General features: G+C 38.0%; 1 protein-coding gene across 3 annotated transcripts; it reads right to left on the bottom strand.

The window, feature by feature from the left end:
• Nucleotides 1-5,214: 5,214 nt before the first annotated feature.
• On the bottom strand, nucleotides 5,215-72,681 carry VPS45 (vacuolar protein sorting 45 homolog). 3 transcript variants are annotated; one of them, XM_072644686.1, is made up of 15 exons: nucleotides 72,443-72,681; nucleotides 70,549-70,683; nucleotides 70,148-70,208; nucleotides 66,052-66,131; nucleotides 63,138-63,206; nucleotides 62,884-63,021; nucleotides 62,240-62,350; nucleotides 59,813-59,947; nucleotides 59,138-59,251; nucleotides 58,567-58,734; nucleotides 44,755-44,913; nucleotides 37,117-37,224; nucleotides 35,755-35,876; nucleotides 26,919-27,050; nucleotides 5,215-5,881 (listed from the first exon to the last, which is right to left on the bottom strand). In XM_072644686.1, exons 1-15 carry the CDS (start codon nucleotides 72,533-72,535, stop codon nucleotides 5,794-5,796), a joined length of 1,713 nt encoding a protein of 570 aa, XP_072500787.1. In that variant the 5' UTR covers nucleotides 72,536-72,681; the 3' UTR covers nucleotides 5,215-5,793. The 3 variants fall into 3 exon arrangements, with proteins under 3 accessions (XP_072500787.1, XP_072500789.1, XP_072500788.1); XM_072644688.1 differs by having other exon boundaries at nucleotides 70,549-70,679; nucleotides 72,443-72,671; XM_072644687.1 differs by lacking the exon at nucleotides 5,215-5,881 and adding an exon at nucleotides 12,670-12,691 and having other exon boundaries at nucleotides 72,443-72,671.
• Nucleotides 72,682-114,697: the final 42,016 nt, after the last annotated feature.

Genomic DNA, 114,697 nt, shown 5'->3' with positions numbered 1-114,697 from the left:
AGAGAGGGCAGATTGGTGATAGGGGCAATTAGAATGCTCGGCGTTTAGGGGTGGGGGGAGGGGACAAATGGGGAGAAAATTTGGAACCCAAAATTTTGTGAAAATGAATACTAAAAGTTAAATAAATTAATTAATTTTAAAAAAATGTCTCAGGTTCAAAAAGAATTCCTGGAAGACTTCAAAAAGGATTTAAAAAACCAAATAAGAGAGGTCAAGGGAAAAGAAATGAGAGTGACACAAGAAAATCATGAAAAAAGAGTCAACAGCTTGGTAAAGGAGGCACCAAAAAATGATGAAGAAAATAATCCCTTAAAAAAATAGAACAAGCCAAACGGTAAAAAGAGGCACAAAAATCCACTGGAGAGAACTCCTTAAAAAGCAAAATTGATTCTCCTATCTCAGATCTATAAGAATATGTCAAATCTATGAGAATATGAATTTTCCCCCAATTGATAAATGGTCAAAGGATACAGACAGGCAGTTTTCCAATAAAGAAGTAAAAACAATTTATAGTCATAGGAAAAATGCTCTAAATCATTATTGATTGGAGAAATGCAAATTAAAACAACCTTGAGATATCATTTCACAACTACCAGATTGTATAAAATGACTGAAGGGGAAAGTGACAAATGTTGGAGGGGACGGAAAAATTTGGGACACTGAATTCATTGTTATGAAATAGGGAACTCATCCAACCATTTTGGAGAGAAATCTGGAATTATACCCAAAGAGTCATTAAACTGCCTATTCGCTTTGACCCAGCAATACCACTACTAGGTCTTTTTTCAAAGATGATTAGCAAAATAGGAAAAGAAACTTTATGTTCTAGAATGTTCTTGTGCCACCACAAGGTGGCAAAGAACTAGAAATTGTAGGGATGCCTATCAACTGGGAAATGGTTGAACAAGTTGTGGTATACAGCTGTGATTGAATACTACTGTGCTCTAAGAGCTGAATGATCTTAGAAAATGAGTGAAAGACTAGCTCAAAATAATGAAGAGTGAAATAAGCAGAAGCAAGAGAATACTGTATACGGTAATAGCAATATTGTTGTATGAGAGCAAATAAGTAATTTCGAATATTATAAATACCCAAATTAACTGTAAAGGACATATGAAGAAAGATGCTATTTTCATCCAGAGAAAGAACTGATATCAGTATGTATAGAATAATTTTTACATATATGCACTCATTTGGAGCCATCTCTAGAGTGGGGAAAGGGAGGGGAGAGGAAAGAAAAAAAAAGAAATTCACATGATAATTTTGTTATATATTTAAAAGGAATAGCAACTTGTACATAATAGATTTGCAGTTTCATGTAATCTTTTATTATACTATGTTATGGAAGTGTTTATTTTATTCCATAAATTAAAAAAATTACAATAAAACAAGCAAAATTGGCCAAATGAAAAAAGAGGCACAAAAACTCATTGAAGAAAAGAACTTCTTAAAAATGAGAATTAAGCAAATGCAAGCCAATAACTCAATAAGATATCAAGAAACAATGAAAGAAAATCAAAAGAATGAAAAAAAACAGAAGAAAATGGAAAATACCTCACTGGATAAACAACTGACATGGAAAATAGAACCAGGAGAGATAACTTAAGAATTAATTGACTACCTGAAGGCCACAATCAAGGAAAAAACCTGGACACCATATTTTGAGAAATTATCAAGGAAAAACTGCTCTAGAACCTAAAACGAGAGGATAAAATACAAATTGAAAGAACCCACTGGTAACCTCCTGAAAGAGATCCCAAAATGAAAAGTTCCAGGAATATTATAGCCATATTCCAGAATTCCCAGGTCAAGTAGAAAATATTTCAAGCAGCCAAGAAAGAAACAATTCAGGTATCATGGAGCCACAGTCAGGATCACACAAGTTTCAGCAACTTCTACATTAAAGCATGAGAGGTCTTGGAATATCATATTCCAGAAGGTAAAGGAGCTAGGATTACAATCAAGAATCATCTAGCCAGCAAAACTGATTATAATCCTTCAGAGGAAAAATGAATATTCAATGAAATAAGAGGACTTTCAAGCATTCCTAATAAAAAGACCAGAGCAGAATAGAAAATCTGACTTTCAAACAGAAGACTCAAGAGAATCATAAGAAGATAAACATGAAAGAGAAATCATAAGGGATTCAATAAGGTTAAACTGATTACATTTCTACATGGGAAGATGATACTTGTTACTCCTAAAAACCTTCTCATTTTTAGGGCAGTTAGGAGTTCACATAGAGGGCATGGGTGTTGGTTGAATATGATGAGATGATTAACTAAAAAAGTGAAATTAAAGGGTAAGAAAGAGGAAAGCACTGGGAGAAAGGGAAAGGGAGAGATAGAATGGAGTAGATTATCTGACATAAAAGAGGAATGAAAGAGGTTTTACAATGATGAGGAAGATGGGAGAGATGGAGAGGAGCAAGTGAACCTTACTCTAATTGGAATTGGCTCAAAGAGGGAATAACATACACACTCAGTTGGGTATAGAGCTCTATCTTATCATACAGGATGGGAGTAAGAAGGGAAAGGGATAGGAGAAGGGCAAGGTATGATAGAAAGGAGGGTAGATTGGGGGAGGTAAAAATCAGAAGTATAATATTTTTGAGAATGGACAAGGTGACAGGAGAGAGTAGATAAACAGGAGGAAAACAGGATGGAGGGAAATACATAGTAATCATAAGTATAAAAAATTTTACAGCAAGTTTCTTTGATAAAGACCTCATTTCTCAAATATATAGAGAACTCAGTCAAATTTATAGAAACAAGAGCCTTCCCTCAAATGATAAATGGTCAAAGGACAGGAACAGGCAGTTTTCATATAAAGTAATCAAAACTATCTATTATCATATGAAAAAATGTTCTAAATCATTATTGATTAGAAAAATGCAAATTAAAACAACTCTGACTTTTCATCCCCTACCTATCAGATTGGCTAATATGACAGAAAAAGAAAATGAGAAATGCTGGCTGGGACATGGGAAAATTGAGATATTAATGTACTGTTGGTGAAGTTGCATCATTGATTCAACTATTCTCTAGAGTAATTTGGAACTATTTCTAAAGGGATATAAAAGCATGCATATCCTTTGCCTTCGCAACACCACTACTAGGTTTGTATCCCAAAGAGATAAAAAAAGAAAAAAAAAGGAAAAAGACATAAATGCAAAAATATTTATATCAGCTCTTTTAGTGGTGGCAAAGAATTGGAAATTGAGGGGATGTCCATCAGTTGGAGAATGGCTGAATGGAATACAACTGTGCTGTAAGAAATGATGAGCAGGTCGCTCTCAGAAAAACTTGGAAAGACTTACATGGACTGAGGTAAAGTGAGATGAGCAGAACCAAGAGAAAATTGTATACAATAACAATGTTATATGATGATCAGCTGCGAATGACTTAGCTATTCTCAACAATACAATTATCCAAGACAATTGTGAAGGACTCATGATGAAAAAATTCTATCAACATCCAAAGAAAGAACTGATGGTGTCTGAATGTAGATCAAAGCCTACTTTTTTAAATTTTATTTTTCTTGTGTTTTTTTGGTCTGTTTTCTTTCACAATGTGACTATAATGAAAATGTTTTATAACTGCATATGTATAACCTATATCAAATTGTTGCCTTCTCAATGTGAGTTGAGGTGAGGAAGGGAGGGAGAGAGAGAATTGGGAACTCAAATGTTTAAAAAAGGAATGTAAAAACATTTTTAACATGTAATTTGAAAAATACTTTTTAAAAAATTAAGTGTATTCAATGAATGAAAACCCAACTTTTTTCCTTTTTTCCTTCCTTCCTCCACCTTTTCCCCAAATCCTATTTCAGCTGGCAAGAAAAACAAAATCTGTTACTAATATGTATAGTTGAACAAAATAAGTTCCCACATTGGCCATATACAATGCAAGAGAGTTGAGGAAATCAGGCCTCAAATGCTCTTCTACTATGATATTTGGTAACTCATTTAGGAAGGATCCAAGTCAAGATATAGATAGGTGGAAGAAGATATGTGGTGATATCCTTTTAGGGGCTGGGTAAATCTACTAAAACGGCTATACCCTGAGAAGGATCTTTACTTAGTATTGCATCAAAAAACTATCCATTTTCTGCCCAATACTCCAGTTAGGGAGGCCACATATAGAAAGTGACCCCTCAGGGGCAGACAGTATCATTCAGCCTAGGTCCATTCATGGACCCAGAATTAGGGCTACAGGTCAAAAGAGCCTGAGACTACTTACTTCGCCACAGTACCTGGGGGTACTTTAAGTAACCTAGAAGTCTGCCAGTGACTGATATATGATGGATACGTTGAAGATCATAGCCTAGGATATGTAGGAAGAGAGAAAAATGTTATATATGAGGGTGAAGAAAGTTTCTGTTTTATCCTCTTGGCCTGGGATGAGAAGGCCTCATTAAGGATAATATCATGGGACCACAGAGCTGAAGGTAGTGGTGGCAGCAGCCGCATGGATGGCAGATAGAGATGTCAAACAGCAGAATGCCTGGTAGAAAGGATGCTGGTCTTTTACCTCCCATGGGACTGGCAAGTGTGGTGTACCCAGGCTTCTTGGATTTCCCTATGATGTCCCTTCCTGGGTGTTATAAATCTTTCTGGAACTAAGAAAAATCATTATGTGGGAAGGAAGGGGAAGAAATGATACTTGCCTTCGAGTGAGATAGATATTAAGTGTTTTTTGACTAAGAGGCTGGAATACCAGTCCCCTCTCTGTTAATTACTGTCCTAAATAAATATCCTGTGTTTAAAGGCTGATTGCAAATCTTGGTTTGCTTACAGGAGAGAAACTGAACTTAACCCAGGAAACAAAACTAGACATGAGTCAGATTCTGATTTTTCCTAGGGAGATTTCTGGATGGGAACACAGACAGATCAAGGACTTTAATTAATGAGAATTTCCAAGATCAAATCTGGGTGCACATGTGCTCCGATGCTTTGGTAAGGGGAAGCAGGTGATGAGATAATAGTGTTTTTACTCTCTGTGTTTCTGAGTTGTGAGGTCCCAGTCAAGACTACCATCATTAGTAACTTGACATTTTCCACTGGTTTCCAATGAGAAGTAAAGATGATATTAGACTAGATTCGGTGATTTATCTTGGCAGAGTTTAAGGCTACTGAGGGAAAGGACCTCATACATGTTCACTGGAAAGTCAAGTCCCCTTTGAATGTCCATATGCATGAATTAAAAACAAACCTTCCACAAAACTGACTTTATTTTATTCATCCATAGCTTCTCAGGGCCAAAAACAATTAAAACATGGGGGATGAATGTTATTATTAGATAGCTCTCTAATGAAGCAGTGCTTTAGAGTTTTCAGAAATTAATTGTACAGGAATGCAGTTAATGAAAAATGAGTGGGGAAGGCTAGGGAGGGAGTGGGAGAGAGGAGGGAAGATATGGAAAATGAAGCATGTGTAGCAAATGCTTACAGTTTTCACTCCCCTCCTATCTACTATACTGACATCCCTTCTTTCAAATTAGACAATCTCACCAAACCCCATTAGAAATTGAAGTGACTGCTGTGTCCAACACAAAAAGAACAACAGGTTTAAACTGGATTGAATGTAGACCTTCACACACACTTCACTCATCTGTAACAGTCCTGAAATGAGTGCCAGTGGCGCAGTAAGTGGTAACTGGTCGAGAGTTCCTCTGGCCTGGACAAGGTTACACAGTGGTCAGCTTGAAGCCCCTCATTCTGTGAAATGCTGCTTATCATAGGGGAAATCTTGTAGTGTTGGTGCCCGGGGGAGCTGCCTCATTCTTCTCATTCTCATCGCCTGCTCGCTGGTCTCGATGTTACCTGAGTGGCTTCTGTGCTTCGCTTGTGTAGCCCAGCCGCTGAAACCTCCTCTAGGAAACTGACAAACAGATGTGAGATTACTTAAAGGATGAAAATAAGTCGTACTTTCCAAAATAAGGGGCAAATTTCTCCTACCCAGGTCGGAAACAGGAGTTGTTTAATAGCTGATTTGACATTTGAGCTGAGCCTAGACCCTGGCATCTCTCCCCACAGCACTTCTAGGGCACAATATAACAGATATACATAACTCAAGACTGGTTTAATAATTCTGGATTTCCAACCTAAATTTCCAAAAGATTATTCCCTTATCCTTTAATTATTGCAATACAAATGGAGAGAGGGATGCTCATTGTGGGCCTCTCTGTAATTTAGGGGATGCTTAGATATTATTCTTACCTAAGCTTGGGTTTCTTTCTTAATAGGAACAATTTCTAGCACGTTAGTAAATTTATGGGGTGAAATGGTTGAATACTTTTATTACTACTATTTATTAGGCTTTGCTATTTTTGCAGTGCCAAGAAGTACACAGAAAATGCTACGCAGGTTTGGAGAGCCAACATTGTAAACCGCCACACAAAAGGTAGAAGTGGGGACAGGGAGAATGGGAGCAGATGCCATTCTGATCAGCTACACTAGCCTACTCATGACTCTGATCACAAGACATTCCATCTCTGGTCTCCACGTTTTTGCCCTGGCTGCCTCCCATTCCTGGAATGCTCTTCGACCCTTCTCACTTCCGTCTTTTAGTTTCCCTGGCTTCCTTCAAGACTCAGCTCAAATCTCACCTTCCCCATCCTCCCCCAGCTGCTAATGCCTTCCTCCCTGAGATCCCCTTTCATCTACTCTGTATATAGCCTGTATCCAACTACTTAAACATAGTCTCCCCCATTAGAATGTGAACTTCTTGAGGATGGGGCTTTTTTAAAAAAAACTTTCTTTGTATTTCCATAGTCTCAGAATTTAGCACACTGCCAGGCACACAGGAAGCACTTAATACATGCTCATCACCTGAGTGCCCCATTATTGATATTCAGCTAATTCTGCTATCCAATAGATTGGAAATGAAATAAGGCAATGAGTAGAAGCCACAGAAAGGTAGATTTAGGCTTGATATTTGGAAAAACTAACAATTAGGGTTGTCTAAATGTGGAACAGGCTCCCTGGGAAGAAAATGGGTTCCTTTTTTTACTGGAGGTCTTTGAATTAAGACTAGATGACCAGAATCACAGAATCTGAGGGCTGGTTTGGAAGGAGCCTCAAAGATCATCCAGTCTAATCTGTGCCCTGAATAAGAATCAGTTCTACAACACAACTGGCACTGGGCCATCTAGCCTTGGCTTGAAGAATACTAGTAAAAGGGAACCCACTAACTCCCAAGGCAGACCATCTTATTTTTGGACAACTCTAATTTTTAGGACTTTTTTTTTGTCTTTTAATTTTGAGCCTAAACAGAATTCTCTGAAACTTGTGCCTACTGCTCATACCAAGTCTCATTCATCTTCCACGACTCCCTTAAATACTTAAAAACAGTTATCATGTGCTGCCTCCCTCCCTCCCACTTCAAGTCTTCTCTGTAAAACAGACCCATGCCAACCCTCAAATGGCATAATCTTGAGATCTCTCATCATCCTAGTTTCTCTTTTATGAAAGGTGTTAAGCTTAATGGTTTTTTTTAAAAAAAAATGTGCTACACAGAACTGAACACATGTGATCTAATTAGAGCAGAGTATACAGAAACTTCATTATTGCCCTCGACATGATGCATCTCTTACTGGTCTAAAACATTATTAGCTTTATAGGCTGCCTTATCACCCTAGGCAGCTAGGTGGCGCAGTGGATAGAGCGCCAGGTGTGGAGTCAGGAAGACTACCTTTGTGAGTTCAAATTTCATCTCAGACCCTTGGAAGCTGTGTGACCCTGAACAAGTCACTTTTCCTCAGTTTCCTCATCTGTAAAATTAACTGGAGAAAGAATTGGCAAGCCAGTCCAGTAACTCTGCCAAGAAAACCCCAAATGGGGTCACAAAGAATTGGATATGACTGAACAACAACATATCACCCTCTGACACTTGCTGAGCTTGTAATCCACTAACCACCTCTCCCTCCCAACCTTCCTCTGATATACTATGGCTACCGAGACATGCCACCAACATGCTATATTTGTAAAACTGGTTTTTTTGAACCCAAGTTTAGGACACATTTATTCCTATTAAATTTCATCTTAACAGATTCTGCTCAAAGTTTTACTCAATAAGCGTTTTTTTAAGGAGTCTACTATGTTCAGGAAACTAAAGTGCTAGGGATAAAATGAAAGGCTACAGTTTTTGCTCTCTTACAGTTTAATGGGGGAGATGACATGCAAAATAACTATGTGCACACAAGATATGCACAGGATACATCGGAAACAATCCACACAGGTAAGGAAATAGTGTTAGGGAGGATCAGGAAAGGCCTGTTGCAGGAGGGTCTTTAGCTGAAACTTTAAGAAAGTCAGAGAAGCAAAGAGATGGATATGAAAAGACAGTTCCAGGAATGAGAGATAGCAAGTAAAAAGTGAGTATCAAAATGAAGAGAATGCTGGACAGTGTCAAAGGCTGCAGGGAAGTCAAGAAGGCTGAGGACTGAGAAAAGGTCATTAGATTTGGTGACTAAGAGATCATGGGTAACCCTGGAGAGGGCTTTTCCACTGAATGATGAGATCAGAAGCCAGACTGCAGACTTAAGAAGGGAGTGAGGGGAAAGACAGTGGAGGTATTGCTTGTAGACAGCCTTCTCAAGTTTAGCCATGAAAGGGAGGAGAGATGTAGGATGATCGCTAAACTGTCAAGATCTTTCTGAACCTTACTATAATTGTGTGTAAGCTATCTTTTCTAGTACTGTGTCACTGACAAATATAATAAGCCCATCATACATTCCTTTATCACAATCACTGATCAAAAATGTTAAAACAGCACAGGACCAAAAAGGCTATCTTTTGTCTCAATTCTTACCAAGCCCATAGTCATTGAATGGGTACTGCCTCAGACAAACTGAGACCTGGGAAAAATCTTAGTTTAGAAAGGTCAAGGTCACCCACTGCATCCAGGGCCAATGCCAGTTGTCTTGACTCTGTCTTGTCATTTGACTTTGGATGACTCTGGAGGAGAGTGAGGCTGATGACTTTGAGCAGCTTTGCCTCACTTAAATCCAGTTAACTTAAAAGTCAAGACATTGTCCTTGGGATGTTATCAGTCCTCTTCAAGAATGAAGGACAAACAATAAAAACAAGGGGTGATCCCTGGAGCACTCCATTAGAAACATCCTAGTAAGATAACATTTACATAATGACTGATTACTCTTTAGGTCAAGCTATTTAACCAGATATCTAACATCTAACTGTATGATTATCTGGCACATAATCTCCCCATTTTGTTTGTAAGGACAGTACAAGAGACACTGGTCAATGCTTTGCTAAAACACATTTTACAATATTCCTCTAATCTACCAAAAGTCAATGTTTTAAGAAGTTATGATTTTGTCAGTGGTGGACATTCTCTCTACCAATGCAGATTGTAATCAGACTATAATTTATAGTCTCAGAGAGTTACCTGGGGCTCAGAGAGGTGAAATGACTTGTTCTATAATCACACAGAAGTTAAGGGTCAGAGAGTCCAGGTATTGGACTCCAAGGTCCAGCGCTCTATCTCCCAGACCACCCTGCCCCTCTCCTAGGTTAGTAACCTTGTCTAAAAGGAAATGAGCCAAGCTTGTCACAACCTGTTCCTGATGAAGCCATGACCATGCTTTCCTTTTCTACCTGTCTACAATAACACGCTCTTTAACAATATGTTACAGAATTTTGCTAGGCATCAAAGTCAAGCTCATTGGCCCATAGTATACAGACTCCACCCTTTTCTCCTTTCTGAAAATTAGGACAACACTCTGCCAGTGAGTTCTGAAGCACCTTCTCAGTTCTCCACGGTCTTTCAATAATTAATGACAAGGAATCAGTAATCACATTTGCCAGTTTTTCAGCACCCTGTAATGTAGTTGTTTAGGCTTAATGATGTGAAATCCTCAATGGTGGCTAGGTGTTCTCTTACCACCTTCCTATTTATCTTATGTATCAACTCCCTATTAGCAATTTTTGTTTGGCCTTTCCAGTCGAAAGTTTATTCTTGTTAGCAAAAACAGAGTAGTTTTGTCTTCTCTCTGATGCCTGTTTTCATTGTTCCATTTGCTGTAAGCAGTGGTGAGGCTTCATCTTTAATTCTTCTTTCTCCTCACCCTACAAAGATTTTTTTTTTAATCTCCTTTTTGTCCTTAGTATTCATTTTGAACTTTAGCATTCCTGGTGTTATTTGTACAGGGCCATGTCACTGCTTGTATTCCTCCTCAGTTACCTGTTCTTGCTTCTCTCTTCTATAAATATCTTTTTAAAAAAACCTGATGAGTTGATGAATTGGTTCCCTGAATATCTACAGGGACAAGTTTAGACAAATTCCTTTTTTCCTCCTGTTTGGAATTGTTTCTCTTTGTATCTTCAGAATTTCAATCTTGAGACTTTTTCATCCTACTTCCCCCACAGAATTTTAGTCCACAGGAATCCTACTTACCCTTTCTCTGAACCCTCTGAAAATTCTCTAAAAATGTAGAATACTCAACTTTCTTCTCTTCTCTCACACATTCTGAGATAAGCAGGTCACTTCCCCCTATATCCCCAGCAGCCTAAGTCAGCAACAAGTTCTTTCTTTCTGGTGAGAATCAGGTCCAGAACAACAGTATTCCTCATTTGCTCCTCTACTTTTTTTTTTTTAAGGCTGCTCAAAGTTTATTCATTTCTGCTGAGTTCAAAGTAAACAAAGGCTGTTGGAAAGCACAGAGGTGACTTGGACAGTTTAAAACAAAGAAAAAAAGTGTGGTTTCTTGTCTTTACTTTAGATGTTTTACTTTTGTTCTCCTTTAAGGAGGAAAGTGTGGTTTCTTGTCTTTACTTTAGATGTTTTACTTCTGTTCTTTTAAGGAGGGTGCTGCTGCTTGTACAGAAGGCCCAGGAATGGTTCTGCTGGGCTTGTGGAGCTACAGCTTCCTCCTGACCTCCTGAGGGAGGAAGAGCATTGGTGATTCCACCATCAGCAAACTAGAAAGTTCCTGAGTGCTCTGAAGATTCAGATGCTATTGTAATGAATGGATAACTCAACTTCCCAGAGAAGCGGCTTGGCCACCACTGGCCTGGGCCTGATACTGTAGGGCCAGGACAATGGGGGCTGGGTGGGAGGGTATCACTTCCTGAGAGTACATGGCACTTTTCACAGGAGCTGCTGCTGGAGGTGGAGCCCAGGCCCCTTCAGTAACCATCATGGGTTCTATAAGTGAACCATGGACAGGACTACTTTCACAGTGGTCATTCCTGCTTCTTGAGATGATGTAAACCTTAGCGGAGGCCCATCAGGCTGTGACAGACACCATCAGAGACTGAGCACCAGGCCACAGAGCCACCCATTTATACAGGAGATCACAGGAACATACCCCACATTGATGGAAAATGGGTGTGTGATTCTTCCTCTTTGTTAAGGACAAAAATGTAATGATCAAATGTATTTTTATTATTAGAAGACCAAAAGCCAGCACTGAACTCAGGAAGCTCTGAGTTGAGGTCCTGTCTGATGTATGATGGCCATGTCACGTCATGTTGTAGTGCTTTGGCCTACTCTAAGACTATAATCTATAGGGAAGGCACTGGCCTGCATTTGTATAGGAAGCTCCCAGGTCTAGTCTCTAGCTCTTTCCTCATTATTAATATACTTCTGGGAGAGGTTCTAGACTAGATGCCCTCTTGCGAGTCTTCCAGCTCTAAGATTTTCTGATTCTGGGGTGACCTGTTTTCAACAGAACCATCTACTTTCTACCCACAGACACAAGAAACAATGGATCTCATCAGGTGATCTTTACTTCATGCTCCATGCCTTGAATCTATTGATGTTTTCAAGTGAAATGTGTGACTTTCTTAGCCAGTGAATCTGATTTTGATTCTTGAGGAAAATCTAGAATGGGTCATTAAAGGGATGGTCTATGAAGAGCTCGAACAGGAAACAATGGTTTTATCATTTCCTTTCCTGACTGACAGAGGCAGCTGGTGGTGCAGTGGATATAGATTGCTGGATCTGGAGTCAGGAAGACCTGAGTTCAAATCCAGTCTCAGACATTTCTTAACTGCGTGACCTTGGGCAAGTCACTTAATCTTGTTTGCTCAGTTTCCAAAACTTTAAAATGGTAATAATAATAATAATAGTACCTACTTTGCAGGGATGTGAGGATCAAATGAGATAATATTTGTAAAAAGCGCTTATCACAGTGCCTGGCATGTAGTAGGCACTAGATAAATGCTTGTTCTCTTCCCCTGAGAGGATTACAAAACCAAAAGTTATGAGGAATGCTTTACCTAGATTTCAGCAAAGCTTCTGATAAAGTTTTTCATACTATTCTTCTTAAAAAAAATGTTTATTTCTCCTCAATTACATGTCAAAATCATTTAAAACATTTTTTTTTTTAAGGTTTGAGTTCCAAATTATATCCCTCTCTCCCTCCCTCCTCACCTCCCTGAGATGGTAAGCAATCCAATACAGGTCATCTATGTGTAACTATCTCACACTATTATTATGGAGAAGATGGAGATTTATAGATCACAAAAGAAAATAATCAGATGGATTCTGAATTGGCTGGATAGGAAGCTATTAATGGTTTAATGCCATGGAGGTAGAGCGTCTCGAGGGGAGTGTCCCAGGATCTGTGCTTGGTCCTGGACTGCTTAACATTTTTATTGATGTCTTGGATAAAGGCACCAAATTTGCTGGATGGAGATCCTGACTGGTCAAACACTGAGTTAAATCCTGTAAGATGAAATTTAACAGGGAAAAATGTAAAATCTTGCACAAAAGATCAATTTCACAAGTAAAATATGGTAGGATCATATATAGATAGCAGTTATTCTGAGAAAGATCTGGGGTTTTTAGTGGACTGCAAATTCAATATGAATCATTAAGATTATATGTAGTGAAAAGGGTTAATGTGATCTCAGGTTGCATTAAGAGGGGTAGAGCTTCCAGAAATAGGGAGGAAAGGGTCCCACTGTGCTCTGCCCTAATCAGGAGTCCCATGTTTAGCTCTTAGCTATAGAGTATATAGCTTTGGGCAACTAAGACGGCAAAGGGCCTTGAAGCCATGACAAAGAAGGACTGGTCCAAAGAACTGCTATATTTACATGGAGAAGAGAAGTCTCAAGGGATGTGATGGCTGTCTTTTAGTATTTAAAGGGTTGTCACACAGAGGGATGAGACTTTTTCTGTTTGGCCTCAAAAGACAGAACCAGGAGCAATGGGTATAAGCTGCAAAGATGTCATTTCAGGCTTGATGTCAGAAAAAACCATCCAGTCATCAGAAGGGCCCAAGAGCAGCATACTCTGCCTTCGGGTAGGTTTCTCCCTTTTGGGAGAACTTTGAGCAGAGGCTGGATGGTCACATGGTTGGATATGTTCATAGTGGTGTGGACTCAATGGTCACTGAAGTCCTTTTCAACTCTAAAATTCTGTGACTCTCAAAGTTACCCTTAGAGACTCTTCTGTACAAATGGGTAAAACCTTTGGTTCCTGATCTCACTTCTCTCCAGCTGGATTTTGTTTTCTGAATCTACCTTTACTTTATTTCTTTAAGAAGTCTATTTGGAGGCTTGTATCACAGATGAGTCACTGCACAGAATGCTTAAAAAAGTTATGAGAGATGACTATGTTACTGTTTGGACTCCAAATTTAGACCTTGTTTAAAAACATAAATATGAAGATTGACTTTTTTCTTTTTTGATTTATTAAAACTAATTTATCCTTATTTAAAAAGAAAAAAAAAACCCACCTCCAAAATCAACTCCTTTTCACTTGGTACTATGAAGACAGAATCACTTGGTGGGTTGGGGATGGAGTGTAGGAAAAAACAAAAGCCCCACTTGTAAGTTTTAAAAGCCAGACTCAAAGAATACAAGGTCATATTCTCAAAAATATATTTAATCTACTTAGAGCTCTTGGTAAGGAAAAGAGTCATAAAGCAACATAGGTGGGATTTTTTCTAAAAATAAATTAAAATTCAAGATACACCTCTCTCTTATCAGTAATACTATATATCTAAACTGATACTGTGTCAAAGATATGAACTAGGAGATTGACTGGATCAAAAATGAAGGATGGATGCAATGAAAAGTGAAAAAAACCTTTTGGTTTAGAGGTTGGATGAACCAAAAGTAAAGAATCTTGGGAATTAATGATTAGGAAGAACATAAAATCTCCATTAATGGAGTAACAAGCTCCTAATTACAGCTAAATATTGTCACCAAGGGAGCCCAAGGGGCTGGTGCTTTTTAGCATCGAAAAATCCTGAAGTTTAGAATATGATCTTATGATTGGAGGCCCTTAATGGCCTCAGCTTGAATGCTACCAAGACTGGTAAACCCTGTCCAAACTCTCAACAACAATAGATGATGGCAAAAGGAAGGGCCTATGAATCTCTAGCCAAGCCTGGGAATACCTCACCTAAGTCCCTGCAAAGATCCTCTAGGTATGCATTCAGTTCTGTAAACGTCTACTGAATGCCTACCACATGTTAGACATTATTGAGGATATAAAGATGAGGAACACCCAGACCTTAATAGGCTCTGGGATTGGACTTAACTGTCCCCTGTTTCCTGATAAGAGTTTCTACTAATGGCTTGAAGAGTGAACAGTTGATTGGGTTACTTCAGAAGATGGTAAATGTTGAGATGTGCATGCCTCTTCTTTGACCCCTAAACCTGTTCTTCAGTCTCACTAGGCCTCCAGTCCCTCTCCCCATCCAGACATTATCTCAGCACATCCCTTCTGGACTTGCTACACTCTCTTCCCATTCGAATAAGAAGCCTTTGTTGAGCCAGTTCAACCTTCCCTCCTATTCTGCCCTCTCCTCCCATCACCAATCACATCCTGCTAATGCTTGCTCTGGATTACTCTTCCCACCTGCCTCCTTTGCTCCTGTATGTAAAGTTTCCACCCAAACCATTCCTCTAACTGTCCCTATGCCTGTCAAAGGTACCACCCTCCTTCCAGGTGCTCAGGCTTGTCACCTTAGTATCTCCCCCAACTCCTCACCCTCATTCATTCCATGGAGCCAATCAGTTGCCAAACCTTGTTTCTACCTTCATAGTATCTTTGGCTACATCTCCCTCTGCTCACACTGTCACCACTGCAGTTCAGGCTCTTGTTACCTCTTGCCTGGTGGTCCCTCCCTACTCCATTTATCCTCCACTTTGGTGACCATGTTCTCTCCTACTCCATAATTCCAGTGCCTGCCAATCACCATGAAGTCCTATGGTACTGACGACTCTCCCTGGCCTGGCCCCTTCCTATCTTTCTAGTTCTTATACTTGGATCCTTTCAATGCAATCTGCTCTCTGGCTTTACTGGCCCTACCAGATGCTCCTTCATGATACTCCACAACCTCTGCGCACTGGTTGTACCTGGGACACACCTGGGATGCTCTCCCTCTTCATATCCACCTCTTTCAAGGTTCGGTTCAAATGCTGCCTTTTGCAGGAGACAGTTCTAGGTCATCTTCCATCTCATCTATTCTTTTTTTTCGGGGTGGGGAGGAAGGGAATCAGGGTAAGTGACTTGCTCAGGGTCACATAGCTAGTAAGCATCTATGGTCACATTTCAACTCAGATCCTCCTGACTCCAGGACCAGTGCTCTATTCACTGTACCATGGAGCAGTCCCATCTGTACTTACTTATGTACTTCTTGTCTCCTCCAGTAGGATGCATGCATGCATCCCTGAGGGCAGGGACTGCTTTTTATTTCTTTGTATTCTCAACTCTTAATGTTTTTAATTTTAACTCCATGATTTTGAATAAAAAAAAAATTGCTTGATTTTATGAGGAAAAGAAAGGCAACCACCTGCCCCATTCTAGAATATTCTATCAATCCCAATCCCAACTCTGCATTAAATGTTGAGAAGGAATATCAACAACTCCTCTCTCGTTTCTGCGGGTCCTGAGGGCAGGGTCCAAGTCATACATTTCTCTGAATGCATACAGTGCAGGCCATTGATAAATTCCCACTGAATAAATCAAGTAGCTTTGTGGTCATGCAGCATAAGGATGGTGGGGCTGACCTGACTCTTCTATCAAGGAAACTTTGTCTGCTTTGGAGTGAATTAATCACTCTTTTCAAGCAGTCAGCCACAGTGAATACAAATAGGACACACTACATTCATATACAAACCTATCTTTCTGCCCAGGCTCAAAATGAACAATCATAATCACTAGCTGATATACATTTGGCAAACATTTTCTCTTGCTGCTTATTTCCCTGATAGAAATAGTTGAAAGAGATACATTCTAGGGGGCATTCTCAAAGATGGGGGTAAAGCGTGCTTGTTCTGTCAGCCAGCTCCACACATTTATAAGCCTTAAAACTGAGTAATCAGTATTTGCTAAGAAACATTTGGGTCCTTTAATCTTGAGCCTCAGGGCTGGGCATCTACAACAGTACCCTTTTTTGTCTTACTCAAATAACTTTATTATAAGAACTATTTACCTCTATTCTAGAAATTAAGTTTTCTTCAGATAAACAACAGTCTCCAATGATTCCATGGCATATCAGATAGTTACAGTTTTGGATGTTGTTTTTTCTAAGTCACTTCTGACAATATGAGAACGTAGGACCATAAATAAAAAAGGTTTAAGATTTTAGATCATAAGACATGGCCAAAAGAAAAAATGCATAATAATTTGTAAAAAGGGATACATCCCAAAAGAGAGGGGAGAAAAGGTCTACCTGCTGAGGTCAGGGCTCACAGGGGCTTAAAACCTACTGGCCACTGCAAAATTATACCTCATTAAAAGACCTATACAGACCTATCTCCCAAGGAGAACAAAAGGGAAGTGAATAAAAGCAGTTCCCCTTCCCCTCACTGTCAGTAAGCTCATGGTCAACTTCTGGATGAGGTCTGGAATCATACAGTGACTCAGATAGGACCACTTCTGGCTTTTGAAGGATACTACTATTGACCATGTCTGGAGCAAGCAGCATCAGAAGGCAGCCTGACCTGGGCTCTGTTGCTAAGAATGGAAGGCATTGTAAATGGGGAGCAAATCTGCTTTTGTTCATTTACAAGCATTCTGATTTGTCATATCAACATTGTGGGGGTTTATGAAAGAGGGTTCCATTCCTTTAAACCATTGCTTTTGTGGGTCAGGCTGTATATTTTCCTGGTGAAATCAACAAGGCTATCACTTATCAAGCATTCTAAGCCAGTTAATCAGAGCCTCCCACTCAAGGAAGATGGTCAGCTATGATGGAATTTCGAGGGAGAATCATTCTTCTACTCTTTGCCTCCCCTAAGTGAGGCAAGAAGGGAGTATGATTAAGAGCCGAGCCTATTCAGATCTCTGTTAGAAAGGATTTTAGAACATCATTTCTTCTGAACTCTAGCCTTCAAGAAGTATCTACATATAAACTATTCAAAATGGGGAGGGGGATGGGAAGAGGAAACTAGTATCTATCTTATTCTTTGACTCTCTATCCCAGGGAATTTTTGGTTTCTTTTTTAATAGCTAATTCTAAATCACTTCTGGGAATTTTGTTCTTATCTCTAATCTAAATCTCTACTATTATAGTCCAAGACCATCAATAGTGTGTGTGTATGAGTGTGTTGAAGATTTCTCTTCTCCCATTATGCATGCTCCTACATTTTTTTTCCCGTGATCTAATTCATCTCTACCCTTCTCTCTCTCACCTGCCAAATGAATCCCTTTTCTCTCTTTGACTGATCCTGCTGTTGCTAGATATATTGAAATTGCCTCAAGATTAATTTTATCCCAGTTGGAAAATGTGCCACAAAATGTCTTTATGACGAATCGGTCTTGGTGGTACAATGTGCAGGTCTGAGACCTCAAATCAAAAGAATTTAGAAGCTAATTTGGGTTCTTCAGATACTTCCTTAGTAATTATTCTCCCTGCCTGATATGACTTTGTCTAAATAGAAATTTAAGATTTTTTTCAGTTTAGCTACAATGAATGCTAGGAATGAAGTCTCTAGGGTTTTCTGCTAAGATCAGCTCCTCAGACTGATGCCTTTATCCCCTGAGTCTCAGTTTTATTCATTTGCAAAAAGCAATACTATCAATACTCAACATGTTTTCTGAACCACAGAACAGCTGAGATTCAAACTACTGATGAATAAAGGTATATCAATGGAACAAGGATGGGGAACCTGTTGCCTCAAGGACACATGTGACCTTCTAGGTCCTTGGGTGTGGCCTTTTGACTGAGTCCAAGTTTTATAGAACAAATCCTTTTATTAAGGGGATTTGTTCTGTGAAGTTTGAATTCAGTCAAAGGGCCCCACTTAAGGGCTTAGAGAGCCACATGTGGCCTCAAGGCTGCAGGTTCCTGACTCTTGTGAATAATACAATATTCTAAAATCCTTGGTTAAATATTTTTCTTTTGAGTTTTATTACCATTTAAGAATTTGTAACATTAACATCCATTGACATCTTAAATTGACTTAACATTTGTACCCAAATTTCTTACATGCATCATCTTTTCTATACCTAGGAAATAAGATAACAAGCTCAGACTGTTGTGGGATATAAATACCAGACCTGTGACTTTCTGTACTCAAATGCTAACAACAAATTTGATAGCTGTTTCTGAAATATATCTTAGGTTAAGACATCAAATATTCTCCTGGGATCATAAGTCCCAAAGAGGCACAATTCTGCCTTTTCTAAAATGTGACTGCTCCTCCTTTTTCCCTTACACTATTATAATTAAGGACTTGAACTATGAAAGGAAAAAAAACGGAGCAGCCTTGGTGTTTGTTTCTTTTCTGCACAGAGAAACAGACTCAAAAATGTAACTAATGACACGGACATAGAGTTCTACATGTAACATTCACTGGCATATCATGTGAAGAGAGGAGAGACAGATAACCCTCAAGGCCTACCAATGATAGGGATGAATGGTATCCCTTGGGGAGAGGACAGCCTAAGATATCAATTACAGGGAGGTCTGAAAGGAGGTTATCACTTAGGAACATGAAGAGCTATTGATGTGCTTTCTTACCAGCAGGAACCACCCAGTCAGAAATAGTGCTGGGACAACTTCAACCTGAGGGTAGAGGATAGACCATTCCTTTGAACAAACAAAAACGTTAGCACATCAAGAGAGTCCATTCAGAGGACTCGATGAAAACTGTTCAAACTCTGGAGATGTAGTGTTAACTCTGTGGAACTCCTAGGATTGCCATCCTACCTTTCAAAGTCTCACAAAATAAGACTTCCAAAAACAATATTTTGGAGGGGTCAGGGAAAGGGCAGAGAGGAGGAAAGGGTTATCCAAAGTTCATTTACATCATCGAGTCAAAACAAAGGCACCCTACTAAGGTGAAAAGGGGACTACATTCGGGATAACAATCTGTGGAACTTGAGCAAGCTGATTTGCTCATCTGGGCCTCAGTTTTCTCACTGGTAAAGTGAGGGGACTGTACTTGGGGACCTCCAAATTCTCTTCCAGTTCTCTACCTATGATATTATTAGCCTTAAGAAGTCATATATAAGGAGCTGCCCCAAACTGTCCTAGTAACAGATCACATAGCTAACCTCTCCGATTTAACCAGGGAAGTGGCCAATTTTTAGACAATATAATGACAACTCAAAGGCTGAACTGAAGACCCTATGTCAAAGAGTTATCCAAATAGATACATTACAATTTAAATTATGCCAATGGTTTGGCCAAACTGGAGCTAGATGACACACCCATTTCAAATCAGAATTCTGGGTTCAATTTGCTATAATTTGGCTAATAGTGCGTTTGTGACTCTAGTACTTAGGAAGGTTTTTTTTAATCACTAAGAGGGATGAATTCTGTCACCACAGCTCAAGCCCATTTACCTATTACAGCAGGAAAGCATCTCTGGGTGACTTCATCTCAACAGTGAAAGCCAAGGCTCTGATAACTGGTCCTGAAATACCGACATGTGGGCAGTGCCCTCTGGATTCCTCTCCCTTTGAAATGCAAATTCTGTCACAGTACCCTAATTTTTCTGTAAATAATTCAGAGATTGCTCCAACTCCCAGTCACAAGAGAAGCTCCACGTTTCTAGTATTACTTGTTTAGGCAGAGATCTACAAAGTACCTGCTGACAATACGAATTTGCTCCTTGGTTCCAATTTACTTACAGGAAGTACGTGTCAGTTAGTTCAGTATTGTTTTTTTTTAAATGCCCTAAACCAAACCCTTTGGCAAAAAGTCCTGTCTGACATCTGCCACTGTTAAATGCTACTAGCAATCAGATTCCTTCTTGGGAAGTTAAACTAAAAGCTGCCACTTTTAATCAAGTTGATCATTTTAATTTGAAAAGAATGTTTATCACTTTTAATTTTCATTCTTAATGATACCCGGATGGCATAAATCTTAAGACACAACTGAATGTTTCTCTATCGCTCTTCCCCCAACCCCCTAGCCTTTAAAAACCCTCCTCTGTTTTAGTTTACAATATTCTTTAGAAGGCAGAAAGGCAGGGTGAAAAGAAGGCAGGGTGGTGTATATTTGACAAAAAAAGAGTTTTGCTAAGGATATTTCAAATTAGCAAGGGATGTTTTTTAAAAGATATCCTCCTCAAAATGGCTGAACTTAAGGTAGGCCTGCAGGGAGATACGGAATAGGACTCTTCTTTTTTTGTTGTTTGATTCATTTGTATTTACTTTGCTGAAAGTCAGATGTGTGGTTAAGATTTTCTTCCTTGTTGTCTATGTTTATTTGATGAATTGGATGAGAGTGGTTGCATTTATAACACAATTTTTTTTTTAAGTCTCTCTTAACCTGTGCAGCAGCACAATTTCTGTCCTTATCAACATAAATTCACAGATGTAGCCAATAAGCCACAGAGGCAACAGAACTTGCCATAAATAGCAACCAACTCCTTCATACATTTATGGCTGACCCATGAAGGTTTCAAGCTTGAAAGGGAATGTGAAATTGGAAGATCTTAGTTCCAAGGGGCACCTCCCTCCATGTTATGGCTTTATTCTATGTAGACAGTTCAGTGCCTATGAAAAGGGCTGAACTAACAGGGTTCTGATCTAACCTGCTGCCCACTCACCCACAGCTTAGGCAGACTTAGGCAGCAGTGCTGTGGTTTCACACATTCATTCAGTGCCTCCTTCTTGTGCCATCCCACATCAAGGTCAGGCGAGGAAGGATTTCTTCTGGGGAAGAGCAGTTTGACGTCTGGTTCTTTGGATTCTTGGCCTTTCTGCCCACACTGCCAACTCAAGGTGTCAATTGACACTGGGACTAGGGCTCTTTAATATTGATTGAGTTGTGAGGTGATAAGGCCGACCATCTTAAACCCCAACCAGGACACATATTTTGTTGCTAGGCAGAATCACTGGCTGTAGAAATATTAAATACATCCAAAATGAATCTCTCTAGGACAAAACCCCCCCCCACTGATTCCATATCACATAACAGTCAGGGATTTAAAATTTTACAATACACTTAAGTCTATGGAAGGTAGGAAGGGAGATTTCCTTAATTCATCTTCTCTTCCTACTCTCTACCTCATGCAGAATTTCCACTTCTAAGCTTAGTACTGTGTAGGTTTATCCTGGCTATGAAAGGAAAGATACTATTATATGATAGAGTTTACTCACCTGAGTAACAGGCCAGTAGCCAGGTCTAGAATTATTAGGGTGCTAAAGAAAATCACATGTGAGATACCCAAGCAAGGTACTACCTGAACTGAACATTGGGGAGCTGTTCATAGGTGAATATGCATTATGGAGGTAAACAAAGGGAAAAGACAGCCCAGAACAGCAAGAGATCCCAAGGGGGCAAGTCTGGAGATGCTCCAGGGCTGAGATCAACAAAGGCCCCTTGGAGAGGCAGATGGCACTTGGACCTCAGTAGAGGGGTGGGTTTTCAAGGGACTGTTCCAGAAGCCAGTGCCCAGAAAGATCTCTTCTGTGGCAGGTTCTCAGCCTTCAACAAAAGGGGGTGGAAGTTCTACCTTCACGGAAAGCTCCAAGCAGCTGCTCTCATTTCTTTGTTATCATGTATAAAGGGGCAAGAAAAAGCATCATGACTGATTGTTAAACCTCATGACTATACAAAGAGGAGAAAATATTTACTGCCTCTGTGTTCAGAGGATGATTTAAAAAAAAAACTGTCCTGTGAAGACATCTAAGTTATCATATCAGCTAAGTGGACAAGTGCTTGATATGGAGTCAGGAAGGAAGGAGGGAAAGACGCCTTTATGAAGTATGTACACTGTGGGTATTATGCTAAGTGTTTTACAAGCTGCATCTCACTTGATCCACGAGACACCTTGGAAGGGAGGTGCTACTATTACTCCCATTTTACAGATAAGAAAATGGTGGCAAGCAGAGGTTAAGTGACTTGTCCGAGGCTACACAAACTAGTAAGTATCTCGGGCTGGATTTGAACTGGGGTCTTCCTGACTCCAGGCCCAAGTGCTCTATCCACTGTGTCAGTTAGGTGACTTTGAATCTTGCCTCAAGTACTAACTGTGTGAACCTGGGCAAGTCACTTAATCTCTCTTGGTTTTGGTTTCCTCATCTGTAAAATGAAGATAATAATATCACTTCTCTCACAGTTGCTGAAGAGAAAAATGAGCTAACATCTGCAAAGTGCTCTGCGAGCCTTAAAGCAACCCAGAAATTCTAGCTATTATTATGATGTCCCTTAGTATCTTAAAAGGAAGTAAGCCATTTTACCTTATATAGCCTTTTAATTTTAAACAAACACAGGCACATGTGCCTCATCAGGTGGTTCTGCAGAAAGAAAAAGTATACAGCCAGGCATCACACGCGCGCCGTGCGCGCACACACACACACACACACACACACACACACACTTTTTTACTTCTCTGGACAGCTTGAGTCACTGAAGATATAAACACTTAAAAGACTTTAAAAAAAAACCAACCAACCCCCAAACCATAGTACTTAAGAACAGACAGCTTAATCTATAACCTCAGAGGCAAATTAAACTTCAGACTCAAATAATGTGCTTTCCACTTTAAAATCCATGCCTGGAGAAAGACAAAAAGGAGAGGGGAGAGGAGAAGAAGATGGGGTTGTGTCCAGATTTCCTACTAGCTTATGCTGGAATAAGTTCTCTTAACCCACAGGTCTCTCTGATGTTTCCCCAGAAACGGAACTCCTTTCTGTAAATGGGCAAGCCTGGCCTCTGGCTGAGAGTCTGTTTAAATTACAGCAGCACAGATTAGGGCACTGTGGACTGCAGAAATGCCATGCATGGGAAGAGATTCTGGGATGTAAAGTCACCAAGTGCATGATTACTAGAGTTTCTACCTACGACAGGTAGGGGTCATGTAGATGCCATTTCCCTGGGATAAGTGGGACATATCTTGATACCAATCTTCAGACTATTTGAGGTAAAGAGAATTTCCAAGTTAGTCTCAACTTCTTTCCAGTTGAGGACTGTACCCAATGGCCCTGGGACATCTGCCTTAGATGCTTTCACCTGGGTCTTACAGTTTCTAAACCACCTCAGAAGGATATGGGAAGATTACTTTCAAAGTGAAATAAATCACACCAAGTCACACCTGTTTTTTATGTTGTCAGAATCCAGTGACATGGGACAGAATGGGAGCCACAGGCTAAACTAAAAACAGAGAGTACAACTCCACCTCGCCTGTCCTAATCTGCTGCAGATGCAAACACTGTTTCTGTTGACAGAGCTGCCATCATGCCTAGGCCTTGGGTTCTGCTAGGCCCTGGCTGAGGTTCAGATGGAGGTGATGTGTCCTCTGGCTCAGAACTGCCCTGGGGAGGGGGTTTCCACCCTGTGTAGAGCAGTTCCTGTACCCATGCACAAAACCTCCAGCTGCCAACTGCCAATTTCCTTCCAACTCACTGCAGTATGTTCCAGGGCTGACCCTTGGGTCTTTCTAGAGCCTTCCCACTACTCTGTTTTCTGCCTTCTAGGGGACATGTCTTCTTTAAAAATTTCCACTGACCAAAGAGTGCTTATAATTAAGTCCAGATCCTTTGCTAACCTGTTGAAGTTGAGATTTCTAAACCACTTTTATTTTTGCTGAAAAACAAAAAAATCCCAATTTCTTGTATCAGAATGTGACAGAGATGTTACTGAACTGGAGACTTCAGAAAATAAAATGAAACAAAACCAACAGCCCAGTAAAATGACTTCATTATATACATATATTTTTTTTCACTAAGGTTAGGCACCTTCTGGTTCAAACTAGTCCCACTGAGACTCACAAAGTGTCATTTTCAATTTCCTCATAACTGCACCTCAATATGTTTAAGGAGCTGCTAGCTTTAGCTTGAAGTTGGGGGTTTAATGAATGGGCTGCTGATAACAAAGGTGGCATTCATCATGGAGATCAAGCCTCACTGCTAAGAACTTCACACCACCAGTTAAAACTGTCTTCATATGGCAGTTGAAAACTTACGCACTTGTAATAAGGGATCTCTGAAATGTACATTTTACTGTCTACTATGAGTTCTATAAAAAGGAAACAGAGCCTACAGGGAGTAGAGATTTGCAAGTATAAGTATAAAAGTGTAAGTATAAGTACAAGTATAAGTATAAAAACTGAACAATGAATCGTACGGTCAGGTAAATTTTCCCAATTTGACATGTATTCTGGCAATGCTTAAAAGTAGGTTCCATTAGAGATCACTGGTTCAAGCTGCATATCATTCAGAAAGGTGGCAGACTTGGCAGAGATAGACCAAAAAGGTATCAATAAGAGAGAATCTGGTCAAAAGATTGTTCAGAGTTGACTTCCTTAAAATTATCTGCTTTGCAACTCAGATACTGACTTCAGGGAAAATCTGAATGCTCAGTCTTAAGCTCTGGTTTTACATGAAGAGCAATCTTTACCCTTAGAAACAGGTCAGAAGGCAGCAGAATAATCTTAACAGAAAAAATGTATCTTTCAGGGAGGCTACTTGGGGATCAATCTTTCTGAACTCTGACACGTTTTTGAGGTTATCTAACTGGAGATGAGGCTTATTCAGATAAGCCTAAAACACTGAGAAAAAAGATCCTTATATATCAGTTTGTGGTCAACAGACAAAACCCCTTGATTCTTAAAGTGAGTTTACATTATTTAGCAATGATCTCATCCAAACAATAATTTCAAAGAAAAAGCATTTTTCTCTGCAAAGGGAAGAAGATGAATGGCAGAGTTTACATGGCTTAGAAAGATTAAAAGGAGTTCCAATTTGAGATAAAAATTCAAGTTGCAACCACAAGGAAGATTTCTGTTTACTTGCTTCCTGAAAACTGTGGCAGGAACATGCTTTCCTTCTTCCACCTGGCTTTGAGAATACAGCAGAACATGTCAATCATCTTCCCAGCCAAATGTCTACCAGTCAGAAAACATTCCTTCCCTTTAGACCAATCAGGGTAAAACAGTCCACTCCTATTTGCTTTGTGGCATATTTGAAATACTGAGTCATACTGGCTCCACTGTTTCACACGTCCACTGCCCAAAATGTACTTTGGGAATGCAAGTTAATTCTAATATTAATGTAAATGAAATCTAAGTGCAAAAGTATCACTGCAACCAAAAACTCCTATAATTCATCCCAAAGTCAACTATAAATTATTTGTCTATAAGTCATTAATAAAGATAATTAAAAATCTAAAGAGGTTTGGGGACCAGTCAAATTCCTGCCATCTTAAGATACAGGAATGGCCTTCTCAGTAAGATCACATGAATATTTTAAAAATGAAATAAAGCAGAGCCAAATCACAACTGTTTTATCTTGTCAGAGGCAGAACCCACAGTGACCATTTTACTCCTCATAGTTAGGATCTCAAAGAAACTCTGAGACTGAGCAGCTGCTGAATAACTTCCATGGTTTGGCCAGTGAGCCTCCCATCCTGGATCTTTGGTTTCATCACTTTTCTGCTATAGCAAATGGGAGTGGGTCATCTGTTTCATTCCTTATTACTTTCCTCTTCTCTTGAGTTAGTTTATGCAGCAGACTGAATGATTTCATTGCGAGATGAGGGAGTTTTGTATACTCAAAAGGGGGAGGAAGTGGAGAATGTTTGGTTAGCAGCTGATGGGGGAGGGCAGAATTATAAGATGTGACTGTGGAAGACCTAAGATATAAAAGAATATGACTTCTCAATTAGAAGAAGATGACCCACCCATGACTATTCACAGGATATCCTAAAAGGCTTTCCCTTAGTGTGCTCTCAATCACCATTTCTTAATGTTCAAATGCCATGGGAATGCAAAATCATTTTATCATTAGTCAATGCTAAATATAATTAAGAATGTAAATTTTCTTCAAGAAAACTGATATAATGCATTATAAAGCCAAATTTCTCTAACTTTTGGGTTACATGTGACACTGTTTCTGTTCTTTAGTATGAGTGATCAAGTGTTGACTATATTATCATTTTCTGAAAAACCTCTGAGGATATTTTTGAGGAAGGAGAAGCAGATGGAAGGAAGGAAAAGATGAATAAAGAAGTCTGAAGTTTACCATTAAAATGGGGAAGCCCAGAGATGTCCATGTTGTAGTAGAAAGAGCGCTGACCTTTGGAGTCTGGAGACGTAGGTTGGAATCCTACTACCAACACACTTATTAACTATACAGTCACACAGGCAAGAAGCTTAACAACTCTCATGACAATATTTAGACCTATCTCATAGGATTGTAGTGAGAAAAGTGCTTTTTAAAACTTAAATCAGTATAGAAGTAGCAGATATTAGTTTCTAGGGATCCAGTGTCTGTGGTTAAGTTTCTTTCTTCTCTGACACAGAAACAATAGATTTCTTGCATTGAAGTACTGCCCCAGTCCCTACTCTCTAGACCTGTGCCTTAACAAAGTAACTGAGAAAGAGTCTCAAAGGACAGATTCTCCATCTGACTAACTCCAAACCAACGTGCGAACTAATGCCTTTGGTACAACTGGCTTCCACTTGAGCAAACCTTTCTCATCCATAGGGGACGTGAGTCATATTTTCTGGGACAGAGTTGGTGGAGGTGTGTCTTTTACCTTTTTGTGTTGTGTATTGTGGTTCCTCCCAGGACAATCCTAACTCCAGGAGTGGTGCGGTTCAAATTATAAACTGTCAGCGCCTCTTCATAGGTGGTCCCTCCAATTATAAATACAATGATATCTTGAGGCCTGTAGTAAAGAAGGAAGTGTTATTACTATGGAATAATAAAGTTAAGACCAGAATTTGATATCATATATACACAGAGTTTCAATATTCTGGTGGGGAAAGAGTGAGAAGCCAGAGGCGGGGGGGGGGAGGGAAGTGACTAAAACAGTACAGAATGAAAGGTTTCAATTGGCAGGAAACAGAATCTTGGAAATGCCGAATAATCATTTACTTCTTATTTATGAGTGGATGTCCTATAATCCCTATACAGTGGGTTTTAAAATAGCACACTAATGGTTGCAGGGACAAAATGAAGAAATAATCTTTTATATTCAAGAAGCTCCAGAGTGCTTTGTTGTATTGTGGAATCAGCTTTCAATGTAAAAATAATTTATGCTTGTGCTAAACATCTTCTTTCATGTAGAAGCAAATGAGTCATATTTGGTAGAATGTGGTGATAGCAGCCTCTATCCCAAACCTCAGAAAGCACTCTGAGGCACTTGGTCTTCCCTACGAGACAGAAGCATTAATTTTGTACATGAAGCAACCTCAACTTTCTCCAAAAACCTTCACACCCAAAACCTTTGCATATCTAATGCACAGGGCATGGTTTTTCAACTCGTCAACAACTCTTCTGCTGAGCTGGCTTAGACAATGTTAGGCTATTACACTATTTTTCCATTTTTACCAAAGTGACTCCATATACAATCATCCTGGGTTTCCTATCATCTCCTAGTGCAAAAAGGAAAAAACTGTTGAGAAAAGACAAAAAATCATCAAGGTCTGCTTTATTTTGCATCTCACGGGATTACTGTTTCTTAAGCTACTGCATGGAGAGAACCACTGAAATCAAGAGTGTCTGTGTCAAATCACATACTGCACATTAATTAAGACTATACCCATGAATCAAGTGGAAAAAATCTACTGCTGCATTTACGCTGCAAAGCAACCATTTTCAATTAAGGCATGTGACTCTCAAAAAAGCAAAAGCCTCAAAAACACTTCAAAAAGTCAGCGGGCCATTCTGTTGCATGCACCTTCTCTTGTGAAACTCTGAAGGGAATAAAAGCAATTGGTGATAGTTATAAACACTGAAGTGGCTCCAGCATTGTAGGGGAACATGAAAGGAACCAGTTCTCTTGAAAACAGCTTATTATTTTGCAACTAGTAAGGGTTAGGAAACCCTTTCTGAAATTTCACTTTGAGACCTGAACTTAAACTCACACTGCTACCAATCCTAAATTCATTTCATGAAAATCAAAACAAGATATGCCTCATTCAACAGAGGCAAACTGAGACAAAAATCCCCATGCATTTATTTCCCATTTAAGCAATGTAATTTATTTTCATGCAATATAAATGTTTATATTTTCATACAATATAAAAATGCTACATATTCAGCAATTATTTTAAAATAGTCAAAGCTTCTTTTTTTCTTAAGTAATACCCCTATTCCTTTAGTCTTTTATTTTTTTCCTCTTGGCATTTTTCCACGTTCAATGCATGGTCAAGTGTCCACAATCTGTGCCTTCTAAAGTTCAGGCCTTTGATCTGGGCGAAAGGACCATCTGGGGGATGGGTCTACAACAGCTTTGGGACTTATGACTAAATCCCTGGAAATGCATATAGCTTGCCATTGAGACTAAACAATGAAAAAAGAAGGCTGGACTTTGCAGAAAAACAGCTGCAAGGCTGAAATAGCAAGCTGTCTTCACCTCCACAGGCACACAGAACAGGGGGTATGTCTCAGCACATTTTAGTTTACCAAAGAAGGGTGTACCTTGATGTTCTTCCAAGAAGAAAAGATGGCTCTGCATTTTTAACACCTCCATCCCACATACTCCACCATTTGAATTCTGTCTGAGTTTCACCTCTGGAGATCCAGCATCTTAAGGTGAGTAGCAAGAATTTGGTTTTGCACAGAGGCCTAACCGCACAAAATGGCCATGTTGGGAAAAGTTAATAACCCATTCACAGGGCAGGACAGTGCTGACTTGATCATTTTATAGTTTTCCTCTTGGCTGGTAAGAGTGCCCTTATCAAGCTGGAGAGCTTGTCTCTGGAGTATCATTAGCTCTCAGCCTTAATTCACACTGGATTCTGGGTAGGTTACTTTCTTCCAAATGCTAATTTTTGTTCTGTGGTTAGATTGTAATATTAATAGCTGGAGCACTTGTTGTGAGACTTCTTAAAGAAACAGGTACTTGTCTGCTGACACAGTTCAAATAGTATAGGCAAATGACAGTGAGAAGTGACTTTTAACAAATATGAGGGGAGTTTCCCAATACTGTAGTTACGTTTTGTCTTACCTTCTGATTTATATTATCTATTGCCTACTTACCAAACTGAAGGCAAAAAATCCTTATTAAAGACTAAGGTTTATTATTAAAGACTAAGGAACCTTATATTTGCCCAAAATAAATTAAAGGCTGAGAGAGATTAAATCATTAGCTAAGTAGGACCTCACCATGAGCCCAACATCGCGTACATGAGCACACTTACATACCCAAAAAAGCAACTCTCAAAAACTATCTTTTCTTGAATTATCCATACAGCAGCTCCCAAGTGCTTTATAAACATGTGTGCGTATATGGAAATCACCTCCTACAAGTGGTCACTGAAGGGTTAAAATACAATTGTTCTTTAATTCCTAAGGCACAGCATCAGGCCTCTGTCCAGAAGAAGAAAACCTGAGATGTTTGCTCTGACTCAGAGGGCAAGAAGAATTTGGAGAAGTCAGAAAGCAATTACCCATTTTGGAACAGAGCCAAAATTCCCAGGCCAAGGCCTTCTGCTCACAAGTACCCCTTCCCCCCACAAAAAGAATCTCTCACCATTATAAATGGCCTTGTTCTCAAAACTGATTTGAAAGATGGCATTATGAGCAGAACAGTTTCCCTTAGCTGGGGTAAGATATTACTGTAATACTAACTTGGTACTTTAGCTTGCAAGGAGATATCTTTAGAAATACAGAGAAAAGCATTATTATTTTCTATGCATCATTGACACTTCCTGCAGCATCTGGACTTCTTCCTTCCCTTCCTCCCTTTCATTACTGACAGAGCCTCTCCTTAGTGTAGTCCCACTGTAAAGCAGTATGGCTTTAGGAGGACTATGGGATTTTTGCTAAGTACTGTGAACCTATTCAGGGGGGGAATTATTCTGTGGATTATGCAATACACCCTTTGTTTCTTCTTCTCCTACGGACCTGGGTCATTTCATTACTCATTAGCATTTCCCCTAGAAAGAAGGAAAAGGCTGAACTCAAGGTGTGTTCTCAACTTCTCTAGAAATGTTATAGGGAGGAGACTGAATAATCAATAACTGGATTCAATCAGAAATGTCTTCACTGAGCCATAAAACCCTGATCATACATCCTATGGCAAATGTAGAGAAGTCTTCAAATTGTATACTCTGCTCATGAAGTTCATTCTGCCTAGCAAGAGCATTGGCTTCGGAAAGCCATCAGAATTATTTCATCAGAAAGGATCATGTTTTGGTTCTGAGAGTCATATACATGAGTATGACAACATGAATGACCCTGAGCATAGTCAGCCAAGCAGTAAAGTTTAGAATGCAATATATGGGGGCAGTTTAGTGTACAGAAAACAAATTTTTTGAAATAGCCTGTGTTAAGATATTTACAATCAATGGTGGCTCTTTGGACACAGAACATGCTACATTATTAGAAAATGAAGTTCCCTAGTATTAATTTCTCACTTGCTGTACTACTTATGGTGAGGAAAAAGGCTACTCTACGTAGTTAAAAAAACGAAATCCCCAGAAATCACCTTCGTTATTACAATAAAGAGAAAGGGAGGCTTCTTCAGTCTCCGAATAGTTTAGTGACCACTCCCCATCAGGAGATAAAGAGATGATAATACCTTTGCTTCCGGCTTTTTTTAGTCTACCAGGTTCAAAAAAAAAAAAAAATGGACTGGGCGGTCTAATGAGAGCTTCCAGGAAAGAAGATGCTGATTCCCTATGGCTTAAATCCGACCACCACCTGTTTCTGGGGTACACTTGCCTGTTGTTGGAAAGAAAGTTTGTACGAAACTCAGGCAGAAGAAGAAATGAATAGAAGTAGGTTTTTAGAACAACCACAGCATAAAGTACCACAGTCTGGTAATTTTAGGATGTCAGAGCATTTTTGTTGAGTTGCATTTACTTGAAAATGAAGAGAATGCTTGGGACAGTAAACAGTGGGAGTTATGTAAATGTAACAGAAAGCAGAGATACAAGGGCAATGACAGGGAGCAGCTAGGCTCTGTGTACCTACAAACATGATGCTGTCAGATTTTGCTACAGAAATATTAACAAATGTTTTCCTGAGCCTCCCACATCTTACTAAAGTATAATGGAGAAAGAATACAAAATAACAACAATGATAATAATATTAACTTGTTGCACCTCCCCACATCCTCGATAATTCTCATTTTATATTCTCTTCCTTTGATGATTTTAAAAATGAAAGAAGATACTGAGTTGATGAGGCCAATGGTGGGATATACAGTAAATCTTCTGATGTGATGGTCAAAGCCAAGGAGGGTATACAAGTTTACTCTTTTCTGTACATCTCCCTGTGCTCAGTAATTTACCATAGCAACTGGAAGCATTAATTAACGCAGAAAGCAAACATCTGAAAACAGCAGTCAGGAGACACAAAAGGAGTGAACGACTAATAGAAACGCAGGGGTACCCTGAGAACCCAGGTGGTTTTGCATCAAACTGTTTAACTCCCTCCCCCAAACTTTCATCTCTAATTCTTCCAGAAATCAATACTGCCAACTATGGAAAATATAAGCAGAAAACCAAGTGTTAATGAAAAGTACCATTTTTACTAGCTTTGTGGAAATACTAATTTTAGTTTATGCTTACTAATTATGCTTACTTATGGTAAGCATAGGTACTTAACTGAAGTTAATAAAAGCTGCTACAGCAAAAAAGACCAACCCTTTCATGGGACCCCAAGTAAATGGTTCCACTAAGATTTTACTGAACCGCTGAAAAAAGGGAAAATGTAGTCTCTTTGAACTGACTCCCCCTGGAAGGTATGCTCATGCAATTTCATTTTTTCACCAGCCTCTCAGGGCGCTTGTTTCTATCAGGATGAGCAGTCAGCAGTTTCAGAGTAAGAAAGCAAACTAACAAGGAGTAATGGAAATCTAACTAGTAGGAGGAGTAAGATTATCTAGGCAGCACCTACCTCAAAACCCAATTTGTGGATCTGGCTATACTACAATCTAGTTTAATTTAACAGCTGAATGCTTGAAAACTTTACACCACAGAAAAGATGTTGTATAAAGAAACAAGGCCAGGTAGGAAGAACTCACAAACTTATCACCTTTCCCTTACTTTCCCTAAATCTGCCCATTTGTGCTCATGTCATCAGTCCCAGACTGATATTAAAGCTGGGTCTAGGAGTGGATGAAAATCTTTCTTCTTTTCATTCACCTGAGATACAGCAGAATTAAGGAAAAACCCCAAAAGGGATTATAGGATAATTAAGGGGGAAACCAGTGTAAAACAAAATCAGTTACCAGAGCTCCAGACGGTCATGATTACATAAGCATGAAGATGGGACATGATTTAACTCTACTCTTCCAATGGTCACCCACCAAATTGTTGTGGGAGAAGCTTAAAGTGTCATATAAAATGTGGGATATGAACCAGTGGAGCCAGGGTTCAGCCATGAATGCTTTCTCCCTACCTGGCTTGGGCTGTTTCTGCATAGGCTATGCTATTTAAGTGATATACAGTGTCTATGAGGCAGACAAAAATGTACCAGTCAGTTAGAAAATTGTCACTATGCAACTAATTTTTGTTACTGACTTTTTTCTTGCTATATTTTCTTTTGCAGTATTTGAGATTAAAACTGAGAAAGTTCTGTCTATTAAAACTGAGAAAGTGATGAGGCACAAAGAACAAAGGAAGCAGCTGGAATAATTTTCTTTTTCCCCACATGAAAGCTCACATTTTAAGAGACTTCCAAGGTTTCCAAACTGATTTCACTCCAACCACTCCATGAGGTAGTTAGCATAACCATTATGATTACCAGGTTACAGATGATGACATTATTATGAAATTGGGACAGGGCCGGCATACAATAAGTGTCAAATGCTTATTGACTGACCTTGTTAACTGACCTCACCATGATCAGAGCCAATAAATGTTGGAGCTGGTAAGAAGAACCCAGTTCTCCTGATTTCAAGTTCAGTACACTCACTACCAGATAGGCCACAGTCAGTCATCCAATTTTCTCCCTTCCTCTGTACTTTCTTCTAGTATGGACCACATCAGGGACTGGGATTCTGTCAAAAGCTGAAGACTGTGGCAGGTCTGATAGGGTCCAGAAATTATATCTGGAGTCAAGAGACTGGAGTGCAGACATCAGCTTCTACTACTTACTACCTGTGAGGCCTTGGGCAGGGCACAATCCAAACCTCAATTCCTACAACTCTAAGTGTTCTCCTTCCAAAAGACAGGAGAGAGAATACAGTGGACTCAGGAGGGAACAAGATCCAACTCCTGCTGGACGTTTACCGGCTACAAGATTCTGGGTGAGCTGCTTCAGTTCTCTGATATCATGAACTAAGTGATATTTACCATTCTAGGGGATCTGTGACGACAGTGCTTGATAAACCTTAAAGTGCTATATGTTATCAAAAACAATTATTACAACCAGAGGTTGAGCCTTTGGCAGTTAGTCGCAAGCACTGGGTTCGAATCTTGCCTCTGCCATGGGCCAACTGACAACCTGGCTGAGCCTGAAATTTCTTCACATATGAAATAGAAAGATTGATACTCAGTCTCCACATTCACAGGACTGTTATCAATTAGATAATATATATGAAATCATTTTGTAAATGGTAAGCCTATAAAAATCTATTATAGTAATTCTAAAGATCAGCAAAATACAAACCACTCATCTCTCACTTCCCAAAGTGAGCTTGAAGGAAATTCTGCTGTGCATTTTTATTGCAAAGGACTTAGTGTGTGTCCTGTAGCTTTAAGGGACCTTCTCTGGCTTTTAATAATACAATTAGAGCCAAGCAAAATCTTGATTTTTAACTGTTATGATGCTTTCATCTCATGAGATTGTTAACTAAGACCTCAACTGGCCAAAAGAAAGCAATGGTACCCTTGAAAGAGCACAAGTTCCAGGTTACTGAGGGTGGGGTGAAGTGGTGGGTGTGTGCGTGTATGTGCGTGGTTCTTGAGCTACTATTTCACAATGAATGAAAAACAAATACCAGGATTATGACAGCCCTCTGCAGACGTCCCGCTGTAAAGCTGTTGTATTGTTATCTGCATACACATTCAGGTGAATGGTAAGAAATAGCAGCAAGAACTGCACATGCTGTTACAATGGCACTACTCTGAACTTGTTAGAAATTAATCCCAAAAAACCAGAGAGGTTAACGTAAACAAGCCACATGCAACATTTCTTTTGTGACTCATAGTTTTCCATTTAGATGTAAAAAACACTACTGATGTCCCATAGTTTTTCTTATATTTCAGTCATAATTCATTGTAAAATACCATTCTTATTCTTATCCAATTAATTGTAATGCCCCTTAGTACAACTAGGAATAATGAATGGAAAGAAGGACGAGCATCAGAGTATATTTCTCAAACTACCCAGCAAATGGCTAACTAAGCTTGGCCTGGTTTCCATTCTTCTTCCCACTCAGCTGACATTTCTGAACCTTGATCCTGAGATTTCTAATGGATTTCATCTGAATGAATGTATGTTCTGAAGGGAACTCCAAACATTCTGCTACCAGGCTCTGGATTTGTGAAAGGTCATTTCCATCTTTTTTCATGGAGATTGGAAAAAAGGAAGGAATTATATTCTTCCAAAGAAGATTCATCTATGCTTATCACAATACTTTTAGGAAATTAATCATGTTTGTAAAGTTTTGTTCTTTCAAGGATTGTGAACTACATCTATTAGCTAAAATAGTACAGCAATTATAGAAGTAATAAAAAAAATGCCACTCAGATCCCGTGTGAATTTCCCAAAACAGATTAGGTGATATACAATAATCTAGATTTCTAATACACTGTACATACGATCTTGATTTAGAATATCAGCACCTATTTTACTACTAGGTATTGCATGTGTACATGCTTTATAATTCAGGCTGGTCTGAGCTGTGGTGGACAAGATTTTGTTTTTGCCAAAACTGCCTGATCCTTGGATTAGAAGGATCATTTTAACCAACTGCTTCCTTTAGCTAGTCCCATGACAAAAGCCTTGCATGGATTGTGTAATTTAGCAACAGTGACTTCATTAAGCAGGGCTCTCAGCTTGCATGCTGTGCACATTTGGCAAAGTCCAGTCACAATCAAAAATAGCAACAACCTGCTTCAGACCATAATCAAGTAGGAAATTTATTCTGGGCATTTATGCTCTAAGCCCCAGATGCCATGGGCTTGAACTTGGAGGGTACACAAGAAGACCTGGCAGATTCTAACAAGTAAATATGACACTGACCTGTGGGCTTGCAGGAATACCTGAAGCTTGACTTCAAAAAACAGGTGTTTGAGGACCAGGGAAATGTTTTGTTGACTACGTCCCAATCTTGGAACTAGCTCCTAGGGTCAAAAGAACTGTCACTTCTCTCAGCCATACTGGTACCCTGGACGATGAGTCTCCTTGATTTGCCCTGCTTTTCTGGGCTCACTTTCCCTGGTCTGTGCCATTAAGGCTGTTGTTCTTACCTGTCTCTCAGTGCGCTGGGGCCTAAATAAGGGTACTGATTTTCCTTAAGCTTCCCTTTGATGAGATGATCCAGTGTCTCATACAGGAAAGGCTGATGTTGTGTATAAACATTTTCCACCCCCTAAGACAGAGGGAAATGATTCTTATGTCACTCATCAAATATTTTGCAACAGAAACACATTAATGACATTCAGATCAGGAAAAGATAGAGAGTTCTATGAAACAGTTTTAAAATGGAATTCTAGGTTCATTTCAGTATTTACCTCATATCAGGTGTAGAAAATATATAATTTAGGGTTAGGCACAGAAAAAGATTTTTATAAGTTTATTACCCTCTATTCAATGATTTCCTTTGGCGTTATTTATTTGGTGTTAAAAATGATAAGTGAAACAGAAGGGAAAAGGAAAGACGTGAGAGAAAATTCACTCTGTCTAATAACTATTGTATGTCTCTTCAGACTTAAATATCTACTAGGGGAAGGTAATAAGCATTTACATAGCATCTACTCTGCACTAGGCATTGTGCTAAGTGCTTTTTACAAATATTATCTTACTTGATTCTCACAACAACCCTGTGATGGAGGTGCTAAGTAACATCCCTGTTTTGCAGGGTGACTTGTCCAGGGTTACAGAGCTAATAAGTATCTGAGACCAAATCTGAACTCAGATCTTCCAGATTCCAGCTCATTGTCTTATCCACTGCACCACCAGCAGCTTGAATCTACTAGAACTTGTTTTCACTGCTTCCTACTCAACTATTAAATTTTATGCTAATACTATTCCAATACTGAAAACTCCTAAAGAACAATGTTGGCTAGCATTTAAATATCACTTTAAGGTTTACAAAACACTTTATATATGTTGTTTTATTTTCTCCTCACCACAATCTTGTAAGGTAGGTGATATTATGATCCCTATTTTACAGATGAGGTTCAATGACCTACCTAAGGTTACACAGCTAGTGAGTATCTGAGGTCAGATTTGGATTCAGGATTTGGACTCAAAATCCAGTCCTCTGTCCCCTATGCTACCCAGCTGTCTAGAGAAAACCTGCTCTAGGACATCTACTCTAAATCATTTAACTGGTATGGCATCCAATCAAGAGCAATTTTAAGATACTTTAAAGTTTGGGGCAACCAGGTGGCACAGTGGATAGAGTACCAGCCCTGGAGCCAGGAGGACTTGAGATCAAACCCGGTCTCAGACATTGGACACTTACTAGTTCTGTGATTCTGGGCAAATCACTTAACTGTGACTGCCAAAAAAATACTTTAAAGTTTGTATTTATTCATTTACTCACTTGCAACCTCTTGACCTTCAGCTACTTCTCATCTAGGGAAACATGATAGAGATTTAAATACCTTCAGTCCTTTGAGGAACTGCTTGGTGATAGCCACTGCATCTTTGGGGCTAAAGAGGTCACTTCCCCTTGCTCGTTTGCCACCATATTCAACAAGGGCAGGCACCAGCTACAGAAAAAGAGAAACCCTAGTTACAAGGCAGCGTTTCTGGATAAATTTGACAAATGACTAATTTTAATCACATTCCTTTCTGAGGGGTAAAGTCATATACAGTATGTAAAGGCATATTGTGGCCCTCACTGTATTTTTTTGTGGTTGTTTAAAATAAACTTCTATTGTTGTATTTGCTGTTTACATCACCATAATTTCCCCCAGTAGCCTTTCTCTTCTCCTTCCCAGAGAGCCATCCCATATAACAAATAATGTTTTTTAAAAACTAAAAAAAGAAAAAGACGGAAACAAATCGGCATACCTGACAAATATTTTGAAGAATTCTAAAAATAAGTGAAATGTACACCACTTGTACCTCTGTACAATGTTGGGGGATGTCTTCTCAGAGTTATTCTTTTGAGCCATGCAGGTACTTTATAGTTCTGCAACATTCCCTTTTGATTTTTTTGGTGGGTGTACTTTCCATTTATATCACTGCTGCTGTTGGGTATGCTGTTTTCTTAGCTCTGCTTACTTCGCTTTGTATCTGTTCATGTAGATCTTTCCATTCTTTTCTGCATTCATCACACTTGTCCTTTCTTATAGCCCAGTTGTATTCCATTACATTCATGTACCACAGTTTGTTTAGCCATTCCACAACTGATGGACTATTTTATTTCCAATTCTTTGCTTATCACAGAGTGCTGCAACAAATATTTTGGTGTATATGGGGTCTTCCTTCTTAATTGTTTCCTTAAGGTATATAACCAGTAATAAAATCCCTGGGTCAAAGGGAATGGACATTTTAGTCACATTATTTGTATAATTCTAAATTGCTTTCCAAAATGGTTATACTGATTCATAGCTCTGCCTACAATGCACCAGTGAGTCTCTCTCCACAACATCTCCAACACTGACTTCCCATCTTTTGTCATCTTTGCCAGTTTTTGAGGCATGAGGTGAAATCTCAGGGTTGTTTCCGAAGTTATTAGGGATTTGGGGTATTCTTTTATATAGATGTTAATAGTTTGCAATTCTTTTGAGAACTGTTTGTTTTACACCCTTTGACCACTTATCTACGGGAGAAATGGCTTTTGGTCTATATTAATTATTCACGTATCTTGGATACTGTTTAATTCTTATCCTAAGTGCATTAATTTTGTTTGTGCAGATGCTTTTTAGTTTCATATAATCAAAAGTTACCTATTTTATTTTCTGTGATTCCCTCCATCCATTGTTTTATTAAGAGTATATCTCCAAAATATGTTTGGCCATTACTTCACAAGTATAATTTCTATCAAACTGCTTGCCTTTGCAAGCAGGGGGCGGGGAGGAATGGGAAGGAATGAGAGAATTTGTAATTCAAAATTAAAAAAAAAAAATCATGTTAAAAACTTTTTACATGTAATTGGGAAATATTTACTGAAATAAAAAAAATTATTTTTAACAAGAGTACATCTCCTACTCTTAGTTGTGAGACAAACAGAATTTGCTTTTCTTCTAAAGTTTCTAATAGAGCTTTAATATTAAGGTCACATATCCATGTGGAATATGGTGTAAGGTGTTGGTCTAGACCTAATTTCTACCAGATTGCTTTCTCATTTTCCCAGTAGTTTTTTTTTTATCAATAAAGGGTTCTTTCCTATATGGAAAAACAGGAAAATAATTTATGTTTTCCAGTCTTTCTAAATCTGGATTATTAAGTTCAATTGTTTCTGATTCCCCCTTGTCTAGTCTGTTCCACCATCTGATCTCTCTATTTTTTAACCACTACCTGATGATTCTGATGACCGCTGATTTATAATAGAGTTTGAGGTCAGGAAGCACTATTTCCCCTCTGTCTCTACTTCTTTTCATCATTTCCCTTGACATTCTAGATCTTTTATTTTTCCAAATGAATTTGATTATTTTATTGAGTTCTGTAAAGTATCCCTTTGATAATTTGATTGGTATAGCATTACCAGTGTAAATTAACTTTGTTCCTACTGTCATTTTTATTATATTGGTATTTTTATTCTATTATATTAGCAGGGCTACATGCGCTAAATATTCCTCCAGCTATTCAAGTTGCTCTTCATTCCTTTAAGGAGAACTTTGTAATTTAATGTGTAGAGGTCATTTGTGTACTTTGGCAGATTGATCTCCAGAGATTTTTATGCATTTTGTAGCTCTTTGGAACAGGATTTCCCTTTCTTCTACTGCAAACAGGGATAGTTATATTTCCTCTTGGCTTATTTTCACACCTTTAATTTCTTTCTTCTGTTTTACTGCTATTGCTAGCATTTTCAGAACTGAAATAATAATGAGTAGATTAAACATTTTTGTTTTATTTTTATATTTACTGTAAAAAATTCATGTATATTGCCATTGCATATGATACCAGTTTTTAGTTTTAGAAAGATACTTTTTATGAAATTCAGAAAAAGTTCCTTTATGCCCAGACTTTGTAAGGATTTTAGCATAAATGAGTGTTGTATTTTGTCAAAAGTCTTTTTTGAACCTATTGAGATATTCAGTGGTTTGGGATGTTTTTGTTTTCAATATAATTAAGTTGATCGTTTTCCTACTGTTGAACCATTCTTGAATTACTGGTACAAATCCAACTTGGTCATGATGATTTCTTGGATGAATCACTTGGAGTCTGTTCAACAGAATTTTAAAACTTTGAATTGATATTCATTAATGATATTGGTCTACATTTTTCCTAAGCTATATCCTTCCTTGGTTTAGGTAGTAGAACTATATTTGTCCCATAAAAGGAATCTATTAGAGTGCCTTCTTCCTCAGTTTTGGGGAATAATTTGTGCAGTGATTATTCTTTAAAATATAATAGAATTCTCCAATGAAACTATAAGGACCAAGAGTCGTTTCCTGACCCCCCCATCTTTCTCTCCCTGCCCTGCTGCCTTTGGTCGTCCCTTTACTGCTAGTTCTGTTTTCTTTTCTAAGACTGGTTTAACATGTCTATTTGGTCTTCTTTTAGTTTGAATAATTTACATTTTTTTTCCAAAGGTATTCCTCTATTTCTTTTGTGTTCTCAGTTTTGTTAGAATATAACTATGCATAGTAGGTTTTGAAAGTTAATATTCCTTTTGGTTTTGTTGTAATTTTTACTTGTTTACTATTTTGTTGATTTGGTTTTTCTGCTCCTTTCTTCTTAATCAGATTGGCTAAAAGTTTATCAATTTCATTAGTCTTTTCAAAGAACTAGATTTTAATTTTATTTATAATTTCCTTAAAGGTTTTTTTTCCTCCGGGGCGCGGAAGTTTCCAGTTTATCTATTTCTCCTCTAATTTCTCCTTTGCACTTATTTTAGGTTTATTTGTTGGTTTTCAAATTTTTAAAAATGCATACTCAGTTCATTTGTCTTTTCTTTTGTTAACATATAATTTTTCCTCTAAAGGACTGCATTAGCTGCATGCCAGAATTTTTGGTATGTTGTGTCATTATTTCTTTTCATACAATTATTGTTTCTATGGTTCTTATTTGACCCATACTTTATTTAGCATTTTATTGTTAAATCTCCATTTGGGTATGTGTCTTGTTTGTGCTCTCTAAAGTTTATAGTATTTTTATTATATTGTGGTCTATAAGGGATATGTTGGCTATTTCTGCTTTTTACATTTGTTTGTAATAATTTTGTGCCCTCACATATGTGATGAACTTTTAAAAAAAATTCCAGGTCGTGCAATTACACACACACATACACACCCCCCTACACCCACACCCACACCCCTCTTTAGCAGTGCCATATAGAAGACATCAAAATTCTTTCTCCAGCAATTTATTCAAGGCTTTATTTTCTCCTTTATCTTTCTGCTACACTTACACAAAGCAGAGAGAGACAATGAACTCTCCTACCATTATTGTATTACTGTTTACATCTTCTAGTAATTAAATTAACTTTTCCTTTATGAGTTTAGATCCTAAGGCATTTGAAGCATATAAGTTTAATACTGATATTGGTTTGTTATCTGTGGTTCTTTTCAGCATACTGTGGTCTCTTTATCCCCTTCTAGATTATGAATGTCTGTTTCTGCCTTGTCTGATAGCACAATTGCAACTCCTGATTTTTTGGGTTCACCTGACGCATTTAAATTTTTTCCAGCCAGCCCCTCATTTTTTTTCCTGTGTTTTTGTTTTTAAATGTTTCTTGTAAAGACCACAAGTAAGATTCTATCTTATCCAGATAATCTGTCACTTTTTTTCCCTACTTAACTGGGTTATTTAATCTATTCACATTCAAAGTTATGAGCTGGGTTTACATTTTCTTTCATACATCTCTAATGTTTCTTTTTTCCAAGTTAGGATTTTGCCTTCTCTTCCTTTGTAAACACAGTACTTTATCTCTTCAGTTATTTTAGCTTAATCTGCTTTAAGGAATTTCTGTTCCCACTGGCTCTCTTCTCTTCACCCTCAATTTGTCTCCTCCCTTGTTTGCTACCGTTCCCTAGTTTTGGAGTTTTGCTTAGCTTATTTGTTTTTTTTTTCTTTCTTCCTTTTACCTAGTTATTTAATTCTTCCTCATTTTTTTCAGCTAATTAGTCAAATAAAATCCTTCTTCCTCATTCCTTTCAACTTGTTTTATTTGTTGTTTTTAAAATTTTCTTTTCTGTGCCTTTTTCTATAAAATATTTCCTTTTATTCTCTTCATTATTTTTTCTTCCCTTTCTATTTTAGACTTTTTATTCTTTAATTCATGACACTTATACTTAAATTACTTTCTTTAGTCTCTGTATTCCTCATGGAATTAAAGCTTCTAAGTTATCTATTTTGGGTTACCTCTTCTAAACAGTTTCTATGTTATTGCCTTGTAGATTTTTCCCCTGGGCCCCTTTCTTGGCTATGTTTCACTCTTGGAAATACCAATTCCTGCAGGTGACAGAGAGGATATTATGCCATGGTATGAATTTTCCTATGTCCCTGACTATGTAGTTTATTATTAACATTTCCCTCCTGCCTCCTCCAAGTGCCTTGAAATCTTCTCCCTGGGTCCATGCCTTCCTACTCTTTTAGGTGTCAATTGCCTGTTCCCCTTTTCCTGAGGTAGGATAAGTGTCCCCTTTGAGAACTGCAGATTATACCCACTATAACGTCCCATCACTATTTATAGGATATTCTTCTTCCTCAATAGGAGCATTAATCCATAGTATTTTCTCTGACCACTGAAACAAGATTTTCCCCTTCATTTGCTCCCTTTTCAATCTTTCCTTTTGCCTCATGAACCACTCCTCTGTGGGCTCTCTTCTTCCTTAGAAATGACAGGAATTATTTTCCTTTCATTGTTAACCTTTGGCTTGATTAGGGTACATCACATATTCTTTTTTTGTCTTCTTCCTTCCTCTCTCCCCTTTTATGTGCCCTCTCATTTTGTAATTTAGTTCCACAAAAAAAGAATTACCTTTAGGCAGGGTGTTATGAAGGTCAGTGCATGCTGTTTCAGGCCTGTTTCTCTACCATCAATTCTATTTCACTTTTGCTTTTGCTCTTGACTCCTTGTGTACTTTTGGAAAGAAATCTCTTAATGATCTCTCTGTTGTTATTTTGTTGTTTTTGTCACTGGTTGCTGTATTTCGTTATCTTTCTTATATATTTCACATCTGGGATGCTTAAAAAGTAATTCCTTCAGGTTTGGGTTTCTTTCTATAAATGCTTCAAACATTTCTTTGTTAACTGAACATTAATTATTTGATAATTAATATTTAGGTTGAGATTTTCAGGCTAGGCTATGATGGGTTGTATTTTGAACATTTTTGCTTTTCAGAACAAATGATTCCATTCCCTCCTATCATTTCTGGACACGCAGAAAAGTCTTATGTTATTTGATTTCCTTTCATGTCTAAAGGCATTTTCTTGGTCACATGCAGAATCTGTTGTTTGTGAGCAGAACTGTTAAATTTAATTACTGTGTGCCATGTAGCTTGCAGCATATGGTTCTGTTTTTAAAATTTTTTTGGAGGAGACCTGTGGATTCTTTCAATTAGCACTTTGTTTTTTGTTTTTATACATTCAGGATAATTTTCTTGCATTATTATTTGCACAAAAGTATTCTGGCTTTTTCATTTGTTTTCTTCTGAGAGTGCTAAAATTATTGTCTCTACACATCCTTGTCTTTGAAATTAGTAAGTTTTGCATCTATGGAGATCGTGTTTTAACATTATTGCTTTTTGCTTCTCTTTTTCAAGATTGTCCTTTACTTCTATATATTTGCATTCGCAACCAACCATTCTTGCTTTTGTTTCTTTGGTAAGACTTGCCACCATGCATTTATATATTTTTTAATTCTGCCACTTATTTTTGTTGTGCAGGTAATAAATTTGGCTTTCACAATTCATATTTTTCTTTTAAACCTTTCAGGAACAACCTGTTGTGGTTTCATACTCTCTAGGGAATCTATAGAGTCCTCTGCCTCAGCAGATGTCAAATCATTTTCCTTTGTCTTGTAATATTTTTATTCAAAGATGTTGAGATTTTTTTAGCTAATCTGAAGGACACATTACCTTGTTATCAATAGCTTGCCTGCTGGTTTGTTTCCTTATGTTCAAGGTCTTAATTGAATTGTCTTCCTCCTGAGATCTTTGGCAATTTCAATGTTTCCCACTTATTTTTCCTGATTGTTCACTTTTGACCCCTCCTCTTTTGATTGCAGTTTCCCTGTAGGCTGGACCTCAGTGCCATCTCAGTTTTGTTCCATACTGAGCAATTAAATTTTCACAGTCCTTAGTCTCTACTCCAAGTGACTTCTGGAGTGACAGAACTTCATCCCATCGCACCCTCCCCCCCCACCATCCCCACCAGCTGGATGCTGGGCTCTTTTCCTCAGACTTAGTGGAGTGCCATAGTCATATACATGTTCTGATTCAGTTCTCTGTTCCTCAATTCTCTAGCTGAGATCTGTTGTGTCAGAGCACTGCTACACGGCAGTCCCAGCCCAAGTGAGTTTCTGCCTTTTGGTTTCTAGTGGCACTGAGAAGAGGGGTGTGGAGAATAGAGTGGAATTCTGTTGTAAGCTCAAGGGTCTGCCTGCACAGCCCTGCTGCTGGAGCATGGTGGGTGATGGAAGAAGAGGCACTAAGTAAGTTTGTTAAATAAGTTAGTACTCCTCTGCTGTTAATTCATTGAATTGTTACCTCTTTAGGCCCTTTAGTGTCCTAGACCATGGACACAGCTAAAACTGCTTTATCTCTTGTACATAATTTTTATTTTGGAGAAGTATGAGAAGTTATGAGGATAAGAGAAAATGTCAATTCCTCTGTCATGTGGGTTATGTAACCTAGAAGTCCACTCCATACAGGATTTTCCTTATATCTCAGCCAAATCCTAAATCCTCTAACCAGGAAATAAGACCAATGTTACATTCTATATTTTGTCTACTGGATTATTTCTGATAACTCAACATTAAATCACCCTGTTTTTATTCACAAAAAGGTATTTTTTTAAGTTGGCATTTCCTGGTTAAATTATTTTCCCCAAAGACAAACTATTTTACAATGCCTCCTCTTCTTCCCCACCCCTCAAATGATTAAAAAGCATTCTATAAAGATTACCTTTCGATATTTCTCTGAAACACCTTTATTTCTGAGGTCCATCATCAGTCCAGGAAGGCTATTACTGCTATGTCGTTCATAATGCAGGGCATAAAGCATCACTAAGCGTGCAGCATCAAATTCAGTTACTTTGGGATTCTGCAGTAGTCTTTTTATGTTCTAAAGGGAGACAAGAAGTTTTATCACTTCCCTTCACTTGGAAAGTAAGATGTAGTACAATGTCTCAGTTCCACTTCCACTGATCCGAAGTGATACAACTAAGTTTGTGATGATTCAAAGTACTAATGGAGCATTGTACATTTCAGGCATTTGACTAGCTGCTTAAAATATTGACCATTTGTCTAGGGCCAGAATTAAACAAGGAAATAAGCTCCTTTTGTTAGACATTTACCAATCAAAAAACAACTAATGTGCCAGGCACTGTTCCAGGTGCTGGGACGAGAAGACAAAAATAAAAGGGTCCCTGCCCTCAAGGAGCTTATATACTCTAGGGGAAGGCAACATGTACATATTTAAGTTGATACAAAATAAGTATAAGTAATCTTTTTGTCAGGGAGGCACTAACAGCTGGGGGAAATCACAAAAGACCTCATGTGGGAGATCATTAGAACTGAGTTTTGGAAATGAGAGCTTCTAGGAGGCAGACATGAGGAAGGAGGGCATTCCACACACTGGGGACAGCCTGTTCAGAAGCAACGAGACAAGAAGTGGAATGCTAGGTGCATCAAGAAGGCCAGTCTGATGAGGCCTTTAGAAGGAGAGAGTTTTAACTAATCCATAGATATTTCTTCTCTCCCTCATCTAAGCCCAATTTTTTAAGTAAAACAAGCCACAAGTAACTAGTAACCCACCAGCACTGGTACAACCAACAGGCACAACAACAGAACTAACCAATACTTAGCATAATGCCTGGCACTTACTAGGCATTTAATAAATATTTACTGACTGACTGACCAGTCGAAGGGGCAAAATCCATGTCATATAAGAATTGGCTGAGCTTGGCAAAAAGAAGATTCAAGGAGAACATGGCAGCTGTCTCCAAGTATCTCAGGAGCTGGTATGTGGCAGATGGTTTAGGCTTGTTGTATTGAGCCCCAGAAGGAACAACAAGGAGCAATGGGTGGAAGCTAAAAAGAGACAATTCAGGCTTGATGCCAGGAAAAATATCCAACTGCTTAGTGTAGTACTAAAGGCTTCCTTGGAAAGTGGCAGCTTGTCTCTCAAAGGAGGTCTTTGAGCAGATGACTAATGGTCAGAGCTATTATAACAGGATCTCCTATCAAGTATGGGTTAGATTAGATAGCTTCTAGGGTACCTTCCAACCCTAAAACTTGGTCATTCTGTGAAAATCATTTTTTTCTTACTCAGTGCAGGCAATAACTACTAAAGTAAGGATTAAAAGAGTTAAAAACAGATTCTCTCTCAGCTTCATGACCCTTGGAGGGTAGACAGTGATAGTGGAGGGAGCCAGCGGCTTTCCACATAGTGCAGATGTGACACTTTTGTTCTACAACAGAGAGATGAGAAAGATTCTTGACATGATCCACAGATGCTGTGTATGTTTATCCTCCATTGCTGAAGACCATACCATCAGAGAAATAATGACATGACTTTCACTTGACTTTGTTTTGAGTGAGGGTGGCCTGTGCAGGTCACCAGCCTCACTTCTCCTCCAGAGCCATCTGAATTCAGTAACCAGATATTCATCAGGATGACTGGAGATGACCCAGGATGAGGTAATTGGGGTTAAGTGACTTGCCCAAGGTCACACAGTTAGTGAGTGTCAAATGTCTGAGGTGAGATGTGAACTCAGGTCCTCCTGACTCCTGCACTGGTGCTCTATCCATTGTACCACCTAGCTGCCCCTCCACAGATGCTACTTGTTGAGGAAATATACTATTTGGTATACTTGACCCTTTGTAAGAAATCCTTTGCTATGATAATACTTCTAATATGCTAAAAACCCATGAATGATTAAATAAACTTGACTGTATCTGTAATGCCTTTTTTGAAGCTCTCCATGACACTCCAAATCCTTCACATACAAGTAGCTAGGAGCAAAATATCTGTGCCCTTTATTTTTTTGGTATAGCACCTAAATGGTAGAGATAGTCAATACATCAGAATATAATTTCAATACAGTTCTTAAGGTTCATGTTAGAGGAATGCATTTTAACAAAAACAAGATGCAACAAGGCTCTCAACATTCAATGTCTAGAGACAAGGGTCCCTAGGCAAGAGACTATCCAAGTTTACATAGAGTATTATTCTATGTAGCATCATTCAATGAAGATGCTAGTCTAGCTAGATTTTACCTTTGACATCCCACTTTACTTACATGTGTAGTCCAATGTGCAAGGACCCCTCCCCATGTATAAGACTACCTTCAGCTGCATTACTGAAGTTATGGTCTGAGTTTGCTTCTACTGCTAGCATCTATAAGACCAAAAATGGAGGACTTTATCCTAAGAAGATCTTGCCCCTGGATTCCCAATCTTCATTTTTTCTTTTCTGAACCTATTTGGCCATTGAAGTACATAATGTTCAAAGCTTATTCAAATGTATAACTAAGTCTTATTCCAGTGTTCAGGATTTTGGTGCACAAACTATATATAGCGGAGGAACATCAGAAGCACATAATTAGCTTGTTACTGGTCTAAGACACTAAGCCGTCTCCGCCTCTGGCTCTCTATTTGATTTATCACTCTTCCAATCAGCAGATCCCTCTGTTAACCCCTATCTGTGGGGGTAATTCTCTTTTCTTACTGTCAGGGATGCGCTGTGGAAAGAATGTGCAACTTAGTGTCAGGAAAGATGTGACATTCAGTAGCTGAATCAACTTAACCAAACTCTCTCAGTTTGTTTCCTAAGCAGTGAATTATTACTTACTTCACAAAGTTATCTTGAGGCTCAAACGAGATTATGTATGTAAAGAATTTTTAAGAACTTAAAACAATAAATAAGTGCCAGCTCTCTCTTACCTACCTAATTCCTATCCCTTTCACTTTTCTTCCTCCAGGTCTCTAAAGAAGCAAGACCTTATTCTGTCTGCACCTTGTGTCTACCCTCTGACTTTAAGCTGAAAGTGCTCTCTTGGGAGGCACTCAATTTGCTGACTGAGTCAGAGTATCCTAGGCTCTGCTGGCAGGAAAATGCTGACTAGCTTTTCTTTTGGCTCTAGAAACTCAGTCCCTTAGCTAAGTAACCTGTCCCATCTATATATCCTGAGTTTCCTTTTGTTCCCTTTACTTCTCCCCCTGAACATTTACTGAGAGTTTACTGTGTACAGGGCACTGGTGGGTGCTGGCAATATAAAGATGCATAGAAGTCTTTACCTAAAACAAGCTAAAATCTAAGAAACTCTGTGTTCTTCCACTGCTTTATTCAGGGTTTATCAAGCACCTACATAGAGCAAGGTTCTGGGGGAGATTTGAAAGTGTGTGACTAGGTCTTTGTCTTTAAAGAGAAGGAGATAAGAAATGCATGTAAACAATTAGAGCACAAATTAGGATGTTAAGTGCAGAAGAGGAATATGAAATGTTAGAAGGTCACCAGATGAAGAAACAACTCCCGGGTATTGAAAATGCTGGAAGCCTTCATGAAGACAGTGGAATTTGAGCTAGGCATTAAAGGATGGATAGAATGCCAATAAGCAGAGATTATCAAGGTCAAGGGGGCTTTTCAAGAAGCAAAAGCAAAGAGGTGGGAAAGCACAGGACATATTCAGGAGTTACCAAGTCATTCACTTTAGCTAGAATGTAAAGTATGTAGAGGAGAGATGCCACAGAAGTTCTCTGGGGGAGTTGGCAATCAGAGCTACTAACACGAGTGACAAAGGACTGATTATTATATACTTTTTTCTTTTTAAATTAAATTTTCTTTTTAAAAAATTAGGAAAAAATGATTTTTTTCTCCCAATGCAACCAAGATCAGGAGGGAAACAGAAAAGTGGGAAAGAATTTTGCAACTAGTGTCTGTGATAAAGGCCTCATTTCTAAAATATATAGAGAACTGAGGCAAATTTGCAAGAATACAAGTCATTCCCCAATTGATAAATGGTCAAAGAACATGAACAGGCAGTTTTCAGAGGAAGAAATTAAAGCTATCCATAGTCATATGAAAAAATGCTCTAAATCACTATTGATTAGAGAGATGCAAATCAAAACAGCTCTGAGGTCACACATCACACCTATCAGATTGGCTAACCTGACAAAACAGGAAGATGATAAATGTTGGAGAAGATGTGGGAGAGTTGGAACACTAATTCATTGCTAGAGCTATGAGCTGATCCAACCATTCTGGAGAGCAATTTGGAACTATGCCCAAAGAGCTATAAAAATGCGCATACCCTTTGACCCAGCAATATCACTTCTAGGACTGTATCCCAAAGAAATCATAAGAATGGAAAAGAGTCCCACAAGTATAAAAATATTTATAGCAGCTCTCTTCGTGGTGTCTAAAAACTGGAAATCAAAGGGATGCCCATCAGTTGGGGAATGGCTGAACAAGTTGTGGTATATGAATACAATGGAATATTATTGTGCTATAAGAAATGATGAATAGGAAGACTTCAGAGAGGCCTGGAAAGACTTATACAAACTGATGCTGAGTGAAAGGAGCAGAACCAGGAGCACTTTGTACACAGCCAACAACCACAGTGTGCAAGGAATTTTTCTGGTAGACTTAGTACTTCATAGCAATGCAAGGACCTAAAAAATTCCTAATGGACTTTTGAGGCAAAATGCCTTCCACATCTAGAGAAAGAACTATGGAATTGGATTACAGAATGAAGCAGACCATTTTCTTTTGTATTATGTTTTGTTTTATGGTTTCTCCCACTCATTTTAATTCTTCTATTAAACATCACTAAGGTGAAAATGTATTTAATAGGAGTATATGTGTAGAATCTATATAAGATTGTACACTATCTCAGGGAGGGAGTGGGGAAGGAGGGGAAAAAAATCTAAGATATATGGAAGTGATTGTAGAACACTGAAAACAAATAAAATAATAAAAAATAACTTAACTTTTTAAAAAAATAAGCAAAAATTGATTATTTTTCTCCCTTCTGGAAAAAAAAAAGAAAAAACAACTCCCCTCCTCCCCCAACATATAGAGTCAAGCAAGACAAATTCTTGCACTGGACAAATCCAAAAGATATCTATATCTTATTCTGCACCTTGAGTCCATGGCCTCTTTGTTGGTGGGTGGGCAGCAAGTTTCATCATTTGTCTTTTGGAACTGTTGTGCTGATCAGTTTTTAAGTCTTTCAAAGTTATTTTTTTACAGTGTTGTTTACATTCTCCTCTCAGCTCCGTTCCTGACCTTCTAGACTTCAAAAATCACACCTCTATTGCAATGTCATCCTGGAATCTCTATCAGGACCTGGTGACTTTTTCACCCTGGAATATCCTGTAATCCCCACTCTAGTTTACCATGGAATGTCCCTGCACATGGCCTTCCCCCCTTTTCCCACTGGTGAGTTCCTTCTGGAATCCTGATTTGGTGAAGAGGTACAGGCTGGCCTGCTTTTACTCTCTTCCTTGCCCTTGTTGTGACAGACGCTCTGAACTTGGAAATCAAGCCTCTATTGCTATGTTGCCCTTGGAACTTCCTACCTATCTGTCCCTGTCTTGGCTTTGTTTGTGCAGGCACTTCTTAATTTTATGTCGTCAAAATTGTCCCCTTTATTTTCTGTGGTCCTTTCTATCCTTTGTTTGGTCATGAACTTAAGTCAAGGTTAAGCAATTTAAGGGTCGGGACTAAGCCTTGACATGAACCCAGGTCTTCTTAAACCTAATGCTTTTTCCACTACATAAAGCTATTTAATTGAAGTCCATCAAGGACCATAGAGAATTCCACATTATAATGGAACTCATCATTATCAAGTTCTAGTATGCTGCCTAATAATGATGTGGCCAGAGAATGCGGATGCCTTCCTGCTACACAGCAGCTGTGTGTCATGTGACGGTATTTATATGACAGAAATATAACTGGATTGTACTACGAATTTTTGGTGCTAAGCCTTATGGGAAAGCTTAAAATAGATGGTGGAGTCATAAGAGGAAAAAGTTACCTAGATATATAACAGCAATGACTAAGCAAGAGAATAACAGACAAAAACTTTTATCTACTCAAGAAGATAAGATTCAAAACCTTCTATTGAGACCTAACACACATACAAGTCTAATCAAAGAAAAGGAAAAGAAGAGTCAAAGATACTGTCTCTGGAGATCAAGGCCTCAAAAGGAACTGACAGGACATCAAGGGGAAAACAATTCTCTTCTCTGCTGATGTTTGGTGATTCTTCATCATTTTGGGAGGACTGCTTTCTATCTCTACCTAAACTATGATGAGGCAAGAACAAAAAAAAAAGGTGATGATGATAATCACTTTTGCTATTAAAACTTTACCTCTCATATGATTTAGGAATGAAGTCAATAATTAAACATCACACCTTTTCTTCTAAGTTGGCTCTGACAAATATTCTAGCCCCTTGTTATTGTATTAGAGTGGGATGGAACAGATGATGACAAAAAGGACACAAAGATTAGGGCAGCAAGATTACGCCATTTAGTATTTCCAACATGTTCATATAATAAAATTTGACAAAGTCCAACAATCTGAAAAGACAGTGACCAGGGAATGTCCAGATCCCATTTAACTGAAATCACCGGAAAGCAGAAAGGAGATAATGCCACTGATTAGATTTAGCAAGTACATTTGCATTAACGTTTCTACTGGAAAAAGTACCAGAATCTACCTTTGCCCCCCGAGTTTGTTGCTAGATATATATCCCAAAGAGGTCAAAGATAGAGAGAGAGAGGTTCCATTTACACCAAAATATTCATAGCAGCATTTTTGTGTTAAAAAGAACTGGAAATGAAGTACAGTACTCATCAATGGGGGAATGTCTAAACAAACTAATATAAGAAAACAAAAGAATATCACTGAGCCATAAGAATTAATGAATATAAACCGAGGGAAACATGGAAAAGACACACAAATTAATGCACAGCAAGGTAAGCAGAACTAGGAAAACAACATACTCAATGTGTGCAATGTAAATGGAAAAAAAAAACAACCCAAACTCAAAACTAAATGCCATGTGATTATGCTCAACATTAGTCCCCAAAGAAGAGAAAAGAAAATGTATCTTCCTCCTGTCTTTGCAGAAGTGGGAGACTTCTCTCATTGAATAGGGAACATTTCATATACCATTAGACTTAGCTGGGGTGCTGGCCAGTTCAGCTGAGATACCCTTCCTCCACCCCCACACCCTCACTCTTTGTTACAAGGGACAGCTCTCTTGGTAGGTGAAGGGGGAGATTTTACACACACACACACACACACACACACACACACACACACACACACACCCCACCTTTATTTCTTTATATACATATAAAATTATATGTAAATTTTATACTTTAAAGTACATTTAAAATATATTACACATATATATATGGAAATGAAGGTGACATAATAACAAAAAGTTATCAATTCATTCTTATATATACTAGAATCAAAAAACATTATTATTAGAAAGGACTTTAAAGGTTATTTAATCAATGAGCTCTACCCAGTCAATGACAGGTGATTGAGGATTTTTTACTTCAAAGCCTCAAGTGGCAGGGAAGTTTCTACTTAATGGGGAAAATCATTGCATTTTTTAATAGTTTTAACAGTTGGGAAGTTCTTATTAAGGCAGTCTAGGGTTATATTAGGTTTTTGTTTTTCTGGCAGCTTCACCACATTCCAGACTTAAATTGATCATGGTCAACAAAGAAATTCTGTTTATTTATGAATAACTGTTAATACAGGTTCCCTTATTTTTGAACCAAAGTTCAAGATTTCATATTTATCTCAACTAAATTTCATCATGTTAATTTTGGCTTATCTTTCTATCCTGTTACAGTATTTTTGAACCCTGATTATAGCATCTACAGCAGAGGTGTCAAACACATGGTCTGATTAAAATGTAAATAAAAATAAACAAAACATAGCTAACATTACATTTTAAATCAATATGAGGCCTGCAGGGATCCTTATACATAGAATAGTGGACCCTGTTCCTACCTGAGTGTGACATCACTGCTCTAAAGCATCGACTATCCCTCCCAACTGGATAATCAAGTCTTTTGTATCTTTGCCTAGTAAGCATGGGTAAAATTATTCAGCAGAATATGTATGGGACCAGACCTATATTTTCAATGCTATAGGAAACACCCTCTTCCAATGCAGCTTGGCACTCAATCTGTAGGTGTTGCCACTGAGAGTTTAAATGATTGTCCAGGGTCACACTGCCAGGATATGTCAAAGGCAGGATTTGTATGCAGGTCTTCCCGACTCCATGGCCAGGTCTCTCCACTCTATCACAATACCTTCCCTCTCTATTCCTTGGGGAGAGGAAATCATTTAATCAGTTATAAATCAACCTAACTGTGCTATAATTCAGTCAACATTTCTCTCTTTCCCAAGGATTTCATGTAATAGTCTTTCAAATGTGTTGATGAAATGCAAAAATGCTAAGTCTCCAGTACTGCTTTGATGAACCAGATCAAAATTCTCCTTAAAAAGTAAGAGACTGGTCTGGAATGACATGTTCTTAGTGAAGCCATGGTGGCTCCTAGTGATCCCTAGTTCCTTAAGCACTTACAAATCATGTTTAAAAATTATTCTAGAATTTTTGGTAGGAGTTGAGAGAATCGCCAGACCACAGTTTCAGATCTATAGTTTCTTCCCTTTTTAAAGATCAGGACAAGTCATGTCCCTCCTCCATTCTTATAGCACCTTTTCTAGTTATTAAATAAGGTTCAGACATCATCTCTTTAAGTTCTTTTAGGCACCTGGTGTATAGTCTATCCAGTCTACAATACTTGATGCAGTGGAAGTAGTGGTTCTAGATTTGGAGTTCAAGCACCTATGTTTCAATCCCAGCTCTGCCACTTGCATGATTCATCAGTAAAATGAGAAAGGTGGAGTCAATGCTCTCCCAGCTCTAAATCTCTACACACAAGCCTTGGACTTGTTTATAGCAGCTAAGCCAGTACTCTGACAATTTCCTCACCACTGCACTTTAGCTCCATCTTTTCCAGTCTGAAGATCATTCTTCTTTCCAGAAGAGATTCATGGATTTTCAGTGTTAGAAGGGCCTTTACCTACATCTGAACAGAAATCCTCTCTCCAATATATTCAATAAGTGGTCATCCAACCTTTGCTTACAGACTTCTAGTAAAAACGATCCCAGACCTCTCAAAGCAGCCCATCCCACTTTGGGATGACTAACCATTAAGAAATTTTCCTTTATATCAAGCCTAATTTTGCCTCCCTACAGCTTCCATTTACTGCCCCTAGTGCTGTCCTCTAGGACAAAAAAAGGCAAGCATCATCTCTCCTCCCCTTCTCTGTGGCAGCCCTTCAAATACATGAAGCTTGCTGTGATGTGCCCCCAAGTGTTTTCCTCTCCTGAGTAAATATCCATAATTCCTTAGGCCGGATCTAGAAGTCTCCTCATCATCCTGGCTGCCCTCTTCTGGACAGTCTCTAGTTTATCAATGTCCTTCCTGAGATGTGGCAAGAGTCAGAGGAGTACAGCTGAAACAGTCCTTGATTTAGAGGCAGAGGCCTTGGGTGCAAATTCCAGCTTCACTCCTTACAACCTGTGTGACCTAACCATTCTGAGGGAGCTGGATGACATGACTTCTAAATTTCCTTCTGTCCCTAAACCTAGGATCCTATAGTACCCAGAACTCTTCAGATGTGGCTTGGCCAGGGCATAGGATGGGGGGACTTCTGCTTCCCAAACTCTGCACACCATGCCCACCCTGTGAATGCTGCCTAATATTGCACAAGATTCTTTGACTGCTTTATCACACTGTTGACTCAGATGGATGTGGTCATCTACTAAAACCCTTTCATAAGTGAAATGCTATAATGCCTACCCTATCTTACATTTGGAAAGCTCATTTTCTGAACCCAAGTATAAGACTTAGGTCACATTTGTCTCTATAAAATTTAATCTTTACATTTTCAGTGTTACATTTCAACTTATCAAGACCTTTCTGAATTCTAATTCTGTTATCTGATGTGTTAGCTATCCCTCCCAACTTTGACGCCTGCGTTTCTGATTAGCGTAACAATAAAAATAACTAGCATTTGCACAGCACTTTAACATTTGCAAAACTCTTTAAAAATATGACCTTATTTGATTGGCAGGTACAATTCTGATCCCTATTTGAAGAAACAGGCTAAGAGAGGTGTAGTGACTTGCCCAGGGTCACAGAGCTGGGAAGCATCTGAGGTTGGATTTGATATCAAGTCTTCTTGACTTTAGGGCAATTAGGTAGCTAAGTGAATAGAGACCTGAGTTCATATATGACCTCAGACACTTACTAGCTGGGTGACCCTGAGCAAGTCACTTAATCTTGTGTACTTCAGTTTTCTCATCTGTAAAATGAGTTGGAGAAGGAAATGGCAAACTGCTACAGTCAGTATCTCTGTCAAGAAGACCCCAAATGAGGTCACAAAGAGTCAGACACAACTGAAACAACTGAACAACAAACTTCCTGACTTTGGGTCCAGCACTCTGAACATAGTAGTGACTAAGCATCATTTTGCCTAAAGGTGCTTGCTTACTATCTCACCCAATTTGGGGGTGTCACTTCTCAAACATTTTTCTTTTGTTCCATCATGTCTAGTCCAAGAATCACCCTCCTCAACAGACAAAATAAAAGAAAAATAAGACAAACAGCTCCACCTTCTCTTAACCATCCATTATTCTACCCACAGTAACTCTGAACAGCTTTTTTTTCCTATCTTTTTGTCCCTAAACATGACTGAATCCCTTTTGGTTGTCCCCTTGATTCACAGCCTTGGCTCACTCTCAGTATACCAAATATTCCTCTGGGAGGACTGGCCAAGGAAGAAGAGAACTGCTGTTCATTTTCTGCTCATGTCCTACCCCTAAAATCCTCCTGCAACGCTTCAGTGCAGTGTGGAGAGGACACTACATCCTCACAGTCAAGCAGGCAGTCGAGCAGCAGTTGGGGCAGGTTCTATTAACCTACAAAGGTTTCAAGCATGGGTCCCATGAGGAAAACTTAGAAGGTTGCTGTCTGAGGACTAGTGCGGGGCAAGGAAGAATCAAAGAGACTCTCAGATCTAAGAGAAGTTCAGGACTCTCCCCAATGTGAAGCTGGAACATGGGCACAAAACCCAAATAAATGAGATGTTTTTGGAAAATGTTTCATTTTCATGGTGTAACAAATAACCTTTCCTAATATGGAATCAATGACCAGAAATGACAGCAGTTTAATAGATCCAGATGAACATTTATTTCTGTGTGTACGAAGAGTACACTGTTCCATAAGACAATGCTAGCCAACAAATCCAATTCATTGCTTCATGACATACCATGAACCTTAGGTCAAGCCAAGGAATGTAATAACCCATTTCGAGGTTGGAACACTGGCATTAATTCACTGTCAAACAAAAGTTCCCTTTTTGGGCTATTTAAGTCATGCCACCAAAGACACTCTTTCTCTTGGTGACTTCGAATCAGCTGCTCACTGCAAAAACCTAGCGCCCTGGGGAAGAAAACTTTTTAAAAGGAAATTCTTAAACATGAACTGGAACGTCTATGGCTTTGGTATTTTTAATAAATTTAATCCTTTACATGAAAACAGAAAGTAGAAAGTTCAAACAAGGAAATTCAATCATGTGTATAATTAAACCTGCTAATAACTTTTTTTTTTAACAAAATTATATATATATGTATATATATAAAATAAATAACCAAAAAGACTAGAAAACTTAAGAATAACCATACCTACTTTCAATAACAAGCAGGAAACATATTCACTGAAATAAATAATTTTCCTTTCTCAGGAAAATTTCTGCCTAAACTCATGAGACCAGGACAACTGCAGTAACTTTTTTACAAAGCAAGCTAGTCAAAGATCCAAAAGTACCAGCTGGTTTTTGTGAAAATTTGGAAAACCAGAGGCTAAGTATAAAACCTAACTAGATAGGAAGTCTACATAGAAAACTAAGTTTATTTTGTCTTTTCTTCAGTATAGTGGAGCTTCCAAAAGAAGCTATGGGACACAATCAATAAAAATTATGGTCAAGCTAGAGCATTTTATACAAAGATCTTTCTCTTTAAGATATATCATTATATAAAAATGGATGACAATCTATATGTCATTCTAAATGACACAGGAGCTTTGAAATGCCTTCTTTTAGATTCTGCTACCTCCCAAATCAACTTTGGAATTTACTGTATATAAAAGGGAAAAGAGATAAATTTCTAGGGTCAAAGTTCCTATTTAATGAAAAAGAAAATCTTCAAATAAGATGCATTTTTACTTCACACCAGCTTAAGTGGTTAAACATCTTTCCAATTTCCCATCTGTATGTGGTGGCACCACTAGTTTCCTTTGATTATCCCATCTCCTTCACTGACTCTAACCATGTATCATCAAGGTCTGCCATTTGGTGACTCTTTCTGGCCACCATCTGTCTTTCCTTCAACTTCATTCTCACATTGTTTCCAGACTAATATTCCCAATCAATCAATCAACATTTATTAAGTGTCTACTTTGTGCCAGACACTGGGTTAAGTGCGAGGGATACAAAAATAGACAAAAGATAGTTCCTGCACTCAAGGAACTTACAATCTAATGGGGGAGACAATATGCAAACAAATATGTACAAACAAGCCACATGCAGGACAAATGGGAAATAACAGAAGGAAGGGACTAGAATTAAGTGGGGTTAGGAAAGGTTTCCTGTAAAAGGTGAGATTTTAGCTGGGACTTAAAAGGAGCTTGAGACTCAGTAGATCTCCATCTACTGAGGAGGAAAGACTCTCCAGACATTGGGGACAGCCAAAGAAGGTGCCTGGACCCTAGAGATGGAGCATCTAGTTTGTGATCAGCAAGGAGGTCGCTGGATCAAAGAGTACATGTCAGGGAGCAAGGTGTAAGAAGACTGGAAAGGTAGGAAGGGCTAGGGGTCATCAAGGTGTTTGAATGCCAAGAAGAGCACTTTGTATTTTATCTTGGAGGCAACAGGGAACCACTGGAGTTTATTGAGTAGGGTTGTAACATGGTTGGACATGAGCTTTAGGAAATTCACTTTGGTGACTGAATGGAGGATGGACTGGAGTAGGGAGAGACTTGAGGCAGGCAGACCCACCAAGAGGCTATTTGCTTTCGTCATTTCATTCTTCTGCCCAAGAATCTATAATGGTTTTCTTCTGCTTCTTACATAAAGTCCAAACCCTACTTCCTTTCAAGGTCCTTCATAATCTGGCTCCATTTTACATGGCACTTCCTCCTACTATCTCTCAACATACATCTTTCTTATTCTTTGGCTCAGACTACTCACTCATACAATATTCATCCTGTCTTTGTTCATCACATAAATATTCCTAGGAAAAATCCTTCCTTATTCCTCTCTCAATCCTAGTCATCCAAGGATGGTCTTCTATAGGGGAAGATACCAGTCATGTTATCTTAGAGGTGAAGCTGAGTTCAAGTGCCACGTTAGAGCAATGAGCTTTCCCCGACAACTTTTCTCTTCTCTCAACTTCTAATGTCAAAACATAGCTCTGCACACAACTGCGTAAGATGCCTTGTACTGTTTTCTGGTTGTGTCACATGTTTTCATCTTGTCTCGTCAAGTGAACTGTATTCCTTGAGTACTGGAACTACACCTTACATTTCTTTTATATCTCCTACAGCATCTATCATAATTTAAGCACATATTAAATCTTTACCAAATACAGGCTAATTGGCTGACAGATACCTGGAGAGCAGCAGAATGATCATTTTGGCAGGCCAGTTCTTGCTCAACCTCTGAAACTTCCAGCAGATTCCTCTCACTGACCAACCGAGACAACTCCCCAACCACAGTCACATGCTTTGACACAGTCCCAGACATCTTTTTGAACTGTGGATAATTCTCCACAAAGGCCTGTCAGAGAAAAAATTGGTGGGAGATTCTGAGTCATCTGAATCATCATTTCTCAGCGGAGGATGAGGGAAAACAAAAAGACAATCTCTACCCACCCCTGCTGACCAGAATAAGATTTCTACAGCTCACTTTGCAATGCATAAAAACAGAAGAGCTGTTAGGTCTTGAAATAATGAGTTTTAGAACAGTGCAAATACAACTTTTAAGTACAATGGGTACCCAAGAAATTAGGACTTAACTGAAAAAAGAGATCTCAGAAAATAAGTCTCAAAAAAGACAGGCTAAATAGGTGACATAAAAGCTATGCACAAAAAAGGTTCTGGATTATTCCAGCTTATGCCAGAACACTTATAAATTGTAACCATTTCCATAGCAACCCATTAGTCACACATGTTTAATTTACCTTCATATCTGCTATTGATTCTAGTTTTTGTTGTTCTTTCGGCTTCTTTTTTTGGAAGTCTTCCATGAGATTCTTGATGTTGCTGCCAATCTCAGCAAAATTCAGATACATGTTCTGTGTAAAAACAAAGAAGAGACATGGCTTGGTAACACACAGTCTTACTATCCTACAGTTTAAAAATTACACATGACCAAGAATCTCTTATATAGCTGGAAATGAAAGGAAAACAGAATGCTACCATAAATACCCAAATTGGACGTAGGCCAATACCTCTACTATTCTCTCAAAGTGCTACTGGATCATGAGGGGCAATAGCAACATGGTATATAATTATACTGAATTCACATTGCTTAATACAAAATTGATTTTTCACAGCAAGTATTACTTCTCTATTTTACTCAATATTAAGTATGCAGATGCTTATCCAAGAAATACTGCTAAGAGGTCAAAATGAAAAGTTCTAGGTTTCCTCTGGAGATGCACATCACATTCACACACGGATACATATTTGTGCTATGTATATGTATATACACACATAAAATATTTATAAACGTATACAGAGCTGGACTGCAGATAACATCTATTTATCCTTTCATATCAAATCATACCTACTTCTACTAGCCCCCACTCTACCAATCCAACAATACCCTTCTTGTAATTAAAAAAATCACCTACATTAGCATAGAATTCATCATTGTCAGCAGATAAGACCACCTCTCTCAGGTCTTTACTGATCCCTGGTACTCGAGAAAGGTCAATTCGATTGTTGTTTATGCCCAGCAGTTCATGGACCATGGCCTGATATGTCCACTAAATAAAAGTTGCACAACAAGAAAACAGATAACTATGATAAAACAAAGCAATCTTGGATGTTAAAATATTCACTTAAAATATTCACAATTCACTTAGAACCTTAAGTATATGTAACTTGTCTATTCAGTTTAAGTAGTACTAACAATTTGTATTATAATGAACATCAACAGTCATTTAAATTGGTAAAACATTAAAAACTCAAAGCATCTCTATACTTTATATTTTACATTTCTGGAAGAAGGGCAACAAAGATTAGCCTCTCTGATGGAAAATAAATGCAATATCTATCATGAGTTCCTAATCTTTGCCTGCAAATTATGCATCTATTTTTGGTTTCACAGACAGAGCTATACTGGTCTTGCAGATACAAGCTGTACCGTTTCCTGTGAGCTTTTGTGGTTTTCTGCCGCACGATGAGTGTGCTCTTGCAGATCTGTGCGGTGCTATATTTATCCTGGGAACACTAATATTATCAGAAGGAAGCTCGTGAGTGGATCAAAACACTGGCATACTCGGAAGCTTGCCTTCACATCCATTTTCTTTTCTATTTCTGCTCAATTTGAATTGAGAAGAAAACTTAAATGCTTTCAGAAGGTCAATTTATCTAGTAAAATTGGTTAGAATCCCTGCCCCTTTCTGGTGTTATTGCTATTTGTACAGAGCAGATTATTGCCCATGAAAAATACACAAGTTCCTCAGAAAAAGTGTTTGTTCATCACCTCTCCTAGTTATGGATATGTAAGGGAGCACCCAAACTTAGTATCTAAGTCTTTCCTCGAATTTCATATTACATTGTGAGTTCCAATTAGTGTGAATAATGAATTATGTGAAGTGGTTGAATTATTCTAATTTGAACCGTAGATTTCTACTGGGCTTAGGTCAGTGACAACATTTCACATAATTATAACTTTGAACAGTGCAAATTTGAATTCATGTGACCACTTCAGGGGATTCACTATTCCCACTAATCAGGGCCTAGCTACGTATTTCAAATGTAATAAATATAAAAGGCCTGTAGGTTAAATTTTAAATCTTGATCCACTAGAAAGTGCTAATCAGGTATACTTCATTTCAAGCAAAACTAATGCATGAAAATCTAGACTTACCAAAAAATAAATTAGGAGTTGATTAATCATGTGTGCTCAGGGCACTTCTTTTTGAAAGGAATCTTATGGCTAGCTATTCTTTAATAATGCAAAGTGTTTGAATCATTTATAATCATTCGATTTGCACACAATAACTCAATCACATAAATCAATGTGAATTTGCACTACAAATAAGTTTCATTATATATAGCAATGGATTTGTGATTTCATGGAGTGGAAGTTTCCTCCTCAGGTACAAATCACAATTCAACTATGTGCCTTCATCATAGGGGTGCTTATCCAATTTTTTCTGAAAAGACACTAAAACCTTTCCTATATTTCCTTTACTATTTTATGGATGCCAAATGTAACACTCAGGCTGTCCATCTGTTACCTGTCACTCGTCAGAAAATCAGCTCATTTCCTTTTCTTGTGATGATGGCCTTACACCATTTTTTTACAGATTAAATCACAGCTGATGGGATAATTACACCCTCTATGTATCTTTCCATTGCTCACTGGATGACCTGTAATGATGATTGTTTGGAAAATGGTTTTCCATTATTTTTAACTATTCAGCATCACAAAAAGAATAAATATTGGGTTTTTAAAATAAGCTTTTGTAGTAATGAGCAGTATGGAATCACTGAAAATCATGTATAACTTCTGCAATTACAATCCAGCATGACCTTCTCTTTGGATCAGTTTTGGAACCTATTTAATACATGTGTACAGGCGGACTAAGTCAATTGGTTGACATCATAATCTGGTCAATATGTGTTCATGCTGATTTTATTTTTCCTCTCCAGAAAACCAAGCTGATCTCTGTGGAGGGAAACTGGATCTCATTTGGAGACTTCTGGGGCTGGATGCATCAGCACAGTATGTTAAAGAAGAATTTCTATAGAACCCCTCCTTCAAAAGGGTTTTGTGCGAGAAACTCTGTGGCCCAAGAAACAAATTTTACTTTACAGTTACAAATTCTCCCTTGATATTATTGTAGAATAGGAATAAATTGAAAGGTTGTGCCTTTGATATCAACCTAAAAGTGGTGGTAAAACACACAAGAAAAGGATGGTTGAGAATAAGGTGACAAAAAATGGTCCCTACATCTACTCTCTATGTCCAGTATCACATTGTGTTGCCATAAAGGTTAAGGGCTGGAATTCTTCCCTTCTCATATTGCCTACAAGGGCCATGGCACCTGGTTCAGCAGTGGAGTTATGGCGTCATCACAGCGATCCAAAATCAGAAGCAATGGAGGGACTTCAGTTCTTCGGAATTCAAAAAGTTCATACTCTTTAGTTATCACTTGCTGTGGGTGAGACAAAGAAAGTTTGGTCACCAAATGGCTGCAGATGGAGACAATATAAACAGGTAAGGAGTAAATAAAGAGCACAGCTATGTGACTAAATACTGTTTGCACTGGCATAGGCCTTTCATGAAATTATTCATAAGCTCCTTATAAGGTGAATTTAGTAGCATCCTATTCACATGAAATTGGAATGAAAATCTTTGTTTTATAGGTAGTTAAACTGAGATATAAAGGAGTTATATAACTCGTATACTGTCAGTAGAACGAGGGACAGAACCCAAGAATTTTAATTCTCAGCTTTTTAGTTTTAGTCCCTTAACTTGGAATATATTACAATCTAGAGTCTTTTGCTAGTGAGTCTAGGTCATATTTTTAGTGAATACTTGGAAGTGGAACCATTTAAGCCTTCATTCTAAAAGTCTGTTTCTTAAATATGAAAAGGGGTTTGAAAGAATCCCTTCAAAATCATATTCTGATAACAGCTGAAAAGCCTAGAGAAAGGATGATCTGGCACAGTACTGGGCATGGCTCACCTTCACACACTCAGCAAGTCTTTTTGCTGAGTCTGATGAAAGCTGGTAACGTATCATGGGACATTTCTTCAGGGATAACAGAAGAGCTGTCAGTCCTTGGGTTGTCCTAGATAGCTGAGCCGGATCCCAATTTCGACCCTGCAGGTTAAGATGATAAGCCCAAAAAAGTCATTTTCATTCCTTACATGCTCAACATCTAGCTGTAATAATTCTCATCAGGTAAAAATAACTGAAGTATCTGCCCTTTTTCATACCTGGCAACAACCCAAGATATTGAGGGAAAACAAATGTGGATTCACAGCAATGTAATCACCATAAAACTCCTGCAAATAAAGAGCACCAAAATCAGTCTTCACACTGACATATCTTCATCTTGTAGTAACACACACAGTATAACAACAAAATGTTTGCTCAGAGGCAGCAACAGAGATTACATCAATTCAATATACAGTAAGAGTCTGTTTTGTCCAAGACATTACTCTCTGTGCTGACGATACAAAAATAAAACCAACCCAGGAGCTTACATTCTATCCAAATAATGAACTGACCTTCCTCTGGGACAGCAGTTAGTAAGAATAGATGAAGTAGTAAGTGATGTGGCATAACATTGTAGACAGAGTAGGCCATGAAGTCAAGAAGTTTGGTTTCAAGTTCTACCACTGACTACCCAACCATAATGACTACCCGAACATGGACAAATTAACCTCTAGATGGCCCTAAGCACTCTATCAACCAACAAGTACTTTTTGAATGTTTGCCATGCACCAGGCACTGTGCTAGAGGCTGTGATCACAAAGACAAAATCTAAACAGTCTCTGCTCTTAAGGAGTTTTAATTCTATAGGACATTATAATATATACAAAATACACATGAAACGATGGTCAGCTGATAAGCATTTACTAAATGTTTGCTATTTGCCAGGTACAGGGCCAAGTACTGGGAATACAAAAACAAGTGAAAAGTCTTTGCCTTTAAGGAGTTCACAATCTCATGGAGGAGACAAACAAGGCAAAAATGAGGTGCACAGAAGATGTATATAGAACAGACAGAAAGTCAGAGGAAGGCAGTAACAGTTGTGGGGATGAGGAAAGGAGAATCAGGTATCAGAGCTGAGTCTCGAAGGAAATCAGGAAAATTAAGAGGCAGAAGATAGGAAGGTCAGTGTGACTGAACTGAAGAACTAGTTGAGCCAAGGAAAGTATAAGAAGCCCAGAAGGAAAACGAAGGCTCACGTTGTGAGGAATTTTAAATGCCAAACAGAGGAATTATTTGGGAGGAACCAGGGAGCCCATGGAGTGCTCAGTGGAGAATGGACTGGAGTGGGGGTATTCATGGAACTGGAAGATCAATTAAAAGGTTGATGAGATAGTCCACATGAGAGGGGATGGATCTGAATTAGGGTGGTGGCAGTGTGAATGGAGATAAGTAAATATAATCAAAAGATAGAGTAAAGGTAGAAATGACAAGATTTGGCCACAGACTGGATAAATATAGGCTGAATGATAGATAGTGAGCAGTTGAGGCTTTGAACCTGGGTGACTGGGAGGATGAGGGTACTCTCAAAAATAATAAGCAAGTTCAGAAGAGAGGAGGGGAAAGATAATGATTTCTGTTATGAAAAGGTTAAATTTGGAAAGCTTATAAGGATATCCAGTTTGAAATGTCCAAAAGGCAGTTAGTGATGAGGGACTCGGGCTCAGGAGAGAGAATAGGGCTGGATATATAAACTGGAGAATTATTTACATGGAAATGATCATTGAACCTATGGGAGCTTATGAGATAACCAAATGACATAGAATAAAGGCAGAACAGGGCTCAGGAAAGAGCCTCAAGAGATATATACCATTAATAAGCATGACCTGGATGAGGCTCCAGCAAAGTAGACTGGGAAAGAGCAGTCAGACAGATAGGAGGAGACCAGAAGAGAGCAGTGTCATGAAAACTTAGATAGGAAAGCATATTCAGGAGAGAAAGGTGATCAAAAGAATTCAGTGCTGTAGAGAGGTCAAGAAGGATGAGGACTGAGTGAGAAATGGTCCTTGATTTGGTGATTAAGAGAACATTGGTAATTTTGGAGAGAGCACTTCAGTTGAATGATGAGATCAGAAGCCAAATCACAGAGGCTTTAGAAGACAGTGGGGGGAAGGAAGTGGAAGCATCTAGGAGTTTAGTCAAGAAGAGAAGGAGAAGATGATGGCTAGTGGGAATGGGTCAATCAAGTGAAGATTTTAAGAATGGAAGAGACAAGAGTATATCTGTAGACAACATGGAAGGAGTTAGCAGACAGAGAGGGTATGAAGACAAGAGAGCAAGAATGGGGATGATAGGAGGGCAATATGTAAAAAAAGGGGATAGGATCAAGAGTGCATGTAATAGTAGTAGGCATCAGCAGAAAGCTATGAGGCCTGGTAAAGGGTTTTTGTTTAAACCAAACTTTGAAGAACACTACAGATTCTAAGAGACAGAGGTGTAGAGGGAGTAGAGACCATAAGTTTCAGCTAAGTTGCTATTGGTATTAGCAGAGGAGGGTGTATCCGTACCAGAAGTTCTTCACACTGATGAAATCATAGGCTCAGGAGAGAGAGAAAGAGACAGACAGACACACAGACACACACACAGAGGAGTAGTTGTAGCAGTAACAGCAGCAGCTGCAGTAGTAATGTCTTCCATACATTAAGGAAAAGTACAGACTAAACTGAGCAGCAATGTGCCTACATATAAGTGACTTTTTCACTGAACATACTATTTTTAATGAGTGAAAAATAAACAATTAAACAGGCAGTCCAATCGATCAGATAAAAAAAGAACAATGCAATTCAGTGCATCCTTTTGGGGGTAGGGGAGCAATCATTTAAAATAGGTCAATCTCCAGAGTCATTTACTGAATCATTATACTCTTCTGAAAAAAAAAATGCCTTTAAGGTATTTTTCCCAACACACACATATTGTAGACTTATTCAAGGATGCACTACTATCTGGCAAGAAACAGATGTCATGATTCTGTTCTAAAGTGGTGCATTACACAGCATGTATTATCAATGTTTAGGAGCCTCAAGGCTTTGGTCCAGTTATGAGAAGTCTGTCTACCTGTTCATTATCTTGTAATGTATAAGGGGGAAAAGTTCTTTAAGAAACATAAAAGATATGTCAGCGAACCAAGATGTTTACCTGAACCTCAGCCACAACTTCCTGTTCATCAGCCTCAGCCAATGACTTCACATCACTCTTGCTGATCACGTTACTGAAATCTGAAACAGATATATGAGCTTCAGGAGACTAAGAGGAAATCCACTCTGCAGCAATTAGGCAGAAATGAAACTGGCAGTTACTGCTTAATGAATGAACCAGGTTGGATACGCCTATATGCCAAAATCCAAAATCCTAAAATTGGGATTAGGACATGGCCATCTTAGCAGGGAGGCTGTAATTGATGGGAAAATTGATCATGATTAAAATCACAATATAGATTCATTTCCATTTGTTCTTTTAAAAGTTTTGCAATATAGTAAGGTAACAATAGACTTTGGGCTAATAAAATGTTGGGAGTGACTGCCTCACACTAAATTTAATGTTGATAATGTTTGAATAGATATTAACCGATGATGTGCTAAGTACTGAAGAAATAAGCAGGCCTGCTTTTTGCTCCATATACTCATAGTCTAAATCAGACAAACCCACAGTATTGAAATAAGAAGGTGAGAACAGCTCTAAATACAGCAAAACAAATATTAGACTTACAGCCCATATCTGTCTCAACCTAAGCATGAAGAACTCTTCCTAGAGGAAAAAGGGGGAATTTCCTCTCAGGACTCACTCAATTCTTGGCCTCAAGGCAGAGGCTTACTGCCAAGAAGATAAAGCAAATGAAGCAAATGAACGGTTCTATTACACATAGGCTTGTGCGAGAAGTCCAGAGAATCACTGGACAATGTGTGTGAAGCATCAGGGAGGAAAGCATCTACCAAATCCTGTGACCCTGGGCAGCCTAGAACATTATGGGAGGAAAGTCTATAGTGGGTAAGCTTGCTGTCAGTCTTCTGAAGGATGGTTTACTATAAGCAAACAAGATTTTATTTTTAATAACAATGTGCGAGTAAAGCAGTTAAACTATTGGCTGGGGGCCAAATAACTGAAGTCCCTAATGTCTCTAATATTGTTCTGATATCCCAAATTATTAAACTTGAAAACTGGCTGATCAGAACTTTCTAAAGGGTCACATTTCATTCTTCCCCTTTTGAACTTGATCTGCTAGATTCCTTTTCTCCAACTGTACAGATCAACCATGACACCTAGAGGCGAGAAGATGTAATTCAATTCAACTTTATCAAGAGCCTACTATGTAAAAGGCTGGGAGTATAAAGACAACCACCTGCTTTCAGGGAGCTAATTCTACTTGGGAAGCGGGGGAATATAACAAGTACACAGAAAATTTAATGAAAAATAATTGGAGAAGAAATCTAGCTCTAATAGTGGGGGAAGAGAGGGGAGGCTTTGTGTAGGTATCACCTGAGTTAAAGATGAAGGAAGATAAGGATCCTAAGGGCAAAGGGTGAGGAAGGCAGGCATTTCCGGGGGAGCACGCAAAGGCGTGGAGATGGGAAATGGACTGCTAAGTCAGAAGAACAACAAACAGAGCAGTTAGGCTGATCCATAGAGCCGCTGAAGGGAGTCACATAATCATAATATATGTATGGAAAGGGAGGTCAGACTGTAAAGGAGTCTTTAAAAAAAGATTTATTGATGCCTTTTATTTCTCATACAATCATTTCCTGATAGCTGCAGTCCAAGGCTAACATTGGAACCTCTCATATAACTAAACCAAACATGACAACTGTGTCTGATTACACACACAGACAGAACTAACCACCTCTCAGAAGAGAGAAGGGCAATATGTTCTATCGTCTGTCCTACTGGACTGTTTGGTCATTGTAATCATTCAGCCCTACTACCTTTTGGCCTTATTTCTGCTTACATTACTTCAGAACTGTGTATACTGCTATGTTGTTTTGGTTTTTTTTAATCTGCCTCAGTTGTTCTAGTTTACATAAATGTCAGACTGAGGAGTCTGAATGTCTTTAAACTAGAGACAATAGGGAGACACTGAAGATTTTTGAGTGGCCAGCCCTACAATTTGGAAATATGAACTTGTCAGCTCTGTGGCAGACGTATTACAGAAAATGAGAGACTGGAAGCAAGTAGACCAATTCAGGTTGTTTTAGTGGTCCAGATAAGGGGTGACCAGGTCCTGAACTATATTAGTGTTTTGTTAGGAGAAGTGGATAGATTTTGGAAGGATGCGTTCTGCAAGGCTTGGTAACTGATTTGATATGAGGGGTAAGGGAACTGACAAGAATGACTCCAAGGCTGTGAACCTTGGGGTCTACAAGGATAGAAGCATCCTCAAAAGAAACAGAAGTATTTGGAGGAAGCTTGAATAAGAAGAAAAGAGAATAAGTTACATGATTTTTGGATACTGAGTTTGAGAGACCAATGAGTTGGTTGATGGAACTGAAGTTTAAAAAAAAAAAAGGTGAGGGACTAGATATCTAGATTTGAAAATTATCTTGAGAGAGATCTCAATTAAACCCTTGGGTGCTGACAAGCTCATTAAATGAGAGGGGAGTGCAGAGGACCTAGGATATTCCTTTAGGACATGCACATGCTTAGGGAATGGGAGATGAATGGTGATTGAACATAGGAGGCTGAGGACTAGTAAGACAGAAGGAAAAGACCCAGGAGAGAAAAGTGTTTTGGAAACCAAGAGAACAGAGAGTATAGGGAGAAGGGTTGACCAACAGTGTCAAAAGCTGCAGAGAGGTCAAATAGGATTGGGAATAAGAAAAAGCCATCAGATTTGGCAGCTTTGGGATCATTAGCAATCTTGAAAAGAGCTGTTTGGCTGAGTGGTGGTGTTGGAAGTTATAATGCAAATAGGTGAGGAGTGAAGGAGAAGTAAGCAGAAACAAACAATAAGAGTAGAACACCATTTCCTTGCTTAGCTTTGAAAGGAAGAAAAATGACAAGAGGATAACTGGCTTTGGCAGGGTCAAATGGAAGTTTATGGATAGGGAGATACAGGTGTTTGATAGGAACAGGTAAGGATCCTGTGGACAAGGAGAGGTTGAAGATGGAAAAGAAAATGCCTGAGAGGGCAAGTTTCCAGAGGAGGTGGGAAAGGGTAGGCTCAAGGGCCCAAGTGGAGGAGAAGGGCCTCTTCTTCCTCAGAAACTTGCACTGAGAACCAGAAACAAGAGCTCATGGAGCTTCCAAACTCCCCAAAGAAATGAAAAATACGTCACAATGTACTTTGTTTTGCAGTAATCGTACCTCAGATAAATCTTAATGACTATGATTATCTCCACTCCAGGAAGTCCTCTGCAGACAGAAGAATCCATATAAATCCTATGTGACATTTCTGACTTAGATCCAAACTGAAGAATTGTTCAATGTTGGGCTCTTATGATATGTGTGATGATAAATTCACAATTCCAGCTCACAGAGAGAAAAAATAGGGGAACAGGAATTGGTTTTAGCCTAGTGGGCAAAGTCATTCAACATGGACTTTTATTACTATGATGTTTATCAATACCAAACAACAACTCACCCAAAATCTTTTATTTATTTAGATGTTTTGGACTTGAAGCTAGAGGTACAAAAACCAGAAAAGGCCTTATGTAGGAGGTAGAATGTGGGATGAGCTCTGAAGGAAATTAACGAAACCAGATATCCAAACAACTCTACCCTGTAGACTTAACCTTGTATTCCACCCAGGGGCCTAGCACAGTACCTGCCATATGGGCTATTAACAAATGTTTGTTGAATGGAGCAAAAGGGCAAAGCAGGATATGAAAACATCTGCCCTATATTTCACTGCACTTTTTCCACTTCTTTCACAATAAGGAAGGGACACCTGTGCCTTAGTTTATAAAAGCATAATAAAGATACCTTTTTGATCAGAGACATAAAATGTGACCATTTGCATATTTTGAAATTTGAAAATGCCTCAAAAAGCAAAGAAAAACTTATTTTTGATATTATAATTTCTTAAATGTCAATAACTTATAGTAATTATAGTCAGCTCTCTATATTAGGACAACAGTTACCTGAACTTTCAATACTTGAATATAAGACAATAAAAAAGAGAAAATCAAATATAATGATTTGTTGTGATAATCCCTTAAACTATACTATGACAAGCTATGTTTAACAAAAAAATTTAACTTGCACAGAACTAAACATACCCAAAAGAAAATCATATACTTACAAATAAAATACACGCTATATTTCGGTCTTCGGAGCTCCTGGATTAGGTAATCCACATTTTCCTTTTCAAAAAAACAATGTTAGGGTAAAGACTTCAGTAAATAAATAATAGTAATGACAATCCATTAATTGACTCATTCAATTATTCATGAAGTGTTTTCTGCGTGCCTAGGGTGATATTAGGTGCAATGAGAGATAAGAAGCAGGTTTTGTAACATGGGAAGATATGGTTTTTTTTTAAAGGTCAAGGTTTTAGATGCTAGAGGACAGAATGATGAGAGCACACGTCAAATAGTAACAATCCAAATTTATTTTGACTCATATTCATATTCTCTCTACTGTGTTCAGACCTGAATATAAAAATCCGCATAAGCCTGGACATAAGGTCAGTGTACATAGTACCTTTGTAGGTCGAAGGAAACAGATGGCTTTCAGGTGTTTCATGGTCTCTCGATTCAGAGAATCAATCCGTTCAAAAAGGTACACTTCCTTCTGAAGAATCTCTGATTGTGTGTACACCATACTCACTATACCTGTCTAGACATAAAAAGAATCAACCAATCAATCAACCAAAGATGACACTGTTCCAAAAGGACAAACGCCAATTTTACTACAGAATCATTTCTAATCTCTCTTCATTACTACTTAATTGGGTACTTTACATGCTACCAAATTTAATCAACTGACAAGCATTTATTAAGCACTAACTTTGTGCCAGGGAACTACGTTATGGTTTAAGACAGAAATGAGAAGTCCCTGTGCTCAAGGAGGTTACATTTTAATTGGAGTAGACAAACTATACATACATACAAAACATACATAGGATAACAATGCCAACATTTTTTGAGTGCTAGCGGGCTTTTGGAAGAGGTATGGAGAGCATAATATTAGACTAGAAAAACATGGTCTCTGTCTACATTTCTTTACACTTGAATTTCAAACAGACTTTTCGTCACAGTAACAATAGGTGAAAGTATATATTAGTTCAAAGATTACCACCTCCAAAAAAAGCACTTAACATACATTATTATCTAATTTACTCCTCAAGAAAAACCCTATGAGGTTTAATACTTTTTTCATTTTACAAATGAGGAAGTTGAGAGTCAGGGAGGTTAAATGACTTGTCCCTTGTTACATTGTTAGTGTTAGTCCAACAAAGCTTCTCCAGACTCAAATCCAATGCTCATTTTGAAGTATTACATATCTCAAGTAGAAAAGACAAGTTTAATATGCACTTTAAAAGCATGAGAGAAAGGGGCAATAACCAGTAATTTCAAAGTAATCCCCTAACGCTACAATCAGAAAAGAAAAGTCTGAATAAAAATTAAAGAACCATCCTTTCTCATCATTCATCTATGCCATCTGCCTTGTCCATTTTCAGTACCTAGCTCACCTGACTGTGGGGAAGTGAATCCTCTCAGTTTTGGAACTCTCTTCCTGGAGCTGAGCCATATTGATAGGAGACTGTGACAAATCAACTGTATTTCCTATAACTTAATGGTCCTTTACATTTCCTCCCTGCCCCTTTTCCAAGTCTGCCTGGGACACAATACTCAATTCAAGAGTTCTATTCCTTCCCAAAAGCTCGTACCAATTGCCTCCCCTGTGGATTCTAGCTCCCTTCCTTGTGTGGCCACCACACTTCTGGAGAGAGACAGGACACCTTGTCTCTAAACACTTAAAATGTGGCTCCTCCGCAGCTCTCCGCGCACAGTAGGAAGTTCATCAATACTTTTGAATTCATTCTTCAGTTACTAAGCACGCCTGTTAGGGCTGTAAACAGGCTTCTGAGTAAGAGTTTCCTGGTCTCCTCAAACTGCTTAGTCGACAGGAAGAGGAGAGAGTCCTCATAGAATTCCAGCCTTTCCTGATCGCCTCTTTGATTACCTCCAATTGATGTGTACAAACATACAGGGTAAACGGGAGGTAATCCGGTATACACGCGCCTAACAACGTATGCATTCGAGTATGATAAACGTGTACATACACAGACACACACATACACTGCAGGTAATCCGCGGTATACGTCTATATAATTCTGGGTACACCGTTCGTACCTCAGTGTTTTCATTAGCCCGTAGTAAGTTCCTTGAGGGCAGGGGCTGTTTTTTATACTTCTCCCTCTTCGTGGCATTTCCGCACACTTTACGTGGCTGCCACATCAAAGGCGGTTACGGATGCTTACTGTACACACTGGAGGAAATAAATACTAAATCTCCACGTCGGGGAAAGCTCAGCTCGGGGAGGACCGCGGAGGAAGAGAGGGGGCGGGCTGCGGAACCCAAACCGAACTCACCGTCTCCTTATCCATGAGAAGGACTTTCATGCTGGGCCCACTGTCCTCTATCATTTTGGAAATGTACTGCTTCACGGCAAAAACCACGTTCATGTTGGCAAAAGGGAGATTTTCTCACAGTAGCTGTCTCCCCAACCCTCTAAGAGAAGCAAAGAGCCGGTCTGTTTATTTGGCAGGGCCGCCTTCCTCCACAGTCAGAGCGTTCGCTTCCGGGCGTGGAATAGGAAGCGAGGACTTCTGGGAGTTGTAGTCCTACGCCAGGCGCTGACAGGCCGCGACCGTGCGTGCGGCGCAACCCGCTGGACCACGTGGTCTCCAGAAGCCAATACGTTTTCGTGATCCGTTTTAAGGCCTTTTCTCATTCATTCTTTTGTCTGCGCTTCTTTGCTCTTCCCGAAGCCGGCGTTGGGGGGTGGTGCTGGCCGCCTGCTTTGTTTAGGAGGGACTTTAGACATAACCGCCAGTCAGCCAGGTGGCAAAGTGGATAGAATACCGCGCCTGGAGTCGTAAAGACTCCTCTTCCTGATTTCAAATTCGGCCTCTAACACTAGCTATGTGACCCTGGGCAAGTCACTTAACCCTGTTTGCCTTAGTTTCCACATCTGCAAAATGAGCTGAAGAAAATAATGGCAAACCCCTCCAGTATCTCTGCCAAACAAACCCCAAATGGGGTCCCGGAGAGTCGGGCACGACTGAACAAGACAGGCCGTGGGTCCCGAAGCCACAGTTGAGGTTGGGAGGTGGGTAGGGGTAGGGATGGCAAATGAGATTTTCCAGTGAGCGCGACCCTGCGCTGCTCCCCGTTCCAAGGGAGGATGTTGCTAATAAAAGCGCAAAGGGCGTTTCTAAGAAGGGGAGGCAGCAGCAGCAGCCAGCGCGAGGGAGCTTCGGGTGCCGCCTCTGCCCCTTGGGCACAGTTACTGCGTTTTAGGGCCTGATTTCTTCATCTGACAAAGGACAGGACTGACTTTAAAGCTCCAGGTTCTCAGCGTCGTTATTGGATGCATCTGTTTAAAGAGACCCCGGAGGAGTCGCTTTCTGAAAGAATTGTGGACTGCCGAGAAGGGACCTCATCGCAGAGACTGGAGCTATAGACTTACATAAGCAGAGGTCCAAAGCGCGAACTGCCGAAAGGCTCGCGTGGGGTATGCTGCCTTTAAGAAGCCAGTGGACTCGGGAGCGGGGATGGGACCTAAGCTGCACCGAGGGGGCGGGGTTTTCCTCCTGAAGGCGGGGCTAGGACGCGAGTTTACTGGGGGCGGAGCCAGGATCAGGGTTCTTTGACTACGGGCGAGGCGGAGACCCTAGCAACCAGACCCAGAGCGAGGCTGGGAATCGGATTACGAAACGTGTAGGCGGGGTTGGTGAGCGCGCTCTCTCTGGGGGCGGGGCTGAGGGGGCCCGACTAGAGCATTCGGGGGCGGGGCTCGAGTGCGAGCTCCTCCACTGGGGGCGGGGCTGAGTCAGTCCCCAGCCCTCCGGAGGGGCCTTTGCGCGCGGGATAAATTAGAGGGTGGGGAGCCCAGCGGCCTGACCGAGACCCCCTGAGCTTGGGCGTAGAAGGGCCGCGCGAGCCCGCGAGGCGTCTCCCTGCCTTGAGCGGAGCGGGGCCACGCGCTGCCTTCGCCCAGCTGCAGAGGCCGGTTAGGATTTGAATTCCGCACCCCGCATCCCCAACGGCAGTCGGGCTGAGGGGAGACTGGAGGAACCTACGTCCCGTATGCGCTGGAAGGAAAGGGAGTTTACCGGGTCCGAAATGGGCGGGGGTACTCCGCAGACCGGGAGGGCGAGAAGGGATTATTATTATTATTTTTTTTTTTTGCTCCCAGAACCAAAGGGGAACTATCACGTATTTTGAATTATTTATTAACAGGGAAACTTTGCAATGGAAACAAATGTTGTAGTGCCCAGAGCTAAATGTGTGCATTTCTGTTTGTACCTCCAGGTCTCCTCTTCACCATGCCATTTCTTGAAAAAGAGGGTAAATGTTTCTCCTTGCTGCATTTGTTTAAGATGAGGTGTGAAATCAAACACGGGCGGAAAAAACCCAATCCTTCCCGTGCAATTAAGTGGTTTTATAGAGAGAGTATTTTGTGACCCAGACACTCGTCGAAATATGTCAAGTGGAGAAGTGAACACGTGGCAGATGTAGCAGTTAATGTTAACTTAAGCCAATTCCATTCCTTAGGTTACAAGGCTTTACCATATTTAAGATTGTTCAGATTGTAAATTCTTTCACTGAAACTTGTATTACCATCCATTAAACTGTTAGGAACATACTTCAGGGAAATCAGAAACCCTTTAAGAATATCGGAAAATGGATACAACTCAAAAGCATGCAGTTATTAGCAGCTTTATTCTTGTTTGATTCTTCTCGGTTGTTCATCAAAAACAAAACAAAATTTTGTTTTCTGAGATATCTTAGATTAAGAAAAATCCATAGTGAGATGTGTAAATGACAATATTAGACTAAAAAAATCTAATTGGGAAAGGACTGATCATAGTAGATTAAAATGTGTTTAATATCAAATATTCATGTATTATAGAAAACAGTGAACCTATGTTGATGAAAAATGAAACACGCCTGCAAATCTTGTAAGTTAAGACTGACCACCTCTAGTGCTAGATTTTTTTCTTCTGGGAAATTTATCCTACACTATCATACATAAAGTTATTCTGATTTTTTTTTAATTTGTAGAAAGAACAAGGAGCAGAGAAAGAGACTTGTTCATGAAATTTGTACTTTTTTAGATAGCAGCCAGTCTGTAAGTAATAAAGTGCCCTGATAATTGTCATTCAGTCAAGTTATAAAGTTTTGTGGTGGAGTGGGGGGGAAATGCCCGTTTTCCATCTCCTACAATGAAATGACCATTGACCTCAGTGACAATTTTAACATTATAGGGGGTCACCCATTGCATCCTGGGCCATCTCCAGGCATCCTGATGAGTATCTGGTCACTAGATCCCGATGACTCTGGAGGAGAAAGTGAGGCTGGTGACCTTGCACAGCCCTCCCTCCCTCAAATCAAAGTCAATTGCAAGTCATGTCATCATCTCCCTCATGTCATGGTCCTCTTCGAGAACAAAGGATAAACACAACGTGATAGGCATATACTAGTACATAGGCCTTAAATGTTGTAATGGAAATTATAAATAATTATTCAAGTTCAGAGGATGCTATCATGTCCCCCAACTTTGTCAGCTTTCCTGAAGGAAATGTATAATTCATTAAAAAATATCTTTTATTAAAAATTTTAAAAAATATCAACACTTCCTCAAATAGGACTGAAATTGATGATAAAGTTAGAGTAGAGGGAGGGAAAAGGAGGGGAATAAGCGTTTATATCACGCCTACTATATACTAGGCACTGTGCTAAGCATTTTTGACAAATATTACTTCATTTGAGTATCCCAGTAACTAAGAGGTAGATACTGTTATCCTCATTTTACTTTTGAAGAAGCAGAGAGTTTGTGACTTGTGATTCATTCAAAGTAAACTCAGTTTACTTTTACTTAGTTGTAAATATGATACAGTTGCTTCATCTTGCCTTTAGAATTGATTGTTTCTTTTCAAAGTAAATTAATAGTTATAACTAAATTTTGGAATAATTTAGGTAATATTTTTAGACAGTTGAAATAGTGTTAGTTTACATTTATGTATCATTCTGTCAGTAATAAAAGTTTCCAATATAGTTATATGGAAAATTTTTTTTCATTAGGTCCAAGAAATTGATGCTTTAAGGACAGAAAACAGGAAATTAAAAAATGCGGTATTTATATTTGTATATTTTCTTTAGACTTGTAAATATCATGCATGTAAATGAATGTTAGAGCATGATTACTTGAAAATTTTTCATTTTTTCCATAGTATATACCTTTTTTACAGGATTTAATTACCCATTTTGTATTTATTTAAAATCATCTTTCTTTTCATTAGAACTCAAGACTTCGATATAAGACAAAGGGTATGTAATCTGAAATGAGTTATATATTTCTCATTGGAATTAAATATTATAGTAATTTCTTGATTACTTAACTATTGATTGACTACTTTATGGATTCTACCAGCTCTGCTTCTGTTTAAATCTTTCCTTAAAGAACCAACCTGTATAGTAGTAGAGCAAAAGTGAAACTTATGCCAGCCAGTTTTCTCCTTGTGAACAACTCTAGAAAAATAATCGGAGTAGGAATTACATAAATCAACGTATAAATCTTTCAGAGCTATGAATTTTGTGCCAATTTTGGTCCCTATTAACAGGAAGTATTGAGAGGTGACTACTTTTAGTATGATATAGTTTCTAAATATCTCTTTAGTCACTATAATTACTTCATCTTACATCAATTTATATTTGTGGTCTTTTGAAATGAATGGAGAGTATGATTTTCCTTGTCTTAGTGTTTGAAGTGGGTACAATTTTGAAAAGATAGATGTATTCCAGAAGAATGTTTTCCAAAGTGATTTTTGAAAGCTAATTCACTATGAGAAGAAACAGGAAGGCTTTGACTATGTCTTCTATTTATTAATGACATCTACAGAAGATTCAGTGAAAGAATTTACTGCTTGAGGGGCACTTTCATAGATAGGACTTGGCACTGGGAATCATACCATTCAGTACAATAAATCAGATTAATCAACGAGCATCCATTAAATGCCTACTAAGTACTAGATGCAGTGGACACAAAGACCCCAAAATGAAACAATCCTTACTACCAAGGAAGTGAGATCTATTGTCGAAGACATAGAATAAATGTGTATAGATTAAATACAAAATAAATATAAAGTTGAATTAAAAATTAGGAAGGAGACTTCTTCGCGTTTGGACTCAGAGAAGGCTTTGTGAACAAAGTAGTAACTGAGCTATGTCATGAAAGGAAAGAGATTTTCTGAGGCAGAGATAAGAGGGGAAGGTATTCAAGGCACAGGGGTTGATGCAAAGACATGGAAATGAGACATCAAGTGTATGTAGTAAAGATGAGGCCAATTTGGTAAATCACGGAGTGCCAGAAGGGAAGTTTTATATAAAGCGCTACAAGGCAACCAAATTGTCCATCTTTATGCTTCTCACACTTGATTTCCCATCTCCATGCCTTTTTGAACTGGCCAACTCCCATGCCTATAATATACTGTCTTTGTGCTTCAAATAATCCTCTTTCAGTACATTGCTTGTGTGTGTGTGTGTGTGTGTGTGTGTGTGTGTGTGTGTGTGTGTAAGAGCCAAACAGAGGAATTTATATTTGATTCTAGAGGTTTAAGGGAGCCATTGGAGGTTACTGAGTAGGAGTAGGTGACATTCTCAGATTTCTTCTGGAAAAAAACAACAACACTTCATTAGGTGTGAAGATGGATTGGAATGGAGAGACACTTGAGGCGGAACAATTGCAATAGGCCAAGCAAGAGATAAGTGCCTGAACTACGGTGGTGACTGTGTGTATAAAGAGAAGGGGTTAGATACAAGAGATGTAGTGTAGGCCAAGAAGGAGCAACTGATTGGATATGAGGAGTGAATGAGAATAAGGAATTAAGGTTAATGCCGAGATTACAAACCTTAGAGACTAAAAAAATGTCAGTACCTTTGACAAAAAATAGTTAAGTTTCAAAGATGGGTAGGTTTTGGGGAAGAGATAATAAATTTGGTTTTGGCCATTGAGTTGAGTTTGAAATATCTGTGACATATCCACTTTGAAATGTCTAATAGGGAATTGGGAATTGTTTTGGTGCTAAAGAAATGAGTATAGACTTGGGGAGCACCTATAGGTAGGGGACATGGTATGGATGATGAGCCAACAGAGGCGGTCAAACATATTGGAGTAGAATCAAGAGAAAATAGTGTTATAAAAACCCAGAAAGGAGAGAGAGTAGTCAACAGTGTCAAGGGTAGGAGAGAGATGAAGAAGGATGAGGACTTAAAAAGACAATCAGATTTGGTAGTTGAGATCTTTGGTAACTTTGGAGAGAGTGCTTTCAGCTGGGCAATGGAATCAGAAGCCAGATTGTAGAAGCTTTAGGAGTATAGACAGAAAGAAGAGCAAATGAGTGTAGAAAAATTTTCCCCTAAGAGTTTGGTTGATAAAGGGAGGAAAGGAGATGCAGCTTGTGGGAATGGTAGAGTCTGGTGAAAGATATGTTTGAAGGCAGGATGGAAGAAATCAGTAGATTGGGAGACATTGAAGATTATAGAGAAAGGCATTGATTCAGGAGGAGTCTGCTGGAGAAGACAAATGGGGAAGTCTGATGGGGTAGTATCCGGATGAGGTTCTTAGCAAACAAGTGAGAAAAGGGCCGCATTTAACTGATTTTATTGGTAAAGATTCATTAAGAACAATTTTAGACAGAGTAATTTTGTTCCCACCCCTAGTGCTTACTTTGGAGGGAAAGCATTATCCTTTATTCTACACCAAGGCGATAGAAGTTGACTAGAAGGTGAGGAGTGAAATGAAAAGTTTCATTGAAGGACATCACATCTGATATACCCCATTCCCATTTTAAATAGGAATGTATGGCTTTGGTCTCCCCTACAATGCCTCTCCTGTCCCACTCCTTTCATCATGAAATAACATTTTCAGGTAGTTGAGAATGAAGCAGGGGCAGAGGATGATCCTTTTGGACCATGTTTTTGGTTTTGGGTGGTGGCACATAGCATGTAGGGGAGGTGGTCTACGGCTTGGTTTTGTTTTGTTTTTTGCTTTGTCACATGGACTACAGAGGAAATAATGGTTAACCATGAGTACAGAAGATCTTTTGATAGTCTTTCTCTCTTTGCTGTATCTCTTCTTATCTGACTGATTGACTTTTTTCAACCAGAATTTGATGAGTTCTTGTGTATGTATATATTTATACTATGTATAACATGCTTTGGCTGTCCTGGCATTGAATTTTAATAAGCAAATTAGTAAATGTTAATCTTTTCTACCTAGATTGGGCATTAAAGAAAGAAGAATATGAAAAGTAAGTACATTCAATTGTTTCCTTCTTTGTTGGATTTTTTTTTTTTTGAGATGGGGTTTTTCTGCATATGCACAAACCACTTCCAGGCTGGTCATACCATTAATCTGCCTGGGAGAAACTTTGACCTTTTCCATTTCCAAACTGCACTGGTTGGCCCCTGGCAGCCTGGTGACTCCATGCTCCCAGGGGCTAACCATTGCAGTTCCAGATTTAATATGGACACCTGATGGACTTTAGACCTGATGCAACTCAGAATTTTCAAATTCAAGCCATCTACCACCCCTCCTCCCAGCAAGGATTATAGACATGCCCAGTCTGGTGTGTAAATATTCTCTAAAATGACTGAGCAATTTTCTAGAAATATTTACCTTAAAACACTGTCCTTGAGAACAATTGTTGAAGATTTGGTTTTGATTCCTAGCTCTGTGTGTGACTGTAGCTCAATCATTTAACCATTCTGGGCCTCAATTTCATCATCTCTAAAATGAGGGAGTTGGACAACATTTCTTCTAAGCTCTCTTCCTCCTCTAAAGATTTGTGGTTCTGTGGTTTGGGTAGACAGGCCAAATTGGTATAGAAGAAAAAAATAGTTACCACAAATAAGAAAGATCCATTATCCAAAAAAATAATTAACATAATTCAAAGAGTTCATAAAACATTAGCATCAAGATGTAATGTCTATGACGTATTTTCCTTCCCATCCATAGTGAGATTGAGAGGCTGTCTAGTGAGATATCAAATTATTTAAATGTCACCAATTTTTGGGTAAGTATGGTCACAGCACTTTATCTTTTTATGCTTTAGCCAAGTATGCTAGTGGAAGTGAGGATTAAAGATGGGGGGAGAGAGTGTGAGGGAAGGTTGTCTGTTTTTCTTTCCTTTACTACTACCCTTGGGGTATTTCCCCCCAAACCCCATTTTTGCCTAATGCTTTATCTATTATTCTGGTCTTACCTCTCTAATCCCCTTTCCTTCTCTTCTCTCCCTCCCCCACAAACAAGACTAGCAGAGATCCAAGTGCCTGCTAATAACCCAGAAGTAGGTCACGTATCTTTTGTGTTATGTTATAATCTTGGGTCACGTGAAGCCTGGGTGGCTCCCCCCCCATTTTTAAAAAGTATGAAGTAATACTTCCATTTCTTACAGTGGCATAGAGAAGATTGATAAATTTACATGTGTGATAAAAAGTACTATTTCTGCTCAGTGTTGACACACTATTACATGTTGAGATGTGTTGTCTTTCCTTTTTAGTATCAAGATGCAGAGCTTCTTAATGATGAGCGTGAGTTTCTTTTAATAATTAAAAAAAAGACTTATAGATCTCTCTAAATATAAATAATTCTGAATTCTTTCATTAAGATTTATTATTTTATTTACTATGAATTAGAACAATAAGCTTTTTTATATAGTCATTAGGGGTCCTATTGTAGAAACATCTTGACCTATGTTCTAATAAAGAGCTGTGACGTTTCAGAGATTTCTTTATAGCTTTAGCGCTGTCTTCTTCCAGATAGTTTTAATGTTTTCAATCACCTTTTATTATACTGTCATTAATTTAGACTAATGGGAGAGAGGTTAATCTTGAAAAATCTAATATTTAGGATGTTTTAAAACAGATAACATTTATCTTACATTTAGCTTATAGCAGTTTCAAGTAAAGGACCACAGAGAAGTGATTTAATAAGACTGAGCAAAAAGTAGATACAAATAAGCATTAAAAATATTTTTACATAACTGAATATTTTTAAAGTATCTCATTCACCACTGTCTGACTTTCTTATCATTCATTTGTTTAAAAATTCCTTTTTTTTGGTAGCAAATACAAAAGCAAAATTCAGATTAGCCCCTTTGAGAATTAATACACATTTCTCCTTTCTGAAGTTCGAGTTAATACCATGTAAAATATTGTTTACTAAGTACTATTTCTTGTTAAGAAGACAAGTACTTTTATGTTCTAGGCCAGGAATAGGGAACCTGCAGCCTCAAGGCCACATGTGACCCTGTAGGTCCTCAAGTGGGGCCCTTTGACTGAATCTAAACTTCACAGAACAAATCCCCTTAGTAAGAGGATTTGTTCTATAAAACTTGGACTCAGTAAAAAGGCTTCTCCCAGGGACCTAGAGGGTCACATATGTTCCCAAGGCTACAGGTACCCCACCCCTGTTATAGGCTGAGCTTGCAACTTTAGTTCCCTGCTTGAATACAGTACCCTATTTTAAAATAGTATTATCAAAGGTTACAATGCCTATATTTATGAAAGCTTTAGTTAAAATCAGTTAAGTATTTTTAAAAATAAATTGTATTGATATCCTTTGTCTTTAACCTCACCTAAATTTCCCTCAGTATCTTTCCTCCCTCCCCAAAAAACATATATATATATATACACATACATACACATACACATATATGTGTATCTCTGTATACGCATATGTATATATATGTACATATATTCATTATTTTAAAAAGAAAGTAGAATAAAAATCAACAAAAAAATGAACAATGCGTTGAAAAAAATATGAAAATACATGCAATATTCCACATCCATTGACCTCCCACCTCTGCAAAGGAGTAGAGGGAGATGTTTTCTCATATCTCTTCTTTGGGACTATGTTTGTCCTTTATAATTTTGCAACGTTTATTTTCTATTCAACAAGCATTTATTAAGCTCTTAATGTCTACCATGCATTATGCTAAGTTCTGCAGATACAGAGAAAGACAAAATTAGTCCCTGTCTTTGAAGGTGCTAATAACCAACTACATGTGGGATATATACAGAGTAGATGGAAGGTGATCTCAGAGGGGAGCAGCTGGGGAGACCAGGAACTGTCTACTGAAGGTGATATTTGAGCTGAGACTAGAGGAAACCAGGGAAACTGAGGGGCAGAATATAGGAGAGAATTCCAGGCATTCGCCAATCCAAAGGCATAGGAATATTACATTTGAGGTCATAAATATTTTGTAGGTTTTTTTGTGTTGAGTTAAGGTTTTCTGGATGCTCTCTATGTTAAATGTATAAATTACAATGTAATGAAATTTCACCATTTTAGATAATAATATACCAAGGGAACAGGCAAACAATGTAAGGTAAGTCCTAGAAAATTCCTAATTTTAAAAGAAGTTTAATTTAAAGTCATCTATGCTAAAAGGTATTTATGATAGAACTTTTTTTTTCTACTGGAATGAAATAAATGATAGAGATGTTTTGGTCAGGACTGTTAATAGGATTTTTTTCAGCTCACTAGTATTTTGTAATCATAATAGAATGTAATATCTAACTACGGACAATAATGTCATTAATAATAACTTGCATTTATATATTTTAAAATTTGAAGAGCACTTTACATACACATTTATTATATGACACATACTATTTTCTCATATTGTCACTTGAAATATGCTAAATTCACATAATGTAGGTCATTATGTAGAAGATTACATTCAGCTAATAGTATGGAAGCATATTCTCTTCAATATGTTTTGAAATCATATATTTTAATGAAAGTTATGTAAAAGTACTGCCTTAGGGGCAGTTGCCTTTCAAATCTTGAGGATACTAATATAAACTCCTTGAGGGCAAGGATTGTTTGTTTTTTGCCTTTGCATGCCCAGTTCTTGGTACAGTGCCTTCAATTCAATTCACCAAATGTTTCCTAAACTCTTTCTCAATGCTAGGCGCTGGGTAGGCTCTGGAGATTAAAACCCCAGAAACCCTGCCTTTGAGGAGCTTGACATATTAGAGGGAAAAAGTCTGTCTTCATAGATCAGTAAATGTGAAACATGTACAGAGTAACTGACCTAGGACTAAACAACCAGAGGAGTCACCATCAGCTTCCTTTATAGGGTCTTTAGCCTGGGGTCTGGGAATTTGTTTTTAACGTTTTGGTAACTGCATTACAATATAATTTCCTTTGTAATCTTGTGTTTCTGATTTTATGCATTTCAAATAGTATTCTGAGAAGGCATCTGTAGGTTTTGCCAGATTTCCAAAGGGCTGCATGACACCAAAAAACTGAAGAAATCCCTTGCTTTGGGGGGAAAGGGGAGAGATACTTTGAGCTGAGTCTTGATGGAAGTTAGGATTTTAAGAGGCAAAAATGAGGAGGGAGTGTATTCCAGGCCTGGAGTACAGCCTGGGCAAAGGTGTATAGATGGAGAGTGGACCATTGGGTACAAAGAACAACAAGTGGTTCAGAATGGAAAATAGCTCATGTGAAGGAGGGTAGTGTGCAATAGACCCAGAAAGGTAGACTGGAGTCGTCTCGCTCGCACAGAGAATTGTGTCATGAAAACGCAGCATCCAAGGGGAGTATCCAACAATGGTGGATGTTCCAGAGAAGTCAAGAAGGATAAGAACAGGAGGAAGGAAGGAAACAAACATGTATTAAGTGCTTGTTATGTGTATCTAGGCATTGGGCCAATGGATATGGCAATTAAGAAATTATTGCTAACCCATTTGAAAGAGCAATTTTTGTTGGGTTAGTGGTGTTTTTGAGGAAATAAAGTAAGGGTAATGAGTGTAGATAGCTTTTTTCTAAGGGTTTGGCTGGGAAAGGGAGGAGAAATAACATAAGGAGCTGGTAGAGTCAAGGGTCTAGGAGTTTAAAGATGTGCAAGTGTTTATGGGCAGTGGGGTAAGATCCTGCAAATCAGGTGAGATGGAAAATTAAAGGAGGGTGGTGTCTGTGGGGGCAAGCTGCTGGAGGTAGAGGAGGATTGGATCATGAGCACAGTGGAAGATTGGAGCAAAGGAAGAGGGTGAATGAGTAATAAGGTTTTGAGTTTTGAGATTTAGAATAGGGAAGCAGAAGGAAGGTCATGGTGATGATTTGTGTTTTCTCCATAAAATATGAGTCCAAGTGAGTGGGAAGGGGCAAAGTGAAAAGTACTTTGTAAACATTTGTTGCATTAAGTGCTAGTATGGAGTATAAAAAGAAGTCAGTGACATTTAGTGGCCTATTCATTTAGCATTATTTATTACATTGTATCATTGTCTTTTTTTCTACTTGTCTTTATCTACGCAAGTAGATTATAAACTCCACCTGACCATGTTTCTTACTATCTGTGTCACCAGCACCTAGGACAGCAGCTTGCATACAGTAGACACTCAAATGTTTGATTATAATAATGACATTCATCTTTCTGTTGAATTATGGGGTTAAAATTCACAATTGCATATGATGACAACAAAATGCAAAATTAATTAAATTAACCAGGTTATTGATTTAAGACAATAATTTCTTTAATATGTAAATTACCACATAATAAATTTGCTAAAAGCATAGTGTTTTTCCTAGAATTATTTAGATGACTACGTAGGTAGGCCTTCCCTTGTTTGTATTGAGGAAGAAGCCTACAATTAGTAACCTAAAGAACAAAAGAGTGAATTCTAGTAACCTTGTCTTAGACTGCCTCCTTGGCCACCAGTGAAATAGCATTGGTTGTTTTTGACTAAGAACTGGCAGAGATTTAAAAAAAAAACCCAAACATCCTCATGAAATTGCCTTTAATAGTTTATCTGATTCAAATGCTTTCATTTGGTTTTGAACTTTTTTCAGCACTCAGACAGAGGGCGCCCTTGGACCAGTAAAAAGGTACCAAACTGTAATAATGCTTGTCCTTTACATATGCTACTGACCCACTAATTATTAGTTACATAAGTGAAGGAAAATTTTTGAATATGTTTGTTAAAATCAGAACATTTTTTCTTTTAGGTAAATACATTGAAAGCTTATTTATTATATTACTCAGGAGGCAAAATATTTTTTGTTGGTCCTCACCTGCTGTGCCTTTAATCCTCCTTAACAAATTATTGAATGAATATGCTAATATTTTCTTTTAAATGTTTTTACCTATTATATTTTGGGATCCTGGATGGGTCAAGGCAAACAGATCTAGTTCTTGGTTCTTTGAATACTCACCAAAAAGATCACAATGCCAAAAAGCAGGGAATAGTGCATCAATCACACTTTAATAAGGCACAGACCTGGGGTAGGGAACCTGCTTGTGGCCCTCTAGAAACTCAAGTTTAGCTCTTTGACTGAATCCAAAAGTTTCAATCAGACAGCCACACTTGAGGACCTAGAGAGCCACAAGCAGGTTCCCTACCCCTGTGACTGAGGACTTTTTAATTAATTGATTAATTTTTAGTTTTCAACATTTATTTCCACAAGATTTTGAGTTCCAAATTTTTTCCCCATCTCTCCCCTTCCCCCCACCCCAAGATCGAATGCATTCTAATTACCCCTTCCCCCAGTCTGCCCTCCCTTCTATCACCCCCTAGCACCCCCTTATCTCCTCCCTTACTTTCTTATAGGGCAAGATAGATTTCTATACCCCATTGCCTGTATATCTTATTTCTCAGTGGCAAGTAAAAACAATTTTTAACATTTGTTTTTAAAACTTAGATCTCCAAATTCTCTCCCTTCTTCCCTCCCCACCCACCCTCATTGAAAAGGCAAGCTATTCAACATAGGTTATACATGTGTAGTTATGCAAAAGACTTCATAATATCTTATCCCGCCCCTCCCCCACTTATTCTTTTTTCTCCTTTGACCCTGTCCCTTTTCAAAAATGTTTGTTTTTGACTACCCTCCCCCATCATCCCCACCCCATTATCTCTTTCCCCTTTACTTTGCTGTAGGGTAAAATACCCAATTAAGTATTTATGTTATTCACTCCTTAAGCCAAATCCGGTGAGAATAACATTCACTCATTCCCTTTCACCTCCCCCCTTCCCTTCCATTGTGAAACCTTTTCCTTGCCCCTTTTATGTGATATAATTTATCCCATTCTATCTCTTCCTTTCTCCTCCTTCCAATATATCTCTTTCACCCCTTAATTTTATTTTTTAGATATCATCTCTTCATATTCAACTCACCCTGTATCATCTATCTATCTATCTATCTATCTATCTATCTATCTATCTATCTATCTATCTATCTGTCTATCTGTCTTTCCTCCAACTACCCTAATACTGAGAAAAGCCTCATGAGTTACAATTATCATCTTTCCATGTAGGAATATAAACAGTTCAACTTCAATAAATCCTTTATGATTTTTCTTTCCTGTTTACCTTTTCATGCTTCTCTTGCTTCTTGTATTTGAAAGTCAAATATTCTATTCAGGACCTAGGACTTTTGATAAATAAAGAGAAATGATATTCTAGTTTTTTGTGAGAAGTGGGAATAGAGTGGGATATAACTTAATCTTCTGGATGAGTACAAACACTTCTTTCTCCCTCTTCTTTGAGGGCAGTATGAGAAATATCTCAAGTCCTGAATGGCCTGTCTCATGACTTCAGTTTTCTAGATGATCCTTAGAGGAAGGTGTTAGAACTACCTGTATAGGCCTCCAGCAAGCTTTTTATCTAGAGAGAGAATCCTGGAGGGCTGGTGGAGCAGCATGTGTACTCAGCAAATAAGTATTCTCTGATGCATAGAAAATAATAATTATTTGGATTTGTATATTTCTGCCTAATAACAAATCACATTTTTTCCCCTTTTATTCTCCTAGTGTCTCTGTGAGGTAGGTGCAGTCATTTGTCATTCTTGTTTACCAATGTAGAAGCTAGAAAAAAAGAGTGCTTGTGGGAATTTCCTTTTGGGTCACAGAATCAATGATTGAACACAGATTAGAATCTCTGTGTAATTCCTATTCCCCAGTTCCAGTCCTTGGACTGAATTATTTGAATTTAAGTTCTAAATATTTTTATGCCACAAAGAAATAGGTTATATTATTCTATTAATCAAGTTTTCTGTGAATAATAACAGAGGAACCATGGCTTAGTGGACAGAGAGCTGACCTTAGAATCAGGAAAACCAAGGTCAAATCCTGCTTCTGGTGTATACTGTCTGTGTGACCTCAGCCAAGCCACTTAAAACTATCTGTTGTAACTGTTGACCTGAAAACTTTGTTAAAGAAAAGGCAACAGGCTAAATGCATACATTTTATGATTTAATTAATTAATTGATCAATTCCCTATTAAAGACAACGGTAACATAATGCATTATGGAGCCAGAAATGTTCTGGCTACCCAGTGCAGAAATCTTCTGGCTTATATACATTTTGCTGTGAGAAAGGAACTCTCCTAGTTGAACAAATCATAAATTTAGTAAGACAAGACAATTAACAAAGTAATGTTGGTCAGGCCTTGCGATTTCAGGCTGGGTAAGCATATGTCTCGGTGATAAGGAAAGAAATCCCACCACTAGTAAGTGGGAGGCTTCCTGCCCTAAACAGATAACTGACATAGGAAAGGGTAAACAATGTTCAATAGAAATTACGACCTAAGATGTCTATATTTTCTTTACCATTAATATGCCATAGATAATAAGATACAAAGGAAAGTCCCATTATTCAAGATATAGTGTCTTAGGTTAAAGGTCTCCTAAGGAATGTAGAGTCAGCCTTGGCTGGCTTTGTTAACATAGGAAGAGGCACCCTCTGAGTTTGCTTCAGAGAGAACAAAGAGATTATTCCAAAATTTTATATTAAACATTATCATAACTAAGTTGCAGAGAAGGTGCCCTCTTATACTGGTAGAGGCATTTCCTCAACTGGGAGTTTTCTTATACCAGTCAAATCACAGGTTTGGGCCTTAACCTCATTCTTCCTAGAAATAGCAGTTTTTGCCCTAAATCAAAAGCTTAGGTAATCCAAAATTGCCTTTTTTTGAAACAAATATGATATAGCTACGCTTTAAGGCTACTCCTAGCTAAATTGAACTGTAATGTGACTTTATAATCTATTAATCTCCTGATTTAATTCTGGGACCATTGTTTTTCTTAGAGAAATTTCATTGAGATATTAAAGTATATATAATAGAAGAGGCTCATGAAGTCAGTGTAACAAAATCTGGCACTCTAAGACAGATGCCACATTTTTAGTGTAAATCCATGAATAGTAATAGGGAAGACCAATTCCAAATACCTCTTTTTGGCATGTGCTGTACTGATGATTAAGGGGGAGATGGGAACAGGCATTGATTAAGTGCCTCCCACATGTAGGCACAGTGCTAAACACTTTACAGTTATTCTCATTTGATTCTCATAACAACCATGGAAGGTAGCTGCTATCATTAACCTCAGTTTACAATTCAGGAAACTGACTCAGAGATTAAGTGACATTCCCAGGGTCATATAGCTAGTAAGTGCTTGAAGCCTTATTTGAACCCAAGTCTTCCCGACTCCAGGCCTAGAGCTGTATATACTGTGCCCTCTACTTGCTGGAAATAGTTCTTGAGGTAGTGAGTAGGGTTGAGATAGGGTAGGATAGGGATGAGGCTGGTGGTGGCAGCAGTAATGGTAACCATCTTTTGTCAGAGTTTGCAAAGCTTCCTCCCCTCCCCCATTTGATAATTTCTCAAAATTGATCTTTTAAAACTTAAAGTAGGAAAAATTGCTTTTGAGGTTTCTGGACTAGTATACCCCCTATCAGATATCAAATATTCCAAACTAGTTTCTAGAAGAAAGGGGGAAGGACCACAAGCATTCTGAATAAAACGTTAGTTCTGTAAAACTAAACGAGACTGAGTGAGCCAAAATTCCTATTACTTCTCTGCCAAGCCTAGAGGCCGGTATTGGGCTACCCGAGTCTTTCTTACCTGTCCAGGTCTTCGGCTGGCCACGCCGGATGCACATATGAGAGAAAGGACGTTCCAGAGTCAAACAGGGGTTGAGCTTTATTACAGGGTTTCGGTTACAAGTGCAGGGGGTCTTCTTTCTTAGGACGAAGAGGGGGAGATTTCCTAAGAAGGCTAAGCTTAAGGGAATGGAAGTAGAAGTACAAGCGGGGAGAGAGGGGGAGGGGAGAGAGGAAAGAAAAGAAGCGGAGCCCTACTTTTCTCTTTGGCTCCACACGTGCTAAGAGAGGCGGAAATACCCGAGCTAGCCGAGCTAGCTCGGTCTGACCTTCTCGAACCCCCGCTGTTCATGGAGGGCCTCGTAAGACTCTAAGATTTAGAAGTCCCACTTTTACCTGCCCGAGACTGTCCACACGGATTTGAGCTTCCAGTCCCAACACTTCTCTTTTTCACAGATTTTGGTTGTTAAAACTTCTCAGTAAATGTTCTACAATAATAAATATCTCTTCTTCTCTGCCTATATCTCAAGGCCTCTTTTTGCCCCCTAGCTCTGGGTGTTCTTCAAAGCTCAATTGCCATCTGTTTGCTCTTCTATGTTCTCCTAAAATTTACTTACATAATTTTCCAGGATATAACTACTGTTGCTATTTAATTTAAATCAGTAATTGTTAAGCACTCAAGTGCAAGGCCCTGCCCTAGGCTGTGGGGATACAAAAAAGAAAAATAAAACTCTCAGCCCCTCAAGAAACTCATAATCTGCTACAACATGTATTCAAATAAATCAATACAAGGTAAAAAGAGAACATTAACAACTGGGGGGTTTGGGAACCGCTTTTTTGTGTTGAACAGTTCCTGAACTGATCCTTTGAAGATAAAGGCTCCAAGCAGTAAAGGTTAAGAAGGGAGAAGGAATAGGCACAAGATCCTAGTTAAAGAATAAGGGGTTAGGAAGGAGATTTTGAGGGGTTTGGAGTTAAAAAAAAAAGGCAGAAAATGAATTAGGAGAAAGCAAATTTGGGAGAGCTCACACGTGAAGGAGAAGAGAAAAAGCTCCAGGGTATAAAGAAGCAATTTGAGCTGAAGGAATTTGAGGAAGCACCTGAAAAGGAAAAGCAGTATTCAGGAGAAGGACAACAAAAAGAATGGAAGGAGAAGGACCCTAGAAAGAGAAAGAACTGGAGAGGAACCTGAAAGGGAGGAGGAGGAAGAACAGAACAGAATTCAAGAAAGTTAAGGCAAGGGAAAGGAAGTCTGCTGTGGCTCTCATGACCCTCATGAGATGAATTCTCCAAGAGATTTGGTGACTGGTGCTACATGCAGGACCAGAGCCCAGGACTTCAGTTAGGAAGATGTGGGTTTCCATTCTATCCTTTGACACTTAGGGACTGTGTGACCCAGGGTAAGTTCCATAACCTCTTTGAACCTCAGTGTCCTCATTTGTAAAATGAGATAATTGTCCCTACTGTAGAGGGCTGCCATGGGGATCAAATGAGATGGCACCTGTAAAGTGCTTTGCAAATCTTAAAGTACTGCATAAATGTCAACTATTTTTCTAGAAAATACATAAAGCAGGGAAAATTTTGCAGTGACCTACAGGAAGTTTGTAAAGTTTGTCTTTTCTGCCAGGACCAAGGAAATGTTATCTGTACTCAAGATCCAAGTTGATCTTTCTCAAGAAGAGAAGCTAAAGGAACTCAAAGAATACCTTTCCACCCTTAAGGTAATCTGGGAGAATGAAGTGTTCCTTTAGAAAATGGAAAAGCCAAAACAAGAAAAAGAACCTGAAGAGGCAAAGGGAAAGAGGTTAAAAGTGTGTAAGAATGTCATGCTGAGATGGAATAGAAGACGGAATACTTGGAACCCAGTAACATCTTATATCTTCCTGAAGAGAGGGATCTGCACTCTCAAAGGACACAGCTTTTTGTCCTTCAGGGAATGATCATGTGAATCTACAAGGGCTGACAGGTCATGCCTTGGGGCCAGAGGAAGAAGAGACAAGTAGCACTGATTGATGACTTTATCCTGGCAGTACTGAGGTAGTTATTAACTGATAATAGATCTACCAATTGGAGCATGTATTGAAGACAAGACAGTCTCCCAATACTTTGCAATCTAGAAGACTATTATCTGTTTCTGGTGATTCACATTGGGACAAATTATAAGTCAAAAATATCAGAAGAGAAAGGCAAATTTGAGAAGCCAACAGCTGATTAAGAAAATAGTGTCTGGGATTGGGATTGCTCATGTCTTAAAATGATGGAATGAAGCTCTTAGTCAGGTAGGGCATGCACTTAACAAAGACTAGCTTTAAAGTATTTGTCTAGTATCTTGTGAATCTAATCAAAAGGACCTTAAACTGAAAAGGAAAGGGGAAAGAGAAAACTGGCTGTGTATAGTCACCAAGCTAGATAATCACAAAAAACAACTACAGTGTTGTCGGAAGATAGCAGTAGAGATAACCAGAAATTCAGGAGACAAAAACCTGAGACCTCGGAATAAAATGGATGGCCTCATGTCTTTGTATAACCTCTTTCATTTATTTTATTGCCCTCTTTTGTTTTTTTACCACAGTCATTTCCTATTATGCCATCCCTCCTCCTCCCCTAGAACTCTCCTTTTAACAAAAAGTTAACCCAAACCTACTGACGTAGCAACCCCGTCTGACAACATATGCAGCATCCTGCAACTAAAGTCTGTCATCTCTCTTTCAAAAAAAGGAATCTGTCATCTGCCCTCCAGGACAAAGATCTGTCTTTGCAACTGAGCTGAGTTTTGGCTACCTTTTAGCATTGTTTTGTTTACCTTATGATAGACACTGTATGTATTGTTCTCCTGGTCAGTTAGCTTTGTTCTATATCAATTCATACAAGTTCTCCTGTGTTTATGTGTATCATATTTGCCATCTCCTATGGTACAAAAGTTCGTTATTCAGACCACACTTTACACATTATCAAAATAATTGGTGTTTCTGGAACATTTCTATGCTCAAAAACCTATGGCTCCCTGTTACTTTTAGGACAAAACACAAACTCTTTTACTTGGTATCTTAAGGCTGTCCACAATCTGACTTCATTTCTAGCTTTATTTCACATTACTTTCCTTCATGTACTCTGTTCTAGTCAAACTATCCTATCAGGTATTCCTTGAATTCAACATGTCATCTCCTATGTCCTTGCATTTGCTCAGGCTGTGCCCTATCTTCCTCATTTCTAACTTTTAGAATCCTTTTCTTCAAGACTCAGCGCAAGGATACCTCCTTAGAAATTTCCTAATTTCCCCACCCCCAGCTGATGGTATTTTTTTTCTCTGCAGATTTTCCTTAAGTATTTTGTCTGAAGCTCTTCTTTGCTCCTGTTTCTTTGTCGTTCATTATGCATGTTTTTTTTTCTTGTATCCAGTATGTCCTCCACACTTACACACTTGAATGTAAGCTCCTTGAGGTCAGAGACTATTTTATCTTGGAATCCCCAGATCCTAACATTGTCCCTTGCACATAGTAGGGACTTTTCATTTGCCAAATGAATTGTATCTACTGAAAAAGACGTATGTAAAGATGTATGTACATATTCATTCATCTCCATCTTTGAGAATAACATGTTTTCTAAGAATCCATTATTGAAAACTGATTTTACATTTGTCAGATAAAAATAGTATTGTAATTCTTGATTGAAGATGGTAGAAAGTTTTTTGTGTATATTTTAATATATTTTTATTTATCCTTATTAACTATTTCCCAATTAGATGCAGAAAGGTTTTTAACATTCATTTTTAAAAATTTTGAGTTCCAAATTCTTCCTCCTGCCCCTGCCCTACCTCTTGAGAGGGCAAACAATGTTATATTGATTGTATATGTGAAATCATGCAAAACATATTTCCACATTATCCATGTTGCAAAAGAAAACACCATGTGTATGATTTAAACAGGAGATAGCTGACACTGAAGAAAGCTAGTTCTAATGTACTGTTGCTAAAAAGAGAGAGAATGCTAGATAATGCTTATTTCAGGAGGAGAAATAGCATTTCCAATTAGATGGCATTACCAGTAGGCAAACCTGAAATGAATTTAAAATGAACCCAAGATACATTTACAACAGTTTTTTTTAACTGTTACTGGAGTTAATAATCTATAAAATGATGGAACTCCAGTTGCCTATTCAAATAATCCTTATATCTCTTAAGATTTGTATTGTCCTTTTCCTAAAAACAAGAAAACAAGAGAAAAACAAAAAAAAAAGCTCCAATAACTTAGTTGATTGCTAATTTATACAGGGGAAAATTATAGTTTATCTGTTCAAAGGGTAAAAAAAATGGCTTGAATTTATATATATAGAATATTTTAAGCCTAAATTTTACCAGCTAAAAAAGATGTTTTCATTGTGCTTTATTATTTTGGAGAGATTTTCTGTTTTTATTTTTTAAAAATGCTTCAGTGCATTAGCCTGAACAGGATTGACAATATAATTATCATTTCTTCTGCTTCATTGGAAATGCATTAGTAATAATGTTAGCAATGTTAATTTTAGCTAAATAAGGCTCATCTCTTTTCTTTTTATAAATTCATGTTTGTGCTCTCTGTGCAGTAAACACAAATGTTCACTTATCATGTACTTAAGAATACAAAAATGGTCTAAAACGACTGAGTGAATTTTACAAATTAGTATTGTAGTGGTAGATTCAACTTCTCTTAATACTGTAGTGTACGGAAGTATTCTGCAGAATGTGTAATTATTTTGCTTTTATTATTTCCCTTAACATTTAGGAATGTTACAACACAGACTGGAGAAGATGACACAAGGTACAATAAAGCAAATAAGACAAATTAAGATTTAATTAATTAAAACAACATTGTTAGCAAAAGACTTTATTTCTTTGAAAAGATGATTAGCCTTAGTGCTTTCTTTTGTTTTTCATCTTAAAAAATGCAAAAGTCAAACAAAAGAAGCACCTTAACCCCAGTCTGCTACTCTTACATAATTCTGATTTGAGCCTTTTCAAATAATTAATAAACTATAAAGAGAATATGAAACTAAAGTTTTGAAAAATAACGATCCTGACAATTTTATATTTTAGTAATGAGCTATTTATGTATACATAATTAATAAATTGTTAACTATGAGAAAATTTGAAAATCTTAAGATTTAATCATTTTATTGCTGACTCATTTGGCAGCACTGGACAACTCAGTCTTTCATTGTATTTGATTTGCTTTTTTGGGTATTGAACTACATTAACACATTATTACATAATTATTCTCTTTTTTAAACAGTTTCTTTTCTTTTTTCATCTAATCCAGACACACAAGTGAAGAACACTTATCACAGGTAAACAATATATTGTGCTTTGTTTCATGTTTTAAAGTTATGTCTTCCCCACCTTTTATAAAGATTGTGAATGGAACTAGTGTTGGTGGACAAGTTTGCCCCAAGAACAGATAGTTTCCTTTTCTTTTCTTCTTAGAGATAGCTCATAGGATCATGATCTAGAATTGGAAGGGAACTCAGAGGCCTTTTAATCCGAGCCCCACATTTTGCAGATGAAGAAATTGAGACTTAGAGAGGTTAAGTGACTTGCTCAATATCACATAGGTAGTAAGCCTAAGAGGTAGGGTTTGAAGCCAGCTCCTTTGACTCTACAGTCAGTGTTCTTTCTACTATTCCATGCTACCTCTCTCCATACTGTCACTGTAGCATTCAGTCTTAAGCTTAAAATGAATAATGAATGAGTTTCAGTCTTATATTGCAAGTCTGGTGTGGTAACAATTTTATATTGCAGACGAGCATCCCCATGAGTTTTGAGGATGGGCAGAAGTTATCAGACTTCTTTCTATATAAATTCGAAATGTGACCTGATATGTCTTTTAAAACATTTGTTAAAATAAAAGTTTTTGTTGTGTTCATTCATTCAATTGTGTTCAAATCTTTCAGGCCCTTCTATCCTCCAGAATCTCTCAAATTCTGAGTCCATGTTCATTGTTTCCATAACACAATCTATCCATCTCATCCTCTGCTATCCCTTTCTTTTGCCTTCAATCTTTCCCAACATCAGGGTCTTTTCTAATGAATCCCATCTTCTCATGTGGCCAAAGTATTTAAGCTTCACCTTCAACATTTGACCTTCCAGTGAATAGCCTGATTTAATTTCTTTAAGTATTGACTGATTTGATCCTCTTGCTATCCAAGAGACTCTCAAAAATGTTTTCAGAACCACAATGTGAAAGCATCATATCTGTGGTGCTTAGTTTTCCTTCTAGTCTGAACTCTCACAGCCATACATTGCTACTGGAAAAACCATAGTTTTGACTGTATGGACTTTTGTTGGCAAGGTGATGTCTCTGCTTTTCAATATGCTGTCCAGATTTGTCATAGCTTTCTTTCCAAGGAGCAAGTGTCTTTTAATTTCTTGGGTGAGATTGCCATCTGCAGTGATCTTTGAGCTCAAGAATATAAAATTCTGAAAGTACTTCCATTTCTTCTCCCTCTATTTGCCAGGAATGAAGGGAGCAATTGCCAAGATCTCAATTTATTGATGTTAAGCTTCAAGCTAGCTTTTATACTCCCCTCTTTCACCCTCATCAAGAGGATTCTTATGCCTTACAAACTTGTCTCCTGTATATATATGTTGAATCCTAAATCATGTCTAGATTCTTGTACTGTGAAAGAGACAGGCTGCCACAACCAATCGATTTTTTTTTTTTAAATTCCTGTTATTACTGAGCCCTTTATGTAGACTCATGGAGCAGCTAGGTGGCGCAGTGGATAGAGCATTTGACCTGGAGTCGGAAAGATCTAAATTCAAATTTGACCACAAACTCTTATTAGCTGTGGTAACCCTGGGCAAGTCACTTAACCCTGTTTCCCTCAGTTTCCTCATCTATAAAATGAGCTGAAGAAGGAAATGGCAGACCACTCCAGCATCTTTGCCAAGAAAACCCAAATGGGTTCAGAAAGAGGTAGACATAATTGAAAAATACCTGAACTATAGCAGAGTGGATTAAAAAAACATAATTCTACAGTATGTTTACAAGAAACATTTGAAGCAGAGGGATGCACACAGAGTAAAGGTAAAAGACTGGAGCAGAATATATTATGCTTCAGCAGAAGAAGAAAAAAGCAGTGGTAGCAATCTTGATCTCAGACAAAGCAAAAGCAAAAGTAGATCTAATTAAGAGATAAGCAAGGAAACTACATTTTGCTTAAAGGCACCATAGACAATGAAGTAAAAGCATTACTAAACATGTGCACCAAGTGGCATAGCATCCATCTTCTTATAGGAGAAGTTAAGGGATTGCAGAAAGAAAGAGACAACAAAACTATACTAGAGGGAGACCTCAACCTCCCCTTCTCAGAACTAGATAAATCTAACCACAAAATAAACAAGAAGTTAAGGAGATGAATAGAATTTTAGAAAAGTTACGTATGGTTGACCTTTGGAGAAAATTGAATGGGGATAGAAAGGAATATACTTTTTTCTCGGAGGTACATAGTACCTACACAACAATTGACCATGCATTAGGGCATAAAAACCTCACAATCCAATGCAGAAAGGTAGAAATATTAAATGCATCATTTTCAGATCATGGTGCAATAAAAAGTACATGTAATAAAGGATCATAGAAAGATAGACTAAAAATTAATTGGAAACTAAATAGTCTAATCCTAAAGAATGTGTGGATTGAACAACAAATCATAGAAACAATAATTTCAGCCAAGAGAATGACAATAATGAGACAACATACCAAAACTTATGGGATGCAGTGAAAGTGGTTCTTAGGGGAAGTTTTAAATGCTTATATGAATAAAATAGAGAAAGAAGAGATCAATGAATTGGGCATACAACTAAAAAAGCTAGAAGAAAAACAAATTTAAAGTCCCCAATTAAATACCAAATTAGAAATTCTGAAAATCAAAGAAGAAATTAATAAAGTTGAAATTAAGAAAACTATTAAACTAATAAATAAAACCAAGAGCTCATTTTATGAAAAAACAAAAAAATAGACAAACTTGTGGTTAATTTGATTTAAAAAAAGAAAGAAGAAAATCAAATTAGAAGTATCAAAAACAAAAATAATTCACCACCAATGAAGAGAAACTCAAAACAATAATTAGGAACTATTTTGCCCAACTGTATGTCAATAAATTGGACAATATTAGTGAAATGAATGAATATTAACAAAAATATAAATTGCCCAGATTAATGGAAGAGGAAATTCTTAACCCCATTTCAGAAAAAGAAATTGAATAAGTCATCAATGAATTATCCAGGGCCAGATGGATTTACAAGTGAATTCTATCAAACATTTAAAGAACAATTAATTCTAATACTATATGAACTGTTTGGGAAAATAGGCAAAGAAGGAGTCTTGCCAAATTCTTTTTATGATGCAAATATGGTTCTGATACCTAAACAGGAAAGAACCAAAACAGAGGAAGAAAATTATAGACCAATTTCCATAATGAATATAGATGCAAAAATTTTAAATGAAATATTAGCAAAGAGATTACAGCAACTTGTCTCAAGGATAATACACTATGACTAGATAGGATTTATACCAGGAATGCAGGGCTGGTATATTAGGAAAACCAGCAGCATAACTGACCATGTCAATAATAAAAGTAACAAATCATATGATTATCTCAATAAATACAGAAAAAGCACTTGACAAAATACAACACCCATTCCTATTAAAAACACTAGAGAGCACAGGATTAAATGGAGCCTTCCTTAAAAATATAGGTAGTATCTGCCTAAAACAATCAACAAGCATTGTACATAATGGGGATAAGCTAGAAGCATTTCTAGTAAGACCAAGAATGAAACAAGGATGTCCATTATCACCACTATTATTCAGTATTGTAACTTGAAATGTTAGCTTTAGCAATAAGAGAAGAAAAAGAAATTGATGGAATTAGATGAGGCAAAGAAGAAACAAAGCTATCACTCTTTGCAGATGATGTGATGGTATACTTAGAGAACCAAGTAAAAAATTACTTGAAATAAACAAATTTATCAAAGTTGCAGGATATAAAATAAACCTACATAGATCATGGCATTTCTATATATTACTAACAAAGCCCAACAGCAAGAGATAGAAAGAGAAATTTCATTTAAAGTTATGATAGAGATTATAAAATATTTGGGAGTCTACCTGCCAAAACAAAGCCAAGAATTAGATGGACACAATTACAAAACACTTTTTCACACAAAGTCAGATTGAAAAATAACTACTGAACCTAGAATCATAGAATCTTAAAATTGAAGGAACCTTAAAGACCATATAGTTCATTCTCCAACCCCATTTTCTGTACAGTAGCCCTAACAGATAGTCATTGTTTGCTTAAACACTTCTAGTGATGGGAAGCTCACTATCCTTCAAGGTAGCCTATTCTGTTTTGAAATGTCTCTACTTGTTAAAATTCTGTTGATATGATAATCTTTCTTAAACTCTCACCAGTAATTCTAGTTCCCTTATAGAACTATGCAAAAACCATTTCCAGATGACAATTTTTCAAGTATTTGAAGATAATGATTTTGTCCCACCCAAACCTCCTTTTTTTTTCACTTTAAACACCCCCAGTTTCTTGACTTATTCTTTATACGATAGTTTCCAGACCCATCCTGGTCACCCACTTCTCTATTTTCTTTGGTTTGTTAATACTCCTCTAAAAATGCTTCATCTAGAAGTTGGCACAGTGTTCCAAATATCAGTTGACCAATATAAAATGAAATAGAACTATTAACTCTCTCATTCCATATACATACTTCCAGTAGCCTAAAATTACATTAGTTTGTTGGGCAATCCCATCACACTATTGTTTCATATTGAATTGAAATCCAAATAAAAGTCCTAAGTCTTCTTCATATAAAGTTTCTTCCTCCCTATTCCTGTGTTTGTATAATCATTTCAATTTAAATGTAGGACTTCACATTATATCTTTTTAGTTTCTTCTCATTATGCTAACCTTTCAAAATGTTTTTGAATTTTGATTCTGACATTTACCTCATTAATCATCCCTTCTAACTTTCTGTCCTCTGTGTATTTGAAAAGCATGCCTTCTATTTCCTCATTCATGCCATTAATTAAAGGGTTGAACAGAACAGATCTGAAGTCAAAACCCTGTGGCTCCTTACTGGGTTGACACTGATCCTTTAATCAGCACTCTTTGGTTATGGTGGTTCGCTCAGTTACATATTTATTTGATTATCTATCACTGGAGTCCAAATTCCTGTACAGAACATGATAACCTACATGAATTCTTTTTTCAATGAGGCAGCTAAGGGGCACAGTGGATAGAGCAGTGGGCCTAGCATCAGGAAGAGCTGAGTTCAAAAGCAGCCTCAGACACTTACTGACTATGTGACTCTAGTCAAGTCACTTAACCTCTGCCTGCCTCAGTTCCCTCAATTTTGTAAAAATTGTAAAATGGAGATGAAATAGCACCTATCTCTCTGCATTGTTGTGAGGATCAAATATTCTAATATTTGTAAAAACCACTTAGCATCCTAGTATGTAGCATAGGCTACAAAAATGCTTTTCTCTTCCCTTCATTTCCCTTTCAATGATTAATATACTTCCACCCTGTCACAGCCACCCCATCCCCATTATTCTGAACTCCAGGATGCCATTGTTCAAACCCTGCTCTGCATATACTACTGATCTTTCCCTGATTCTATCTTCCTCAACCGCACCTCAAACCTCCAGCTCTAAAGCCACCCAACCCTTCTTCTGTGCTCTCTGGAAGGCCTGCATATTAGGTAACAAACTAAAATTTATCTTAAACCTTTTTGCCTTTCTCTGTCCCTTCATCTTATTGTACACTCTAAGATCTGGCTTTATTCTGAGGACATTACTCCTAGTATCATTATCACTCTCCCTCATACATGGCTCCCACCGCTCAATTACCAGCCCACTAGAAGCAGGGGAGGTGAATTACTCCTTGCTCACCACTGCCACTTCCAGGCCCTTCCTTTACCTCTATCACTTGGTAATCTCCCCACTGAGATTCATTCAATCTCTTATTGAACACTCACAATACATGTGTTCATCCTTCGTTGCCAAAGAAGCCCATGCCATCAGAGAAACAATGACGTGACTTGCACTTGACTTTGTTTTGAGTGAGGGAGAGCTGTGCAGGTTGCCAGCCTCACTTCTCCTCCAGAGTCATCTGAATCCAGTGACCAGATGTTCATCAAGATGATGGAGATGACCCAGGATGAGGCAATTGGGGTTAAGTGACTTGCCCAGGGTCACACAGCTAGTGAGTGTCAAGTGTCTGAGGTGAGATTTGAACTCAGGTCTTCCTGACCCCTGCACTAGTGCTCTATCCATTGTACCACCTAGCTACCCCAATGCCAATATGTATGAAGATTTTGGAAGCTGTTGTCCATATTCCTCTGAACACTCTCCTTCCTTCCTCAAAGAGTTCAGTGCCTGGCTCACAGGCTTTCTCTTCTCCTTTACACCTATCCTTAGACTATGCAATTTACTGTGCACATATTGAGACTGTCAAATACCCTAACCTTCCAGTTCCTCAGTTTACTAATTTCCCACACAGCCTGCTACTCTGTTGCCTCACCACAGCTTCACACAGAGATGGTCATTCCTTTGATCTCCCTATCACCTACAATTGTTCCATATCCATATTCATGAACTCTGAAGTTCTTTTATCTGATATAATGTTTGCTTTTCACTTCTCCCCCACCTTGCCACCCAAACTGTGTTCTTCATCTCTACCCCATGGTACTCTTGCACTGACTACATTCACTAATCCTCTTATTTTGAGTCCCTTCCTACTTATGTACTGTTTAAAGAAAAAAAAAAAGCTGGAGAAAATCACAAAACCGAGTTGACTGGGTCCACTCTCAGTTTATGTTGCGTAATCTCATCTGGGCCCTAACTGTAGCAATGCAATCATTTTATACCTCCCTAATCAATTTACTTTTCCAAACCCTGTTAGGTGAAGCAGTGAATAAAGGGCCAGGCCTGGAGTCAAGAAGAGTCTTCTTCCTGAGTTCAAATCCAGCCTCAGAGACTTACTAGCTATTGTGATCCTGGGCAAGTCACTTAACCTTGTATGCCTCAGTTTCCTCATCTGTAAATGAACTTGGGAAGGAAATGGCAAACCTCTCTGCTAAAATCTCTGCTAAAAACAAACAAACCCAAATAGGGTCACAAAGAGTTGACATGACTAAAAATAGCTGTGCCTAACCTGTCATGGCTCCTGGTTGTCTACCTTTAGTTGAGAACCTTGCCTCATATATTTCACTAAAAAGTTCAGTCAATTGCAGAAATCTTCCTTTTCTCCTCTGTTCCTCATCTCACATCACTCAGATGCCACTTTTTCCTCCTTAACTTCTGTTTCATATCATGTCTAAATTAACAGCTCCCTACATGTACAAGTGATTCCATTCCATTCTTTCTTCTCCAGATTGCCCCCTCTATCCTCCCTAATCTTCCATCTATTCATGTTAATTGGTTTCTTCTCTACTGCCTGCAACTACACCCATGTCTCTCACATCCTTAAAAAACCCTGAAATGAACCATCCATTATCCATTATCTCTAGCTATTGTTCTATATCCTTCCTCCCTAAACTCCTTAAGAAAGTAGCCTACAGATGGTACCTCCACCTTCTTTCCTCTCTACTCAACTGTCTACTACATTTCTGACCTCCTTCAACTAAGGCTATTAATCTCCTAACTGCCGATTCTAATCACCTTTTCTCAATTTGCATCTTTGATGTCTCCAACTTTTAACACTGTCATCTTCCTCTATTAACTTTCCTTGTTCTAGATCTTCATGACAGACTCTTTCCTGGTTCTCTGCCTACCTATTTGACTGTTCCTTTTTTGGCTTCTTTGATGAATCTTCATCCATGTCCTGCCCAATAACAGTCAGGGTCCTTAAGGCTCTGTCCTGGGCACTTTTCTCTTCTCCCTCTATACCATTTCATTTGGTAATCTCTGAATCAGTTACCACCTCTATGCAGATGACTTTCAGATCTGCTTAGCCTTTCCCAGTCGTCAATCTTAGTGCCTTCCCTCTGAGACTACCCTAAATTTATCTTGTCCGTATGTGGTTATTTACATTTCCCCTATTAGTCTGTCAGTTCCATGAAAACAAGGACTGGTGTTTTTTTTTCTCTTTCAGCCCTTAGCCTACTGTCTAGCAAATAGCAGGTACTTAATAATTGCTAATTGACTTTCAACCCCCTTACATCTGTACATTGAATCTGCAAGGATATTATAAAAAATCCCTTTGACTATAATCTAGACATTTCTCCATCATGTTCACAGGTCTATCAAAAGAAATTTTGTTAAATGCCTTGGTGAAGTCAACATACACTATCTATGCTATTCTGTTTACCTACTAGCCTCATAACCTCACCAAAAAAGAATTTGGTTAGTTTTGACATGAATTATGCTTAGCAAACCCATGTCAATTGTTAGTGCTCACCATTTTCTTTTCTCAGTGCTCATGATAAAATATTTGCAAACATAATGTTTGCTATGTGCACAGCCTGTGTACTAGACACTTGGGGGAAAAGAAAATTTAGGTAAGTTCTCATCATTATAGCCAGTCAAATCTATGTTCTTACTCTTACAGAACTTAGTTAAATAGGATTATGTTACAAATAGCTACCTAAGTATATATGTATATGTCTATATATACATATAAATAGAATTTATGATATTTATTATATGGTAAATATATTATTATAATGTGATAAGTATGTGTCAAAGTATTATGTGAGTACAGGTAAAAAGTTAGAATGATCAGAGAAAGCTTCACAGAGGACGTACATTGGAGCTGGTTAGGAATTCAGAAGTGGGGGGCTGTGGGAAGATGACAAGGCATAATAGGACCTAAAGGAAGCCAAATCCCTCCTCTTCCCTAATCTAATAAAACCTAAAAATGCAGCATTAACTGGCAAAATAAAGATAATTCCTTATAGATTCCTCTATTCAGCACACGGTGCACAGAATGACCACTGGAATCCGGTAGGAACCCCAAAATGGACAAATCCAAAGTATGGTGCAATTCTAGGGCAACTGGAGAGGTCCAGCATCATCCAGAGTACAGTCACAAGAGAAGGACTCTATACCCTGAAACCCTGAGCCCAGCAACAGAAAACAACATCAGGGAGAGTAAAGTGCAGGGAGTAGTCTCAGACCCCTGTGGTATGAGGGACAGCCTAGGAAGAGCATAGTCCATGGCAGCCCTAGAGGCCCTTGAAGGAGGGACCTATTCTTGGCCATCACATTTGGGACCAGGCAGGATCTACCCTCCATTCTCAGGGTGCAGGAGTGGAGCCTGACTCGAGCACAGGTAACCAAACTATGGAAGATGTGGAACATGATAAGGAAACACCTTAGAGTCTGAGACTCAGTCTTAGACTAATAGATATCCAGGGGGTAAACACCATGGAAGAAGGTGACTCCCAACAAATACAGGTTAATTGTGGGAGAAAAAACACCCTGGCCATAAGGACTGTAAAAACTATTGGGAAGAATGAAACAAAAGATATAAAATGGGATGGCTAAGGGAGAGATATGTAAAGAAAAAACTGATACCTTAGAAGAGAAGAATGAACATACTGAGAATGGGACAAGAAATATTAAAACAAATCAAAGAACTGAAAAAAAAACAGAAGAAAATATAAGTTATAATGTTAAAACTGACCTGGAAAATAGCTCAAGAAGAGATAATCTAAGAATTATTGGAATATCTGGAAGCAAAAATTGAAAGGAAAGAAAGAGTAACAATTTGGGATTAGGGGTGGAGAAGAGGAAGAGAAAAGCTGCAGCAGATCTCAAGTGTAAGGCAAACTTTTCTACTACCTGCTTCTTTCTAAAGAGAGGGATGGGAGCAGAGAGGAGGAAGTACGAGAGGTCATCATGGAAGGAAATACACAATTATCAATCAAAATCATAAATGTGAATGGAATGAATTCAACTATTAAAAAAAGTAGCAGAATGGTTTAGAAAACAGAATACAACAATGTGTTATGTATAAGAAATATACTTAAAACATAAAGATTCACATAGAATTAAAATGAGGAACTGGTGTAAAATTATGCTTCAGCTAGACTCAAAACAGCAGGGAATTTAATTATGAATTCACATAAGGCTACAGTAAAAAGTCATTTAAAAAGATAAGCAGAATGATTATACTTAAAGGTGCCATAGATAACAAATCATTATCAATACTTAATTTATATGCACTTTATAGAATAGGAAAAATTATCTGGAGGGAGAAATAGTAAAACTGTAATAATGGGGATTCTCAGTGTACCCCTTTCAGATCTAGACAAATTTAACCAAAATAGAAGAAATTAAGGACATGAATAGAACTTTAGAAAAATTAGAGATGATAAATCCTGGTGATTATTAGTTAACATTAGAGATGAATTTATGTACTTTTCAGTTGCATATGGAACCTTTACAATAACTGACCATATATTGGGGACATAAAATCCTCATAAAATTCAGAAAAGCAAAAATACCAAATATGTAATTTACTGATACAATGCAATAAAAATTATATTCATTTAAGGGCTCTTGAGGAAAGAATAAAAAAAAATTGGAAATTAAATGACAATTTAAAAAAAATTTTGGTTTAAAGAACGTTGTTGAAAAAAATAGAGAATTTCATCAAAGAATATAACAATTATAAGACAACCTATAAAACCTAGGCCCTAAGTCATAGTGTATCTAAAGCATCTCAGGGAAAAAAATTATATCTCTTTAAGTGCTTTAATCAATAAAAGAAATAAATCAATGAATTGGGCAGTCAACTAAAAACCTTAAACAATCCCCTATGTAAGCAATAATTTAGAAATTCTGAAATTTAAGAGACTAAAAAGATGACTGAATTGATTAATGAAAATAGGAGCATTTTTAAAGGAAAAAACTGATAAGAATAATCAGCTAGTTGGCTAAAAAAAAATCAGAAAACTAAATCACATTAAAAGTGAAAAAGGAACACAACAACTGAAGGAGAAATAAAGGAAATTAATCAAAAACTAATTTTTCTAATTATATGATAATAAAGCTGATCATTTGAAGGAAATGAATACTTATATAAAATTTATTAATCTGGAGAAGATTAACAAAAAAGAAATAAGATGTTTAAATAACATAGTTTCAGGAAAAAAAAGAAAACAAGCCATCAATAAATTCCCAAAGAAAAAAATTCTAGGATCAGATGGATTTACAAGTGAGTTCAATCAAACATCTAAAAAGCAGTGAATTCCAATATCACAAAAACTATTTGCAATAATAGGAGATAAAGGCACCCTTCCTATCTATTTCTATGATGTGAATGTAGTTTTTAATACTTAAACCAGAGAGACAAAGTAAAAGAAAACCGTAGACCAATATTCCTAGTGAACATCAAAGCAAAAATTTTAAATAAAATACTGGCAATTTAATTACATATTAGAAAGACTATACACTATGACTTGGTTGGGTTTGTTTCAGGAAGGCAGGGTTGGTTTAATGTAATGAAGACTGTAAATATAAATCATGTTATTACTATCAGCAATAAAAGCCTTATTGCTATTTCAATAGAGATGGAAAAGTTATTTGACATGACTCAACACCCATTCCTATTAAAAACACTAGAAAGTATAAAAATAGTTTTTTCCTTAATGTAGAAAATAATATACATCTAAAACCAAGAAAAGGTATATGTAATGTAGAAAAGTCAGAGGTGTTTCCAGTAAGATCAGGGGTAAAGAAAGAATGCTGATTGTCACCATTGCTTTTCAACGTAGTCCTCTAAAATGTTAATGATAACAATAAGACAATGGAAATTGAAGTACTAAACATAAGGAAAAAAGGGAGAAAAATCACTTTCTGTAGATTACAGTTTATTTAGAAAATCATAAACAAAAAGTTAATTCAAACAATAACCAGCACAACTACAGTATAAAAAATCCATGTAAATTATCAGAATTCCTATATATTACCAACAAAATCCAGCAGGAAGAGCTAAAAAGAGAAATTCTATTTAAAATAACAACAGACAGTAAAAAATATTTGGGAATATAAATACCCAGTTATATCCAGGAACCATGGGAATCCAACTATAAAACCCTACAGAAATTATGGTAGAACAAAATAATTTGAGAAATAGGAATACCACATGGACAGTTTGAGTCAATATAATAGAAATGATCCTACTATCTAAATTTAGTGAGTGCTTTACTGAAGAGTTATTTTATAAAGTTAGAAAAAATAATAAAATTTGTGTGGTGGAATGAGAACAGCTAGGTGTCATGGTGGATAAAGCACTAAGCTAGAAATCAGAAATACTCATCTTACTGAGCTCAAATCTGACTTCAGACACTTACTACCTCTGGTCACCCTGGGCAAGTCACTTTTCTGTTTGCCTCTATATCCTTATCTGTGAAATGAGGTGAAGAAGGAAATAGAAAACTACATCAGTATCTTTTTCAAGAAAACCCCAAATGGGGTCACAAAGAGTTGGATATGACTAAGCAACAATGAATGATGGAACCAAAGGCCAAGAATCGCAAAGATAGTAATTAAAAAGTGGCAAGAAAGGGGGCATAGCAGTGTCTGATCTACAAAGCAATAATAATAACGATTTAGTACTGATGTAATGTCAGTCAGTGGAACTGATTATGCATATAACATACTAGACTAAGCAAACTTAGTAACACAATATTGAATAAATTCAAAGACCCTAGCTCCTGAGAAGAGGATTCACAATTTGACAATCTTTTTGGAAAACTGAAAAGCAAAACTGGGAAGCAGTCTGGCAAAAACTAGGTATAAGTCAATATCTGGCACTGTATACCACAGATACATGGCTTAGACATAAAGGATGATGTCATAAATTAGGGGAGCATGGAAGAATTTGCCTTTCAGATTTATAGACAGAGGAAGGGGTTATGACTGAACAAGTGAGAGAGGGGATCACAGAAATATGGACAACTCTGATTATATACTATAGAAAAGGATTTGCACGAACAAATCTAATGTAGTTAATATGAAAAGGAAAACATAGCTGGGAAAAATGTTTGTGGTAAGTTTCTCTGATAAAAGTCTCACATCCAAGTTATATAAGGAAGTGATTCAAATTTATAAGACTTAAGAACCATTTCCCAATAACCAAATTGTCAAAGAATATGAACAGGCAGTTTTCAAAATGTTTCAAATTACTAATAATTAGTGAGGTGGAAATTACAACAACTCTGAGGCTCTAACACCCATCAGCCTGGCAAAATGATGAGAAAAATGACATGTTGGAAGGGCTGTAGGAAAATAGGCACCAATGCATTGTTAGTAGATCAATGAACTGGTTAAACCATTCTGGAAAATAGTTTGGAATTATGCCCCCAAAGTTACCAAACTAGGCATATTCTTTGATCCAACTACATATACCATTACAAGGCCAATACCATAGAGAGATCAAAGACAAAGGGGAAAGACTGATATATACAAATATTTGTAGCAACTCATTTCATAGAATCCCCAAACTGGAAACTAGAGGATTGCCCACCTATTGGGGAATGATTAAGCAAACTGTGGCATATAAATTTAATGGGCTGTTATTGTACCATAAGAAATGATGGTATGAAGAATGTCAGAGAAAGGACTGAGAATGAATCATGCTATCATGTCCTGTCAGATTGGTGATGGACTTAAGATCCAGAATGAGACTTGCACATTTGGACATGGCCAATGAGGGGATTTGTTTTGCTGAACTATGACTATTGAAGGTTTTTAAAAATTGTTCTATTTTAGGAGGCAGTGGAGAGATACAACTGCTTGTAAAAAATAATCTAAAAAAATAAAGCCATTTAAAAACTATAGGTAACAACATGAGCAAAGGCAGGGAAAGTGTCTTAGCCATGGATGGGAACTACTGAGTGGTCTTGTTTGGCTGAAATATAGAGTGTAAGAGGGGATGTGAATTAAGTATCGATAGCAAGGGTTTGGGGATTTGATATTTAGAAATAAGATAGACAAACATGCTTCTGTTAGAAAGGCTAGGTCTTATTTTTAAGCTTTTGACGTTGATGTTAAGAGCAGCCAGCAGCTTTTCCCCTTCAATATCCCTTAATGCCAGTGTTGGAGATCATAGCTAGAAGTGTCCACAGGAGTCATCTAGCCCTATCCCCTCATTTTACAGATGAGGAAATTGAGACCCAGGGAGGTTAAGTGATTTACCTGAGGACACACAGAGGTGAAATGTGACCTAGGTCCTCTGACTCGAATAAGTGTTTTTTTCCACTGTACCATGCTGAGAATTAATGTCAGGTTGGATAAATCTGATGTAGGGTGACTTTTTTTATACGGTTGAATGTAGTTAATTTTACTTCCTGTATGCCTAATATTATATTTTGTCTTTTATAGGATGAATATGAACAATAGAAAAGCAGCTAACTACTATTTTTAAAAGCCTGGACAACAGATTGTTTTATGTTGTTTCAAGTTTGTCTTCTCATTGAATTACTCAATTCTATGAATGAATTAAAAAGACATGTTATCTCAGTTCTTTCAAGTTAGTGTAATTTTGGTTAAATGTTTATGGGGAGTAGCTCTTAAGATATTGATTGACAGTATTGTATAGTGAATAGAGAGCTGACCTTAGAGCCAGGAAGATTTGGATTCAAATCCTGAGTCTATCTCATACTGATCCAAGGTCAGTTTTCTAGGAAACTTTTTTTTGAGACAGTTGAGGTTAAGTGACTTGCCTAAGGTCACATAGCTAGTAAGTGTCTGAGGCTGGATTTGAACTCAAGTCTTCCTGGCTCCAGGGTCAGTGCTCTATTCATTGTACCACCTAGCTGCCCCTTATACGGGACTCTTTAAAATGAAGTTGCAGAGAAAGTACCAACTTGCTTTGGTAGAATGAGTTTCTTTTCTTGGAATTCCAAAATCATTGAGATCACAGGTCCATTCCCTATTATTAAATAGTACCTCAATATCTATAGTTAAGTGGGCCCTTCATCTAGGCTTAACTGCCTGACTGCTAGTTGATATCACTTTATAGAAAATCTCTGGATCATCTGGTTAGAGCAATATGACCTATATCTTAAACAGCAGTGAAATTTTAGAGATATTTTTTACTATAAGAAAATATTCATAAATGTGCCTCTATAAAATACAAGATACTTGAATCATATAAGTGAAAAAGGGATCAATATGTTTTATTATTTCTTGCTATTAAAAAATAAATGTCAGAGGCCTTGGTGCTTAGGTGATTGATTTATTAGCATTCACATTTAGACTCAGCAGAATATGAGTATGAACTGCAGAAAATGAATCTGGAAGTCTCATAAATATGCTGTTAGATGAGTTAAAAACTATGTTTTTTAATGAGAAATAATGACCGTATATTTACTCATTTATTTTTGGTGTCACAAACAGCTTATACAAATAAATCCAGGCCTGTTTATTCAGACACTGGGGAAACATATTTCTAGATTGTTCTGACATAAGAGTACTGTTCTGCTGTGAGCCAGAGGGATGTGCTGCTTAGAAAGTTTTCAGAAATGACTGTTTTATTTAAAACTAGCTCTGTCAGCTGGAGAACAGGAGCAGATTTGCTGAATGAGGATAAGTTTTTGCCATCACTACTCCCAGAGCAGCCAATGTATGGCCAATGCCAGTAAGAGCTACAGGCTTGATTGAGTATTTATCATTATCAAAAGCACAAAACACTGTTGGAATGCAGAGACTGCTCATGTCCTAGTTTGATGCCAATTGTACTGAAAATGCAAATTGTTTTTATATATCTAATTGTGTGTGTGCCTTAGTTCTCTCATCTGTCAGTTGAGGACAATATTTTCTGTGCCTACCTCACAGGGTTATTGTGAAGTGCTTTGAAAAGTCAAAATTCTATGTAAATGTGAGGCATGTATTTGTAATAATCATATCTCAATATGATGGAAAAGAATGGTGGGGAAGACTGTGTCCTTATTTTGATAATTTAATTGTCCACTGACAAGGTCTTTGGGCATAGAAGTATATCTGTCTTGGTCAGAGTCAGAGTTATAGAAGTCTATCTCTCTTGGTCTTGAAGTCAGCTGTACTTTAAAGGGTCATGACCAGCCTCACCTTCTCCCCCCAAAATGTGCCTTCTCTATCATTTCTAGTGCTAATGAGTTTGATATAAAGGCAGGAGAAAGATGATTGTCCTCAAAAAGTTAGTAGAAGGTATAAGCCTTCAGTATGAATTAGTTGACCATTTTAATTAATTGACATCTTGGCCCTAAAGGAATGAAATGGAGGAGATATTTAAGGTATTAAGGATGATTCAAGAAAATTGAGCCAGGAGGACCAGGACTAAGATAATGGATACTTAGAGTGGACAGTTATTACTGAAGATACTTATTAATTTTATGGTTTTCTTGGGGTAGGCCTTATTTCTTATTCAAAGGGGATTGGTAAAACAGCCATTTAAGATTTTATGAAGGTACATGACTACAACCTTCTTTGTTTGTTTTTGCCATGAGAAAATCAATCTTACTTACCAAGTAATATAGGGTCATGTAAATCCTTTAGCTGTTAGAAACTTGTCAAAGAACTTTTGATACTATGTTGTATATAACATCAAATAACTGGAGAACCATTTGCTTTGTGTTTTTCTGTAATTAGCTTAATTACAGCATGGAACTAATAAAGTCAAGATTATAGCTTTGATCCTTGATATGGACCAGTTAGCCTGGTCATGGATGCCTAATCCTTGGTGGTTGTCATACAACTCTAAGTGGTTGGTTGGGAACAGGAATAAAACAATATGTATGATTCAGGGTAAATTCATCACTACTATAAAAATATCTCAAAGCACATGTTCTACTGACATTTTTGTCAGCATCATCTTTAAGGATGATACATTCTTGATGCTGATTCTGCTTGTTAATCTTGGGATACTCTTTCTAAATGACTCAAACATCACACAGTAAGTTGTATAATCAGCCTGGTATGGACGGTGCAACTGAACTGAGAAACATATAGATTAGGGATGCTGGGACAAAGAGTGAAGCCAACTCTGACTGCAGTTAAGGAGCACCACTTTGGAAGCCATGTGTCAGACTTCTGATTTGAGACCAGCATCACTCCACCTTTTCTAACACTAAGGAGGTAGTATGCCAGACACCTTGTTCCTTCCCTGTCCCACAAGCTATTAGCCTACCTTGATGGAATCTCCTGACCTCCACTGTCTTCTGTAATCCTTTTGACTTTGAATCCTTGTGCAAGGTACAATATCAAAATATGCTGCTATTCAGATTTTTTGCATCATTTTTGTTATGAAGTAAGGAAAACATTTGTCCACTAATCACCAAACAGCTCTAGAGGTCAATGTACCTCCTTCCTCTCTAAAACTCTTAAATGTTTTTCTTCATCCACATAAATGAGTGTCTGTAGAAAAAGAATAGAGGCTATCTGTATGTGCAGGAGGCAAATTAATTGCTTCTGATAATTTCTCAGCTGAATACCTGATCTTTTCATAGACAAACAAAGTGTGTGGGATGGCTCAGGTCCCTATATAAATCAGTTACTCAGAGGCCTCTCAAAGTGATGACAGAAAAGTGATTTATTCGATTCTCGAGAAGCGGGGCTTACCTGTAGGAGCAGGAAAGCCGAAGACAAAGAACAGGACAGTGATTTACATAGACCCTAACGCAAGTCCCTCCTCCCTCCACTGACCATTATCCTCATTAGCTGAGAATATGGTCTTACATTCTAGACACGAAATCTAACCAATCCCTTTTGAAATGAAGACATCAAGGAATTATGTAAGTTTTGTCCAATCATTGAGACCCTAATACACTACACAGTTTTATATCCTTATATGGAACTATTCTATTCTAAAAATATTGTAACCTTGAGCCTTTAGGCCTTACCTCACCCCTGGGAGAAAAATTACAATCTGAGGAGTCTTCACTAAGTCTATCCCACTCAAAAGTAACTCAAAGGCTAAAGGTAGCATACTTTATATTATTGGTTGTCTTACATCTGCAAATGCAGCCTCTCTAAATTGAGAGAGAGAGAGAGAGAGAGAGAGAGAGAGAGAGAGAGAGAGAGAGAGAGAGAGAGAGAGAGAGAGAGAGAGAGAGAGAGAGAGAGAGAGAGAGATCGAGTGTGTGTCTCTGGACTTGTGATTTCAGTGACACAGTGACCTGGATGAAGCAACTTGGTACCACTGCAGGCGGACAGTGCTCTGCAGTTCTGAATTTTAGTAGTCTGCGGGTCTTGCCCAAAGTCACACAGAATTCTTACATGTCAAAAGCAGCACTTGTATTCAGGATAATCCGTGTGTATATGTGTGTTTGTACGGCAGGGAATTTAATGTTAACAAACTGGAATCAATTCTGGTTCTTCTGGTTCAAATGAGGGAAATCTTAGGGCAAGTCATGGTTAAAGGAGATGGTAGGAATAGTATTCACCTTGTTTAGCATTTCTGCAACATTTGACATGGCTGGCTGTTCCTTTCTATTTTCAACAAAAATAAAGTATTGAAGACTTCGTATTTCCATGGCACTCTAGATACTTCTGAGGATTCAGAGAAGTAGAAATACCACAAGGAACCTAAATATACACCAAATTTAAGAGCAGTACAAGAATAAAATAACATTACAAAAGAATCATTTAAGATGTCCCAATATATGATTAAGTGCCCCAAGAGTAGTACAGATAAGTGTTAAAGAAAGAAGATAAATGCAAACCAGGTTGGTTGGGAGATTTCTGTTTTAGATTCCAAGAAACAGAATTATCCTGTTTTCTTTCTCTCCAGTTTGTCTGTCTTCTTTATTATCTTTTCCAGATCCCTAATGACATGGATTCTCTAAGACTTTGTCTTTAGTCCCCTGCTGTTTTCTTTCCATTCTTTCTTATAGAGCTTTTCTACTTGCCTGGCTTTAACCACCTCTTCTATGCTGAAGACTACCAAATATTTATCCTTGATGGCTCATTGCAGTCAAATCCTGCATTTCTAAATAACATGTTCTGTTGAGTGTCCTGTCTTTTTTTGCTAGAGAAAGACATTTTCAAAAATTTTGGAAAATCATAGTTTTATTTCCTTTAAGAGTAAAAATCAGATCTGGGAATTATGTTAAAACATATATACTTTTTTAAAGCCAAAGTCTATCAATGGCAATTTATTAATATACGAGCATTTTTACTTGGAGAGTCAAATGGATAAATGTTCCCTCTCCTGACAAATTTTCTACCTCCAAAGCAGTGTCTAGTTACGTCTTTTGTAGTAATCAAATATACACCATTTTTAGTGTTCTTTATAGATTTAGACTTTCATTGTTAATATGAATAAAATAAAATTTTATTTTAAAATTGTCATGTTTTAATATACTTTATTCTGTGATTTGATTGATGTGGTTACATCATCTTCCAGTATAGATCATGACCCATGCCCTCTCATTCTTTAAAATTATTTATTTGTTTTCAGTGTTCTACAATCACTTCCATATAACTTAGATATTTTCACCTTCCCTCCCCCCTCCCTCCCCTAGTCAGCATACAATTTTATGTAGGTTCTACACATATATTCCTATTAAATACATTTTCACCTTAGTCATATTGCATAGAAGAATTAAAATGAATGGGAGAAACCATAAAACAAACCAAAACATAATACAAAAGAAAAATTCTTTAAAATTCTTGTCCATGTCCTTAAATAAATCCTTCACTGAAGAGCAATGTGTTGAATTCTTTCCTTGAGTCTTTTTAATATTGCATGGATAACAATGCAATACTTGGACAGTTGGTCTGTTATACCTAATTCTCGTTACAATTGGCCTTCATTTTTTCCTCAAACATTTCCTTGATAATGTCTTAGCATAGTGCCTGATACATAGTAGGTGCTTAATAATGTTAATTGATGGTTCTTTTATACCTCCTTTCATGTGAGTCATGGTTGATAATCTACTTCACCATGTATTTTTCCATTATGGGTCATAAAAGTATACATAGGGAATGTTTCCTGAATTTAGTTGAATGTTTGATCTGACACATTTTCATTGTTCAGTCATTTCAGTTGTGTCCAGCTCTCCATGACCCCAAACATATTTGCATTTTAAATTTTAAAATGTAGTTTCATAATTGCAAATTTGGTATTATAGTTTATTCTAAAGCATCTTTAAAATTCTGACAATGAAGCTACAAACTGCTTAACTAAATCTAATAACTGAGTTTCTCAAATATATAAGAAACAGACTCTCAGATACTGCTAGCTCCCAGTCCCCTCAGTTCCCTGTACTAGTCAAGTAGGTGCACTTTCCCTATTTGTGTACTTAGGCCCTTTTAGCCATCAAGCTAGATGTGGTTTTAGGAAGTTTAAGGAGCCATTCCCTCACAGGTCAGCTCAGTTTCTAGCCCCATTTTTGCTGCTAATACCTGGATCTGGACACCTTGCCTAGATCTTGTATTTTGCTGTCCAAATTCTTTGACCTGATCCTGTCGTTGCCCAGTACCTTTCCCTAGCTTTTTGACCGCTAGTCTTTCCAGAGTGTGTGGCTTCCTGTTCCCTGCTGGCTGATTTTTCTGAACCCTAAAAACAGCTTGGCTGACTTGAGTTTTTATTAGCTAGTTGTCCATTCTTTTACTTGAATGATCTTGGACTTAACCACTTCCTGCCCACATCAATGGAATTTGCTGGCTCTCATTCTATATAGTTTAATATCCAGTTCTAGCACTAATTAGAATGACTTGTCCTATTATCTTCCAATGTGATGCAGGT

Source organism: Notamacropus eugenii, chromosome 2 (assembly GCF_028372415.1).
Source record: "Notamacropus eugenii isolate mMacEug1 chromosome 2, mMacEug1.pri_v2, whole genome shotgun sequence".
Taxonomy (NCBI): Eukaryota; Metazoa; Chordata; class Mammalia; order Diprotodontia; family Macropodidae; genus Notamacropus; species Notamacropus eugenii.
Note: the sequence above shows the minus strand (reverse complement) of the source record. Positions and strands in the feature narration are given on the sequence as shown.

Excerpts from the sequence above, each read along its gene's own strand:
- VPS45 (XM_072644686.1), bottom strand. The coding sequence starts at position 72,535 with ATGAACGTGGTTTTTGCCGTGAAGCAGTACATTTCCAAAATGATAGAG. Across the intron at positions 63,207-66,051 it reads AAGTTGTGGCTGAGGTTCAG|GAGTTTTATGGTGATTACAT; the intron begins GTAAACATCTTG and ends CTTTATTTGCAG. Across the intron at positions 27,051-35,754 it reads CCCAGCGCACTGAGAGACAG|GCCTCAAGATATCATTGTAT; the intron begins GTAAGAACAACA and ends TCTTTACTACAG.